At 44.5% G+C, this 128,109-nt stretch overlaps 5 protein-coding genes and 1 long non-coding RNA gene across 20 annotated transcripts; 1 reads left to right on the forward strand and 5 right to left on the reverse strand.

The window, feature by feature from the left end:
• Positions 1-30,692: 30,692 nt before the first annotated feature.
• On the reverse strand, positions 30,693-38,059 carry Snrpe (small nuclear ribonucleoprotein polypeptide E). Of its 2 annotated transcripts, XM_006993222.4 has the most exons (5): positions 37,919-38,059; positions 37,459-37,485; positions 36,377-36,439; positions 33,528-33,606; positions 30,693-30,910 (listed from the first exon to the last, which is right to left on the reverse strand). In XM_006993222.4, exons 1-5 carry the CDS (start codon positions 37,970-37,972, stop codon positions 30,855-30,857), a joined length of 279 nt encoding a protein of 92 aa, XP_006993284.1. In that variant the 5' UTR covers positions 37,973-38,059; the 3' UTR covers positions 30,693-30,854. The 2 variants fall into 2 exon arrangements, with proteins under 2 accessions (XP_006993284.1, XP_076403528.1); XM_076547413.1 differs by lacking the exon at positions 37,459-37,485 and having other exon boundaries at positions 37,937-38,026.
• A 7,938-nt stretch (positions 38,060-45,997) lies between these two features.
• Positions 45,998-90,575, reverse strand: Zc3h11a (zinc finger CCCH-type containing 11A). 12 transcript variants are annotated; one of them, XM_076547422.1, is made up of 18 exons: positions 90,357-90,575; positions 84,439-84,492; positions 83,064-83,123; positions 74,131-74,327; positions 72,152-72,271; positions 65,891-66,014; positions 64,195-64,398; positions 63,971-64,087; positions 63,661-63,741; positions 62,777-62,887; positions 61,644-61,703; positions 59,791-59,889; positions 54,146-54,649; positions 53,329-53,411; positions 50,965-51,292; positions 49,350-49,516; positions 48,325-48,392; positions 45,998-47,965 (listed from the first exon to the last, which is right to left on the reverse strand). In XM_076547422.1, exons 4-18 carry the CDS (start codon positions 74,182-74,184, stop codon positions 47,707-47,709), a joined length of 2,379 nt encoding a protein of 792 aa, XP_076403537.1. In that variant the 5' UTR covers positions 74,185-74,327; positions 83,064-83,123; positions 84,439-84,492; positions 90,357-90,575; the 3' UTR covers positions 45,998-47,706. The 12 variants fall into 12 exon arrangements, with proteins under 12 accessions (XP_076403537.1, XP_076403536.1, XP_076403532.1 ...); XM_076547421.1 differs by having other exon boundaries at positions 90,338-90,575; XM_076547417.1 differs by having other exon boundaries at positions 65,849-66,014; positions 90,338-90,575.
• LOC143267783 (uncharacterized) lies at positions 83,773-84,157 on the reverse strand. The gene has a single exon (XM_076547425.1). It carries the CDS (start codon positions 84,011-84,013, stop codon positions 83,915-83,917), a length of 99 nt encoding a protein of 32 aa, XP_076403540.1. The 5' UTR covers positions 84,014-84,157; the 3' UTR covers positions 83,773-83,914.
• On the reverse strand, positions 84,926-88,837 carry Zbed6 (zinc finger BED-type containing 6). The gene has a single exon (XM_076547414.1). It carries the CDS (start codon positions 88,692-88,694, stop codon positions 85,752-85,754), a length of 2,943 nt encoding a protein of 980 aa, XP_076403529.1. The 5' UTR covers positions 88,695-88,837; the 3' UTR covers positions 84,926-85,751.
• A 4,626-nt stretch (positions 90,576-95,201) lies between the features above and the next one.
• Positions 95,202-114,086, forward strand: LOC121821258 (uncharacterized). Of its 2 annotated transcripts, XR_013043261.1 has the most exons (5): positions 95,202-96,096; positions 103,479-103,631; positions 104,110-105,607; positions 105,810-105,928; positions 111,251-114,086. It is a non-coding gene; the product is annotated as an uncharacterized LOC121821258 (long non-coding RNA). The 2 variants fall into 2 exon arrangements; XR_006061967.2 differs by having other exon boundaries at positions 103,479-105,607.
• Lax1 (lymphocyte transmembrane adaptor 1) lies at positions 106,597-121,684 on the reverse strand. 2 transcript variants are annotated; one of them, XM_042258158.2, is made up of 6 exons: positions 121,415-121,684; positions 120,420-120,651; positions 114,196-114,305; positions 113,722-113,826; positions 112,920-112,990; positions 106,597-109,592 (listed from the first exon to the last, which is right to left on the reverse strand). In XM_042258158.2, the coding sequence occupies exons 2-6, from the start codon at positions 120,503-120,505 to the stop codon at positions 108,735-108,737; spliced, it is 1,230 nt and encodes a 409-aa protein (XP_042114092.1). In that variant the 5' UTR covers positions 120,506-120,651; positions 121,415-121,684; the 3' UTR covers positions 106,597-108,734. The 2 variants fall into 2 exon arrangements, with proteins under 2 accessions (XP_042114092.1, XP_076403541.1); XM_076547426.1 differs by having other exon boundaries at positions 121,409-121,684.
• Positions 121,685-128,109: the final 6,425 nt, after the last annotated feature.

The raw sequence follows: 128,109 nt of genomic DNA on the forward strand, positions 1-128,109 counted from the left end.
TCTCTGTCTCTCTCTCTCTCTCTCTCTTCCCCCCTCTCTCTCCCTCCCTCTCTCTCTCCATCCCTCTGTCTCTCTCCCTCTGTCTCTCTGTCTCTGTCTCTGTCTCTGTCTCTCTCTGCCTACTGCTTGTGGAGAAGATGGGTACCACCCCTGCCTGCCTTGTCTTCTCCCCCCCCCCACCGTGATAGTCATGGACTCACCCTCTAGAACCATGAGCCCCAACTAAGCTCTTTTTTACAAGTCATCTTGGTCATAGTATCTATCTCTTCATAGCAATAGAAAAGTAACTACGACACTTAGGAAGTTGAAAAGAATAAAATAAACCCAAAGGGAATGAATAGGAGGAAGTGTAGTTAGAGTTTTCCTGCCTTGCCCTCAGTCAGGACAAATCTTTGTCACCTGCCAGTCCCACAGCCGCTCAGACCCAACCAAGTAAACACAGAGACTTATATTGGTTACAAACTGTATGGCCATGGCAGGCTTCTTGCTAACTGTTCTTATAGCTTAAATTAATCCATTTCCATAAATCTACACCTTGCCATGTGGCTCGTGGCTTACCGGCATCTTCACATGCTGTTTGTCCTGGTGGTGGCTGGCAGTGACTCCTTCTGCCTTCCTGTTCTTTCTTTTCTCCTCTCTGTTAGTCCCGCCTATACTTCCTGTTTAGCCACTGGCCAATCAGTGTTTTATTTATTGACCAATCAGAGCAACACATTTGCCATACAGAACATCCCACAGCAAGGAAGAAAACCAAGTATGGCGGCTCCTGGTTATAATCCCTGCAGTTGAGTTCAAGGCCAGTCTACAGTAGAGTAAAGCCCAGGTCAAGGCTTGAGGGGTGGGGGGAAACTAGATATGGTGGTGCACACCTTTAATCTCAAGGCCCAAGAGGCAGGGAAAGGAGGCACTCTGTGAGTTCAAGGCCAGCCTGCTTGCCCTTGATCTTGCCATTCTTTCACAGGCATTAGAGCCGACTTCTTCAGAATTCCAGCACATACTGAAGCCAGCTGAGACAGACAGCCAGACAGCCTCGTGGACTGAACATCTACTGCATTCTTGAACCTTTCCACTGTTAGACAGCTATTGTTGGACTAGCTGGACCGTGTGTGTGTGTGTGTGTGTGTGTGTGTGTGTGTGTGCGAGCGTATTCATCCTATAAGTTGTTTCTCTAGAGAACCCTGACCAATACAGAAAGTAAATAAGTACCTGAATGAATTCCAAGAAAAAATAGACAACTGCATTTAAAAAAAGATATTGCAATATATGAAAACAGAATTCAATACAACTAGAAATGCTGATGAAAACCCAAGCTAAAATTGTGCTGGAAATTAAAAAATCCATTAATTCAAATAAAAATGTAAGTGGAGAGCCTCAGCAGTGCAGTGGCTCAGGGGGAGGGCAGAAAACCAGGGCTTCAACACTGAACTGATCCATTCCGTCAAGACAGTCAAGTTTTTAGAAATGAACATGAACAGAAAACGCAAGGTCTTTGAGGTATCATGAGAAGACCAAATCTATGGGTCATGGGCATAGAAGAAGAGCTCCATGCAAATGGCATAGAGAGGATTTCAGTATAAGCATTGTGGAAAATTTCCTGACTCTAGGGAAAGAAAGGCCCATTCAAGTACAAGAGGCACATAGAACTTGAAATAGTCAGGACCCGAAAGGAAACTCTCATAACATGGTATGTTTTAAATACTAGACATATTTGTATTACAATTTGAAATCATATTCCTTACATACAAAAGAAGTATATGAGAGCTGCAAGTGAGAAACACCAAGTCACATAGAAAGGCAGGCCCCACCAGAGCAACAGCTGATTCTCCAACAGAAATTTCGATAGCTCAAAGGGCATGGAAGGATGTCATTCAAGTTCTGAAAGACTACAATTGCCAGTCTAGGGCGCTATACCTAGAGAATATGGTCTGCTTAGTGAGTTCCAGGCCAGTCAGAGCTTCATAGTGAGACCCTGTGTAAAAAACAAAACAAAAACAGAAACAAAAATAGTGGGAAGTATTAACCATGCAAGCATGAGGACCTGCCTTTAATCTCCAACTTCCACATAAAAGATAATCTGGAATGAAGAGGCATTGCTCCAATTCCAGTGTTGTGGAGGAAAAGACACAAGGATCCCATTGGCTTGCTAGCCAGCCAGTCTAAACCAATCAAGAAGCTTTAGATCCAGTAAGGGAGCCTGTCTCAAAAATAAAGTGAAGAGTAACTGAGGAAGACAACCATCAACCTCTGACTTACACACACACACACACACACACACACACACACGCACACACGCACGCACGCACGCACGCACGCACGCACGCACGTGCGCACGCGTGCGCAAAATCCTCAAAACAATGAGAAAATATTTAGGAGGGTGTAGTGATGTATACCTGCAGGCCAGGCATAAGAACAAATTCTAGGCTAGTCTGGACCACTTAGTGAAACTCTATCTCAAAAATAAAATTAAATATGTCTAGGGATATAGCTCAGTGCTGGAGAGCTACCAAGCACACAGAAGGCCCTGAGTTCAATCCTCACTCTACACACTACCCCTAAAAAGTTATTTGCTCCTTAAATATCCATTTCTTGGAAAGTAGACCCACAACCAAATGCTGAAATTTTTCACAGCAATTACCTGCTTTCAACAAATCTATAATCAGTTTGCTTTTTTTTTTTTACAAGTGTATATGCGGATCAGAGGTTGATAATGTTGGGGCTCCCCCACCACCCTCTACCACCAACTCACACACACCCTTGTCATCAACATTGTTGTCTTCTTTTCATCCTCCTCCTTCCTCTCCCTCTCCTTTTCCTTCTTCTTCCTTCCTTCCTTTCTTCCTTCCTTCTTTATTCTCTCCTTTCTCATCCTTCTCTCTTTCTTTGACAGAGTCTCTTACTGAACTTGGAGCTCACTGATAGGATAAGACTAGCAGGCTGGGCTCCCAGGACCCTCCTGTCTCTGCCTGCCCAGCACAAGGATTACAGGCATATACTAATAGGTTTTCTGCCTATGCAGTAAGCTGGATCAAACTAAATTGAAAAAGTGTAACAACAGGTTTTTTTAAGCAAAACAACTCCCAGGTGAGTTCTCCAGCCCCAGAGATCACAGCCGGAGAAGTCATGCCCACAAATGAAAGCAAGGAGATTTTATAGGTTGTAGGCAAGGGGTGATGACATGTCCACCACAAGCTAGGTTAGTATGGCCAAAAGCTGAGTCTTAGGTAGGGATTTGAACTGCTGGTGGCAACAGGGGAGGAAGTTGCAATGGTCCCCAAGAATGTGGAACTGGGCTTTTGGTGCCTTTTCTTTGCTGGAGACTCTCTGAGAGAGTGGGGTTGAGAGAGAGAGAGAGAGAGAGAGAGAGAGAGAGAGAGAGAGAGACAGACAGACAGACAGACAGACAGACAGAAATGGGACTTTTTGGATTATTCAGAAGTGAGCTGGGGGTTCCAGCTGAACATACACCACCATGCCTGGCTATTTTTCACATGAGTTTTGGGGATCTAAACTTGTCTTCATGTTTGTGTGGCAAGTACTTACTGAGCTGGGCTAACTTGCTGAGTTCTACTGATTGCAGCCCTGTGAACTTAGAACTAGAAACTATTGGTAGTTTTATTCATGGTTCACTTAAATTACTCATTTATTTACCTATGTTTATGTGTTTGGGTGTTTTGCCTGTATGAATGTCTGTGTACCACACGCACACTTGGTGCCTGAGAAGGCCAGAAGACAGTGTCCGATCCCCTAGGACTGGAGTTAAAGATGGTTTCAAGTTGCCAGTTGCCATGTGGACTTAGGAGTTGAACCCAGGTCTCTGGCAGAGCAGCCATTGCTCTTAACTGTTAAGCCACCTCTCCAGCCTGGCTTGTTTATTTTTGGGACAGTGTTTCAATCATCCCAGGCTAATGAGCCTGCTCTGCAGTCGAGACTGACTTTGAACTTGGGATTCTCCTGTCTCTGCCTTCCAAGAGCTGAGTTTACAGACACACACCACCATCCTGGTGTATCTGCTGATGGTTTTAAAATACAGAAACCCCTGACAGAAGTGTACTTAATAAGGAACTAAAAAAGTGAGCAAAGATGTTCACCATGTCACAATTTACAGCTGTGAAAAAGGCAGCTTGTCATAAGTTGTCAGCTCAATGAAATTTCAGTTACCTAGCCTAGAGCAGAGCGGGAAAGGGACACTACAGAAGCATTATACTGGTGATCTCTAAAAAGAAATCCTTGTGTGTCATAATAGACTGTTTAAAAATGGGCTCTGGAGCGGGGAGAGAATGCCCCAGAGTTGAAACGAGGTATAAAGACTGGAGCGGAAAATACTTTTTCCTTTCTTTTGCTGTCTTAAGAATTAACAATAAGAAAAGAAAAGGAAGTGCCCTTCTGACCTTGTCTCAGCCTTCGCTGCTGCGAACTCACCCTGAACTCCAGGCAAGACTTTAGAATCAGCCGCACAAAAGTGGGACCAGCTCTTGGGTTTCTCTTAGAAGAATAGGAAGACCATGTATAGGAGGATCAGGATGGGAAGACCATGTATAGGAGGATCGGGATGGGAGGACCATGTATAGGAGGATCAGGATGGGAAGACCATGTGTGGGAGGAATAGGATGGGAAGACCATGTGTGGGAGGATCAGGATCGGAAGACCATGTGTGGGAGGATCAGGAATGGGAAGACCATGTATAGGAGGATCAGGATGGGAAGACCATGTATAGGAGGATCGGGATGGGATGACCATGTATAGGAGGATCAGGATGGGAAGACCATGTGTGGGAGGATCAGCATGGGAAGACCATGTGTGGGAGGATCAGGATGGAGAGACCATGTATAGGAGGATCAGGATGGGGAGACCATGTATAGGAGGATCAGGATGGGAAGACCATGTGTGGGAGGATCAGGATGGGAAGACCATGTGTGGGAGGATCAGAATGGGAAGACCATGTATAGGAGGATCGGGATAGGAAGACCATGTGTGGGAGGATCTCAAGTAGAAGTCAAGAAAAGATCCATTTGGCAAAAAAATAAAATAAAATAAACTCGGACCTCTAGAAAATAGCAACATCTAAGACAAACCTTGTCTGGTTAGTTTTATGTCAACTTGACACAAATTAAAGTCATCTGAGTGAAGAGAATCTCAATTGAGAAAATGCCTTCATATGATGGGGCTATAGGCAAGCCTGTAGAGCATTTTTTTTAATTAGTGACTAATGGCGGAAGGGTCCAGCTCATTGTGGGTGGTGCTGTCCCTGGGCTGGTGGTTCTGGGTTGTATAAGAAAGCGGGGCATGGTGGCACACACCTTTAGTCTCAGCACTCAGGAGGCAGAGGCAGGTGGAGCTCTGTAAGTTTAAGGCCAGCCTGGTCTACAAATTGAGTTCCAGGACAGCCAGGGCAATTACACAGAGAAATCTATCTTCCAAAAAAATTTTTAAAAGATGAAAAAAAGCTATGATGAGCAAGCCAGTAAGCAGCACTCTTCCATGGCCTGCTTCCAGGTAATAGGTTTTCTGTATCGCAGTAATAGGTTTCTCAGCCGATGCAGTAAGCCAGATCAAGCTGAACTGAAAAAGTAAAAGAACAGGTTTATTTGAGCAAAGCAACTCTTAGGTGAGTTCTCCAGTCCCAGAGATTGAGGCAGGAGAAGTGACATGCCCGAACTAAAGCAAGGAGCTTATATAGCCTGTAGGTGAGGGGTGATGTCTACCACGAGCTGGGTTTGTGCCCAAGAATGGTCAAAAGCTGAGCTCTTCGGGTGAGGACTTGGGCAGCTGGCAACTTCAGGGGAGGGGCTGCCTGAGTCACCAAGAACTGGGCTTTTTGGTCCTTTTCTTTCTTGGAGATTGTCTGAGAGGGTGAAGTTTGCAGAGAGAGAGGAATGGGGCTTTCTAGATCAAGCAGGAGTGAACTGGAGGGTCCAGGCCAAAATCCCAACCTTTTGGGGCTTATGGGCACCGTTTCAAATCTGGCTATTTCCTGCTAGCATGGGACAAGATGGTGAGGGGGAGTCAGGAGTCAGTGGCCTCATGCTCAGTGGGAGTTATGGGTGAAGAAGCATTCAGTTAACCAACACCCTGGAGACCTCACAAACTCTTCCCAGCAGGAACAAGTTGCTAAAACTGCTGGAACAGATTTACACCTTGGTGTGATAGCAAAGGCTATGGCGTTGGGTTAAAAGGCAAGAACATTTTGAGGGAAAAAATATAACCCAGAAGACAAAAGAGACAAAAGTGAATGAGCAAGACACAAGAGCAGATAGGCTGGACCATCATGGTCTCTCATTGGGGCAGTCTGGAAAACCGGAGGGTGGAGGGTCCCGGTTGCTGGACAGACCATTCATTCTGGGTAGGTGCCCACTTGAGCCTGAGAGGTGGTGCCAGCACTAATGTCCCAGGAGCTTGGCAGCTGAAGTGGTGGTGCGGATCTCAGTGTAGGGTCCTGTCCACTGAGGCTGTAGAGACTTAGGAGATAACTGCTTGAGAAGTCCCCAGTCCCCAGGGGAGAGTGGGACGGGCTCAGGAGCAGTTGGGTCATTGGCTTGGGGGCAGGGAGATAGCTGTCAGCTTGTGAACAGAGAAGGGATTGTAGAAGGGAAGGGTAGGGTAGATACCCCTCCAGTGGAGGGGTCTGGGCCTGAAGGTGGTGGTTGAGGAGGGATAGCTTTCCATAAAGGAGCTCAAAAGGACTTAAGTCTGGGGGGCTGGAGAGATGGCTCAGAGGTTAAGAGCACTGACTGCTCTTCCAGAGGTCCTGGGTTCAATTCCCAGCAACCACATGGTGGCTCACAACCATCTGTAATGAGATCTGGTGCCCTCTTCTGGCCTGCAGTCACATATGCTGTATACATACATAAATAAATAAATCTTTTAAAAAAAAAAAAAAAGACTTAAGTCTGTAGGAGAGTGTGGGTAGTCCGAAAGCAGGTAAGGGCAATGGAGAGGAGGGAGGGCCAAGACAACCTGGGTTCAATAGAGAACTTAGTGAGTTGCTGTTGGATGAGTCTGTTGGCCGTCTCAACCTTTCCTGAGGATTGTGGGCAATAGGGGATATGAAGTTTCCAGGAGATGTTGAGGACTTCAAACATGAGCTCGATAATCCTGGAAGTAAAAGCTGCGCTGTTGTCCATTTGGATGGTCTGTGGCATTCGAACTGAAGGATGATGTGTTCAAGGAATACCTGAGATGCCACATCAATGGTTTTCCTGGAGGTGGGGAATGCCTCTATCCATACCGGAAATGTGTCAACAAGAGTTAGGAGATAATGGAGCTTTATATGAGGGGGCATGCAGGTAAAGTCAACCTGCCACACCTGGTTGGTATCCTCAGAGCTGGTGCAAGAGCTGGAGTATTTGAAGGGCCCCCTGTAGGTTGGCCTTGGCACACATCTGGCAGGAGGAGTGGACCTGTAAAATATGGCTGGAAGATGGGTGGGGTCAAAGAGGGGCTCTAAGAAATGGAACAAAGCCTTGGGTCTACGTGTAAGGATGTCTGAAATGATAGAGAGTGCCTGGTCCTGGGGGAGGATGGGGTGGTTGTTTAAGTAGCACCATCCATCTTTTGTCTGTGTGGTCCCTTTATTCAGGAGTTTGTCCCTCTCCTCTGGTTGGTAACAGGGCTGATAAGAGGGTGTCAAAAACAAAATATGTCCTGTAGATCCAGCAGAGCTGGAGGACCAGTCCCCGGGCTACTGAGTCAGCCCTGGTATTGCCTTAGGCCACTGGGTCCTTGGAGGACTGATGTCCCTGGCAGTGGATTAGGGCTACCTCTACAGGGAGCTGGAGGGCCTCCAAGAGGTTGGCTATAAGGAGTCTGTTGACAATGGAAGTGTCCTTGGTAGTGAGGAAGCCCCTTTCCTTCCAAAGGACAGAGTGGGTATGGGCTATGGAAAAGGTATATTTAGAGTTGATGTAGATGTTAGTCCATTGACCCTTAGGTATTTGGAGTGCTCTAGCAAGGTGATTAGCTTGGCTTTTTGTGAAGAGGTCTCCACCAGCAGGAGGGTTGCTTCAATAATTTTACTGGAAATGACCACCACATAAGCCATCTGGCAGTTTCCTGATCTGTCTATAAGGGAGCTTCCATCATCGAAGAGGGTGAGTTGGGGGTCTGTGAGGGGTTGGTCTAGGAGAGGTGAGCAAGCACAAGGCCTCCATAGGCTCTGGGCAGTAGTGGGAGGGGGCATCAGAGGAGGGAGAGAAAGGGAGAGGGGTTGTAGGGTCTAGGGCAGGGCTGGAGGCCAAGGTAATTGGGGGTTTTCTAGAAACAGCAAATGAAAGATCTGGATCCATGAGGGCCCAAGAAGGGAAAGAGAATGGCTCAGAAGGTCTGAGAGGTGGTGGATGGAACATATAATGATTGGCTGAAACAGAGTGATCTTGAGGGCCTCCCGGGTGAGTTCAGCTGATGCTGATAGGGCTCTCAAACATGGCTGCCATCCACACATGGTGGGGTCTAGTTTGGACAGAAAAGCAACAGCCAAATTCAAAGGCCCAACTGGTTGGGGTAGAACCCTGGTTGTCATTCCCACCTTTTCATCTGTTATAGAGGTGGTAGGTAGAGTCTGGGAGAGCTAGGGTGGGGCCATTAGGAGGGCATTCTGAAGTAAAGAGAAGTGGCGGCAGATGGTAGCCGGGTGGGCGAGGGGCCTCCTGGGGGTCTCTCTGGCTGCCTGGTACAGAGGTTTGGCCTTGATGGCAAAGTTAGGGATCCAGTGTTGGAAGAATCCCATCATGCCCATCTGGTCTGCTGTGGTTGGGGGCTGTAAGTTCCACAGAGCTTAGACCCTGGGCTGAGTTGAACGCTTAAATACACAACAGTGGGAGAGCATAGCTGAGCCTTAGATGGGGAAACACAGTATCCCAGGGAGCCAATGTAGTTTAGGAGCAAAGAAGTGGCCTGTTGGGACAGAGACAGGGAGGGACTTACAAAACACCAGTGTAAACAGAGTTTCTCTGTCCTGTCCCATTCTGTAGCCCCTTCCAAATAATCACTCAAAGGCTTATATTAATTATAAATGTTCAGCCGGTAGCTCAGGCTTATTACTAACTAGCTCTTACACTTAAATTAACCCATAATTGTTATCTATGCTTTGCCACGTGGTCCATGACTTATTACCTAATTTTTTTGCATGCCTTGCTTACTTGGCAGCTGACTAGCATCTCTTGATTCCGCCCTTCTCCTTCCCATCATTCTCAGTTTGGCTTTCCTGCCTAACTTCCTGCCCAGCTACCAGCCCATCAGCTTTTTATTAACCAGTGAGAGTAATACATATGCATAGTGTAGAAAAGGATTGTTCTACAGCACACCACGTTCCTGCCTTGTTTGAGTTCCTGTCCTGACTTCCTTATATGGAAATGTAAGCCAAATAAATCCCTTCCCTACCAAACTTGGTGTTTCATCATAGCAATAGTAATCCAAACTAAAACAGACATGATGGCCTGTGGGATGTCTTTCTGTATGCTGTGAATATGTGTTGCTCTGATTGGTGGATAAATAAAGCTTCATTGGCCTATGGCAAGGCAGCGTAAAGGCAGCCAGGAAATCCAAGCAGAGATTCAGAGAAAAGAAAGGCAAGGAGGGAGAGACACCAGTTGCTGCCTAAGGAGGAGCAAGACACCAGCAGACCGGTAATGCCACGGCCATGTGGCAGCTTATAGATTAATAGAAATGGGTTAAGTTATAAGAGCTAGCTAGCAAGAAGCCTGCCATAGGCCATACAGTTGATAATCAATAATTAAGCCTCTGAATGATTATTTTATAAGTGGCTGAGGGACTGTGGGGCCAGGTGGGACCAGGCGGGACCAGAGGAACTGGGGACCTCAGGGCCAGGCAGGGCTGGAGAAACCTTCCAGCAGCATGACGGGACACTGTCCAGCCCTCAGGTATACAATATGAATCCCAACAGATGTCCAAAGCAAAGAAAGTGAAGGTGCATCCTGGGACTTCGGCATGACAGCATGACACGAACACACAGGACAGAGGGAGCAGTGGAGAAATGCCTTCCTTAAGCTGTACTCAAAACGTCAATATATGATGGAGGGTGGCCTGTAAGAAGTCAAAGGTATAAACGTAATCCTGGGGAAACAAGGGTATGTTTTAGAAATGGGACAAAAGTAATAAGCTAATAATACAAATAAAATGGAACCATAAGGAAAATCCAGAAGTCAGGGTGGTGGCGGCACATGCTTTCAATCCCGGCACTTGGGAGGCAGAGGCAGGTGGATCTCTGTGAGTTCAAGGTCAGCCTGGTCTACAGAGCAAGTTCCAGGACAGCCAGGACTACACAGAGAAACCCTGTCTCAAAAAACTAATATATATATATATATATATATATATATATATATATATATATATATATATATATGAAAAAGAAGAAGCCATAAGAAGAGAATGTGGTGTAGGTCTGTAATCCCAGCACTCCGGAGCCTCAGGCAGGGGGATTGTGAGCTCAAAGCCTTCCCGGGCTACACATAAGACTGTTTAAAAAAGGAAAGAAAATTTCCAAAAGAATGCATAGAATCAGGGGCTGGAAAGGTGGCTCAGTGGTTAAGAGCACTGGCTGCTCTTCTGGAGGAATCTGGTTCAATTCTCAGCACCCATAGGACAGCTCACATCCATTTGTAACTCCAGTTCCAGGGGACCTGGCACTCTCACACAGAAATACATGCAGGCAAAACACCAATGCACATAAGTAAAAATAAATAAATTAATTTTTTTAAAAAAATTCAAGAATGCATAGGAACAAAGGAAGCAAGGAGACAAACAAAATCAACACATCAGGTGGTACACACCTGTTCATCCAGTCCTGGGGCTAGAGGCTGAGGCAGGAGGATCAGCAGTTAAAGGCCAGTTAAGACCACATAGGAAGTTCAAAGTGAGCCTGGACTGTGTAATGAGATCCTGTTTCAGAAGCAACAACAACACACACATACACACAGAGAGAAAAATAAAACCCATAAAGTGACAATACTCCTTCCCCCAAACTGCTCTCCCCAAATGGAGTAGTGATGGGAGGGAGGGGGAGGAGGGAAGAGAGACTGGCGAATATACAGATGCAGACCAGAGCAGGACAAACTGTGCCTCACATCAAGGGTGGCATCCAGAATACTGTCCTCTTTGCCAACAGTTTGCCAAACCCCAACTTCCACAGAGCCATGTAATGAACCCACACAGAGTTGTGTTATGGCAGAAAAGTCTTGAGTTTGGAGAGCCAATTTCTTTGTTTGTTTGCTGTTGTGTGGGTAGTGAGCATGTCTGCCTATTGCTCTGGTGGAAGACAAAATCTTTATCCACCAAGGCTGTTTTGCAAATAAAAATCCTTGAAAGGATTTTCTGGCACAAAGGGCAGCCAGTTCTTTGCATGCAATACATGCAGAAATGCAAAGGACTTATGAAGAATGGTCTCTACCTGATGATGATAGATTTAAGCTAACTATATTAATAACTATGCTCAAGGTAAACCAAATACCTCAATGAAATGCAGTAATTGTTAGGCTGGACACAAATAACGTATGGTGAAAACACCTTGCTTATTAAGACAGAGAATAAGGGCTGTGGGTGTAGCTCAGTTGGTAGTGGTATGCGTGGTTAGTATACGGAAGCCTCAGTCTTGAATTAACTAGTGTGGTAGTATAGTACACGCCTCTAAGCCCGGGTGGAGGCAAAAGGTGCAGGAGTTTTAGGTCATCCTTGGCTATGTACCAAATTTGAGGCCAGCCTGGGTTACATGAGACTTCGTCTTAAAAACAAAAAAGAGAGAAAATTACCAAGAGTGTATGGGAGCTGAACACTACCAGCCAATTTCATTTACCAATATCTGTATAACTGTTCCCTCAAAGAACACACAATCTCTTTAAGTACATGTAGAATAGTCAGCGTTCTGTTGCTGTGAAGAGACACCATGACCACAGCAACTCTTATAAAAGAAAGCATTTAATTGGGGCTTGCTTACAGTTTCAGAGGTTTAGTTCATTTTCAGTATGCCATCAAGGCCAAACCCTGTACTAGGCAGTCAGAGAGACCCCCCCCCAGGAGGCCCCTCACCCACCCGGCCATAATCACATACTACCTCTCTGGTTCCTCCATCCAAAATCCTCTCTCCACCTCACCTTACTACTTCCTGTCTCCTCTCTGTCTACAATCCTCAAGCCTCTATGGTTAATTTTGGCCAGCTAGTGGCTGGCTCCACCCTCTGACTCCAAGCAAGCTTTATTTGTCAGAACACAATCAAAATATCACACAACACACCAACAAAGGCCACGCCTACCCCAACAAAGAAAAGATATCGAAAGTGGCAAGAGAGAAACATCAAGACACAATACAGAGGCAGGCCCATTGGAATAACCAGATTTGTCAAGTAGAGAAATGTTATTTCAAACTGTGAAAAGCAACTGTTTGCTTTATCCAGCAAAGCTGTCTATAACAATTGAAGGAGAAAAAAACCCAGGAGTCTTATTCAACTGTAAAGAAAAATAAAGTGGAAAATTTTATAAGAAAATAGAATGAGCTAGAAAATATTATATTAAGCCAGATAATCCAGGCCCAGAAAGACAACTTTCTCTCATATATGGATTCTAGCTAAAAATGTTTAGATTTGTGGAGTTTTAACTTTTTTATCTAAGTGTTCATGGGAGGAGGGGAATATGTATGTCATGATGTGTGTGGAGGTCAGAGGACAACATTCAGAAGTCAGTTGTCTCCTTCTACCATGGGTTCCTGGATCAAACTCAGGTCATCAGGCTTTTGTCCACTGAGCCATCTCACCAGCCAGATGTGTGTGTTTAATTTGGAGTGTCTATAGAGGTCAGGAAAGGTCCATGAGAGGGAGGATGGGACGTTAGAACACACGTGACATGTAAATTAGAACACATGTGATAGGTAAGTAGAAGTAAGGAAGACTGAGGGGGCGGAAAGATTAAAGAAGGGGGTGAGATACAGGGGAACCCAAACTAAGGATATATGAAAAAAACTTATAGGAACCCACTACCTTGTAAACTAATAATTTTTAAATACATTTGAACAGTGGTATCCTGTATGTGTGGGTAATGCCACTCTCATAAGTCAAGGGTCGTTATTAAATGAGAATTCCTGTGCTAGGTATAGACTATCTTGCTAGAAGTTATTGGTTATAGAGGCCCAGAGGCCTTCAAACAGTACAGGCTAGAACTAGATAAGACCCTACTGTAGAAGATACCGCACATTAGTAACAAAACAGAGAACTCAAGCTAGAGCTGATGCAGAAACTTCTTCCTACTGGCTAACTTTCATGGTGCCAGAATATAACATACAAGGCACTGGAGAAATAAGTTACCAATGGTCGTACCTAGCGATGAATCCTGGAGGCTACAGTACCAACTTTCAAGGCAAGACGTGCCCACATGTATAATAGTGGCATGACTGTTTTAGAGGTAACCAACTACTTTCCGATTTCTGGATTCAAAGCCTGCTTCACAAGAGGAATTCATTCCTGGTACTGTAAATCTAGCCAAAAACCCATGGCTTGGAAGATCAAAACTCCTGGGGAAATAGAAAATATTGCAGAAAAGGGGGCAGAAAGAATGTAAACTGCCAGGCGGTGGCGGCACACACCTTTAATCCCAGCACTTGGGAGGCAGAGGCAAGTGGATCTCTGTGAGTTCGAGGCCAGCCTTGGCTAAAAAGTGAGTTCCAGGAAAGGCACAAAGCTACACAGAGAAACCCTGTCTCAAAAAAAAAAAAAGTGTAAATTGTAGGTGGAGTTTCTGTGTTGCCCCCTCGCACTTCAGTCACTCCCAAATAACCACACAGAGACTTAATATTAATTATAAATGCTTGGCCAGTAGCTTAGGCATGTCTCCAGCCAGCTTTTACAACTTAAATTAACCCATTTCTATTAATCTATGTGCTTCTCCAAGGCTCCTTACCTCATGTACATACTTCCCATCCTGTTTGCTCGGTGTCCCCTGACATCTCATTTGCGAATTCTCAGACTCCATCCTTCTTCTTCCCAGCATTCTCTCTGCCCCCCAAAATGCTGCCTAGCTATCAGCCAATCAGCTTTTTTTTTTTTTTTTTTTTTTTTTTTTTTGGTTTTTCGAGACAGGGTTTCTCTGTGTAGCTTTGCGCCTTTCCTGGAACTCACTTGGTAGCCCAGGCTGGCCTCGAACTCACAGAGATCCGCCTGGCTCTACCTCCCGAGTGCTGGAATTAAAGGCGTGCGAGCAGCACAGTTTCACAGTGTACAGAAGGATTATTCCACAGCAGTAAATGCCAGAGTACGGGAAGGAGTGAAACACTGTCTTCTGGACGTGACATGGTGTTGCACTCATCAACTACAGCAGCTGTGGTCACCTGCATAAGAGCTGCACAAGGCCAAGCCTGTCAATATTCCAACATGATAGAAGAGGGGATCATGAGACTCCACTCCTATTGGAGGAGTTATGGACAATCAATGGCTGCTAGGAAAGAGAAGTAACTTTTTTCCAAGGGTATATCCATTGATAAGTTGTCCATGACCCAGTAAATAACTCTAGATCCATGCAATTAATTCCAATTAAACACAGTGGGTTACAAGACAACAATAAGAAGCCCACAAAGTAGGGGGGGGGGTTGGGAAGATGGGGTTCCAAGGGAGTGGCAAGTAGACAATAAACCATGCAGTCCTATAGGTCAATTCTAAGAATCCATATGATAGGAATAAGTAAACAGACAAAACCGTGTATCACAAAGCCCCCCGCCCTTGTGTGTGTATGTGTGTGTGTGTTTCTGTCTGTCTTTGTGTGTCTGTGTGTTTGCATGCACTCTAGAATTCAAACCCAGAGCCTTGCAGATGCTAGGCAAGTGATCTACTGTCACTGGTAAGCTATATGATGTTTGTTTTATTTTATTTTCAAGACAGGGTTTTTTTTTTGTTTTTTTTTTTGCTGTGCTGGATCTAGCTCTGTAGACTAGGTTGGCCTTGAACTCACAGAGTTCTGCCTGCCTCTACCTCCCAAGTGCTGGGATTAAGGGCATGTGCCACCACTGCCTGGTGCTATATGGTATTTTTATTAGTATTTTTAGGTAGGGTCTCATGTAGCTCTGGCTGCCCTTGACTTTGCTGTGCAGTTGAGGACAAATTTGAATTTCTAACCTTCCTTCTACCTTCCAAGATCTGGGATTACAGGTATGCACCACCATGCCTGACTTTGTTTGTTTGTTTGTTTGTTTGTTTATGTGTGTTTTTGGTTTCCTTTTTGAGACACGGTCTCATATGTAGCTCTAGCTGTCCTGGAACTCGCTCTACAGACTAGGCTGGCCTTGAACTCACAAAGATCCACCTGCCTCTGCTCTCTGGGTACTGGGATTAAAGGCGTGCGCCACCACACCCAACTGCAGGAATGTAAAGGTAAGAGGACATTTTTCGAGGAGTCAGTTCTTCCCTTCCCCAGGAACCAGACTCAGGCTGTCAATCTTGTATGGTGAGTGCTTTTACCTCCTGAACCAACCTCACCAGCCTCACCAGCCAGCCATTGGTTAACTACTTAATTACAGTATATAGGTTTCATTTTTTAAATTTTATTTATTGAGACAAGGTCTCACTATAAAGCTCTAGATCAGTGGTTCTCAACCTGTGGCTAGCAACCCCTTTGGGGATCAATGACCCTTTCACAGGGGTCTCCTAAGATCATTAGAAAACAAATATTTCCATTACGATTCATAACAGTAGCAAAACTACAGTTATGAAGTAGCAACAAAGATAATGTTATGGTGGGGGGGGGGGGAGTCACCACGACATGAGGAACTGTATTAAAGGGTCACAGCATTAGGAAGGTTGAGAACCACTGATCCAGATGCTCTGTAGACCAGGCTGACCTGGAACTCTGAGAGATCCTCCTGTCTGAGAAAGGATTTACTTCATTTCCTGTGAGAATTTTGCCTACAGGTATGTGTGTGTACCATATGAATGCCTGGTGCCCTCAGAGGTCAAAGGAGGACATTGGATCACCTGAACTGGAGCTAGTGATGTTTGTAAGCTGCCATGTGCTTTCTGCCACACACACACACACACACACACACACACACACACACACACACACACACACACACCTTCTGCCCTCTAACTACTCCAGCCTCTAAGTGGATGGGAGACTCTGGTCCTTAGAGATTCCTCTGCAAATTTTTGCCCTGAATAAAGGTCTGCACTGTCATAAGCTGCTTGTCCCTTGTGTGTCTTTCAAAGTCACACACAGATGTAAGAGTAGAGGAGAATGATATGGGCAGGGTGGTGGGATGCAGCATCTGCAGAAAGTTCAAGTAGCCCCTATCCAGACCAGAATGTATTTTTGACAACTTTTACTTGGGAATAAACATGAGCTAAATTCCCAGAGCTACATGAAAATGGAATTAGAAATGTAAGAACAAGAGGCCGGAGAGATGGTTCAGCAGTTAAGAGCACTGGTTGTTCTTACAGAGGACCTGAGTTTGGTTTCCAGTACCCACATGGTGGGCTGACTGTAACTTCAGTTCCAGGAGATCTGGTGCTCTCTATTGAGCTCCAAGGGCATCAGACACATATGTGGTACACAGACATAGATGAAGGCAAAAGTCTCACACACATAAAATTAAATAAATCTAAGGAAGAAGAGGAGGAGGAGGAGGCCGTAGTGTTGGGAAATCTCACTTGGGTCACATTGTTCCTCTTCCTCAAGTCTGGACAGTACCAGGGGAGAGGTTTGCTTGGGTCTCTGCTTTTTTTTATTCTTTTTATTTTATTTTATTTTATTTTACAATACCATTCAGTTCTACATATCAGCCACGGGTTTGGGTCTCTGTTTTTAAATGGAAAGAGAACTAGTAAAAGCTACAGGCTTCTCAAGTACTCAAAGATAGAAGTCCATTCCACTCTCCTCCCAAGCAAACTGCTGGAGGTGATGGAGAGCTAGATCAACTTGCCTCAGGTCCAAAGAAAAGGCCACAGAGACCACATACATCTTAGTGGTACCTATGTCCTAACAGCTGTGATACTCAATCCAAGCCAGTTTCATCCCCTCGCCTACATATTTAAGTGAGCTTTCTTTAGAAGCACTATAAGAACTTACCTTGATCTCTTAAATAGCTAGTCATGTCAATGACCCCTTGGAGAGAAGGAGAGGTGTAAAGTTAGACCTGCTTGGTCTAGGAACTCCACTCACTCAAAAGGCCCACACAATGATCATACCATGAGAACGAGGGAGACTGCCACCCATGAACATGTCAGGGGTATGTATGAGATAGATATGTTCAGCTCAGCCAAAATACCACCCTACTGCCTGACTCCGACATGAGTCATCTTCAGTGATACATTTCTGTGAATAAAGCCTCTGGATCCACCTGTTCCATGCCATCCACCCAGCAAATCTCTCTAACCTTGGAGCCCGGCCTGCATCACTATCCAACAGCAGATGCCAGGAGTTGGAATTGCGCAGCCAGAGGATACAGGCGGTGGCTGCCCCAACCAGAAGTCCTGGCAGTACCAGCTAGCAGTTCTGCTGACTAGCAAAGTCTACAGTGGCCACGGGGCAGTTGCAGCCCAGACAGGAGTCCCACTCAACACCACTAGAAAGCAGCCCAGCCAACTAGGAACACACAGCAAACTCTGCTCACCCAGATCATTGGGTCCTTCCAGAATCAAATGCTAGACCAAACACTGAAGGTCTACCCTTGCCAAAGACTGTCTCTGTACAGGTCAGCAGGCAGGCGGGGGGGGGGGGGGGGGGGGGGGGGGCAGGTACCACCTTAATGAACAGACCGCAAGTCGAACACTGAAGACCATGTGATGTAATCAATGTGCTAAAAGACCAGTGTGGTGGCACGTGCCTACAATCTCAGTCCTGGGTACAGGTAGGAGGATCAGTTGGAGATCATCCTTAACTACACAGTGAACTCAGATCCTTATGGACAACATAAGGCCCTGTCTCAAAAACAAACTAACCATCTAACAGAAACAAAAATACACAAGACAAGCAAAAAAAAATGTTGAAAAGAAAGAAAAAGCCAACCAGTATCATTTTATCTTTCAGACATAAAAAGTCAAAAACTTTATTATAAAACCATATTGAGAAAAAAATAATGCAGATATAAAACCAATAATGACAGATATAAAGCCATTTTATTCCTAGCAAAAGGATTAAAAGAGAACACTGTATATAACTATAGCTAAAATAAGTTGGGATACATACTACAAAAAGATATAAATTCTAACATCAATTTTCCAAAGGATCAGGCATGGTGACACATACTTGTATGCTAGTATACAGAAGACTGAGGCAGGAAAATCTTGAGTTTGAGGCCAGCCTGTGCTACATAGAGACACTGTCTCTAAATAAATCAATAAAATTAAAAGGGAGGAAAAGGGAATGTCTTAGAGTTTTATTGCTGTGAAAAGATACCGTGACCCCAGCAACTCTTATAAAGAAAAACATTTCATTGGGGCTGGCTTACTGCTCAGAGTTTAGTTCATTATCATCATGGCAGGAAGCATGGCGCACGCAGGCAGACGTGGTGCTGGAGAAGGAGCTGAGAGTTCTACATCTGGATCAGCAGGCAGCAGGAAGAGAGAGAGAGCATGACTAGGCCTGACTTGGGCATCTGAGCCCTCAAATCCCACCCCCAGTGACACACTTCCTCCAACAAGGCCACACCTCCTAATAGTTACACTCCCTGTGGGCCTATGGTGGCCATTTTGATTCAAACCACCACAGGGGATGATTAGGGAAAAAGAAGTCGAGAGTAAGAGTGTGTGAAAGAATAAAATAGAATAAAAAAGAATAAAAGAGGGTAATGGGAATGAATGTACTCAAGGTACATTACATACATGTGTGAAAATATCATGACGGTTGGCTCAGTGGGTAAAATCCCTTGTTCAGCAAACCTGACAACTGAGTTTCATCTCTGGAACCCATAGTGGAAGAAGAGAATGAATTCCTAAAAGTTGTTCTCTGAACTCCACAGGCCCACTATGGCATGTTCACATACACCCGCACACACACTTTAAAAAAATTTTTAGCTGGGCAGTGGCAGTACACACCTTTATTCTGAGCACTTGGGAGACAGAGGCAGGTGGATCTCTGTGAGTTCCAGGCCAGCCTGGTCTACAGAGTGAGTCCCAGGACGCTCTGAGCTGTTACACAGAGAAACCCTGTCTCAAAAACACAAAACAAATTTTAAAAGTTTATCTTTATGTGTATGGTGTGTTGCTTGCATGTACGTATGTATGTGCACCATGTGCATGCCGGGTGCTTATATAGGTCAGAAGAAGAGATCACATGCACTGGAACTGGAGTTACAGATGGTTGTGAGCCATCGTATGGGTGCTAGGAATTGAACCCGGATTCTCTGGAGGAATAGCCAGTGCTCTTAATTGCTGAGCCATCTCTCCAGCCCCAATAACAATTTTTTAAAAGGGAAATGTCATAATGAAACTTATTATTTTGTACAATTAGCATATGCTAAAATGGTATGTGAAAGTATAGAGTTGTAAGCAAAGATAAATTGTTTTGAGACTGAAATAGGGTGTTATAAGATTTATACTCAGTAATTACAAAGCAAAGATCTTTAGAACTTCAAAACAAAAATAGAAAGGAGGGTTGTGGTTTCTGCTGGGTGGCAGAGCACTCGCTTACCATGACAAAATTCTGGGCTCAATCTCCAGTATGTGTGGGAGGGGTAGGGGAGGTTGGTGAGAAAAGCCAGGAAGGATTTTAAGTTCATCCATACAGAAAACCATCAAACCATAAAGGAAGGGAGAAGCCAAGTGTCTAAAAAATAACCAGACAAAAGTGACAGCCGTAAAGTTTATTTTATGAATTTTTATTTTGGTCGTCTGTGAGGGTGTGCACAGACCACGGTGTGCATGTAGAGGTCAGAGGGCATCTTCAGATCTTGGTCCTTCTCTTTCAATGTGCTTGAGGCAGCATCTCTCTTGGTTGCCACTCTGGTCGTCGAGCTTCCAGAGGATTCTCCTGCTCCCATCTCCCATCTTGTCCTAGGAATGCTGAGGTATGGACATCACCACATGCCGCCTTCACAGGTTGTCAGGTTTGTGTTCAACCTGCTGAGCCATCCTGCCTACCACCCTGTCTCAAAGGGATAAAGCAGGACACTGGACATCTTCCTTTGGCCTTCATGCACATGGGCATGTACACACACACACACACACACACACACACACACACACACACACACAACATGACAAACTAAAACAGAAACATAACATAGCAAAATTTATGAGCTACAGAAAAAGCAGTTCTTATACATGCTCAGCACCTTAAACAGATGTCAACTAAAGCAAACATCACTCCAGCCAGGCAGTGGTGGCACATGCCTTTAATCCCAGCACTCGGGAGGCAGAGCCAGGTGGGTCTCTGTGAGTTCAAGGCCAGCCTGGGCTACAGAGCGAGATCCAGGACAGGCACCAAAACTCCACAGAGAAACCCTGTCTCAAAAAAGAAAAAAAAGAAAGAAACATCACTCCTCAAGGAACTAGAAAAAAGAACTAAGACAGATAGAAATTAGAAAAATATAAGTGAAATCACGAGTTGCTGTGTGTGTGTGTGTGTGTGTGTGTGTGTGTGTGTGTGTGTGTGTAAGTGTGCAAGTGTACCAACAGACATGGAAGGCCATGGCACACTTGTGGAGGTCAGAGGACAGCTTCGTGGTGCCTGCTCTCTTTCACTTTACATGGGTTCTGGGACTTGAACTCAGGTCTCCAGGCTGGTGTGGTAAGCACCTTTACCCACTGCACTATCTTCTGGATTCAGGAGGTGTTTTTTGAAAGCTGAACACGATGACACATTCTTGATGCTGAAGTGGGATGACCATGAGTTCGGGGCCAGCGTGTGCCATGTAAAGATATCCTGTCACCAACAAGTTAGATGACCTGTGAGAAATGCATACACTCCTACCAAGACTGACTCGGGAAGACATAGAAAACTCCGAACTGAGGCTGTAGTTCAGTAGCAGAGGTGTCAGCAGTGGGAGAGGGAGAAGAAGAGGGAAAATTGAAACAGACCAATAATCAATAAGGAAACTGAATCAGTAATAGTCCTTTATAGGTCTGGAATACAGTGCAGTGCAGCAGAGTGCTTGCTGAGCATGTATAGGGTAATGAATTGAGTCTATAGTCACACACACACACACACACACACACACACACCTACCAAGGAAAGTTCAAGACTTAATAGCTTCACTGCTGAAGTGACCAAGACAATTCTTCTCACTCTTAAAAAAAAATCTAATTGAAGTGCAGCCCTCTCTTGACAAGACTAGTATCAATGACACCAGATCCAAACAAGGGCCCTGCAAGAGGATGGCAGCCCATTTTCTTCTTTTCAAGACAGTGTCTCACTGTGTGTCCCTCACTTGCTATGGAGACATCAGGCTGGCCTTGAACTCAGAGATCAACTTAGAGTCAAGTGTTTCAGTTAAAATTAAATTCTAAGCACAAATAGACATAAGTTCTCCTGCTGCTTTAGGAAAAGTATTCCCAAGTATTTCTTCAGAAGGACACACATGAGTAGGAGTGTTTATCATGTCCAGGGACATCAGTTAGGAAATGCCTCTACGCCACCCGGTCACCAGAGAAGCTGTTGGACTTGCCCATCTTGGCCCGTAATACCCCAGGCCAAACAAGACCAATCCCTTCCCCTAACCCTGAAACTTCTGACAAGCGAGCTAGGACAAGAGCTGGTACCCACAAACACGTAGTCTTAAGATTTTCACTTTTCCTTCCCCCGACCTGCGATTGCTAGGATATTAGGCTCATACCTCATTTTCTTTCAGAGCCCGACTCGCCAGCTCCTCCCATCCCCCTCTTCAAGAATGTTACAAGAGTTAGTGGGTGGCTAGCAAGACCCTCTCCGACAAACAGCCCTTCCAGAGAAATAATTGCTCACATACCAAGGGCTGCCAACATGAGCTGCTCCCCAGTAGTTCAGTAACCTTAATGAAGCTGGAGCAACGCCCTCCGCAACACAGATTCCAGCTAGAAGAAAGGAGCTACAGACTGCGGAAAAGTCCGAGTTGAAAGGCAAACACCACAGGCTCCCCCGGGCGGGGAGCAGGCAAGGATTTCTAAATACAGAGCTCAATTGTAAGAGCACCTATTCCTCACTAGATCATCGTTGGCTCTGTCAAAAATAGAACCTTCCACGTCTTGATCCATTCAGAATAAGCCACAGCAGGCGCAGCTTTGCTTACACAAGGCAACCAGGTCGGAAAGGCCACACAGGGAAACGGAACAGGCAGCCAGCAGGTTTCTTAGGGATTATGCTGCTGCAGCTTTTATCCCCTTCCCAGCTATTCCGGTGCCAAGAAAACGGCGGGGAGGGCGAGAGCTCTGCTCTCAAAGAGCTCGTCTGTTATCAGCAGTCCCCCAGCTACAACTCCCTCTACTGCCCAGCATTTCCTTGACTAGAGCCGGCTGAAGGAATTTCAAACTCAAGCAGGTTCACAGTGCTAAAGCAGTCGGCTACTGAAAATATTACCAGGAGGGCACAAACTTAGAAAGGAGCACTGGAGCTGAAAAGCAGCTCCCGGGGGCTGGCTTCCACAGCACAGTTTAATGAAGTCTCCGTCTCCACAGCACTGGGACTGTAAAAAACTTTATTATCAAGTATTTACTTAGTGTGCATTGTGCATGCTTGCGGGAGCAGAAGCTGGACACACACGCAGAGGTCAGAGGACAGCTCGCCAGGACCACTCTTCCTCTCCACCAAGTGTCAGGCTTGGCGGCGGTGGTGGCAGCGGCGGCGGATGCCTTTACCCACTGAGCCATCTTGCCAGCCCAGGAACTGAACTTTCTGGTTGACTTTTGCCCTCTTTAATATCACCTTTAGCAGGATTTGAAATGGGCTCTGGGGCTGGGTTGGGAGTGCAGCTCAGTGGTAGCATGCTTTGATCCCCCGCGCCACAGAACAGAAACAAACACAGGGCAGGCCGTGCTCATCTCGCGGTACCCACTTAGAACGTAATACTAAACTTGTTTGGCTGAGCGAGGCGGTACATGTCATAATCCCAGCTCTTAGGAGGCCGAGGCAGGAGGACTGGGGCTAAAGCCTCCTGGGCCACACAAGAGGAACCAACCTGAGGTCCGTATGAAGAATCCCCGCTTGCTCACCTATCGCTTTCAGTGTGTTTGCTCAACTGCCTAGAAAACCTGCGGCTACCACGGTTCCGCCACCCAGAAAACTTCCAAGCGTGAGGGCTAGAAGCTGCCTGTGTGAGCTTGTGAGAGGAGGATCAGAATAAGGAAAACTAGACTGTGTTCTAAAGACAGAGGGGGAGAGCTTTGGAGTCCACGACGGAAGTGAAAGAATAGTTGTGTACAGTGCAGACAGAAAGAGGAGCAATGCCCACGCCAAACCAGGGGATGGCTCAGAGGTATTTCCCGCATACCTGCCCACGCCGTGGACGGAAAGAACCAACTCCCGACAAGTTGTCCTCTGATGGAATGAGCATACCCACACACAACACTTCATCCACGGAACGGCAAAACAAACAAGGACGAAAACATGTCTGCTGGGGTGGGAAAGGCCAACAGGTTAAGCTGCACGGCTCTCTGACTGGGGAGGGGAAGTAGCTGCTATCGCAGTGAGCGAGGAGAGATGTGCCGTCCTCGCTGCAGGACAAGCCCACAGCGCCCAGAGCACAAACAAGTTGCAGAACATGGTAGACCAGCCTAATTTCTCTGGCATATGAGCAGCTATGGACTAAAGGCAACAGCCGGCACCATCTTGTCCTGATCTGAGACCGCCGAGGCCAAGCTTTCAGGACATTTGTGCGCATGCACCATAGCGTCGTGAGGCAGAAGACAACTTACCGGAGTCGGTTCCCTTCTTCCATGGGATTGAACTCAGGGCGTGAGGGTTGGCGGTGAGCACCCTCTCCTGCTGACATCTCCCCAGTCCCTTTTATTACTTTCAACCTTTTTTACTTTTACATTTTTGTTGTTGTTGTTCTTTGGGTTTTTGTCTAATTTTGCTTGTATGTTTTCTTATTGGAAGTACTTTTTTCTTAGCTCCCTTCCCTTGCTCGGCTACATTTTGACTATCTTATTTAAAAACAAACAAAAAAAAATGCAAGTTTTTCTTTTCTTTTTTTTTAGTGCTGAAACCTGGGAAAGTTTTCATTTTCTTATTCCTTTTCTCAGACTGATCTGAATTTTGCTCAGCTTTTCCATTGGGAAACCTAATGCTTTTCTTTTCTTTTTTTTAGATATTTATTTATTATGTTGTTTATTTATTATGTTTATAGTATTCTGCCTGCATGTATCCCTGCATGCCAGAAGAGGGCACCAGATATCATTACAGATGGTTGTGAGCCACCGTGTGGTTGCTGGGATTTGAACTCAGGACCTCTGGAAGAACAGCCAGTGCTCTTAACCTCTGAGCCATCTCTCCAGCCCCGAATTGTTTTTCTTATTCTCATCTCTTGCTCTTTTCCCTCCCCAACACTTCCTTCACTGCATTTCAGAGCATTTACTCACTCTGCTTCAATTCATTCATTCCCCTGCCTGCTTCCCTTAGTTCATTCATTCCCTTCCGTTTCATTTCGTTCATTCCTTTCCCTGCCTGCTTCCCTTAGTTCATTCATTCCCTTCCCTGCCTTCTTCCCTTAGTTCATTCATTCCCTTCCCTGCCTGCTTTTCATTTCATTCATTCCCCTGCCTGCTTCCTTTATTTCATTCATTCCCTTCCCTGCCCACTTCCTTCATTTCATTCTTCCCCATCTCCACACTTCCTTCATTTCATTCACTCCCCATCTCCACACTTCCTTCATTTCATTCTTCCCCATCTCCACACTTTCTTCAACAGTTCTGAACTTCATAGTCCATCCCGCAGTCATTTTATCATTTTGTTTTATGGTCCCTGGTGATGTAATAAGGAGCTTAACTGATCTGATTGTATTTTAGATCTTGTATGATTTGATGCTGCTGTAGTTACACAAGCGTTTTCTTCCCACTGAGTGGTACTGAGGGCTGAGCCTTCGGAAGTAGTCCCCTTAAGATCTGCAATGGAACTGAAGACATTCCCAAACAAAACCACACAACAGTTAGCCAGACCCAGGCTCCTCATCTCAGTGAACTTCTCTAGACGGCTCCAACAGCTGTTCTGAAGCCCCGGAGTTTCACACTCAATTCTATACTTTCACTCTCAGTTACTTTTATGAATTTGACCACCACACACAAAATCCCCAAACCCACAGCAGTTCAGACTAAACTATTATCTGTCTGTCCTCTCACCAATTATCAGTTCTTGTTCTCCTTTTACACGTTAGACTGTAGCCACGTGCACATTTGTATACAGACATACATGTATATAGTATAGGCACATACAAGGGAGACCATGTTTTTTCCTGAGGTTGTGTGACCTTATACATTCTAGGTCTACTGAATACATTTTGTGACATTTTTAGAGCTGAACAGTATTCCATTTTATGTATGTTCCAGTCATCTGTTGATGGGCAATGTTATTTATTAACTGGCACTGTTTACTGTGTGAGAGAAGCCATGAGGCACAACAAAACCCACTAAAAGGGTTTATAAAGGGGAGCTGGAGAGATGTCTCAGTGGTTAAGAGCGCCGACTGCTCTTCCAAAGGTCCTGAGTTCAATTCCCAGCAACCACATGATGGCTCACAGCCATCTGTAATGAGATCTGGTGCCCTCTTCTGGCCTGCATGGATACATGCAGGCAGAATACTGTATACATAATAAATAAATCTTTAAAAAAAGAAGTGTTTATTAAGGGAAGGGAATAGAAAGGGTGTGCACAGGCCCATGGAATTACTGTGTGGGAGGAGAGAAGGAGTAAGTGGAACCAGATTGTATAGGTCCCTCCCATCCCCTCACGCTCACCTAGTTAATGCCACACATGCACCTAGATTACGTGCAAAAGATAATGAAATAGGTAAAATGCCAGGACGAAGATTTCCAGAGTTCAGTGGTAAAAATGACCAATGACTTGAAAAATGAGCAAGGAAATTCACATTCAGGGGTGGGACAAAACACAAAAACAAGCAGGTATGCCGATAATGAAAAACTTCATTGAACCAAATATAAAACAGTAGAAAGCATTGCCAATTAACTCAACTGAACAGAAGAATGTCAGGGTGGAGGATGTGATGGCTAATGCGCTGTCAACCTAATGGAATTTGGAATCAACATAGAAACAAGCCTCCGGCAGGTCTATGACACACTTTAGGTCAGTACTGGACACGCCTGTGAGGGGTTATCTTCACTGGGTTAACTGAGGTAGAAGGTTCTCCCTAAGGTGATCCCATTCCCTGGGCTAGGGTCCTGGAAAAGGAAATCAACTGAGCACCAGCATCCATCATTTTCTTTTCCTGACTGCAGACACAATGCGACGAGCTGCTTCCAGCTTAGTGGGTAAAGACGCTTGCTCCTAACCCTGATGACCAGAGTTGGATACTTGGGATCCATATTATGGGAGGAGAAGATTCCCACAAAGTTGTCCTTTGCCTTCCACATGTATGACATGGCATACACACACATGTACACCAAGACCTTAATGTAAGAGGACCTGAAATCCTCAAATTGCTAGAGGAAAATATAAAAATGTCAAGATAGAAGCTTTCTGAGAAAGAGTCCATGGTACAGGACATGAGTTCCAAGAGCTGGCAAACAGCTGATAATCTATATGATAGGGGAAAAAAATCTTTGCCAAAGTGATGAGTCATACAAGGATGTATAGAATATATGAAGAACTTTTTAAAAAAATGAGTAAGTGAACTGCACAGTTCTCAAAATAGTTCTTGAGGAAGTGAGCATGCTTAGCCACCAGAAATGCAAACAGAGTGATTTGAGGAGCTAGGAAGCCGGCTCAGGGGCAAGAAGCTTGCCACACAAGCATGAGAGCCTGAGTCTGATCCTGAGACTGACTAACGCCATGGAAGCAGTTTGTAATCTCAGTGCTCGAGACTGGACATGGAGACAAGGGACTCCCTAAAGCTCATGGGCCAGCTAGTTTGTCAGGGAGTGTGGACAACAGAAGACCCGATCTCAAAACAGGTGGAAGATGAGGACCAATGAGAGGTTGTCCTACAACTTCCGCAAGTACAGGGCATGCATGCACCAATACTCTCACACACATCATATAATCCACACCAGATTCCATCTCACCCCACTCAAAACAGCTATCAAGGAAAAAAAATACTAACAGCTGGAGAAATGGCTGAGCAGTTAAGAGCACTGTTCCAGAGGACCTGGGTTCACCCCAGCATCCACGTGGCAGCTCACAACTGTCTGTAACTCCAGTTCCAGGGGACCTGACGTCCTCACAGACACACATGCAGGCCAAACACCAATGCACAAGAAATACAATGGTAGCAACCCCCCACCCCACCCATTATGTAGACTATTGCCCATTTGCCAGTTCTTGGGATTCTTTTCAGAAAGCTTCTATCTTGAAGTTTTTATATTTTCCTCTAGCAGTTTGAGGATTTCAGGTCTTACATTAAGGTCTTGGGGTACACGTGCATGTGTGCCATGTCATACACGTGAAGGTGAGGGTGTTGGAAAGAGAAGCCTGCCTTTTATACTGCTGGCTGTATAGGCTATGAACTTGTACAGCCACTACTGACCTCAGCACGGAGGCTTCTCTAAACACTAGACAAAAACGTCATACGGTTCATACGTGCATGTATGTCAGGCGTACATTCCCAAAGCACTGACTCAAAATACCAGAGATATTTGCACTTCCATGAGTATTGTTGCACTTTTCACAAGCTAGCTTAATGTCCCTTAACATGAATGGACTGAGAGCATGGGATATATGTCAAATTTTATTCATCTGTAAAAATAAAATCATGACATTTGCAAGTAAACGGATAAAATGGGAAATTGTTATTTTAAGTGAAATAAGGAGACTCAAAAAAATAAGTAGGAAGGAGGAAACCTGAAGGGAGGCTGACGATGTGGGGAAGGAAGGGAACCAGGCAGACAGGGGTAGCTGACAGAGAGAGGACTGACCAGAACAATATGACGGATGGATGAAAATGCTACAATGAAATGCATCAGTTTGAATGCTAACTAAAAAAGAAAAAAGAAATCCTACTTAGGAAGATTATTCATTTACAGAAAGACCCAGGTACATGGGCTGGGGATTTGGCTCAGTGGCAGAGTACTTGCCTACCATGCATGAGGCCCTAGGTTCCATCCCCCAAATTACAATTATTGACTGTTATTTCTTTAGCCAGGAGGTGGTGGTGGTGCATGCCTTCAATGCCAGCACTCAGAAGACAGAGGCAGGGTCTGTTGGATTTGACCCACCCATGCAGACAGCACTCTAATGGAGAGTTTTATTGGGGGGAAGGGAAAGAAGGCAGCTGAGGACGAGGACAGAAAGAGACAGGAAAGAGGGCAGAAAGGAGATGCGGACATTACCTTGTGGGAATGGAGAAAGTGGCTAGAGCTCTAGCCCTTTTATGAGGATGTAGCACATGCGCAGAGAGACTATGTAGCAGAGCTCATGTTGTCAGGACCCTGAGCAGGCCAAGGTATTGCCTGGATATTGGCCAGGTCCCCAAGGGGCAGGTCTAAATGCTAACATGGTCTACAGAGAGAGTTCCAGGGCAGCCAGGGCTACACAGAGAAACTGTCTTGATGCTACCCTCCCCCTCCAAAGACCTGGGCATGTAGTTCAGTTGGTAGAGTGCTGGCCTAACACACAGAGGGACCAGGGTTCAATCCCCAGCTCCACAACCAGGTATGCTAAGTGCAGGCTGGCAATCCCAGCACTTGGGAGGTGTAGGCAGGATTCAATGTGCCCTCCTCTACATATTGAGTTTGAGGCCAGACTGGACTATAAGACCCTATTCCAAACGAAACAAACTTGGAGCCAGTCACATTGGTGCCCGGCTATAGTCCCAGTACTTGTCAACTGAAGCAGGAAGATCACGAATCTGGGGTCGGCCTAGATTACCTAAAGAGAAAAAGAGCCAGTGGGTGGGTGGGAAAATAGCTCAGTGGCTGGGAGCACAGGCTACTGCTCAATCCTGAGGATGCAAGGATCATAGGGGATCCAACCACCCACACAGGGAGCTCACAAAAGCTGGCAACTCCAGCTCCAAGGGATCTGATGCCCTCTTCTGGTTCCATGGCATCAGCACAGTCTCAGAGACATACACATGATGCATGCACACACAGAAAAAGAGGGAGGTCAACAAGACGGCTTGCTGGGCAAAGGGTGTCAGCAAGCCTCACAACCCGAGCTGGACATCCAAGCCCCATGGCTAACGAGAGAATCTATTCATCCAAGTTGTCCTCTCATCTACATACATGGCTACGGCACTGGTGCCTGCACTCACGCAAACCAAATTAAGCCAGATTACCAGTCTTCAATCCCCGATCCCACATGGAGAATTGCCTCTCAATAACTGTCCTGACCTCAACATTTGAGCAGTGGCATGAGCATGTACATCCTCATCAAATTAAACAGTGTGAAAAAAGAAAACAACAAACCTTGGGGGGGGGGCACAAAAATAGGTTGTTTGGCATGTGTTTGTATGTGTGCCCCAAGACTGCCAACAGCTGTCTTCCTCAATCAGGCCCCAACCTTACACTTTGGGGAAGTAGTTCTCATTGAACACACAGCTTGCAGATGCTGCTCCCAGGTTCCACTTCCACCTCCTAAGCACTGATACTATAGGTAGGCCACCCACCACAGGCAGCCAGCTTTCATTTGGTTCTGGGGTCCTGACTCCAGTCCTCACGCTAAATGCTTACCCAATGAGATATGTGCCCAGACCAAACTAGCTTTATCACTTGGGAAGGATCTTTAAAGGTAAGATAGATAATTAAAGATAAGAACAGGTAGGTTTCTTCCCTATGCTATTACATTATCTAACAATTTACCAGGTGTCTGTGGGTTTTTTCCTAAACTACCAATCTTAAAAAGTTTCTTATCAATTTTTAGTTTATTTTAAATGTACTTTAGCCGTATCTTATTCTCCGCCTCAAACATTCCTCAGTCTGCTCTTGTTAAAGTCTTGTTTTGCAACCTTGACCTTGAGATCCTCCTGCCTCATTCTCCTGCTAGGAGAATGGCAAGGGCCATCAAATTTTCAGACTTCAGTGTCTCACTAAGTGCTAGGCAAACAGAGCTATGAACATGTTCTCAACCTCTTGCACTTAGAAATGCTAGTGCTGCAGCACCGAGCGAGTGGGTCGTGGTTTTTGGAAAGCTGGGATCAGACCAGGGCCTCCTGCACACAAACAAGCACTTCCTGGCAACCCACACTCCAGCCGCAGGCCAGCAGAACCGTGAGTTCACCCCTAGGGAAAAGCCTGTTTATCTGTCACCCTAAGCCTTTCACTCAGCACTAGTGGCTTACCTGTGCAGGCAGAATTCTCACTCTTTGCCTCAAAAATGTACAGATCCGCCAGGCGGTGGTGGTTCACGCCTTTAATCCCAGCACTTGGGAGGCAGAAGCGGGAGGATCTCTGTGAGTTCGAGGCCAGCCTGGCCTACAAAGCGAGATCCAGGACAGGTACCAAAACTACACATAGGAACCCTGTCTCAAAAAACCAAAAAAAAAAAAAAAAAAAAAAAAAAGAAAAAAAAGAAAGAAAAAAAGAGAAAAGAAAAGAAAAAGAAAAAAAGGAACCTTCCAGAAACCTTAAAATACCAACAGCTAGAAGAAGCACTATGTCAAAGGTTTTTGCCACAAGGAATCAAACAAAGCTGTAATAAAAACAACCTCACAGCATTTATTGTCACCTGATAATAACATAAGGGCCACTAAAACAACATGAATAAATCCCGAACTGTGCTCCCAGCAGCGACACCTTTAAAAACACTGCATGTCCTCTTCAACCTCTTCAACTTCTCCAGGGCTTGCCAGTTTCTAGTTGGAAACACTCTGGAGCAGAGTAATATTGTCTCCTTTCAGCATGATCCGACCTGCAACAACCAAAGTTGTTAATAATCAGACACACAGTCACCGTTACCCTCAGAATTTCCTTCAACAGTATTGTGAGAGTTCACTTATAGAAAAGCACGTGAAAATTTTCAAGCGTCCATACTTTGAAAGGTTCTCTACCAGGTCTACTGGTGCACACACCTTTTCAGTAAGAACAGAATTAAAGCCACACAGTTTTAATGAAACCTAGTCCTTACAGCCTGAGTCAACTGAAAAGTCCTGATGCAGCACCTCCCAGTACAAGTTCAAGAGTTTTTAAATGAGGTCTGTCAGATCTGGGAAATGCAGTGTATTTCAATCCCATCTTCAAAACTGTTAGTAAATTAAGAGGTCCACCTTGCTGGGTGAGATAACTCACACCTGCGATCCCAGCACTGTGAGCATCAAGCAGGACTGTAGGGTACCGGCAGCCTGGGCTAGAGTGAGAGCACCTCCAAAGCAAACAAAACTATATGGGAAAGGGATATCTGAGCTCCATCACTGATGAATGAATCAGTGAGCACTGACTACTTCTAACAAAAGACAAAATACCTCAACAAAATATCTCTTGATTGAGATTCTTTCTTGTTTCCTGGCTTTTTTTAATTTCCCTTATGTGTGGAACACTGAGTTAGCTATGGAGCTTATTGCAAAGAGAGAGGACATGACTCATGCACTTATGGAGCACATAGTCAAACAGAGAAGCAGTGATAAAGTAATAAATGTTTCCTTACAAACTCAACATACCACACCCCATCTTTTCCAATCCAAGGAAAACCAAAATAAATTTGGGGTTTGTTTTGGTTTGTTTTTCCAGACAGGGTTTCTATGTGAAACAGTCCTGACTGTCCTGGAATTCACTATGTAGACCAGGCTGGCCTCCAACTCACAGAGATCTGCCTGCCTCTGCCTCCTGAGTGCTGAGATTAAAGGTGTATGCTACCACTGGCTGGCTAAATTTTGGGTTTCTTAGAGAAAGCTCTATTTGATCTGAGTTCTGAAGACACAGGGAACGATATATGTAAATGCACTTGGAGTCAGGTGTGAAAACATGTAGCCCTGTAACACAATCACTAAGGGAAATGAAGCAAGGTGATCTGAGCTAAGGCCAGCCAGCCTGGGTTAAACAGGAGATCCACCTCAAACAGAAAGTGGGGCAAATGTGCAGGTTTAGAACTGAGAGCAGACAAGCAAGGTGACACTGAGAAAATGGGACAGTGTGACACAAGGTGGGAAGACAAGGTCAGGTCAGAAGGTTCTTGCAAAAACACCAAACATTTGTCCTTTCCTCGGAAAAACAGACAATCAAGAATTTCTCTTTTTCTTTTTTGGTTTCTCAACATAGGGTTTCTCTGCGTAGCCTTGGCTACCCTAGAATCAGCTCTGTAGACCAGACTGGCCTCTAACTCAGAGAGATCCGCCTGCCCCTGCCTCCTGAGCTGGGATTAAAGGTGTGCGCGGCTGCCACCACCCAGCTGGCAAAGAAGAATTTCAAGTGAATTTTAAGTGAAAGTTAAAAAGTCAGACACAGTGTTTCAAAAAGATGACTGAACTCTGGAGAGCAACCTAAAGGGGATGAAGGAGTTTCAAAGAAATTGTAAGCCTAATGGAAACTGCTACTCAGTCAGGTGGCTAATACCAAACCCATGCTAAACAGAATGCAGGAAATGAATTTGGCTTGGAAACATTCATATGGAAGCGCTGAATAGATTCAAAGAGGCTTGGACTAGACACATAAATTTGTTAGTCAATGTACAGATCAGTAACTAAAGCCTTAATATTATTAAGTACTTAGGGGAAAAAACTGTCAAAAGAGAGCTGGAACCCAGCCTTAAATATTTAATGACTGAATGGAAAAAGATGAATATACAGAAGTCTAAAAAGAAATAACCAGAGACGAATAAGAAATACTTATGTACTAGGTCACAGAACCAAGGGATCCAAGTGTTTTAAGGGAGGAATCAATTGTGTCAAATCTGTTTAATGCTAAACATAAGGGAACACCAGTAATGACATAAGCTTTAACACCATTAGCTGGGCATGGCACTTGGGAGGTGGAGGCAGAAGACCAGCCTGGGTCACATGAGATCCTATCAATAAACAAAACAAAGGAGTGGGTTAAGGAATTAAGTGGCAGAAGATGACTTCAAAAGCAACCTTGTAGCTGGACAGCAGTGGCGCACACCTTTAATCCCAGCACTTAGGAGACAGAGCCAGGTGGATCTCTGTGAGTTCAAGGCCAGCCTGGTCTACGGAGCAAGATCCAGGACAGCCAGGGCTACACAGAGAAACCCTCTCTCGAAAAACCAAAACAAAAAACAAAAAAACAGGGCTGGAGAGATGGCTCAGGCGTTAAGAGCACTTGTCAGCTCTTCCAGAGGTCCTGAGTTCAATTCCCATCAACCACATGGTGGCTCACAACCATATGTAGTAGGGTCAGATTCCTTCTTCTGTGTGCATGAAGACAGAGCACTCGTATACATGAATAAATAAATCTTAAAAAAAAAAAAAAAAAAAAAAAAAGGGCAACTTTGCAAATTTAAACACAAATTCCGCTTCAGGCCACTCGAGTCTGCTAGCTAAGTAAACAGAAATCTGTAAAGCCAACTGTATTCTTACCCAGTTGTTTCCGTGACTTTGTTTTAGAGTGAATTTCTTCTGCATCATCTAATACGAGGTTCATGTACTCATCAAAGCCCTGGAAAGTCAATTGACAAGTCATTTTCAGGTAAACCACATCCAACCATTCTAAAAGAATAACCAGATCCAGAAATACCAACTCATTTTAGAAGTTTACCCCCCCACATACATACTGACCTTTCAGCTCAAACACCAAAGGACCTACTTACTTACTAACTTATTTTTATTCTTTTAAAGGTTTACCTTCACTTTTTATTCTGTGTATGTCTTCATTTTTGGGTGGATGTATGCACAAAAGTGCAGGTGCCCAAGGAGGGCAAATCACTGGATCCATTCACCAGAAGTACAGGCAATCAAATGTGTGTACTGGGAACTGAACTGGGTCCTCTGGAAGAAGAGTAAATGCTTCTATCTGCTAAGCCATCAAAGAGCCCCTTATTTTTGAGACAGCATCTCATGTGGTCTATGTTTGCCTCAAACTTTCAATGTAGCCAAGGATAGCCTCCAAACTCCCAATCCTCTTCTCTCTCTACTTCAAGAGCTGGGATTACAGGTGTGTGCCACTATGCCTGGTCAAATGTGACATGCACAATTCTTAGGGCATTTTCAAAAAGAAATTTGGGGGGAGGGAGTAGTGGTGCTGAGGGTTAACTCAGAGACACCCACACATGGCAGGGAAGCGGGTTCCCACTGAGGTGCATCTCCAGCCTGCCTCTCTTTAAATACCAAAGAAAGCTGGAATGGGACCCTACACATTCCCTAGATATGCCAGCCAGACACTCTACCTCTCTACAGCCTGCCCAACCCAGTATGTACACGCACGCACACCCTGCTCTTTCCTGGTCCTCACAAGCACTACTTCCACCAACTACTAAGCTCGTTTGCCAACTGGCAAAGCATTACTGATGCACACTATCTATATAAAACCACTAAATATGCTAACAACACTCCCAGAAACATTTCATTTTTCTTCTAAGCAATGGGTAGCTTTGGAGGGCGTACTAGGGAAGACTTCAGTTGGTAAAGTACTTCCAATTACAAGGAAATGAGTTTGGATTCCTAACTCACAAAAAAGCAGGGCACAGTGGCACACACCTACACTTAGTTCTGGGCAAACACACAAGGATTTCTGGGGTTTGCTGGCCAATTAGTCTTGTCAAATCCATGAGCCCCAAGCTCAGTGAGAGATCTTGTGATCAGTGAGAGAGAAAACACCCAAAAAAACAAAAAACAAAAAAAGCCCAGAAGACACCTAATGTCTACTTCTTGCATGCACAGCCATACACACATAAATATGTACATCCATGCACCCCACCACAAAGTTTTCTGGGGCTGAACATGGGTAGTGCATGCCTGTAAATCTCAGGAGGCTGAGGTAGGATCCCAAGTTTAAGGCCTCACCTGGCTACACTATGGGAGTCCATTTTCAGGTTTCCTAGCGGCTTTACTCAGCAGGTCTGCATAGAGAGGATGATTGAACCACGGGCCTGAGTGCAGGTGTCTGAGGTGGTCTGCACTTGGCCGTGCTGGGGGGAGGTCTTTTACCCCGCCCCTTGGCATTTCTATAAATACCCTAGGGCAGACAGTCAGGGCCCTGTTGGAATAGGTTCCAGGCCCTCTCAGGGCATTCCTGTATTTTCTATCTTTATCTCCCCCCCCTAAATCCTTCTATCTAATATTTCCTACTGCTCCTACTCAAGAGCACTCTGGAGAAATGTGGGGGGTGGTGGGTAGCTCCCCCACACTACACAGCAGTACCTTACCTCGAAAATAAAAACAGAGCCAGAGAAATGGCTCATCGATTAAGAGCACTGGCTGCTTTTCCTGAGGACCAAGGCTCAGTTCCTAGCACCCAAATGGCAGCTCACAACTATCTGTAACTCTAGTTCCTGGTGATCTGGCACCCTCATACAGACACATGCAGGTAAACACCAATGCACATAAAAATAAATTAAAAAAAAAATCAATAGCCGGGTGGTGCTGATGCACGCCTTTAATCCCAGCACTCGGGAGGCAGAGGCAAGCGGATCTCTGTGAGTTAGAGGCCAGCCTGGTCTACAGAGTGAGTTCCAGGAACAGTGCAAAGCTACACAGAGAAACCCTGTCTCAAAAACCAAAAAAATAGCTGGGCAGTGGTGGCGCATGCCTTTAATCCCAGCACTCGGGAGGCAGAGCCAGGTGGATCTCTGTGAGTTCGAGGCCAGCCTGGGCTACCAAGTGAGTCCCAGGAAAGGCGCAAATCTACACAGAGAAACCCTGTTTCGAAAAACAAAAAAATAAATAAATAAGCAAAACAAACAAAAAATAATCAAAAGCTAAGGATGTCCATGGCTATTTATCTCAATACTCAGGAGGCTCAGACAAAAGGATTTCCAAGTGTGAGTCTCTCTTAAAGACTTTGCCACACACAAAGAATCCAGAGGCCACAAGATGGCACAGGGGTGAGGAGGAGACGGCACAGGGGTGAAAGCCACTGGCTGCTCTTCCAGAGGACCCAGGTTCAATTCCCAGCACCCACATGGCAGCTCACAACTTCCTGTAACTCCAGTTCCAGGGGATCCACCCCCCTCACACAGACACACATGCAGGCAAACCACCAATGCACACAAAACAAACAAATCTTTTAAAAAAAGAAAAAAGAAGGAAAGAGAAAAGAAAAGAACTATCTAAACCTATCAACAAGAGCAAGGAAGGAGAAGGGGCTAAATAATGTGGGCCCCAAAGAGCTTTCCTTGGGTTGGGTCCTTGACTTCTTGTATATCGCTCTAGCTGGCATCTTTTGAGATATCTTTTTCTAATAAACTGAGAAAAGTAGCCTGGGTACTCACAATAATACAACCCTCTATCCGCATATTCACTTGCTCATACAGCCAGACCTGAATCCGAGACCTCTGAAATAAAAATTAAAATGTTTTTAGAAATATAAACAGACCCACACCATTACTTTGGTTCCACAATAAACGACTTACAAAAAAAGTTCCAATGAATATAAGCCAAAAAATAGAACTAATTAGTCTACATCTAAGAACTAGCAACTTTGGTTAACTTGCTGAGAAACACTTTTATTTAATAAATGCTCAGACAGGGCTGTTCAAACTAATTTTCCTACACTCTCAAGACTTAATTATTGTTCCCAGCATGAATACATTTACAGTTAAAATTGCTCACAGCATGGCACAAAACACGTTTCTATCGCCCAAGCCCTTCTTAACAAAATCCAGATCCAAAATAGAGTGATCGCCTCCCCCTCCCTTCTCAATTTTCCTTGTCACACATGTAACCTCAATTCTGGCAACTGAAAATTACAAAAGGTTAAAACTATTTTTCAATTGTATTGTAACATTCTAAAATGAACATTGTTAAAATCTCTCCAAAGGTTGCCGGGTGGCGATGATGCACGCCTTTAATCCCAGCACTCAGGAGACAGAGCCAGGCGAATCTCTGTGAGTTCGAGGCCAGCCTGGTCTACAGAGACTGATCCAGGACAGGCACCAAAAGTACACGGAGAAACTGTCTCGAAAAACCAAAAAATAATAAAATCTCTCCAAAGAAGAGCATTTGCCATTAACTTCTCTGTATCTAACGTTTCCTTCTTTTTGGTTTCTTTTCTCCATTTTAAGTCCAGATAAGGGAGAAACAATATCCAAATGGCATTGTTAGGTTTACCGACATAGCCTGTGAAATTCGTGATTTTGTTCTTTCAGAGTAACGGTGATCGTGTGCATGCTTGAGCCAGGCACAGACGAACATCATTTTGTTAATTAGCGCTTTTCCCGTAACCTTATTCTCAACTGTGGTCCTCCCCCTCATCCTGAAGCACAGGATCAGAGAAGTCGGTACAAACAGCCAAACAAGCGTTGACTCTCATTTCAGCAGTCGGAAGGAAACAGGTAACAAGTAACTTACGTACATTTTGCAAGTATCTGAAGATGAGGTTCTGCACCACCGCGGATCAAGGAAAAAAAGCAGCGCTTCTGCTCCCGGCCCTCACCTGCCTGCCCGGCGCCCTGCGGCCAGGCCCTGGCTACGCAGGCAAGCACCGGTGCGCAGCACCTGGATCACGCACCCGGGGGGCCTGGAAACTCGGGGGGCACGGCCTTCCTCACCGCCCTCGTCTCTCCACACTTCCTGGGGGCCCGCATCCTCCTCGCCCATGCCGCCGGCCCCGCTCCCACTCGGTAGCTCGCGCCCGGCACGGCCCGCCCGAGCCCGCCGCCCGCCGCCGTTCAACGCCGCGCGCTTTCCGGCCACCTCGGCCGCCCTGGGGCCTCACGGGAAGCGGCCCTCCCCAGGCTCCCCTGCTCCCCGCCCGCGCTCACGGCGTCCACGGACCCCCCCAAAGCCCAGAGTTCACACGCAGCGTAGGATACGATGGGCTGCACCATCACCTTCTGCACCTTCTGGCCCTGGCCGCGGTACGCCATGGTGGAAGTCACAAAGACCACACGGCGAGGAAGACCGCCTCGGGAAGCGACTTCCGGAAGCAAGACCTGGAAACGGAAGTGCACAGGGGCGTAGGCGGCCCCGGGCGGTCCTGGGAAATGCCTCTCTAGCCGCGGAGGCGCTTTTCCTCTATGCCTCTAACCTCCGCGGGCCTCCGAGTCCTCCGCTCTTTGAAGTCGAGGTCGGTCCTACGGCGCCCCCTGGTGGTAGGCTGGAGGCGCACCGGGCGTCGGTCAGGCGCCTGCGCAACAGTCGGCTTGCCTCCGCCTCGGGGCTATTCTGAGAGCTGTTCTGGAATTCAGGCCTGCGAGCAGTATTTTGTCCAAAACCATCTGCACACATCCCTTATTCGCTCTGGATTGTCATGCCCGAAGCAGTGGGGTCGCTGTGGTGTGCACCCATAACAGAGTCAACTCTCATCACCTTTATAGAGAGTTACTGTTGAGGTGGTAACTGAAGATGGCCATCTAGCTTGAAAGTGCTGAGATCGGCTGGCTGGACTCAAATGACCAATGACAAGTCATTAGGCCCTCATTTCCATGAAATGAAAACTAATTAGTTTCGAGACAGGGTTTCTCTGTGTATAGCCTTGGCGTCCTGGACCTCTGTAGATGAGGCTCCAACTCATAAGAGTTCCGCTTGCCTCTACAGGCGCGCGCCATCAACACCTGGGTGAAATGGAGAGCTAAGCCCACTGTCTGCAGGGCTTGCGAAGGTAATAGCGCACAAGGGTTCCTTGAACTATGTGGGATTTGCACGCACCTGTAATCTCGGCCATGGAAGGTGCTAGCAAGAGTATAAGTTTAAGGGCATTTGCTAAATTGTGTGTTCCAGATCAGTCTAGGATACATGAGCCCTTCTTTCAAAACAAACAAAATAATCCACATGGGGTTAAAACTGATAAATTTAAGGTAAATTGGACATGTAAGCCAAAACATGCGTTTTGCCAGGCAATGGTGGCACATGCCTTTAATCCCAGCACTCAAGAGGCAGAGCCAGGTGAATCTCTGTGAGTTCGAGGCCAGCCTGGTCTACAAAGCGAGTTCCAGCAAAGGCACAAAGCTACACAGAGAAACCCTGTCTCAAAAAAAAAAAAAAAAAAAAAAAAAAAAAACCAGAAACCCCCACATGCATTTAATACATACTCCTAGGGCATTTTCTGGTAGGTAGGACCAGAATCCAATCACCAGCACCTGCTCAAAACCTGGACACAGGTGGTATGTGCCTGTAATTCCAGCTCTGGGAAGGCAGAGACAGAGGATACCTGGGTTTGCTGGCCAACTAGTCTAGCTTAATTGGCAAGCCCTGGGTTCAAAGAGAGATCCTGACTCAAAACTATGAAGAGTGATTGAGAAGGGCAATTGATGACATCCTATGGCCTCCACATAAAATTGTTTCAAATAAATCCTAGTCCACTTAGCACCATCGCTTGGCATCACCCAGAGCTGAGGCTGCCCCACCTTACCAGAAAGTAACTAGAGTGGCTTATCAGGGAAAATATCAAAATTCAAAATGCAAAGTATGTTTTTTACTGAATTCATATTACCTTCACATCATCTTTAGGTTGAATTGATGATAAATCAGGAGCCGTCTAGATAAGTGGACAGGTTAAAACTTGTTCTCTATAAAAAGCCCGCCCCTCCCTTTAATCCCACCCAGCACTTGGAAGGCAGAGGCAGGTGAATCTCTGTGAGTTCAAGGCCAGCCTGGTCTACAGAGAGAATTCCAGGAAAGGCACCAAAACTACACAGAGGAACCCTGTCTCAAAAAATATAAATAAATAAATAAATAAATAAATAAATAAATAAATAAATAAATAAATAGAATGTATCACACTCCAAACATGAGAAATGCCATGTACAGAGATGGATTTACTGATTTCAAAGACAGCAAGGAGAGAACACGATTATACCCACTCTATCTGAAATGCAAAGATAACTTTCTTTTCGCTTTTGCATTCTCTGATTTTTAAACTTTGGTGACTTGAATCCAAAAACAATCCTTTGATTATACAACTCATCAGAAATGTATGATTTTTCTTTTTTGTTATTGTTGTTGCTTTTGTTTTTCAAGACAGGGTTTCTCTGTTTAGTCCTTTCTGTCCTGGAACTCGCTCTTGTAGACCAGACTGGCCTCAAACTCAGAGATTCGCCTGCCTCTGTCTGCCGAGTGCTGGGATTAAAGACTTGCACCACCACCGCCTAGTGTATGATTTTTCTTTAAAAAAAAAAAAAAAATGACTTTGCAGGGCCAACAAGATGACTCATCAGGTAAAGGCACTTGCCATGGAAAGTGGTGACCTGAGTTCAGTCCCTGGATTCTGTGTAAGGGTGGAAGGAAGAACCAACTCCTGAAAATTGTCCTCTGACCTCCACACGTGCACCATGCATTAAAAAACACACACTTGCTGGACACTGTGGCACACACCTTTAATCCCAGCACTCGGGAGGCAGAGGCAGGTGGATCTCTGTGAGTTTGAGGCCACTCTGGTCTACAGAGTTCTAGGACAGCCAGGGCTGTATAGAGAAACCCCATCTTTAAAAAATTAAAAACAAAATGAACATTTCCATGCATGTGAACACACATTATAAGTACAAATAGGGTGTACTTGGTGGAGGGCAGTGGACCTTTCTAGGGGTTTTTGATTGGTTCTGTATAGTTTCTATTTGTCCTGTTATCCGTGTTTACTTAGGAACCAGTGTCACTACTGCAAGTCTTCTGAATTTATATTTTATTTGGTGAACTAGAAGTCAGTAGAATTTTCCTTTTTTCATACCCACTTTAGAATCAGATCATCTATTTTTTAAAACACTATTATTACTATTGTTAAGACAGGGTTTCTCTGTGTAGCCCTGGCTGTCCTGGATCTCGCTCTGTAGCCCAGGCTGGCCTCGAACTCACAGAGATCCACCTGCCTCTGCCTCCCGAGTGCTGTGATTAAAGGCATGCACCACCATCACCCGGTAACATACATGTTCTGACTTAAATTTACAAACTTACCTTAAGTTTATCAATTTTAACCCATGTGGGTTGTTTGTTTCACCTTCCGGCCTTGAAACTGTAATTGTTAGAGGTAGGTAACTACCTGGATTTTATTCTAAAACTTTGTCATTCTGTTTGAAAATTTCTCTAATAGCTAGGCACGGTGGTGCCTTTAATCCCAGCACTCAGGAGGCAGAGGCAGGCAGATCTCTGAATACAAGACCAGCCTGGTCTACAAAATGAGTTCCAGGACAACCAGAGCTACACAGAGAAACCCTGCCTCAAAAAACACCACCAAAGGCCGGGCGGTGGTGGCGCACGCCTTTAATCCCAGCACTCGGGAGGCAGAGCCAGGTGGATCTCTGTGAGTTCGAGGCCAGCCTGGGCTACCAAGTGAGCTCCAGGAAAGGCGCAAAGCTACGCAGAGAAACCCTGTCTCGAAAAACCAAAAAAAAAAAAAAAAAAAAAAAAAACACCACCAAAAGAAATTTTTTTTTAGAGATTTATTTATTTATTTACTAGGTATACAGTGTTCTGCCTGCATACCAGAAGAGGGCGCCAGATCTCATTACAGATGGTTGTGAGCCACCGTGTGGTTGCTGGGAATTGAACTCAGGACCTCTGGAAGAACAGCCAGTGCTCTTAACCTCTGAGCCATCTCTCCAGCCCCAAACGAAATTTTAATAAAGTGCCAAATGTCATTTAAAAAAAGATTTATGTGGGGTGGTGGTCTCTAATCCTCAGAATGTCATTTTATATACTGTATTTGCTGATATATGAATGTGTCACAATTCAATGAATATATTCAATAATAGAAAATTGGGCAAAATCTTGGTTTCTTTTACATTGCAATTAATCATAATGTCCTTGTAAATCTTGAGATTTTCATGCCCCTCTGATGTCTGTAAAATATGCTTGAGGCACACTAACTCAAAGAGAAATACTCCTGGTTTAATTTGATTGACATGCTGTCTCATGTGTCTCTCATACTCCAGATTGGCTCAAATTCCTTTGTAGCCAAAGCTGGCCTTGAACTCCTAATCCTCCTGCCTCTGCTTTCTGATTGCTGGGACCTCAGGCATTCACCACATCGCCAGCCACTTCCCACATAAATGTTTAAGACCTCTCTCCATTCAGGTGAAGTCCGCTTCACCTGGAAGCCTCACAACTTGAGCAGCTGGGACTAATTGAAAGCATAACAAGGCTATTATTAGGGAGTTACAGGGCAGCCTAGAAAAGATCAGCAAGCCCTGAAATGGGTCAAGAATGACTCACTCAACAAACATTTATGTTTCTCTGTTATGGACTCAGCTGTTGAAGCTCCACCCCCTAGTACTTCAGCTGTGTTTGAAGATAAGGCGGTTCGTTTCTGTTTCTATTTGTTATTTTGAGATAGGGCTGTTGAAGAGATCATTAAGATTGTATGGAAATCTCCTGTGTGGGACTGAACCTCAGCTTTCTGGTGTCCTTGGAGGAGGAGGGGCTGGAGATGTAGGTCACAGCCGAGTACTCGCCTTGCATACTTGAGGTCCTGGGTCCCATGCCCAGTCAAACAAAAACAAAACAACAAAGACAGCCCAGAGGCCTCCATTTCTCCATGGGAACAGAAGAAAGGCCAGCAGCTAGCTACCCACAGCCAGAAAGAGCTGCACTAGAAATACCACCAACATCTAACTGGCCAGGCCTTTACTCTCAACTGAGATATCTGTTGAGCTATTTAGTTTGTAGTAACATATGGCAGCCTGGGAGAACTAATGGACCGATTAGCCAGAGACTTTAAAGACAAGTAGAGATCTGTCTTAAACATGCCCTCTTCTCCAGGGTCTTCTGCATGCTAGACAAGCATGCCACCTCTGACCTGCACCACGCCCCCCCCCAGCACTACCTGCGAGGGAAGTATTGGTGAACAATTTTGGGGGGAAGGGCATTGAGACAGGGTCTCTACATAGCCCTGGCTGTCCTGAACTATGTAGACCAGGCTGGCCCTGAGGTCACCTGCCTCTGCCTCCCAAGTGCTGGGATTAATGGCATGTGCCACCATGCCCAGCTGGCAAACAACTAAAATAGAGAGTAGATGAAGAGTATATGCCTGGTAGAAAGACATCAACCTTGTTTGAAGAAAAAGGAAGGTTTGGGAAGAAGCAGTCCAATGGTCATGGCCTCTTGGGTAGGAGGCCACTTAAACATTAACGAAGGCAGGGACTGAAGAAATGGCTCCCGGTTAAGAGGACTCATTGTACTTGCAGAGGCCCAGGTTTGGTTCCCAGCACCCACATGGTAGCTCACCACCACTTGTAACTCCAGCTCCAGGGCATCTGGCACCCTCTTCTGCACCAGGCACGCAAATGGTGCACAGACATACATGTAGGCAAAATACACACATTTAAAAAACGGGGGGTGGTGGTGGTGCATACCTTTAATCCTAGTATTCAGGAGGCAGAGGAAGGCAGAACTCTGGCCTACAGTGAATTCCAGGACAGCCAGGGCTATGTGGAGAGACTGTCTCAAAAGAAAAAACAAAACAAAACAGAGGCAGAGGGCAAAAGACAGGATCCCTGCGTGAGGGTTGAGGCATTACCAAGTATATATACGATCATCACTCTTGTGCTGTTTAAGGTGAGGTGTTGGGAAGTGCTTGCTCCACATGTTCAAAGCCCCGGGTTCAAATCCAGTACTACATAAACCAGACATGGTGATGCCCATCTGTAATCCCAACATTTCAGAGGCAGAGGCAGAAGGATTGAAAGTATAAGGCCACATGAGATCCTTTCTCAAATAAAAGTAAAAATAATAAAAACTAAAACTACTCAAGTAGAGCTACTAAAACTCGAGCTCATTCTTCATTTTGTCTGGAGTATTATCCACCTAACATGTCTATGTAAAGCTGGGCACGGTGGTCCATACCTTAGCCCAGCAGGATTCAAGACAGGCAGCCTGGTCTACAAATCAAGTTCCAGGCCAGCCAACTGCCCGTAACTGCAGCCCCAAGTGACTCTGGTGATCTGCTGTCCTCTGCAGATATCCCCACACAAGTGGCATTCACACACACACACTCTCGAACACATCCTCACAAAGCTGCTTAAGCACTTCAAGAGCAGGAATTTGACTTAGACTCATCTATCCTTGATGACCAAAGTGTTTAATTACAGTGTAAGTTCAAACTGCTCTGTGCTCCTTCAAGGTGGGGGGACACATCTAACGTTTCCTCCTGGTGGCTTTTCTAAAGGTGACCCATTTCCTTGGAGCTCTCAGAGCCGACAAGTGACTGCTCCATCAGGTAAGGGTCTCTGTTTCACTGCCCTCCACTGAAACAGTCTTGTTCGATTTAAATGTTTCCCTAATCCGTTTAGTTCCTTATCCTTCACGCAAAACACCTTTCTAAGAGCTCTTTTCCAGCTCCCTTGACTGCAGACCTCTAAGTTCAATGGACTAGTTTTACTGCTGGCTGGGAACAAAGTAAAGATTAAAAAAGAAGAACCCCAGGACGGAGGCAGTAGTTTTAACTCACCGCTTTTTGCTCACTGCCACACTCACTCCCATTTTAGGAATTAAATCTAACCAAACACAGATTAATAATAGGACTATTCAGTAGACTTCTGAAACCTTTAATTAAAAAAAATAAAAATAAAAAAACACCAAAAAACAAAACAACCAAAGACCATAAAATCCTAGATTGCTGCTTGGGAATCAAGGCAGATTTTTTGCTCATTTTACTAGTGTTAAGGGTTGAACTCAGGTCACCAGGCTTGGTGGTCATAAATCACTGGCTCTTTTAATTATTAGAAACTTGTTGTAGGGGCTAGGAGCATGTGACATGGCCCAAGCATAGGAAGTCAGAGGACAACATCTGTCCATCTTTGTTGGACTCTGGTTGCCAGGATTATGAGTCAAGTGCCTTTCTCAGCTGAGCCATCTCTCCAGCAGCACCGCCCCCTGACATCACTTTGCAAATTAAAAACCAGCTGCAGGGTTTGGGGTGTAGCTCAGCACCAGACTCTGGGGTCCATCCCTAGCACCACATGAACCAGGCGTGGGTCATCTTTCATCTAAGCACTTGGGTGGTGGAGGTAAGAGACTCCAGAAAGGCAGGTCAGCCTGAGCTGCAGACGCTGGTCTACACACACAGTTGGGCTTGAGAAGACTGACCCTGGAAGCTAGCAGTGACCTTTCTGTAGATTGTTTCAAAATGGGTCCTCAGGAACTGTTATTATATCTAGTAAGCACGAATGTCCTTCTGTTAAACTGCCAAATTCAAGGGCATCACACTTAAATAACTGCAGAATTATTCAGATGAAGTGAAGCAATAGTTTCAGAACGGATCCCAGGAGTCTGGCCCACATAACTCAAGCTTCGTGTGTGAACTGTAGTTAGCTCTTTGTGTTAGCCTTCTCTCTATGGGAGCTCCTGAGACTGGCAGAGATGAGAATGCACAGAGCCACATAAGAGATGCTATTGTTAAGGTCAGAATTTCACAGATTTTAATCTTGTTGTCTTTTCTTTTTTGGCCTGGAATTCAGAGACCCTCCTGTTTCTGCTTGGGATTAAAGGCATGTGCCACTACATCTGGCCTAATCTTGAAAAAATATAAACTGTAAAGCTATCTCCAAAATTTGGGGCAGAGCCAAGCTGCAACATTTGCTCTATGACCATTAAGATATGTACATGAAGAGTTCATTCAACTGATGGGACCTTTTGGGGCTATGTGGGGGACAGCATTAGGCTGGACCAAGCCTCATGTACACTAGGCCAATGGTCCACTACTAAGTTATAGCCTCAGCCTGGGACTATTAGGCTACTAGGAGGAAAAAACTTATCGTCTTTGGTTACTAAAAATTTACACGTATTTTTGTAACAGTAAGAAGTCAGTATACAGATCGAAAAACCTGCACTCTTCTAATTAAAGCTTTTCTTCCATCTTCATGTTTGAAAATTCTCAATCACTGAATATTAAGATCACTTTTAAACCTGCCCTCCTTTTAAAAAATTAACAGCATCACTTAAGTTATAATGATAAGACCTAAAGATTTCCTATATCAGTTTTATTTAAAACACAAATAAGTATTTCTCTTTCGGTAATGGCAAATGGTTCAAATAATGTTGAACGAAAATCATTGACTAATACAGGGCATTAAATATGAACAGACTTTCTTTTAAAGCAAAAGAATAAAGGTTATATACAAAAGGGACCTACAATCTATAGGTCAATTCAAAAAAGGAAATGTGTTTATAAAATGTGTGGTGAAAGCAGAACATTCCACCCCTGCTTTGGAGAAGGGCTATCTTACAACATTCAGTCAGCTGAAGATGGATTGGTACAAGTGTCTATACATAAATTTCAAGTCATTTTTGCATGTGCAGAATCATCCAGATCTTCCCAGACTGAACGGGCAGTCCTGTGGCTTTCTTCCTTTTCCATATTCCCAACAAGGCTACATGAACTTCAACTCTTGATGAGCCGCTTACAACAGCAGTTCCTTAGGAGCCAAGATGACGACGGGTGATCCAGGATTTCCCTATGAGAAACAAACTGGCCGCCTACAGAAAGTATCACAATGAACAAGTCTTTCTTTCCGCCTTCCAATTCTGTACAGTGTCTCATTTCAAGACTATTACCCTCATCAGACTTGTTCGTTCACAAGTCTAAACCTTGAGGTGATATGAAGACCAACATCAAGAAAAGAAAACTCAATCCAGAAATGAAGAAACTGGAGGTATCCAATACACCCCAGAGCATCTCGCCATCCCTGCGACAGCACAGCCCAGTGTACTGCTACAGTCCGGAGATCAATACTGGCAGCTTGAATGAGGTTGGCTTTTTTTGTTGTTGTTTTTTTTTTTTCCCCTCCTCCCGTGGTTAAAGCACATCAAATAAATACTAGGCAAGAGGAGTTTCCTGGGAGAGTTAGAAATTATAAAATTTACCAATTTTCTGTCTCTGTGATAATTCAATGCCAGTAGGAGAAAGGTATTGAAGAAAAGGGACAATTTTCACACTAAAAAAAGAATTTCCCTAGTCATGTCACCATCTTATAAAGAATCCAGGGAATCCCAGAAGTAGAAAATTCGTTTCAGGGGACCCCTGAGGCACTTTAAAGCCTTTAAAAAATTACAGTAATAATAAATTAGCTATTGCTCTTCAGAGGCTTATGGAGCAGCTAATGCAACAGGACGGGTCCAGAGTTCTGTCCACATCTCAGGTTCTCGAGCCGCTCGGCCCCTTTAAAGCTTAGACGAATCTCCAAATACCTTTAAAAAGACATACAATTTAACATAGACGGAGTGGGTCTTTTGTTTAGTGGTAGCATGACATTTGGTCCACAATGGTTAGCAGCTGTCTTCGTTTTCAACTCTGATAATCTTAAGACAATACATAAATAAATACAGCAAAGGGAAGCTTGCCCACACTGACAAACGCCTCAAGGAGCCACGGAGTTCTCTCGCACCATTTCATTGGGAGCTCAGTCTTGGGTGGAGAGAAGGGCATTACAGAACTTTCTTCTCAGAGATACTAAACAATGGCATCAAATGGACAAACAGTCATCAAGGGATGTAAAGATCTGACCCCAGGGGAACCAGGACACACACGGGTACTTCAGAGGTATACTTTTGATTTGGGCAAAATTTGAGACTAAAGAAATGATCACCTCAGGCAAATGTTAGAATAGATGAAACTAAGTCCAGTTTTGGTGAGGGTTTTTTTTTTTTTTTCTTTAAAGCGTCCTCACCATCAGCTTCAGCTGTCAATCATCTCTGAGAGCTCAAGCAGAAGGTCGTCTTCATCTTTGCCAGGATCCAAGTCAATCTCAGCTTCTAATTTGCCTCCTGAAATTTCCCATATTAGTTTCTCAAAATCATCTTCCACGGAGAGTGGAGGCTTTCCTGTTGAGGCAGAGCTCAGTCGGCGAGGTTTAGATGCCACCTGGGATGAGGAAGGGCCAGATCCTTCTGGGAGCGAGGGTTCTGAAGAGGACTGGGTTGAAGGCAGCGCAAAACTGTAAGGGGAAAGCAGACTGTTAGCCCAGCGGTGCCCTTCCTCCATGGTTCAACACTGTTTAAACAGTTAACCATGGTTGTGCGACCTCGGGGACAGCTAGTGACAAGTTGTTACTGTTTCACTAACTGGGAATCCAGTACCTTTTGAACTTAGCCAGGTATTTAAAGTATCTTCCAACAATAAGGGCAAACATCAACAGCAGTGCTGAAGAGAAGCGACCTCCACTTTCACGCTTTTTGCCCTCAGTGTGGAGTTAGCTTTAGAGGTAGCTAACCTGTAAATGTTCAGTGACTTATTGCATTTTTTGACAAAGAGGAAAATCAATAATGGCCTGGAATTAGGTTAAGAAGATATTACCTGTCCTTAGGTGTTTCTGTCTCAGACATGGCGATGGATGTATCCTCAGAGAGAAGGGGGACCACAGCCTACAAAGGAAGAGGAAGGTGAGAGTTATGCTTCTCTCGCTGGTGTTTGTATGCTGTGTGTGTGTGTGTGTGTGTGTGTGTGTGTGTGTGTGTGTGTGTGTGTGTGCAAGGGCCCATGTGCAAGTATGTAGAGTTAGTTCAGAGAAGGCGGTCAGGAAGAGTCTGCCATTCTTTCTCCTTCACGTCTGTGGGAAGTTAGTCTGTTACTGAACTTCAGGCTCAGGGTTTCAAGTTATGCTGGCTGGCCAGTGATCTTTTGGGATACACCTGTCTCTATGCCTCCAACGTCGGGGTTACAGGCAAGTGTATGGCCACACTGGCTTTTTTATGTAGGTGCTAAGGGATTCAAACTCAGGTGCTCATACTTGTATAGCAAGCACTCTTACCCACTGAACCATGCCCCCAGACTTCAAGGCTTTTACAAGATTTTTTTTTTTTTTTGAGACAGGGCTTGACTATGTAGCTTTGGCTGTACCAGACTTCTGAAGGTAGACCAAGCTGGCCTGAAACTCAGAGCCTCTACCTCCCCACTGCTCAGCCTCGAGTCAGGCCCTTTTTTCACCCCAAGAGCATATTTTCTTCTGTTGCCTTCTTAGAATCCCAGCTAGTTTTTGGGTTTGGCGGCAGCGGGTATGTGGGTATGTGGGTGTGGGGGGGTGTAACCTAGTATCTTGCACTGAGCTGTATCTTCAGCCCAGAGGCTACCGTTCTTTAATCCTAGGAACCCAATGATCTAGAGGCTGAGTATGTAAGTAAGCAAAATACCTTGCCACCCAAAAACCCAGCTTCAAAATACCGCCTGCCACTTCTCAACTCTCCAACCAGACTCTAGTTACTAGAGCCACAGTCTGAGGAAGCCAATGCTCAGGAGATGGCAGAAGTGTGAGACACAAACAAACCAACAGCCAAAGGCAATCCTCCCCCAGTCCAGCACCACTGTCGTGGGTCAGTTCTTACCACAGCCGCTTTCTTGGCGGGGCTTTCCTGCAGGACACCGCCGGCGCTGAGCGGCTTCACTGCTGCAATGACAGCCGGGTGCACCTCCACTGCCTTGCGTTTTGGAGCCAGTTTGGGAGATGAAACAACCTTGACCACAGACGGCTTCACATTAACTTTGGGTTTGGCTACAGGAGACAGAACACAGCTGATTAGCAACTAGATGATCTCTTTCACATCCTGAGATGTAACGAAGAACAGGATACAATTCCTTTAGTAGTAGAAAGACCAAAAGCGTTGCCGGGCACGGTACACCCCAGCACCGGGAGGCAGAGGCAGGAGGACCACTGCTGAGTCGGAGGTCAGAACTGTGAGTTCCAGGGGAGCCAAGGCCACACAGAGACCCGGTCTTAAGAATAACAAAAAAAGCAATACCAAAAGAGCAAACTGCCTGAATGAAAAAGATCTACTACACAGGTCACCATGCCATACTCTTCAATGTCACTATCATATTCCATGGTATTTCTTTCTGCAAAACGAGAGGAAAAGCTGACTGCAGCTGCACACCTGTAATCCCAGCACCCAGAGGGCTGGGGGAGAACCCAGTCTGAGGCCATCTGGGGAGGGACTCAAAACACCACAAGGAAAGTGCACCACAGAAGTTCTGAATGGGGCTTTTATGTTTTCCTTTTTCTGAGACAAGGTCTCAGGTAACCCAGGCTACCCTCCAATCATGTGGGTGAAGATAACTCTGAACTTCTGATCCTCTTGTTTCCACTTCTTGCTTCACCTCTTGAGAAGAACAAGGATTTGGTGATTCTAATAATAAAACTTTGAATGTTTGTGGGACAGTAGAGAAAATAATAATGCTGTCTGGGTCTAGTGTCTTTGCATAAAGCACCAGAGGAAAAGAGTGAGCTCCACGGTAACAGTATGCAGATGCACAGAAACAATTCAGAACATTCACAGTATGTCCTGAAAGAGAACCCTCCTCCAGCAGCCATGGGACTCAAGCTGCCAAAACCCAAACTCAAACCCTCACCCAACAACTGGCTGACTTAAAACCCACGATGAGGACTAAAGAGGAACTCCACCTCGGTCGGCCTCTCTAGTGTAGTACAGCCTCTACTGGACTACCATGGAAACCAATCTAATAAATCCCTCTTCTGCATTCATGCTACTGGCTCTGTTCCTCTAGAGAACCCTAATACAAACTGAGCTGGGATTACAGGTGTGTTTCACCAGACATGGTTTGTCTGTGCTGCTGTAATGGAACCCGGGGCTTTGTGCATCCTAGATAAGTACTAACAACTGAGCTACAGTTATAGCCCCAAAGAAGGCAAAACCAACCAACCAACCCACCCACCCAACCCACCAACCCACCAACCAACCCACCCACCCACCCACCAACCAACCAACCCACCCACCCACCCACCAACCAACCCACCCACCCACCCACCCACCCCTCCAGCAGTTCGTTTTAAGTTGTGAAAAAGAACTGCCTAAGTTTCATCTCTGCAGATGACTGTATTACCACCTGTTGGTGTGACCTCGGTGCACACGAGATTCAACCCCACAGTTGCCAGTGACTGAGATTTGGTCATTGTGCTATGATAAAGGTAGCAAAATCACTCACCTTTACTCCTTTTTTCCAAAGTCTGTGCTGCACATTTCACATTCAGTATGGAGTCCCCGATTCCAGAGGTTTCTACCTCCCCCTTTGGGGATGACTCTGTGGGGAGGCGCTTGGCCAGGTGCCGTGTGATGCCTGATACAGCAGTGAGCACGGGCTTCCCCACCACCCGGGTGAAGTATGAGGCCCCGTCTCCGGGGACAGGCGACAAGGCTGGCTTCTCCTTCTGTGAGGCTCCTGCCTCCTGCTCTTTCTCGGTGTGCTTCTCTCTGACAGTGTCACATCTATTGACTGGAATTTTTGTGGTGTCACTTATGGTCTCATCTGAAGTCTGTGGAAACATTCAATCAAAGAATTAAGCCCTACTTTCTCATTTATAGTGCTGAGTGAATATCTAAGCTAGGCAGACAGTATTACATGATTCAGAATAATAAGGAAGCTGATTATTTGATATTAAACAGAAGATATGCTGTTAAGTGTGAAAGATTGGAAATGAAGATGTGTGAATCAATAAAAAACCTAGATTCTATTGGCTATGTAATTATGACCCCAAGAAAAACAAATGAACTGGGCGGTGGTGGCGCTCGCCTTTAATCCCAGCACTCGGGAGGCAGAGGCAGGCAGATCTCTCTGAGTTCGAGGCCAGCCTGGTCTACAGAGTGAGTTCCAGGAAAGGCGCAAAGCTACACAGAGAAATCCTGTCTCGAAAAAACTAAAAAAAAAAAAAAAAAAAAAAGAAAGAAAGAAAACACAAATGATACTAATTAAGACACTATACATTAAGGTTTATGTCAAGATACTATAACAACTGTGTGAAAATCTCAATGCCCAGAAAGACCTTCTAGTTACAAATTAGAATATTAGAGCCAGTAAAAACAAACGCCTTAAGGAATTACTAAAGCTAGAGCAGGCTGCAAAATGATATATTGTACATCTCTCAACCTGAGTTGAGTATTAAATCTGCTTATATAATAAAAAGCTTAAAGGAGAGGTAGGAGAAAAACTATTATAGCATTTATCCTGTTTTTGAGAAAAACAAACAAACAACTGACTGTGTGGCCCAGAATGGCCTCCACTAACGAGCGTCCTACCTCAGCCTCGCAGCCCCAAAGCCTAGGAGTGCCACAAGCTTGTGTAACCATGCCTAGGTTGTTCATTCTTTCTAAAGAGAAAAACCCTAGCCGAATGTGGTGGCACATACCAATCATCACAGCACTCTGGTAGCTGAGGCAGCAGAATCAGTTCAAGGTCCTTGGCTACAAAGCTAGCTTGAAGCTAGCCTGAGCTATATGAGACACCATCTAGAGAAAGTGGGAGCTAGACAGATGGCTCAGTGGTTAAGAATACCTGCTGCTCTTGCAAAGAACCCAGGTTCATTTCCCAACACAGACATGTCAGTTCACAACCATCCTTAACTCCAGTTCTGGGGATCTGATGCCTTCTTCTGGCCTCTGCAGACACCATGAACACACATGGTGCCACAGTGTGTATACATTCAGATATACATACATACATACACACACACATGTACATGTGTATGTGAACACTCACACACATAAAGTAAATAAACATTGGGGGAAAAGGTCAAGCTTTACACATGTGCAGCAAAATATTAACAGCCAGTTAAAAAACTATGAAAACAAAGAAAACTAACATACAGAGAACTGTAAAAATCTTCCACAGATGCTGGGCAGTGGTGATGCAAACCTATAATCTCAGCAAACAGGAGGAAGAGGCAGGTAGATTTATGTGAGTTGGAGACCGGTCAGGTCTACACAGTGAGTTCCAGGTCAGTCAGGGCCACATAGACCCTATTTTAAAAACTAAAAATCGGGGCTGGAGAGATGGCTCATAGGTTAATGGTACTGGCTGCTCTTCCAGAGGTCCTGAATTCAATTCCCAGCAACCACATGGTGGCTCACAACCACCTGTAATGAGATCTGGTGCCCTCTTCTGGTATGCAGGCACACATGCAGATAGAGAACTATATATATAATAAATAAATCTAAAAAACAAACAAACAAACAAAAACTCATTAAAAAAAAAAAAAAAAGAAACTTCCATAGAAAATGATGACCACAGTACTGGGCACTGTAGCGGAGGTTGTAATCTGCACTATGGAATGAGGCTGGCTGAGGCAGGCAGAGTTCAAGCAACATAGTGAGAAACTGTCTTCAAAACTCCAAAAAAAAAAAAAAAAACAAAAAACCTAAACAACAAAAACACGACCCAAAACAAAACAATTAAAACCATACTCAACTTACCAGTGAAATTTTGACGGAAATTTAATGTACACTACAACTAAAAGTACACATCATTCATTCACCTCCTCTTGATCTGCCAAGAGTCATAATCTGACAAACTTACCTCACTAGCCTCTGTCTTAGTCACACTGCTCTGAGACGCAATTTCACTGCCTTCGAGCTCGAGGTTTTTCTCTTCTTTTGCACCTGTATTCACATTAAAAACACCATTGCTTTAATCAGGATGTGAGGAATGAACTAAAATTAAAACTTTTCTTAATGAATATAATTGTACTGACTGGCTTTTCTGTCAACACAAGCTAATCTATCTGGGAAGAGGGAGCCTCAGCTGAGAAAATGTCTCTATCAGACTAGCCTGTGGGGCATTTCCTTGATTGGTAATTGATGCAGGAGGGTCCAGGCCACCATGGGAAGTGCCAGCCCACCATGGGAAGTGCCACTCCTGGGCAGTTGGTCCTGGTTGTATAAAAAGGCAGACTGAGCAAGCCATGGAAAGCAGATGAGTATGCAGCATCCCTCCATGGCCTATGCTTCAGTTCCTGCCTCCAGGCTCCTGCCTTGACCTCCCTCAATGACGGACTGGTGATCGGAAAATGTAAACCAAGTAACACTCCCTAGCCCAGGCTGCTTTTGGTCAGTGTTTTACACAGCCCAGAAAGGAAACTCAGAGAGGAGTAATGGAACAAGGAAGAACTCACAGCTAAGAGATGGGGGGGGGGGGGGGGGGGGGGCGCTACAGAACCTCAAGAAAACACCACCACACCGTAGCACTACAAACTGCTACTAGCAACAGCTTACTCTACTGAATCCGCTGCCTCAAATTCCCTCAGTTAAGGAAAGTTTGTCAGCAACTACCCAAGCTCCTGGAGGTCCTGCCCTGTGCTTTAGACAGTCCTGCTGCTTGGAGGGGCTCTACAGACCTGCTCTTTTGGTGATGCGGAGCAGCCTCTTGGCCCCAGGAATAGCCTCCGCTTGAGGCCGGGAGCTGGCACTGCTCTCCGAGCTTCGCTGTCCCCTCAGGGCCTTCTCCAGTTTGATCTCCTCTAGCGTCTTGATGTGCACCTCCTGCATGGACCTGGCTCTTCCCGCAGGCTCCTCTGCCTGTCCTTTGCTGACAGCAACAGGTAACAGACTCCCAGTCTTCTTCACATCAGGATCTGCTGTCGACTTGGGGCAACCTGTATCCTTTTTGGGTTTCTGTCTCTCCATTTCCTGCTGCCGATGTTTCTTTTCAGCCAGGACCTCAGAGAAGGTTTTGATCCGCACTGAGGAAGAGCTTTTGGTTCCTGATGGAGACTCATCAGTCCGGGAAGGCTCTTCTGTCTTCAGTTTAGTTTGTAATTCTCCACGTTTCTGACTGGCTCTTTCAAGAAGAATTTCTTCCAATGTCTTCACGTGGATCTCACCAGCTTTGTTAACTCTCTCTGTTCGGGGAAGGAACATATATTTACATTCTTGTTTCTCAATGACTTAGGATCTCTCTAAGAGTAGAAAATACAGGGAGAGGCATCAGTTGCCTCATGCACAGCATCAGGTTCACTCTCAATTGTAGACAACCGCAAGAAAATCTCTAGAGACAAACCTACTGATTAGTATTTCTATCCAGAAATACAACACACAAATGGCTGAGAATCATTTCTCAATGGAGAAACCTGCACCATTATAAACCTTAAGTAAAAGGAGCAATGAGTCCTCCATTCACTCCTATGTATATAAAACTTGCGCTGGACCCATGGCTAGAAACGGTACGAAGCCAAGCATCCCTGTGCCCAGGTGTGGTCTATAGTCTGCCAAACCCGAGTAACTAAATGAGCTGTCGGCAAGTCCGGCAATGGAAACCACTGTCTAGGAACTGGTCAAAGCAAACTTTTCATGAAGTGACATTTAAAACAGGAAAAGAGGGAAAACAAAACTGGTGACAAGACAAAAAATAAACAAAACCCAAAGGCCACAAATCTGACCTGCACCCCCAGACCTCAAAAGATCATTCTACAACTGTTTAAAACAGGGAACAAATGTCACATGAGACAATCATTCTCATTACTGGAGGGCCAAGAAAAGAAATAATGAACTCATGTAGAATTAAAAGAGAGAGCGGGGGAGGATTTGCCCTGGAGGAGGTGGGAATCGGGGGTGGGCTGGGGGTAAGGGGAGGGGTGGGAAGGGGGAGAATAGGGGAACCCGTGGCTGATATGTAGAACTGAATGGTATTGTAAAATAAAATAAATAAAAATAAAAAAAAGAGAGAGAGAGATGATACCATGCATGTACAACATACACAGACTAACCAGTAAGAGATTTTAATTAAAATTCAAAAACAAACTACACCCCAAGCTCCTAAATATAGCCTGTTCTGGAACTCTCTGTATCCCCACCACCACCACCACCACCAGTCTCATTTCTGTCCGTGTCCCTGTCTCTCTGTAACTCATACTGGCCTACAAATCCCTGATATAACATAGTCCAAGTTAACCCCAAGTTTATAGGTGTGAACCACTACTTCTGGGGCTCTTGTTTAAACAGAGTTTATTTAAAGGGTCAATCTTAAGTCAGCTCAGTTTGGATTCTCACCCTCCAGTCCAGTGAGTTTCTCTGGTGATACCATGATAAGAGTCCTGGAACTGCCAGAACCTCCAAACATACTGGATGATGCTTTCTGAGATCAATGATGAACCACAGAGCAAAGTACTCACGACAAATTAAGTAATCAAATAGTGAATTATCTCTTTATGTTTCCAGTGAGTGAGTCTTTTGTGATAGGGTCTTGATATACAAGTGACCTCAAACTCACCCACCATTGTTCTGTCTCGGTTTATGAGTACTGAGATAAAGAGCTACCACAACTTCCTTCTCATTAGATTTTCAAAATGATGGTGGGGCTGTAGAGATGGCTCAGTGGTTAAGGTTCCATTCCCAGCACCCACATGGCTGCTCACAACTATCTGTAACTCAAGTTCTAGGGTATCTGACACCCTATTCTGACCTCTACAGACACCAGGCATACATGTGATGCACCTATACACAAGCAGACAATTCATACATGTAAAATAAATAAATCTGAAAAAAAGAATTGCAATTGTAGTTTTTTCTTCCATTTCACAATGACAAGCTAATCTCAAAATAATCAAAGAAAGTACATGGTTAATGGTGAATTGGAGACTTGTTTCTCATCCCTACCAAAATATCATTGAAATTATAAAGACATTAAAAACAGAATTAATCTACACTAATAATGAGAAAAGAAGAATGCCACGATAGAGTAATCTTTAAGAATTTCTGTGGGGAATCTATTTCAGTAGATATGTTTAAACAGTAGATGTAACTCTAAAAGAACAGTCAATCACTATTCTCCTCATCAGCACAGTAAACTGCCGGGCCTAGGTTAACCAATATGAGAAGGAACAGTGAACAACGGAGAAATCATTAGGGTAGAAATGGAAGGACTAGGGTAGAGGATACACCTCACTGAAGAATGCCTGCCTAGCATGCATAGGACCTGGCTTGATTTCCAGCATCTCAAAAACAAATACAGAAACAGAACTAAGCAAGCAAGCAAACAAGCGAAAATCCCAGATTCAGTGGAAAACTCCAGAGCAGCCTAAGAAAAATTAAGCTGTTAAGGGAGGGAGGGGGAAAGGGAGGGAGACCAGAACAAAAATCTTTTGAAGACAAATGCCAAAATAAACTCATTTGAAAAACTAAGTAATGAAAAAGACAACGTTAGTCTACAACTAGCCATTCAGGATAAGCGAACTATAGCCCACAGGCCAAATCTGGCCATACAGTGTCCTTGGAACACAGCCACTCATTCATTTACATATTCACGTTACATATGGCTGCTTTCACACCACAGTGGCAGAACTGAGTAACTGTGACAGAGATTGTGGACTACAAAGACTAAAATATTTTTGTTTTTAAGGGTAGTAAGGATCAAACTGAGGGCACCACCATGCTAATCAAATACTCTAGCACTTAGCTACTTCAAGCTTCAACTATTTACTACGTGGACTTAGAACAAAAAAAGCCAAGTTAGATTCAAAGGGTCCATTGAATCCCTGGCTTGCCAGCCAAGTGTGTTTACATCCACTACAGTGAAGTAATAGTACATCAATCAGGGAGACAGAAAACCTTAAAACATTCTGGAGATTAAAGCTAAGAATGATAACTCACATCTGTAATCCCACCAGCATCTGGGAGGCTGTGACAGGAAGGTTGCCAAGAATTTGAGGCCAGCCTGGACTACAGACCTGAGATCTTGTCTTAAGGAAAAGTGGTGGTGGTTGTTTTCTTACAGGAAAGTAAGAAGCTCAACATCAGACTCTCTCTTAAGGATGCTAGCATAGAATGATACAGAAATCAGCTATGGTTGGATTGAGAAAGCCCAGAGATACAAAATTTAAAACTCTTTTATAGAAACTATCACATCAAATCCTGAATAGCATTAAGCAAAGCTGGGGGCTAAGAGTGCATGGAAGATCAGCTGCCTGGCATGTGTGAAGCTCTAGATTCGAAACTACAGCACCACAAACAACAACAACAAAAGCAGAGTATGTGAACATATGGATATTCACTTTATATACATGCTTGTTCCCACTATTAAACACAACTATAATTTACAGGAAGAACCTAAGAATATAAAGAAATGATTTTCTTTCTTTTTTTTAGACAGGGTCTCTACATAGCCATGGCTGTCCTGGAACTCACCGTGTAGGCCAGGTTGGCCTCAAATTTACTAAGATCTCCCCACCTGTTTCCCAAGTGCTGGGATTACCAACACACACACACACACACACACACACACACACACACCCCAACACACACACACACACACACACACACACACACACACACACACACACACACACACACACACACAGAAACGAACGTATTTTATGTTGCCCTCAAACAAAGAGTGGCTCATGTTATGTCCACACCTTTGTCATCTGACAGAATGCAACTGGCTATACACTGCTTGGAAAATGACTTCTTCCCACCCTTTTTGGTAATGCTGACTGACCCCAGGGACCATGTACACCCTGTGACTTCATCTACATACCTAGCCTATTAGAACCTAACTGTCTACAACAGTTTAGCATATAATATGGCGTGCCTCTTACTGGATTTCCTCTTTATTTTTTTTGTTTTTGTTTTTCAAGACAGGGTTTCTCTGTGCTGTTTTGGTGCCTGTCCTGGATCTCACTCTGTAGACAAGGCTGGCCTTGAACTCACAGAGATACACCCACCTTTACCCCCTGAATGCTGAGATTAAAGACATGGGCCACTATACCCGGTCCCAACCCTTCTTCTTCTTCTTCAATTGGTTTTATTATTATTGTGTGTGTACGTGAGGACAGACGGATGTGCCTCACTTAGGACATGTATGGAGTCAGAGGACAACTTTCAGGTGTCAGTTCTCTCCTATCCACTGGTGCTGCCTGGATAAACACAGGCCTCACACTGCAGAAGGACTTTGACCAGCTGAGCCATCTCACCAGCTCGATACCTTTCAAATACCCTTGCAAGTCTGTCACTCTATCAGAACAAGCTCAAACTCTCACACAAGGCTTTAAAAGATTCTAACCAAATTCCCTTTTTTTCTCGTTATCCTGCCCTTCATCCCCATTCCATGGTTTAGCCACCTGCAGTTCCTTAGGTGTATGATGCTTCCTCAGCTCTTTTCTTGAATACAAACCCTGGTTGTCTTAGTTTCTACTGCTCTGATCAAACACCATGACCATCAACAACTTGGAGAGGAAAGGGTTTATTTCAGCTTACAACTCTCAGGTCACTCCACTGCTGAAGAAGTAAGTGAGGGCAGGAGCCTAGAGGCAAGAGCTGATGAAGAGGCCAGGGAGAAATGCTATTTACTGGCTTGCTCCCCATGGCCTGCTCAAACCTGCTTTCTCATAATATGTGGTACCACCACCCAGGGCCAGTACCACTCACAATGGGCTGGGCCCTCCCACCTAAGTCATCAACTAAGAAAAAGTACCACCTGCTTGCCCACAGGCCCATTTGGTGGGGATATTTTCTCAACTGAGTTCTTCCCAAATAGCTCTAGATTATGTCAAGTTGACTAAAGCTAGCATGCACACTGGTCCTCCAACTTCACCCACCACTTCCTGCCTTTAGGTTTGAACTTCAACACCATTTCCTCTGTGATGTTTTCCCTAACACAGCATAATGCTGAGCACCTTCCCATGTGCTCTCACAGGAGCATGCATTGTTCTTCCTGTCACAGTATTGATCACAGTATTGTGGCTATTCCTGTATCTTTCAGGAGCCTGTAACCTCCAGTGCTGACAAGTGTATAACACTGTTAAATGTTGACTACTTAGTATCAAGTCAAGTAAGCACTCAAGTGTTTGTGAGGAGTGAGCAGTGCCCAGCCAGCCTGGACTGTCACTGTTACAGACAGACAAACTGGTAGAAAGCGAGCAGGTGCACAGCCAGCCTGACCTGTCACTGTCACAGACAGACAAACCGTGGTAGAAAGCAAGCAGGTACCTAGCCAGCCTGGACTGTCACAGACAGACAGACAAACTGGTAGAAAGCAAGCACTTACCTTTCTTTGGTGCTTTATCAAGGTTAGTTTCTGGAGCTTCCACCTTTTTTCCCAGCCTCTGTGCAAGGCTTCGCTTTAATGGGGGATCACTGTCACCACCTACAAATAGGGAGATTTACTTTAAGATTTTAATCTTCAACAAAGTGAAACAAAAGAAAGCGCTAATAACAGACAAGTTTTCTGCATTTAAGCAGCAATTGTTCAACATCTTTTAACTTAATGTTAAAAGACAAAAATGACCTAGAAAGAAAAAAATTAGGAGACAAAAAAAATGTAAACACATGAACGAATACTTTTCAGATAACTAAAATCCTAAGCCCTGGCTGACGCTAAGGCTCAAAGAGAGAGTGTCTTCACCGCTGGTGCTGGACAGTTTCATGTCAGCTTAACAAGCGAGAGGCACCCGAAAGGAGGGAACTCACTTGAGAAAATGCCTCCATGAGATTTGGCTGTAGAGCAAGGGCGGTGGTGGCGGCGGTGGTGGCGCACACCTTTAATCCCAGCACTTGGGAGGCAGAGGCAGGAGGATCTCTGTGAGTTTGAGGCCAGCCTGGTCAACAGAACGAGATCCAAGAGAGCCAGGCCTACACAGAGAAACCCTGTCTCGAAAAACCAAAAAATCGAACTGTAAGGCATTTTCTTAATTAGGGGAGGGCTCGGCCCACTGTGGGTGATGCCATTCCTGGGCTGGTGGTCCTGGGTGCTGTAAGGAAGCAGGCTGAACGAGCCACGAGGAACAAGGCAGTAAGCAGCGCCCTCCATGGCCTCTGCATCAGCTCCCACCTCTAGGCTCCTGCCTTGCTGCAGTTCCTGTCCTGACTTCTTTGATGATGAACAGTGCTGTGCTGTGTGAGCCAAATGAACCCTTTCCTCCCCAGCTTCCTTTTTGGTCATGGTATTTTGTCACAGCAATTATAACCATAACTAAGAGACCACTAAACTTTGAATTCATAATAAATTCAGTTAGGAAGATAGTAAAGGAATTTATGATGCCTCTTTTCTAAGATTGATTTTTATTGTTATGTGCATGGGTGTTTTGCCTGCATGTATGTCCGTGTTAGTGTGCCAGATCCCCTGGAACTGGAGTTGCAAACAGGTGTGAGCTGCCATGTGGGTGCTGGGAACTGAACTCAGGTCCTCTGGAAGAACAGCCAGTGCTCTTAACCCCTGAGCTATACCTCTCCAGCCCCTTACAATGCTTATTATTCCTGGGGTATGAAGACTTAGACTGATAGATGATCAAATCATGCCTTTACAAAATAGAAAAAAAAAAAAAAGAAGAAGAAGAAGAGAAGGGATGAGGAGGAAGGGGAGGGGGAGAGGGAAGAGGATGAGGATGAGAGGGAAGAGGAGGAAGAGAAGGAGGAGGAGGAGGAGGAGGAGGAGGAGGGAGGAGGAGGAGGAACCAACTGAAAATATCTAATATTCTCTAGCTTATCCAAGTGGAGACAAGGGTCTTGTAGTCTCGGCTGGCCTGGAAATAGCTATGAAGACCAGACTGGCCTTGAACTCACAAAGACCCTCGTGCCTCTGCCTCCGAGTGCCGAGATTAAAAGCACATGTCACCATGTCTGGCTCAAGCCTGTAATTACTAACCTAGGACCTTCTAAAAGGTCAGTCATGGGCTGGAGATGGCTTAGCTCTCAACCAAAAAGATTAGTCATGGTCATAATCTACTAAGTTAGAACACATCAAACTACTGTAGCACACACAGGAAATGTTTATAATGTTGTCAGTCAAGAATACAGGCAGCCCAGTAGGTCAACACTGACTGTGCTTTTATGAAGAGTCTCAACAAGGGAACATGTTAATGCATAAGCATAGAGACAGAAGACACACAAATTCTAACTCACCTACTGAAAATTTTCGTTTTCCCAGTCTCTCAGGAAGACTCAGTCTAACCCAGGGCTCTTCTGAAATGGCAAAAATAAAATGTGTTCACTGTTAGCTGATTCTTTTACATTCATATGAGCCTGCTAAGGAGGTATTTTGAAAATTACATCTCAGTCTTCTGTCACATTTAACAAGAAAGTAATCAAGTCTAATGAACATGCAACAGCATGGCATTATTAACAGTAGCCAAACATAAGGAGAGAGACTCTGATTCTGGCCAAACTATCCTTGTGCACCTTGAAAAGCTATTTAACATTATTACATGAGCAAGAAAGCCTTCTCTGAAATGTCTGTGGTTCAAATAAACATTTAAACGTGCAATTTAATGTGTTCTATTCCTATGCTACATAGTTTTATGTCAATTTGACAAGCTAAAGTCATCTGAGAGGAGGGAACATCAATTAACAAAATGCCTCTATAAGATCAGGCCGCAGGCAAGCCTGTCATGCATTTTATTAATTAGTGATTAATGGGGGAATGCCCACTGGGGGTGGTGCCATCCCTGGGCAGGTGGTCCTGGGTTCTATAAGAAGGCTGAACAAGCCATGAGAACTAGCCAGTAAGCAGCACCCCTCCATGGCCTCTGCATCAGTTCCTGCCTCTAGGATCCTGCCCTGTTTGAGTTCCTGTCCTGACTTCCTTTGATGATGAACAGCAATATGGAAGTGTAAGCCAAATAAACTCTTTCTTTCCCAACTTGCTTTTGGTCATGGTGTTTGATCACAGCAACAGTAACCCAGACAAAGACAATTCCTTATTAGGTTTTAAACAATTCAGTAAAAAGGCTGATATTTTTCCTATCACTCTAAATATATACTAACATTCTTTACTCAAAATGAGCGACCAATAAATTTGCTGAAGAAAAGAGAACATGTTAAATTAGATATACATAAATGTGAGACTGCCTGAGCAAGAAAGTATTCTAACTTTTTAAACAACAGGATCAAATGAACAAATTTTCATCCTTATAGATGATCAAAATACTTCAGGTTCTCCAAAAACTCCAAAGGGCACGAACATATTACCCAAGGGCTTTGTGTTCCCAATTACACCAAGTAGAACCCAGTCCTCTGGGAGACCTGCTATAGCGCACCTTGTTTGCTGGAGAGAGTTACTGTCCTCACCACAGTCCGCACATTCTCCTTTTCAGGGCCTGGATTGGACTGAGGCTGATGTAAAGCACTGGAAACTCCTGAGGAGCTTTCTGAATGAGAAAAGTCAAATAAATAATCTATGGAAAATAAAGCTAGTCCAAGTCAAGCATCTCTGTCCTATGAACGTTAGCTCCAACGCAGACAGCTCTGCTGTCTGAATGCTGTCTCAAGCAGACACTCAACCTCCTGTTTATCAGGAGGTTAACAAGACTCTAGCTGATTAAACTGGGCTGGCTGGTCAGCAAGCCCCAGGGATCCTCCTGTCTCTGTCTCCCCAGAACCGGGATTCCCAGCACACATCCATGTCTGGCTTATTTATATGGCTGCTAGGGCTAGAGGCAGGTCCTCAGGTTTGTGGAGCAGACACTTGACTGGCAGCCGTCTCCACAGTCCCCTGAATCTGTCTCTTAACTGCTGCTCTTTATTTACAGTTATGTATCTCAAGATACAGCCTGGCATGGTGGTGACGCACTCCTTTAATCCCGGAACTCGGGAAGCAGAGGCAGACGGATCTCTGTGCATTTAAGGCTGGCCTGGTCTACAGAGTGAATTCCAGGATGGCCAGAGATACATATCGAGATCCTATCTCATAAAACAATCAATCACTCTCAAGACGTACAGGTTTCTTTATGTTATCATCTGGTTCTAGCTCTGAACAGTGAGGACCGAAACACAGCTCCAGTACGTTTGTGTTTCGCTTTGAACAAGCCATAGAAATGAGAATCTGTCTGTCTTTGCTAGGTTTGGCTGTCGCTGTCAGAAGTATCGATTATTCTCGTCAGGCAACATGCAAGTATTCATGCAAAAACTCGTGATGACTTACCACCTTGCTTCTTGGATTTTTCCTTCATTTTCTTTGATTTAATTTCCTCAAGAGTTTTTATTCCAAAATTCAAACATTCACCTGGGAAACCCAAGAGGGAAACCACATGAGGAACTACAGCCTTTTTCTTTGCATTTTCTCTGCAGGCATTCCAGTACTTGGAGTAAATGACTTAGAAGGAGGGTATGTGTCAGTATGCGGACAGCGTATCCGCCAGGAAAAGCTTAGTGACTACACTGATTCTGAAGGTAGTTACAACAGCCAAAGACGCTTCACGGCTGAGAGACAGGCCAGCCTCTGTGTACCGTACCTTGCTTTAAAGCGACTCCGGGTTTCCGGGCAGAAGCCACTCGGAGTCCATTGTGAACCTCAGAGGTTGGCTGCAGGGCAGGTGTCTTGCTTTCATCGCCCTCCTCAGAAAACTGATCTGGATAGCCACATTTAAGACAAATTTCCAGTTAAGACCAAGACCAAGTAACACATTACATTATTTGCCTGAAAAAAAAAGAGAAGGGGGGTGGGCGCTAACCATACCATCATCGTCTTCATCATCATCGGCAGCGTTGATTACAACGGGTGGATGCGTGGGGCTGGGGACATTTTCCGAACTTTCTACTTTCCTTACACTCCGCAGTTGAGGGGAGGGATTAGACTGGACCGACAATTTGTTCTGCTGAACTGTGAGTTGGCTGGCCTTGACTTCTTCTTCTTGCAACTCAGGCCCAGTGGGTAACACAGCTAAACATTAAAAAAAAAAAAAAAAAAAGACAAATTTATAACCGAGAATTATAATCCCAACTCAACAAAAATCCCTGTCCTTTTGATAAATTTGGTGCATTTTCCTTAAGAAGGTATTTTTTTAACTGAATTTTCCCATTTCCATTCTGTAACTCTCCATGAAGAGAAGAAGAGTGTAACTCTTTATTGTATAGAAACAGATGATAGGACCGAAAGCAGTAAACCCGGAGTTAGTTCCAGATTCTAGACATTTTAAGTTGAGATTCTAGAATTTTTTCCTTGGCATAAAAAGACATAGAGACATCATCTGCCTCTGCTTCCCCAGCTGGGATTAAAGTATGTGTCACCAACTTCTGGATCTTTTTTTTTTTTTGTGATGATGTCTTGCTATGTAACTTAGGCTGGTCCTCACACTCTAGTTCTTCCTGCCTTAGCTTTCTGAGTGCTAAAATCCCAGCCACTGACACTGAGTGGCTCTTTGGTGGCCAAAGGAAATTAGCCCACTAGGAAATTACTTTAAAAGGGGCTTTGGAGGGGCCAGTGAGATGACTCTGCAGGTAAAGATGCCTGCTGCCAAGCCTGGTAACTTGAATCTGACCTGAGGACCCACATGGTGGACAGAGAAAATCTCATCTCTCCAAGCAGTCCTCTGACCTCCACACACATTTCACAGCATGTGTATACACATACACTCAAGACACACACAAAGCATTTATAAATAAAAATTATTTTAAAAGAGATTTTGAAAAGAAATCACAGATTTTTGTGGAGTCAGGATTCATTTTAGGACTGAGAATAGATATAATTCAGCAGTAGAGAGCTTGTCTAGCATGTTCGAAATCCTTAGTTTGGTCCCCAGCCCTGGAACAGCGGGGATTTTTTTTTTAAGATAGCCTACATCAAATTTTTTTTTATTTTAGCTAGGCTATAAAAAGCTGGACTAGTTAGTATGTGAGGTATTACTGTGAATGCCTATAATCCCAACGCTCAGGAGACTAAGGCAGAGAATGACAAGTTCTAAGCCAGTTTAGGTTACAGTGTCTAACTGACTCCACCATAGAGTAGATGGCTGTACCTCTGGCTCTGTGGGCCGTGTGGTCTCTTATCTCAACTCCTTAACTCTGCAGTACTAATACAAAACGGGCCACAGTATGTAAATGGATGGCCAAAGCCATATGCAGTAAAGCTTCATCTCACAGAGCAGGCAGAGGACCCAATCTCCTACCCATGGTCTGGAGAATTAAATTCTTTTGAAAACATCTATAGGTTTGGTAAGAAAATAAGAATGAAACAAGTATTATATTATACAGTAATATAATCTGACATGACCGAAACATTTGGTTCTCTCTGGATACTTATCACCTGACCTCTCTAAGGTTGTATTTCTTCATTATACAGTAGAAATAGTACTGTTCTCACTGGATTGAAAGGGTGAATAGCAGGTGCTCACTGAATAGCAACTGTTCCCTTTTAGAATCAAAACCAATCTCACTTCTGCTTGGAGGTAGGAACAGTCCATCAACGTAACGACCTCTGTTGTGATGGAAAGCACAGTTTAATTTTTGACATCCCACTGGCTGATTTTCCCAATAACAAGGAATTTCACTTCGTTTTTTCTGTAAGAGAAAAACACATTGTTAAAAAAATGTTAAGCTTGTTAAAAAAACAAAATGTTAAAAAATTCAAGTTAAAAAATGAAGTAAGTCCTACATTAATTCTGTGACTGGTTTTCAAAATAAAGTTCAAAACCCCAACACAGGAAGGAGGTCATGTTTAGCAAGAGAGAGGCTATCGAAAGTGATACTTAGGCCCTGTGGAGAGCTGTACTTTCCTCCTGGTCTTCATCCTGAAAACCCTGTATGGGCACACTTGATGTAGAGAAGCAGGATAATACAGTAGTTAAAAATATAGAGTAAGGGTGGTGGCACACGCCTTTAATCCCAACATTGGTAGGCAGAGGCAGGCGGATCTGTGTGAGTTCCAGGCCAGCCTGGTCTACAGAGTGAGTTCCAGGACAGCCAAGGCTACACAGAGAAACCCTGTCTCAAACAAACAAACAAACAAACAAACAAACAAAAACCCCAAGAATATAGAATAAGATATTATAATAATTTTCCTTCCTATTAAGTTATTTAAGGGCCTTATGACCACAGACAACTAAACACCTGGTCAGCCTCACTTTCTTAGCTACAAAATGTGAACTGCATCTGTGTGCATATGTAGGCAGGAGTGTAGAGGCCAGAGCAGGACATCAGCTACCTTCCTCTCCTGCCCTCGACCTTACTACATCAGGAGTAGAGTCTCACACTGAAAATGAAGCTCATTCCAGGTAGGCTGGCCAGCCAGCAAACTCCTAGGATGCTGTCTCTGCTCCCAACACTGGGCTTGTATCTTAAGTATAGCCATGGCCAGCTTTGTATGTGGGCACTGGGCATTCAAACTCAGGTATCCATGATTATACAGCACATGCTAATTTAGCCAGTGAATCATCTCCCTAGGCCCTGAATTAGTGAATACTACACCAATGTTTCCAAAGAAATAGCCAGGTCCCATGATGCTCTGCATCTACAATATTTTCATCAGCCAGCCAATTCATAATCTTGTTTCATATGTTTCTATTTAAAGACTGTTTTGCTGGATATGGTGGCACACACTTTTAATCTCAGCACTTGGGAGGCAAAGGCAAGGGGAACTCTGAGTTTGAGGACAGCCTGGTCTACACAGTAAGTTCAGGACAGCCAGGACTACACAGAGAATCTGTCTCAAAAAACAAGCAAGCAAAGAAAAAAAGAGAGAGAGAGAGAGATTCTATTTAATATATATACTGATTATTAATATGAAACCAACTACCAACAGTACTATAAAACTCTTGCCCGAATAAGGCTCACAAATAGTCATGCTGTCGCATTTTCTAGTAAAGCACATCACAGCTCTCCTCTAACTAAAAACACGAGTTAGGACTTTAGCACTATGTGTTGGCCTATTTGTCAGTTAGGGTGTCTCTTCTCTTCTCCTTTTTGGTGCACATGCTATGCAAGTATACCACCAACGAGCTATATCCCTAGCCCTAAGGCACTAGGGATACTTTTTAAAAGCAAAATAATCAATACAAAACACCAAACTGAAAAAATCATAGTAGCAAGTAGCCTGCAATCAAGGACACCTGATTATATTTATATATATTATGAGAGCTCAATCAGAAAGGCAGTTTGTCACCCTATTTCACCTCAACTGGAGACACACATCAGGGGATTTATGTATTTATCTCTGAACATCTTTGAGTGAGCATAAAATATGCAAGTACTGATTTGGGAATTACCAGTACATTTTATCAAGCACACAAATTAGTCAATATTGACTCCATAAATGACAGACTATAAGGGGTATGCTGGGAAAAAAGTCCTTGTAGCTCACTGCATCTCCACACAACCACAATGCAGGGTCTCCATTACACTTACAAAGATTTTTTTTTTTGTTTTTCGAGACAGGGTTTCTCTGTGTAGCTTTGCGCCTTTCCTGGATCTCACTCTGTAGACCAGGCTGGCCTCGAACTCACAGAGATCCGCCTGCCTCTGCCTCCCGAGTGCTGGGATTAAAGGTGTGCGTCACCACCGCCCAGCCACAAAGATATTTTTTTAAATGCACATACAAGCAAGTACAAGTACAAATCTTTCCCTTCTATTTTATTTCAACTTTTTTTAGATTTATGTATTTTTGTGTGAGGGTTTTGCCTGCATGTACATATATGAATCACATATCTATCTGCCTTGTGCCTTCAAGTTAAGAAGAGGAATCCAGAAGAAGGCATGGGAACCCCTGAACCTGGAGCTAGAATGGTTGTGAGCTGCTGTTATGATGCTAGCGCCTGTACTTGGGTCCTCTGCAAGACAAGTGCTCTTAACTACTGAACAATCTCTCCTTCTATTTTAAGCATGCTGTTCCGCTCCCTCTACATTTTCACTTAATATATCCTGATCCTTCCTTATCAAATAATTAAGTGTCCATTTTAAATTCTTAAATTCTTGTTAACTGCTGCCCACCCCTCCACAGTATGAAGATAGGAAAGCTGAGATGTTTCCAGCATTTTATAAACTGCTGCAATGGTAATTCTGATGTACTTTGTTTAGCACATTGAGTACAATGTGTAAATATTTAGTTCTCTTCAGGCACAAGTAAGCCTACACAAAAAAGAAAATATTAGCATGCCCATACTGCTTGGTTGGCAGCTGAGTGCATGCCTCTTAGAGTACCTCCTAAGTTAAGTGACGGAGTGGGGAAGGAAAGATCCACTGGACCTAGACTATTTGTACCAAGGATGTGGCTCATGTTGAACATTTGAATGTGAGATTTGGGTACTTCAAACAGATGGTGGATGATTGGTTTCTAAGTGGACTTTCCATGGGAGAATGCTGCAGTGAGTTGCTACATTTCACTTGAGGGGAAAGAATACATTCTGGACAACCCCAACAGGAGGAAGCCAGGCTCAAGAAACCCCACAACAATTCCACAGACTCCACAATCCTCTTCTCTTGTGCTGGGAAGTATAGCCTTACTCTTGTGATGGTTCTTAGATGGGATATTCTGGAGACTTGTTCTTAGCTACTTCCTAGGAGTTATGCCAAGGCAGAACCTGAGTTTTCCAAAGTTACAGAGTAGTATTTCTTAATTAATTTAATAAATATCTTGCTATTTGTCTGGTAGACAACCAAGAAAGCAGTTAAGAAATGAGAAACTGGGAACCAGACTGGAGTAGCTTTATGAACCTGGCACATAAATTACATATTCACTCTCTTCTTCCTTCTTTCTCTCTTCATCCACTACTTAACAACTGAACGGAAAGTCAACTTTGAAGGAATCAGGCACTCATTTGAAACAGGAAAAGCAAAGTGGCCCAAACCAAGATTCTAACCCATCAAGGGTTAGGAAGACCCTGTACCAAAGGATGGTCTATGAGTGTTGAGAGGTGGAGTCAAGTAAGGCTTCTGGAGAAGGGATTCCAACGAGTGTGAAGAGAGTGGATTCCCCGAAGCTGTGTGGAATGGGTATCAAAGGCAGACTGTGGTGGCGCACGCCTTTAATCCCAGCACTCGGGAGGCAGAGGCAGGCGGATCTCTGTGAGTTCGAGGCCAGCCTGGGCTACCAAGTGAGCTCCAGGAAAGGCGCAAAGCTACACAGAGAAACCCTGTCTCGAAAAACCAAAAAAAAAAAAAAAAAAAAAAAAAAAAAAAAGGCAGACTGACCAAGATAGGCAGTCCTTATGAGAAAAGCTGGCAGCCAGCAGCAGGTAAGTGGAATGAGGAAGCAGCTCACGTAGGGGAGGGGCCTAGCACAAATTACCAGAGCCCAAGGGCGTGAAGAGTGAGCTGGCCTCAGCAGGAAGACACAGTCCAAGCATGAAGAGGAAGGGTCTTTAAAATGGAGCTGGGGAAGGATTGACACAGGGTACTAAAGTCAAAACAAAGTGAGACAGGTAACGCTATGAAGCAGCAGCTTCTTGTGACGTCAGACCTAGGAGGGACCTGACCAAAGAAGTCCAAGTATTAAGGACTATGGAAACCAAGTTTCTTGCTTTTGAGAAAACAGTAACAAAGGAAACCTAGACTACATCCTGGTGCTGATGAGCTGGAAACACCTAGGTGACTTTCTATCTTTCAATATGTAGACTCAAAGCAATGCAATCACCTACTTCTCTCTCCACTAAGGAGACTAGAAAAGCAATGATATCCTAGGAGCAGACCAAAGCTTAGCATCTATCTACCCTTCTTCACTGGAAAGAACCAATACATCATTTTTAAAAGAGGAGATTCTAGAGCTGGAACAGGAAAACTACAAAGATTACAAAGCCTAGAAAAAAGCAAAGAGTGTTCAAAGAATGATGGATAGTAAGGACTACCCCCCCTACACACAAAATAAACAATAAGTCAGCTTGAAGGTCTCTTATAGGCTAAATTGGAATAGTAACAGATATAACACATTAAGTAAAACAGAAAATCATTAGTTCACACTAACACAAACAGATTCGGGGGAAGATCCAGTTTGATGACAAATGGGCTATCTACAGTACCAAAGCCTCACTTCACAGAGGACTTCAAAACCAGGGATGGTCCAGTGGTTCAGTGGGGAAGGCACCTGCTGCCAAGCCTGATGACAAGCTTTATCTCTGGGGCCCACATGGTAGAAGAGGAGACTTGTACAAGTCCTCCTCCGAACCCACATACACATGTACATGTATACACATATAGGCACACACATTTTTAAAAACTATTAAAAATTTATAATGAAGCAATGTGGTAGGTACTGTGATAAAAGTTAAACACAGTAATGGGAAATTTAAATTGTATGCTACCTTACAGTACACAATAAAAAGAATATTGCGGTTACACAGAGAAACCCTGTCTCGAAAAAAACAAAAACCAAACAAACAAAAAGAGTTAGCCTGGTATGGTGGTGCAGGCCTTTAATCCGAGAATATTCTGAAGGCAGAGACAGATCTCTGAATTCCAGTCCAGCCTGGTCTACAGAGCAAGTGCCAGGAAAGCCAACGCTGCTATACAGAGAAACCCTGTCTACCAAAAAAAAAAAAAAGAATATTGCTTTTGTGATGTCCTCTAAAATATATACAATCTTAGGGGAGCTGAAGAGATGGCCCCATGGTTAAGAGCATTTACTGTTCTTGCAGAGAACCGAGGTTTAGTTCCCAGCACCCACATGGTGGTTCACAACGATCTGTAACTCCAGTTCTAAGGGATTCAACTGGACCCTCTTCTGACTTCTGATGGCACTGACCCATATGATGCAGACACATACAATTAATTACAAAAGAGACATAGACAAGCATAATTTAGTAATGACAATATACAAACAAACCAACTTAAGAGGCATTTTACAGAACAGTAAATGTTCTAAAACCATCATGAAAGACTAAGAAAGGCTGAACACTCACTCCTCAAATGAATGAGACGGAGTATCACACCACCATAAGAAATGTGTGAGTGTGGCCTTGCTCCTTCAATAGAAAATATCATCAGACAGCTGGCAAACTTTGCTGAGGACAAAATTAAGTTACCAGTTCTCCTTTCTAATTTCCATAGCTATGTTACTGTTGTACAGGGGAATGCCTTCTTGTTCGTAGGAAAGATTCAAAGTACTGGGATGTAGAGAATGGCAGTAATTTAACCTTAAATGGCTCAGAAGAAAAAAAATTATACCAAACTTACATTTTTTTCCTGAGTTTGTAACTTTTTAAAAAAGATCTATGTTTTATTTTCTGTGTATGAGTTTTACCTACATGTATGGATGTGTACTACATTTGTGACTAATGCCTGTGGAAGTCAGAAGAGGGCATCAGAGCCCCTGAAACTGGAGTTAAGACGATTATGAGCTACCAAGTGGGTGCTATGAACCAAATTAGGGTCTTCTGCAAGAGCAGCAAGTACTCTTAACCTCTGAGCCATCTCTCCAGCTCCTGTTAACTGTTTTGGAACTTAAAAAACACAGGGTCAGCAAGATGGCTAAGCAGGTTAAGGCATTTGCCACAACTGGAGCAGCCCAGCACAAGCTCCAGGTCACACACTGGAAGGAACTATGACAGACTCCTACAGGCCAGGTACAACAGCATGCATGCACACCCCCCATCCCCACCAGGCTTGGCAGTTAAGTGCTTTTACTGACTGAGTCATCTGCCCTCACTAGCCCTGTCTCCACATTTTGTATTGATCCCGGATACTTAGAGCAACAAAAGTTGGAAACTTACATCAATTTCCATGTGGCGATATCTGCACACCTGTCGAAAACAACGACCTTCTTGCCATAACGTGCAAACAGTTTCATTTCCTAGTGCAGCTTCACAGTGACGGAAAGGGCAGCTGTCACCCTGTTAAAAAAACAAAAAACAAAACAGGAAAGGACTGTGGACCATGTCTATAACAAGAATGCCCAAGAACCTAAACAAATCAGTAAGCAAAGACCAGCAGGGCAGAAAACAAGATGTAACAACAACCACCATCTGAAAGAGCAAATCTGTAATATAATAACCTATTGTTTTTTGCTATCTGTTTGACAGGGTCTCTCGCTGGCCTTGAACTCCCCAAGTACATTAGGCTGATTAGCCAGTGAGGCCCAGGGATTCTCCGGCCTCTATATCCCCAGAGCGAGTGCATGCCATTCTGCCTGGCTTTTTAAAATGTGGATCTGGGCATCGAACGCAGGTTCTCGTGTTTACATGACAAACACTTTACTGACTGGGCGAACTCCCCAGCCTTAACCTATTTCCTGTTGTTGTGTTTTGAGACAGGGTCTCATTATGCAGCCTTGGTAGGCCTAGAACTCACTATGTAGATCAAGCTGGCCTTAAACTCAGAGGTTGACCTGTCTCTGCCTCCTGAGTGGGGGATTAAAGGTGTGTGCCCAGCTCTCCTCAACCTATTTCTTAACCCATTTCTTCTGATCTAAGTGTCACAATTGACAATTGGGCTGAAAAGGACAAGGTGTCAGAACAGATCCTCTGAAAAACATTCTCATCTTCAAAATGGCTTTGGCTTCATATATCCTAACTTCAATAATTTCTAGCTTTTTACCTAGAAATACCCCAGTGAGGCTTCCGGTAACTATCATGCCTACCTATGGCCTGCCCGAGGCGGGGCCAAGATGGGAGCCCTTAAGACCCGAGATCCGGATGTGCTGGCTCTCTTGGTTCCTGGTGATCCTGGATGTTGGATGGATACCACTGGACTGTACTTCACCTCTCCCAGACCTTGTAACCTATCCCTTTACTTGCTGTAAGTAAACCCCCTAAATAAACCTCCCTTTTAACTACGTGGAGCTGCCTTAATGCTTCCACCATTAGAAGCTGGTAGGCTGTAAGTGATGTAAGTATACTTAACATATACAACAATACAGTTACTTTTGTTATCGGAACAAATCACTATTATACATATCAGAGCTTTGCTTTTTTTAAAATCTTGCTTCTCTTTTGCAGTGCCAGGGGCTGGATCCAGCATCCCTCATATTTGCAAGTGTTCTGTGGCCGAGCTACATACCTAGGAGAAAAACTTCATGCCCCCACTGCTGGGCTTTTTAAGATAAGGTGTCACTACACAAGCCCAGGATGAACGTCAACCCTCCTGTTTCTACTACCATGCCTAGCTAGACTTATCTTTTTAAACACAGCATCACAATGATTTTAGAACAGACCACTATAAATAGCAGAAAATGACAGGCAGACCTAAGTAGAGCTACCAAAAACTCAAGCAGAAAAACAGGACATTCTGACAGAGAAAGCAAAACTCTAAAAGAATACCTTCAGAAAGATAGCATTACCTTCTTACTAGCAGAAAATGTGGAAAAGGTCAAATTTAACCCCTAAGAGCTCCCACAAGTATACAATCCAGTCATTCATCTAATGCAAAATACACAAAGTCAAAGCTGCCAAGCCATAGAAGCCAACATCTCCCGAATTCCAAAGGCAGTTAGAATAAATTAATTATAGGCAAAATGATGACTATACAACATGGGCAGTTTTACTTTTTGTGCATGTTATAATTATATACAAATGAAGAAGAGGAGACGAGGGATGTAGTCTTCCTTAACACATAATTTACTAAAAAACTGGCAGCAGATAATAAAACAGCTGAGCAAACCACAACATCAAACAGTTTAAAACATAGGGGAAATCTTAGCTAATTTGATATAAAAAAACAGCAGAAAGAACTGATTTAGAGATGCCAGTCTTACTTTGGTGCATGTAGAATAGAAATAAAAATAGCAGTCTTCTCCCTGATTAGGCATGCCGGGTAAATTCTCAGGCCAGAAGTGGCTTTTTGGAATAAGTCACTGCTTCCTCAAGGTGAAAACCAGCTCCAAGTGCTCTTGAAATGGACTCACTCTTCCAATGACAACTCAACCACAGAAATCTTCTTTAAAACGTAATCCTGGAAAGGGGAGACAGTGAATAAAGTACTTCAGGTAAATTCTTCCAGCCTCTTCCTCCTCCTCCAATTCCTAATGCTACCACACTGTTAAAACTAGATTTTAATTGTGTTAGCAGGCGCTTACCATACAGAGCCTTAAAAACAACTGTGCTAGTTATGAGTACTGTACACTCCCAATGTAAAATTTTTGTTAAGGACAGCCATGTCCTTTACTTTTGTATCTTCTATGGTGCTTGTTTCACTGATTCAGTGTAAAATTTAAGTAAGTACTGCTAAACACATGATCTACATTTTAGACTAATAGGACATAGACTACTTGACACGCAATACTTGCAAAATGTCATTTCCACCTAAATGACAACAATTCAAGGATCTTCGTGAGCATGTTATATCAGAAGTATATAATTACAACTAAGTGGAAAGAGCCTCCTTAACTAGAACAGTTAGTGAAACAATTACCTTTGAGAACATCTAAGGGTTAGTGTAGTCTCTAAGACAGTGAAGGAGCAAAGAAGTCTTCCAGGGCAGGCCCACAGAACAGTGACAACACAATTAACACTCTATCCATCGTCCTTGCCATCCTCTGAAGCCACACAAAATGTGCAAGAATGCTACTACAAAAGCAAAAACATGCTGTAAGAGCACATGAGAATGTGGAAGGGGATCGCCACAAATTCTAGTAATGCCAGGTAAACCCTGGCTTATCGCTCCAAGTCAATTAAGCAAAAGCCAATCTTATCTTCTGTTAGTAAAGTAATTCCTAATTCAAGAACTGTCCATCAAGATGAAAGCTGGCCTTCAAGCCAGCAATCTAAGTTAGGAGCAAGAGTCTTCAACTAACCATGTAATAAAATTTTTAAAATGCATACACCCATTATCAAATGGTTCCACTCTACAATTTACTCTAAGGTAAAAAGTCAATAAACACCCAAGTAACAGCACAAAAGAAAGTTCACCACCATCAGCTTCTGCCTGACGCTTATAGCAACAGAGACGGAAAACATGTACAGAGAGGAACCGCTAAGCAAAACAGGAGACAGGGTTGAAGATTTAGGAACGTCTTAGCCTACCCATGTTGCAAAAAGAAACGTCAATCAGAAGGAGAAAGGAAAAGAAAAGGGTGTGCTCTGCAGAGAGCATGTGGGAAGCTGACAGAGGAAGAAGGCGCTGAGGCCAGCACAGTGCCTACCAGGCCATGGGGTCCACAAAGTAAGATACTGCCTTAAAATAAATGAAACACAAAACCAAAAAAGAAACGCTGGTGAGGATATTCATGAGCAAGGACGAAATCTAAAAGAACACAAACCAAAATGGTGGTGGCCAAGATAGTAGGAAAATTATTTTTACTGTGTTACTTTACTTTGAAAAAAAATCTTTCTTTTTAATTTACGTGCATGGGGTTGTTTTGTCTAGATGTATGTCTGTGCAGCACTTGTGTGCCAACTGCCCATGTTGGCCAAAAAGAGTATCAGATTCCCTGTACCTGGAGATAAGATGGTTATGAGCTGCCATGTGGGTGCTGGGAATTGAACCTGGGTCCTCTAGAAGGGCAGCCAGGGCTCTAAAGATGAACCATCTCTCCAATCCCTACTTATCTAATTTTATGCTCAGAATAACATTACGTTTTCTACTACAGTGCAATATAGAAATAGTACAGACTTAAGCTTGCTTTAATCACAACTGTTTGGTCAAAGCATGGAACAACTAACTACCGGACTTTTTAAAAGCCTTTGTGTGTACACACACATTAATGGATGTGAGTGTGGGTCTACCCTGAGTGTGGAGGTCAGGACAACGCTGGTGTTGGACTACTCCTTCTATCTTGTCTCAGACAGTCTCTTATTCACTGTTGTAAAAGCCAGGCCAGCTGGCCCAAGGCTTCTGGGGATGCTCATCTCCATCTCCCATCTTGCCATCACAGTGGGGTCCTCTCTGATCTTAAACCCAAGAATGCATTCTATATTCTAAAGGCAACTTAAAAAAAAAATTGCCAGCCGGGCAGTGGTGGCGCACGCCTTTAATCCCAGCACTCGGGAGGCAGAGGCAGGTGGATCTCTGTGAGTTCAAGGCCAGCCTGGACTACAGAGTGAAATCCAGGAAAGGTACAAAGCTATACAGAGAAACCCTGTGTGTGTGTGGGGGGGGGGGGGATTGCCTCAGGGGGCTGGAGAGATGGTTCAGAGATTAAGAACCCTGACTGTTCTTCCAGAGGACCTGGGTTCAATTCCCAGCACCCACATGGTGACTGGCAAACCATCTATAATAAGATCTGGTACCCTCCTCTGGTGCTCAGGCATACATGCAGGCAGAACACTGTATACATAGAAAAAATAAATAAACCTTAAAAAAAAAAACTGCCTCAGATAAGATTGGATCTCTAAAAGATAGTTAAAGGGTCTGGAGAGATGGCTCAGTGGTTGAGAGCAGTGACTGCTCTTCCAGAGGTCCTGAGTTCAATTCCCAGCACCCACATGGCAGCTGACAACTGTCTATAACTCCAGTTCCTGGCCTTCTGACACCCTCACACAGACATACATGCAAGTGAAAACCCAATAAGCACAAAATAAAAATAAATTATTAAAAATATATAAAAAAATAAAGGATAGTTAAAAATAAAGGATGGATTAGAACACATTTGGGGGGGGCATGTTAACTGGAGGAGAATGAAAAGGTGAAATGGTAAGCTGGGCGGTGGTGGCACACACCTTTCCCAGCACTCCTGAGGCAAAGGCAGGAGGATCTCTGTGAGTTCAAGGCCAGCCTGGTCTACAACAGCGAGCAGTTAGGGCAGCACAGAGAAACACTATCTTGAAAACCAAAAAAAAAAAAAAAGGGGGGGGGTGAGGGGGTGAGATAGGGTGGGTAGGAGCTGGAGAGACAGCTCAGCAGTTAAGAGCACTGGCTGTTCTTCCAGAGGTTCTGAGTTCAATTCCCAGCAACTACATGGTGGCTCACAACCATTTATAGTGGGATCTGATGCCCCCTTCTGGCATAAAGATGTACATGCAGATAGAGCACTCATAATTTTTTTTTTTAAGATAACTAGAAAATAAATTTTTTTTGTTTTTGTTTTTTCGAGACAGGGTTTCTCTGTGTAGCTTTGAATCTGTCCTGGATCTTGCTCTGTAGCCCAGGCTGGCCTGGAACTCACAGATATCCGCCTGGCTCTGCCTCCCAAGTGCTGGGATTAAAGGCGTGAGCCACCACCCGGCCAGAAAATAATTTAAGGAGGGGGGTGGCTTAGATAGGCCTGGTGGTACACACTGGTAATCCCAGTGACTCAGAAGGCTGAGGCCAGAAGATGTAAGTTCAAAGCCAACCCAAGGCAACTCAATGAAAGATGTGTCAAAACAAAAGTGCAGCATGAATCTTAAAAGGTCTTATTAATAAAAACAAACCCAGAGCCAGGTATTGGGGTGAATCCTGGAAGTTCAGAGAGACAGAACAAGCCACAGCTAATCTCACCTTGCCAATTCCTCAGCTGATCTTATTTCCTCAAACTAAAAGCCTCTGTGTCCTCATCCGAATGGATCTCAGCTGAACTGCTGCTAAAAGCCTAAAAGCTTAACCAGGCTCTTAGTTCCTGGTCCTCACGCCTTATATACCTTACTGCTTTCTGCCATCACTTCCTGGGATTAAAGGTGTGTGTCACCATGCCTGGCTGTTTCCAGTGTGGCTTTAAACTCACAGAGCCTCTGGAATGCTGGGATTAAAGGCGTATGCTACCACTGCCTAAACCTATGTTTACTATAGTGGCTGTTGGGTTCTCTGACCCCCAGATAAGTTTAATGGGATGCACCATATATCAACCACACAAAAGAGTACAACAGGGCTGGACAATGCAGCTCAGTGATCAACTGGTGGCCCAGAATGCCCAAGACCCCAGCTTCATCCTTGGTTCAGGGAGATCTCCACAGCAGATCAAACAGTAAAGCAGTTATGAAAGCATGAACTACATTTTGGAGGAGGATTATTTGCAAAACTCCCTCCAAGTTAGGCAAAGTATAGTGAGATTAAATCTAACTTTAACAGAAAGAAACTTTCATGTATATCTGCAACCCTAAGCTTCCTTAGCTTTTACTTTGTAATCAATAAATCAATAATAATCAAGACAATGGCAAAAAAATCTAGAAACAACAAAAACTTGATAGTAGTATAATCTCATACAAAAACCTAAATCAAGTCATATAAAATAAATTTAAGTTTTAAATGGAAGCAGAAAAAATTACCAAGAGGCTAAGAAAAACAAGATGGCGGTTGAAAAGAAAACAGCCTTTTTCAAGGGGACACAAGATGAGCTGGCCTCCCTCTAAGTACTCCAGTCAATGTTGGAAAGAGGGGACATTTTCAAGACTACAGCACTGACACAAACATACCACCATGAGAGGGAAGAACAGCCCTAGTTTCTTCCCTTCAGAGCCGTTTAACCCAGGAACAGATGGCAGCTAACAGTGGAAATGGAACTTGCTGAAGAGATCACACACAGGACAGGCCCCAGAATCCAAAGCACATGCCCAAGATAGAGCTAAACTCTTCCAGAGGACCTAGGTTCAGTTCCCAGCACCCTGTGGCAGCTCAGAGCAGATCCCCTGTAACTCCAGGGGATCTGATGCCCTCTTCTCGCCTCAACAGGCACCAGACTCGTGGTACTGAGACACACATGCAGGCAAAACATCCGCCATACAAAATCAATTAAAAGTGTCAACATGAGACAGAAGGGCGCTTTACATGAAAATAATTCATTCAATTCCCAGACACTGGAACTGGAAGCAGGAGGAGTGAAACAGGAAGATTTGGAGCAAAGAATGAGTCTTGGAAGTGTCAGACTCAGTGGTAAACTTCTACACGACTACTAACCAAGTGAAGTTCAGACTTCTCAAATACAAGTCCAGATACCAGGCATCAGATCTTAAAGGAGACTATGACCAGAGATTCGGCCTTATTTGTTTTATGAAAAATAAATATCAAAAAGTATACCATCAATGTACTCAACACATTCTTGGGGAAAAAAAAAACACTAATTAAGCAAATGTTCTAATAGGAAAAAAATTGGCGTTGAGTACAAAAGAACAAAACCATGTCACATACATTAATGTTTCAAAAGTTTATGTTGTCTGAAGTGGGGTCTCAATATAGTTTTGCAGGCTGAACAAACCTGTTATCCTCCTGCCTCTGCTTCCCAACTGCTGGGATGATAAGGCATATCCAGCTCAAGAAATGTTAAAAAAAATTATGATACTAATGAAAATATCTTAAGTAAAACACTAGCTAAGTGGCCTATCATGTAGTAGAAAGGATAACACTACGTGATCTGAAGGTTTATTACAGAACACTAAGAGTGGCTGCATATTAGGAAACCTTACATTAATAAAAACTAAAAATAATGAAAACCGAAGGCTTAGGATGACATAACGGCTAAATAACCAAGTCAAAATGCAACGCTCCTTTCTGAAGGGGGGGTGGGGAGAAGCTAAGAGACAGCTCAGTGGAAAAAGCCCTTGCTCACACAAGCATGAGAATCTGAGTTCAGATTCCCAGTAAAGCCAGTCAGCCACATGAACCTGTAATCCTGGGGCTTCTACTTAATTAAGATGGGAGAATCCCAGGGATCTCCTCTGGGTCAGCTAGCCTGGCACAAAGGGTGAGCAAGACCCTACCTGAAACAAGGTGGAAGGCCAAGACCAACATCTAAGGTTCTTCTCTGACCTCTGCACAGGCTCATGTGTGTGCACAGACGCAGGATGTGCACTCGCTCAAGCAAGCACACACACAACAAAGAAACAGGGGTGTGGGGGGGGGATGTAGAGCAAAGGGAACACTCCTCCACTGTTGGTGGGAATGTAAACTTGTACAACCACTGTGGAAATCAGTATGGCGGTTTCTCAGAAAATTAGGAATCGAACTACCTCAAGACCCAGCCATCCCACTCTTGGGCATATACCCAAGGAATGCTGATTCATACCATAAAGATACATGCTCAGCTATGTTCATAGCAGCACTATTTGTAATAGCCAGAACCTGGAAGCAACCTAGATGCCCGTCAACGGAAGAATGGATGAAAAACATGTGGTACATATATACACAATGGAGTACTACTCAGCAGAGAAAAACAATGAAAGCATGAAATTTGCAGGCAAATGGATGGAACTAGAAAAAATCATCCTGAGTGAGGTAACCCAAACCCAGAAAGACAGTTATGGTATGTACTCACTCATTGGTGGATTCTAGATAATAAAATAAAGAACAATCAGATCACAAAAAAAAAAAAAGTCAAGTGTGGGGAAGCTTGGGGGGGAGGATGAGGGGTGGGGAGAGGGGAGAGGCAGGGATCTGTGGTTGGTATGTAAAATGAATAGAAAATTTCTTAATAATAAAAAAAGGGGAAAAGATATAGAGCTAGTAACTGAACCCCCCCCCCCAAAGTCAAGTGTGGTGATATAAAGGTCATCCTCAGCTATGTACTGAGTCCAGGCCAGCGTGGGCTACAAAAGACCCCCTGGGTCAATAAAGACAAAACAAAACCACAAAGAACTCCACTCCAAACAAACTTTATCTACTAGCAAATGACAAGGAACAACTACTACCATAACCTCTGCCCTGCTTTTCAGACAAGGGCTAAAGGTCCATTTATTTCACGGTGATCAAGGATCACAGGTATGCAACTCATGCTGGGTTTATGTTGTTACAAGAACCAACCTGTGATTTTATAGATATTAGGCAGGCATTGTCTAAGTGAGCCCCTTCACATGTGTGTGTGTACATACACACACACAGCACAGTAAATAAAATATTAGCTTACTCAAGACAAAGAAAACAGAGAAACCCTGTGGGGGGGGGCACTACAATTCAGTGTCTGCAAGTTACAAGCTTACAAACTAGCAAATCTAACAATCAACTAGAAAGTACTGAAAATAGCAAGGAATAGAAAGATACCCCCAGAACAGTAAATTTGTCCCATTTAGATAACAATTCAGAGTCAGGCTGTAAAAGATGAAGAAAATGAAGCATGCAAGAGCCATATCAAATACAAAACCAAAAGCTAAGCAGTGACTAGGAACAGAAGACCAGGATAATTCCTAATTGGGACAATAGAGGATTAAGGAAATTACTTCACCGACCAAATAATGAACACCTTGAATACAACTCAAAATACCAAGGAGAAATTCTTCCTGCAATTTGAGACTGTAAAATCAACTCTCAACAGCTGAGAAAAATAAAGGTCATTTAAGGGAGCGGAAGAAGGGCTGGGGAGATGGTTCAGTGGGTAAAGTGTTTGCTGTGCAAGCATTAAGGCCAGAGCTTGGAGCCCCAGAAGCCACATAAAATGCCATGTGGACAAGCAGTCCATTCCTGGAAGTGTTACAAGGAAGCCAGCCCCAGGACACGCTAGCTGCTCAGGGTATCTACAGACCAGTGGATCAATGAGATCTGGGTGGGACTGGAAGACAGATGGATGATCCTCAACATAACCCTGGGGCCTCCACATGTACACATATGCAAAAACATACATACACACATACATACTACACACATGAAAATCGAAAGAAAAAAAGGAATGGAAGAGTTTTGCTCTACTTGATACAGATGATAAGTATAAAAACAGTTAAATGCAGAATACAAACCAGCAATGCAAAAAGGCAATAAATTTAGCATAAAAAAGTTTGAGGGGCTGGACAGATGACTTCGTGGTCAAGAGCACTGGCTGTTCTTCCAGAGGACCTGGGTTCAATTCCCAACACCCACATGGCAGCTCACAACTGTAAATCCAGTTCCTGGGAACCGACACCCATAGCAAAACACCAATGTACATAAAATAAAAAAATAAATAAATTTAAAGAAAAAGTTTGAAATTAACAATAAAGCCAGCCATTTGAGAAAAAGTCTCCTTAAAGTACCATAATGGCAGAAGTGTCAGATCTTTAATTAGAGTACTATATTCAAAAACATTCAGAACTCATAAATGCACTCAGCAAAAAAAACAAGCCACATCTGACCATGTCTCCCCTACTTGCAGAGGGGTTATGTCATGTAACTGTAATCCTTAAACAGCATTTGAATATAGATACATATATAAAATTAACTATGTATTGAGTGAAAATCTTGTTGAGTAAAAACCTTTCCTATAATACTAAAGTTAAAAACCATTAACAACAAAAGTAATATAAAGAGAAAACATTTATGTAGCAATGATCGATCTATCAGCAAAATGGCTAAAGATTTGCTATCTTTACTAAAATCCAGAGCTTCCACCAATAAGGCAGACCTCAGTTGTTCAGGAAATTGTCAGTTCTTCCAAGAGTAATGTAACTATTCTACGAATGAACTGCTCCTAAGTTCATACAGATGTGTGCATCAAACTGTTACTGGATGCAGGCAGGGCTTTTGTTTACGATGGCATAACCTTCAATATCGCCCAGAGAGTTCAACATTACATTATGGCACATCCATACAGTGAAATACATACTACATAGCTACCAGAAAGACAAAATAGAGCCACCTATTTGGTAACAAATTAACAATGCTTTTTCTCCAAGAAAACAGAATTCTAGAATTTAGTCATTGTGGCTCCGGGAAGAAAGAAGAAAGTTAGTTTCCATCCAAAAAATTAAAAGCTTATAAAAAAAATTACAAGAGAAAAAAAAAGCCCGGACAATGGCATTTGAATCTGTTAGTAGTCCAGCATGCCTTAAATTACAGTGTTTATGCCTCTCATGATAAAGAACCGTCCCCACTTACATTAGCTGGTTGCTCTCAACAGGAACATCTCTGTCTTCACTGAGTTCCAAGCTATTACGCCTGTAGGTCGAACCAACACTCAATCCATGAATTAATAATAATGAGGTAGAAAGAATTTTCTTCCTCACATTGCCAAGGAAACCTCTCAGCCACAATTGAAACACAGGACGTGTTTTTAAAACGTCTTTAAAACATCTCCCAACTCTTGGAAGATTAAGTCCATTTGCATAACCTCTGTCAGACTGGAGACAGCTAACATTAGTTATCTCCTCAAAAACAAACAAAAAAGTTCACTTAAAGATGAACTCGAGATTCAAAGAATTAAAAAAAAAATGAAAAAAAAAAAGAATCCATCTTCCATAGCTGAGCAATATAATTAAAAAGTAAAAAGATGAAAAAAATTGAAAAACGAAAAAACAAAAAGCAAAAACAAAAAAACACCACCAAAATTCAATAAGATCCAATTTCTGGTCTTCAAGATTTCTTCACCTATTAAGAAAAAAAAACAGAAACCTTCCCCCATCTTTATTATCTGTATAATAAAAGCATACTGTATGTAGAAATATAAAGTGTTTTATGTATATAATATGCATATACATATATACTTATACACACACACAAATGTATAGAAATAAAACATTTGGATAATTATCCTTTTAAAATATAATATAAAAGCCTCCAGATTTGGGTTCATTATAAAAATAGTGAACTTAATTAACTCTTATATCAAAGTACCATGAAGTTAACGTTACTGAATTTTACCCAGCCACAAAATCAAGATGAAAAGAAATCCATGTGTATGGATACAGTGATATATATGTCAATGCCTATGGTATGTATAACAATCGTCATCAGGGGGTGTTTAACCAAAAAAGGTAGAAGCATATCGTTACAGAGTAACTACAGAGCGGGGCAGCGAGCTGAAGAAGGCAGAGCAGCATTACAGCCATTCCCAACCAGCTCGGTCGAAGAAACACAGAGCCGCTAAAGGAAGCTGTTTTTCCTCCTTTAGATCACACAAACCTCACTGGCATGGCATTCAATGCTGGCCCTGCAAAGGCTTGTTAAACTAGTTCCAATGCTTTACTATTGATGGTTACAGCTAAGGACTTCACTCCAGTTGGTAAAAGGGTAAATTTGGGGGAGATGAAATTTCACTTTACAATGAATGGTACATTTACCATTTAAGAATTAAAAAAAAAAAAAAAAGCTATTTTAATACACAGAAATGAGTTTCAAAACCAGCCCAGTAACAAAGCCATTTTGATTCTTATGTAATAAATACTACATACTTTCTAGGCTAAATCTTGCCAAGCACTATCCAAGACAAAACTAAAATCAAGACTTTAAAAAAAAGTGGACACCTTTTACTCACACTTAATACTAGTCAATTTTCCAGGAATTTTTTGGGCAGGGAATATCCCCAAATCTAAAATGAAAAAAAGGAAAAATTGGGATCTTACATTAGTTATTCAGTCTGAAACGTCTAATAGACTTAATAAAAGTCATTATTTTCTGGCCTCCCACTCAGTCATAGAAACAGACTCTCAGAGTGGAAAGGAACCTGAAAGGGCCACTGAGATCAGTTTACTCATTTCAACAACAATGCCAAACAGTAAAATATAACTGCTTATTTCAGTTAATACAGGGGCCCAAAAGTCATAGTTAGGAATACCATGCTATGGACCATAAAGTATCCTTTAAAAAAAAAATGAACAAACTACAGAAATATTCTCTGGGAAACTCATACTGGGTTTTCCATATTCATGAGGCTTGTATTCTAAACCCCACTCAATGTTTTTGGTTTTACAAATGTTTAATGTTTACTAATAGGTTACCTATATAATCTTGTTTTTGTACTGTATTATAAAAGACTAGCAGTCTTTTTTTTCTAGTTGTTTTTTAATGTTCTTTTATACAGACTTAATCCTAACTATAAAGGGCAATTTTATCATACCCAGTCATCTGACATTACAAACAGACTAGTATGAGGTAATTATGAATTTCCAAATATGAAACAATTTTGTGGGTTTTCATTCTGTCAAGTTGTGTCAGGGGTTTTAAAGAAATTAAAAAATAGGGAAGGGAAAGAATATGTTAGTGCAACCACTAACACATTCTAAACACCTTTGTGCTTACAGAAGTCCTGAATCACAATACTTACACAAATCACTGATTTCAGAGTAATCAAACCTTCCATGTTGGAAGAAATTTTTACTCAAATCAATGACTAGTTCAATCAACCAACCAGAAATACCTAAGCCCTTCAAAGCTGCACTGCCTTTTCTCATTCACTCTTTTTCTCTCTCAACTGATATGACGCTTTGATCGATGTTAGCTACACTGAGTGACTACTGTGAAATCTTCAAAGTTAACCTTCATTTCTTCTTCATCATCATCATATGGCCTCTGCGGAGTTTTCAGCTTTCTTATACCTTTGGATTTCCCCGGGTTTTGCATTTTTGTAAGACAGGATCTTAATTGTTGCCCCGGCTGGTCTCAAATTCATGTGCTAAAGTTATAATCCAGCCTCACCATCTCAAATAGCCAGGACTACAGGCACCCGTGACCACACCCAGCTATTTTTTTTTAAAGAATAAATAGTATGACTACATATAATAACAACAGCAAGAAGATATAGTAATATAGCAAAAGCTGCCCATTTTAAGTAGAAAAAGGAAAAAGAAGTTAAGGTAATATTTCTTTTTCATTGTTCTGAACAGCCTTATTTTCAGGGTCCCAGCTCAGAATCAATGTAGAATAGTCATAGTTAACATTCTCCAAGTTCATTTTCAGAAATATCAGCTGTTCTACATTATCAAAGTCCATGTTCATGATCTGCTTTGGATGAAAGTGGCTATTTGTGGTAAACATGCACTCCGATTGCCAACTACACATGGGGCAACTCAGGTACTGAATGGCAACTTGGGTCAAAGCTGGCCATACGCTCACCTTCCTCTGCCAGTAAACCAAAGGGTCGTCACCTCCTGAGAGCTCTGAGTACTTCTCTCTGAAGTACTCATCCACTACTGCTACAGCAGAGGGGAACAGGAAGCTTTTGCTTCCAACAGCAACACTGGCTGCGGCTGAGCTATCCACAGAACCTGAATGGGAGGTGCCTTCTTTTATAGAAGTAAATGAATCAGTTCCTAATCTAACTAAAGGGCCAGATGCTTCCGAGGTTGCGATTTGGCAGGCCCCGGGCGACGATTCCATATAATTACAAACCTCTTCTGCAAGGATCTGTTTATAAGTCTCTAAATCAGCACCTTGAGGAAAAAAGTCTTCCAAACTGTTCTTAAAACAAGGATCTAACAAAGTAGCCAAGATACAATGCTTGGATTTGAGCATGGCACTTAGTAGGGCATCAGTTTCAAGTTTCAAAGATAAACTGTCTACCAGATTAAGGGCCTGAGTAATACCTCTGACTTGAAAATCTTCTCTGAGTCTCTGCAGGGAAAAGAGGAGATGATGGATTAGGGGCAGCACCTGATTCAATCCCGTGGTCTTTACACTCACTTTCTGGGTGGCTTCCTCAAATGGCTTAAGAATATCACACACATATGTCATTAGAGTCCACTGGAGTGAAGTGAGCACAACTCCACTGGCTCGACCCAGACTGTGGTGAACAGAGTAGCAATGCTCTAGAAGCCATTTTAACATGTAAAAGGTAGAGATCCAGTGGCCACTTTCATCCTGCTTCAGATTCTTCCACGGAAGCTGGTGATCGTTCTGGAACTCTTGTAGTATCTGGCGGGCTTTGACTGAATGGCTAAAATGATGGCAGGTTTTTCTAGCAGCCACTAACATATTTTCAATGCTTTTGTGCTCACAGAAGAAGTCCTGAATCACTATATTTAAACAGTGCAGGAAGCATGGCACATGGGTAAAACCACCTCCTTTGATGGCATGTACCACATTCGAGGAGTTGTCAGAAACAATGAAGCTAGGGATAAGAAAATTAGGAGAAAGCCACAGACCAATCTGGTCATTTAATTCTTGTAAAATGTTAGTTATCAAACAGTCTTTGGCTAGGCCTGTAACACAAAGTACTGCCCACTTTCTAAAATTGGGGCTCCCACCACTACTGGGGGGAGATGCAGTTTCCAAAGAGACCCAGTGTACAGTCACAATGAAATAGTCTGTGGAAGGGTCATGGGTCCATATGTCAACAGTCAGGTGGATCTTTTGGCTTTGAACATTCTCTAAAGTTAGGAAAATCTTTTCTCTAACAGAATCATATAACTGAGGTACAGCTTTGGTGAAAAAATAAGTCTCTGATGGCAATTTATAGTCAGGAGCAACAATTTGTAGAAACCGCTGAAAAGCTGGGGTTGAGAAATAGTTGTAAGGGTGCATATCTTCCACAATCATCTGAATAAGCGCCTGACTTATCCGACTGGAGGCTGAATTCTCACAATGTGGTGGTGTTTCTCTCTCTTGTGCATGCACCGGGTTGGCTTGCTCTGCAACAGGAACAGGACTCTCAGATCTAGGTTCAACCTCTAAAACAGGAGGTTCATCAGCATCCGAGTCACTAAGGTCCTCAGCTGTTAAATCCTGGCTGCCTGATGACTTCTCTCCATGCAAAGTATCATTCAAGAGATCACTGCTCTCGGTCTCAGTCTCATCCAATCCATTTCCAATAGCACCATTGTCTTTGTTGGCAACAGCCCAGTGGATGGGATGTGTGGCCTGAAGGTGCCGTTGAAGTGTGGACGTTCCCAGGTGGGAACCTGGCCTACCCCGGCTCACGCTTCTTTTACATATGTTACACACAGCTCTTGAGACGTGCTGAGGATCAGTATAAAAAAAATTCCAAACTGCAGATGTCTTGGCTCTGGTTCCAGGAATTAAGGCATGCTTGACAATGTTGCTTTTGATGAGAAATCGCCCTCTTTTTGCCCTCAGGGCATCAGACGCTGATTTATCACGTTTCTTACCCATTCTGTTTTCATCTAATGAATCTGTAGGAATATACTCAAAGCTTCCATTGCTCTCAGGAGAAGAAGGAGATAAAGACAAATCCAAGGTAAAGTCCTCCTCCCCATTAGTGACTCCAAACTTGTTGGCCCTGGTCCAGTGAGGAGAATGCCTTGCCTGGAGATGTCGTTGAAGAGTAGATGTACCCAGATGGCTGCCTGGCTTGCCCCGGCTGACACTCTTTTCACACAGGTTACAAATAGCTCTCCAGGTATACTGGGGGTCAACATGAAAGAAGTGCCATACAATGGAGGTCTTGGCTCTGGTACTGGGGAGATAGATTTGCTTGTCTATATTGCTCTCAAAAAGACTTTCTTCATCTTGCTCAGGGGCACTGGACGCTAACAAAGCAGGGGCATCTGCAACAGGTCTTCCAGACCCCAAATCCTTACTAAACTTCTTGGCAAGGATCAGTTTCTTTCGGCGCCTTTTCCCCTTAATTCGCAAACCCTTCTTTCTTTTCTTTTTAGCAGGTAATTTTGTCTCTTTGTTCACTCCTTCTGCCACCATCTTTCCCTCTACCACATCGTCGTCTTCTGCATTTGAATTAATGGAAACACATCCCAGAATCCCAGCATCACTGAAAGTCCTGCATCTTCGGCCAGGAGGAAGCGAGGAAACTGGTACACTCAAAGTACATACACTCATTCTCTTGGTCTCCAAACTCCGTACCAGAATCTTCCGGGGGGTTTACCACTCCGGCAGAAATACAGCGGTCCCTCTCCACTTGTATTACCTTTCCTCCAGTTCCTATGGGCGTCAAATTCCCTTTCACCCAATGACTTTCCAGCGAGGTTATTTTTGGAGGAAAAATAACAGCAGTGGAGGACATTCCCAAACTCTGTCTTGCAGGGCGTCAGGAGTCCTTTTAACTTTCTGAATTCAAACAGTCCAGTGTCCTCATGTTATAGAAAAAAGAACTGAGGCCCATTTTCCCACAGTCATGGAATCTAGAGCAGCTAAAAGTCAGATCTTCCAAATCCAAGGTTCATACTAATGCTGCTGTTATCAAGGACTTCATCTGCTGGAAATGCCTTCAGTTCTTAAAATGTGTACTTTGAATGAATCCACATGACAACATTGACTTTCCCTTAATTTGGGGGTTATTTTCAGGAAATTCCACTTAAATATCATTCAACAGTCATCATTTAGGACTATGATTTGCCAATACAACCCAAAAAAGTCAATTCTGGAAAGCTAAATCAGATTCCACATACTGGTCATTAGCAGTAAACTCTAGTTGTGCCCTTTCTGTTCTGACATTTTGAAAAATGTAGGTGGCTGAAAAAAAAATTTATCTGGAAATAAAATCTTAAAACAAGGTAACAAGCTGTATTTTTCATTTACGGTTTCTATCAAGAGTACATATTCTTAGACTGAAAGCAAAGCGTTACAGCCTGTTAATAGTTCACAAGTTGACATTCTATGAGCAACAAAAGTGAAATGAGCTTGAATAAAACACTTGCACTCCTCTTCCGTGGATCCCCTCCCCTGCCCCCAACACCAACACGTTTACCCTACGAAAGCATGGCTATCACTAGCTCCACAGCCGCCGCCTCAGAGTTCACAACCAAAGCCTGGCAGATGTCAACAAAACGCGCCTTCCCCATAGGGATCCGCACCGATTATGGGCATCTAAGGGGTGTTCTTCAATACGGTCTCACCAATCCTACAAGAACGAAGAGTCCCTGTAGCTCTTGACTCCGATGACGAGGGCTGGGGTGGGAGAGGAATCAGGGTGGGGAATGGGAAGAGGACACCAGAATTCGACTACGTAAGTGGAACATGAGAAAAATCTCCCAAGTAGTGGGACCCTAGAGAGGAATGAGAGTAGGTAAACTCGGGTCCAGGCACTCGTTCAGATTTAGGGAGGGAGGGAGGGAGGGTCGGCTTAACTAAAGAGACGGGTTCTGGAAAGAAAGCAACCTAGCGTCTGTTCTTCCTCCGGGGGTCCGAAACAGCCGCTCCTCAGGGGCGACCCGGGAATCCCGGTTCCGGAACACCGGATATGGGGGGAGGGGAAGAGGTTGGCAAGGGAGCAGGCGCCGTGGGGGGTGGGGCGGAGCGGGTGGGGGCGGGGAGGGTGGGAAAGTGAGCCGGAGTCTGGCTAGGAGCCCGGCCGGCCAGGGCCGCGGGCGGGAGTCCCGGGAGCTGCCGCGCCGATGGGGCCCAGCTCGGACTTCCCGGGCTAGGCCGAAACTCGGGCGAGGGGAGGCCGCTGCCACTCCCCTCGCCCTCTCCTCCCTCCCAGGCCCCAAGTCACCCGGGAATCAAAAAACGGGTCTAGTTACCAGAGAACAGAAACTTTACCGAACCGATGACACTGTCAGGGGTTCCCGCGTGCTGCCACGTCTTTCTCTTTCCTTAGCCGCGGTCGCCCGCCGTCCTCACAGCAGCAGAACAAGCAGAAACCCAAGACTGCCAGCGTCAAAGATGGCGCCCGGCTACAGGCTGGGCTCTAAGGCTGGGCCAGTAAAAGTGCCAGCACGACGCAAGCGCAGGCATTCTGGGAGTTGTAGTTTCCTCTATGAGGCGAGCCTTAAGATGGCTTCTTGGGTCATAGGGTCACGTGCCACGGAGGCGCGGGGACGTGACGTTCTTTCTCCGGACCGGGATGGCTCTCCGAAAGTAACTTTTCACCAAAGTTTCGTTGTCAATTCACAGGAGATAAGCAGGAAACCTGTTTTTAACCAGAGTTTGTATAATGACTAAGTCGTCCAAAGTTGATATAAATTTAATTAAAAATCAGCGCTAAACCCGGCTGGCTGTTGGGGCACACGCCTGGGGAGGCAGAGGCAAGCGAATCTCTATAAGTTCGAGGCCAGCCTGGTCTAGAGCGCGAGTTCCAGGACAGCCAGGGCTCCACACAGAGAGAGACCCTGCCTCAAAAGTCCAAAAGATGGGGGTTGGGTATTTAGCCCAGTGGTAGAGCGCTTGCCTAGCCCTGGGTTTGATCCTCAGCTCTTGGGGGGGGGGGGTGTCCAAAAAAAGAAGAGGAGGATGGGAAGAGGGAGGAGAGAAATAAAAAGAAAGGAAGGAAGGAAAGAAAGGAAGACTCAAAAACTAAATAAATAAATCTGCTCTAGGGCAGCGCGGAGTTCATAATTCGATCATCTAGTAGATTTGTAATCCCATCACCCATTAAAACAAGCCAGGTGTGCCGGGCGTTGGTGGCGCACTCCTTTAATCCCAGCACTCGGGAGGCAGAGCCAGGCGGATCTCTGTGAGTTCGAGGCCAGCCTGGGCTACCAAGTGAGCTCCAGGAAAGGCGCAAAGCTACGCAGAGAAACCCTGTCTCGAAAAAAAAAAAAAAACAAGCCAGGTGTGAAAAACAAACTAGGTGTGGCAGAGGCAGGCAGATGTCTGTGAGTTCAAGTCCATTGTGGTTCACATCGTGAGTTCCAGTATAACTAGGACTATTTCGAGAGACCCTTTCTCACAGATCAAAATAACAACAAAAACATACTGTAGGGTTGAGGATGTATAATATATAGTTTAGAGTCAGGGCTCAACTTTTGGTGCACCGCACTTCCATTAAAGAATCTCCTTTTCAGCCGGGCGGTGGAGGCGCACGCCTTTAATCCTAGCACTCGAGAGGCAGAGGCAGGCGGATCTTTGTGAGTTCAAGGCCAGCCCGATCTACAGAGCGAGTTCCAGGAAAGGAACAAAGCTACATAGAGAAACTCTGTCTCAGGGGAAAAAAAAAAGAAAAAGAAGAAAAGAAACTACTTTTCTCATGCAAAGTTGAAGGACTTGCAGGATAGGAAGTTTTTTGTTGTTGTTTGTTTGTTTGTTTGTTTGTTTGTTTTTCTGGTTTTTGGTTTTTCGAGACAGAGGTTCTCTGTGTTGTTTTGGTGCCTGTGAGTGCTGGGATTAAAGGTGCGCCGCCACAGCCCAGCGCAGACAGGAAGTTTTGCTCAGGGTTTCCTTTATTTGGTTACATTTACCTGTTTGTTTGTTTGTTTGTTTGTGTCTTTTGAGATGGAGCTTGCTCTGTAGACCATGCTGGCCTCCAATTCGTAACAATCCTGCCTCTGCCTCTTCAGTTCTAGGACCACAGACATCTGCTATCATGACTGGCTAGTTGCTTTTCTTTCTTAAAACGAATGTGTGTTCAAAAAATAATTCCTCTTGATAAGAAAGTTCTAAGGTAGCACTGTCTGTAAAGCACTTTCCATGGAAGCCTGGTGGCGTCAGATCCCAGAATCCATAAAGTTGTCCTCTGACCTTTGAAGGTATTCTGTAGCAGGAACACTCAATAATAGTAAAAAAAAAAAAAAAAAAAAAAAAGAAAGAAAGAAAGAAAGAAAGAAAGAGGGAAAGAAAGGAAGAAAGAAAGAAAAGAAAGAAAGAAAGAAAGAAAGAAAGAAAGAAAGAAAGAAAGAAAGAAAGAAAGAAAAGAAAATTGTGAAGGGAGCCAGGGTTCTGAGTTCAATTCCCAGGTTGGGGAGCATCAGGAAGTTTAGGAAGAGCCGGAGAGAGGGAGGAATTTTTTATTAAGGTTGGGGCCAAAAAGGAAAAAAATACAAGCAGTTGCCTCTCTTTCATTATTCACATATCCCGTACTTTCTCTATTGAAAGTGTCTCCAAAAACAAACACCAAAGTACTAAGTAGATTGGGTAGAAGTTAGAAGCTGCACCAACCTCATTTCTGGGAAATAATCTCCTACTAATTTAGCATATATCCTAACTTCTTATACACAGTTTTATATAAGTATCACATTGGTAGAGATATTAGTGACAATGCAATACACCTTTTAAAATTGTACACGGGAGGCTGAAGAGATGGCTCAACAATGAAGAGTAAATATTCCCCTCCTGCAGGTTCCAAGTTCGATTCCCAGCATCTGTGCTGATGGTTCACAACTATCCAACAGTCCAGGGACTCTGACACCTTCTTGTCCTCTTACAGGCAGCATTTGTACTCATGCTTGTACATACTCACCCCACATCTCTACACATAATTTAAAATAAAATAAACAGTATTTTATTTTGCTATTTTGTGTGGGTGGCTGTTTTGTCTGCATGTGTGGCTGGCCATCATGTGCATGTAGTGTCCTCAGAGGTCAGAAAGGGGTATCATCCCCTAGGGCTGGAATTACAGATGGTAGATGGATGTGAGCTGTCCTGCGGGTGCTGGGGACTGAATCTGGGTCCTCTAGAAGAGCAGTCAGTGATTCTGAGTCATTGCTCCAGCCCCCCCCCCCCCCCCCAAAGAAAGCTTTTTCTTTTTCTTTCTTTCTTTCTTTTTTTTTTTTTTACATTTTTGTTGGGGGTGGTGGTGGTGGAAAGGTTGAGAGGTCAGAGGGCAATTTGCAGGAATTGGTTCTTTTTTTTCCCCCTTGTTTTTTTTTATTATTATTATTTTAAGATTTATTTGTTCGTATATTTTATATATACACCAGAATAAGGAATCTGATCATGGTTGTCAGCCACCATGAGGTTGCTGGGAATTGAACTCAGGACCTCTGGAAGAGCAATCAATGCTCTTAACCACTGAGCCATCTCTCCAGCCCCTTGGTTCTCTTTTCGCCTTGTGAGTCTCAGGGATCAAACTCAGAGCCAGGCTTGCCAGCGGGTGCCTTTACCCACTGAGTCAGCTCACTGACTCCTTTTCTTTTTCTTTTTCTTTCTTTCTCTCTTTCTTTCTTTCTTTCTTTCTTTTTTCTTTGTTTGTTTGTTTGTTTGTTTGTTTTTTGAGACAGGGTTTCTCCATGTAGCCCTGGCTGTCCTGGAACTCACTCTGTAGACCAGGCTGGCCTCAAACTCAGAGATCTGCCTGCCTCTGCCTCCTGAGTGCTGAGATTAAAGGAGTGCGCCACCATTAAAGGTGTACAACTACAGAGAGGCAAAACAACAACAACAAAACCAAAAACCCAAAAACAAACAAAAACCTTAAAAAAATAATGAAAGGCTAAAATTGACCCCCAAAAGTTGTTCTCTGTCCTACACACACACACACACACACACACACACACACACACACACACACACAGATACTTTTTTTTGGTTTTTTTGAGACAGTGTTTCTCTGTGTAGTTTTGGTGCCTGTCCTAGATCTCACTCTGTAGACCAGACTGGCCTCGAACTCACAGAGATCCGCCTGGCTCTGCCTCCCAAGTGCTGGGATTAAAGGCATAGGTCTCACCCGGCTGATAAATATATTTTGAAAAAAAGATATGACCTCTGGGCCTGGTATGGTAATATACACCTGTAATTCCAGTATAGTACTCAGGAGGCAGTGGTGCATCCCTTTAATCCCAGCACTGAGGAGGCAAAGGCAGGGAATCTCTGAGTTGAAGCCATCCTTGTCTACAGAACAAATTCTAGGATAGCCAAGGCTACACAGAGAAACTTTATCTGGAAGAACAAATTTATGTAATCAGAAGTTTTCCCTCACCATGGTTTGTTCCCAAATACCCAGCAGCTGCTTTCCAAATTACCACACAGAGACTTATATCAGTTATAAATGCTCAGCTGATAGCTTAGGCTTGTTACTAGCTATCTCTTACACTTAAATTAACCCATAATTCTTATCTATATTTAGCCACATGGCTTGGTACCTTTTCCAATAAGACATTCTTTGCTTCTTTGTGTTTTCCCTCAATTCTCTGACTCTGCCCTTTCTCTTCCCAGAATTCTAGTCTGGCTCTCACACTCAATCTCTTCCAGCCCAGCTGTTGGCCAATAAGCTTTATTATTAACAATGAGCATAATCCGCAGCAACTTGAAGTTGTAATGACAGGTAAGCCAGCACAGGGGCACTCAGGGCCCTCCTGAAAGTTCACTTTGTTTTATTTTTTGTCACGGGTTTGTTTGTTTGTTTGTTTTCTGTTACTGTATTTTGAAACAGAGTCTCACTGGACTTGAACTAGTTCTTCTCCCTCAGCTTCCCAGTGCAGAGCTTATAGACCTGTACAGCCGGCCTTCACTTGTATTTAGATGACTGTGCTAGGTAGGCATTGGAGAATTTGAAAATAGGGCATGTTCCTGTCCATATGAAAGTTTTTCTGAAGATACGATAAATATCAATAACAAATAATATCTATCAGGCAATAAATACACCAAGCATCAAGTTGTGGTTTAGACTGAAGTTACAAACTACATTTTTACACAATCCAGATGTATGTATGTATGAGTATGCTAAGACTGTAACTCAAGCATGCTTTAGTGAAAGGGCCAGCTGTTATATTACCCTTAACTCCAGCCTCTTTGTACCAAGAAGGAATGGAATGCAGGCCAAGTATCAGCATGTCTTCTGAGATTTTTAAAGAGAGCAGGAGAAAAAGAAGGAGTGGGCGGAAGCACTCACCAGAGATTCGGCTTTGTGTGTGTCTGTGGGCTCAGATGTGGGCTTGTGGAGGTTAAAAGCCTGTTTCAGCTGCTGCCCTCAGCTGCCATTGCTCCCACCATCTGTCCTGGAACTCACCAAGCAGACCAGGGTGGCTGGCGGGCGGCAAGCCCCCGGGCCTCAGCCTCCCTAGTGCTGAGATTACAAACCCACACCACGCCTGATGTTTCACGTGGGTTTTAAGAATCAAGCTGAGGTCCTCATGATCCTGTGGTCAGCCATTATTCACGAAGCTATCTCCTCAGCAGCCCAGAATTCAGATTTCTAGTGAAAAAAGCCAAACTTCTAAATTTGGAAGCTCCTTCAAAAACCTCACTTTATGGACTGATTTGCAATCTCTACCTTCCAATTTCTGTCAAGGAATTAAAGCAAAGTTTAAGCAGTGAAGGAAACCATCAACAATAGAAAGCTGATACAATTGTAATTCAACCCAGGGGGCCAAATTCCAGCCCTAGCAATCAGCAGAATTACCAGTTGTGGCAAGGTGGTTCTGGCTTTAGAGACGAAGATAATAAGAAACGGGTTGTGGAATCTCCCACAGGGGCTAAGGGAAGCTGATAAGGCCAAGTGTCCCTGCAAGGAGGCCTAGAGATGCCCTTGTGTGAAGCTGTAAAGGGGAAGCCTGGATTACATTGGAGACCCCAAGGTGTTGGAGATGCCAGAGTTCTGGGTTAACTGCCAAGGAAAGCTGCAGACCAGGTATGGAAGCAGCCCAACAGGGGGGAAAAAAGTGTGCTTTAATTAACAGCGCTGAACGGGTTGGACATCTGAAGAGCACTTCGACATCAGACATAGAGATGCAGAATTTGGAGTTTGCCTGGCTGGGTTTTGGTCCTGGGTTGGTCCATTACTTCCTCCCTATGCGCCTTTCCCCACTTTTGGAATGGTAACGTATATGGTGCATTGTATGCTGCAAGTATGTGATCTGCTTTTATTTATTTATTTATTTATTTATTTATTTATTTATTTATTTATTTATTTTTGAGACAGGGTTTCTCTGTGTAGCTTTGTGCCTTTTCCTGGAACTCACTTGGTAGTCCAGGCTGGCCTCGAACTCACAGAGATCCGCCTGGCTCTGCCTCCCTAGTGCTGGGATTGAAGGTGTGCCCACCACCACCCGGCCTTGAACTCTTAATCTTGCTGCCTCATCCTTCAAATGCAGGGATTACAGGTGTATGCCACCACGTGTGACTTGAATCTACATTTCTGACATCATTCCCATTGCTGCTGCCGAGTGCAAACCTAGACACCATTGCTTACCATCCACTTCGCCTTTGTCTCCGGTTGTCCTGCCTCTCCATCTTCTTCTTTCTTTAACTGCCTTCCAATCACAGAAACTCTCCCGCTCCCTCTTCCTCCTCTCGTCTCAAGTAATTCAGGGTAGCTTTGAACTCACTGTGTAGCCAAGAATGACCTTTGCATTCCTGATCTTTCTGCCTCCATCTCTCAAGTCAAAGATTACAGGTATGGGCCAGAATGTCTCTTTAAAAATACAAATATGAACAGCTTTCAATATATACACACTCACTGGTTCATAGAAAAATTTCTTTCTTTCTTTTTTTGTGACAGTTTTCTCTGTGTAGCTCTGGTTGTCCTGAACCTCACTCTGTAGACCAGGCTTGCCTTCGACTCACTTGGACCACCACCCAGCCAGCTAATTTTCTTTATTTATTTATTATTTATTTATTTATTTATATATATATTTATATATATATATATATATTTTTTTTTTTGTTTGTTTGTTTGTTTTTCGAGACAGCGTTTCTCTGCGTAGCTTTGCACCTTTCCTGGAGCTCACTTGGTAGCCCAGGCTGGCCTCGAACTCACAGAGATCTGTCTGGCTCTGCCTCCCGAGTGCTGGGATTAAAGGCGTGCGCCACCACTGCCCGCTTCTTTAAAAAATATTAACAGTTGATCAGGGGCATGGTGTTGCATGCCTTTAATCCCAGCACTTGGAAGGCGGAGGCAGGCAGATCTATGTGAGTTTGAGGCCAGCCTTATCTACAGAGCAAGTTCCGGGACAGCCAGTCTACACAGAGGAACCCTGTCTCAAAAAATAAATAAATAAAAATATCAACAGTCAACTGTAGTGGCACATACCATAATATTGTAATACTAGTATTATGAGGTATAGGCCAGAGGATCACCACAAATATAAAGCCAGCTTGGTTTACATAGTAAGAACCATACTAGCCAAGGAGACAGAGTGAGACCCTTTCTCAAAAACCAAAAAATATCTACTGTAATAAATCCACATGAGACTAAGATAGACTATCATGCTAATTAAGCCAGTTAAGACTAGGAATTCTTATTGCAGGTGGTGGCACACACCTTTAATCCCAGCACTAGGGAGGCAGAGCCAGGTGGATCTCTGTGATTTCCAGGCTATCCTACTCTACAGAGCGGGACCCAGGACAGGTACCAAAACTACAAAGAGAAACCCTGTCATGAAAAAACAAAACAAAACAAACAAACAAACAAAAACTATAAGAATTCTTAAGTTTTGGCCAGCAACCGAGATCAGGCTAATGCCTCAAAGTTTCTTGGTTCTGAAGCTCAGGGATACATTTTTAAAGGCAAAATCCAGAGAAATCACAATTACATCAACATTAGATGAAGGCCAGAATAACCTTGAAATACTTGTTTTGAAAGAACATAGTAGTTATTTCAGACATAACGTCATGGGACGATTAAATTTTGACTTGTACCTTCTTTAGTTAGTTTAAGTTTGTATAAACATTAATTATTTTGGTTAATGCATCTGGGCCATGGTCAGAATCATGGGAATGCCAAATGTGTTGCCAAGGCGGACATGACTCTTGGGGTGGGGACATAGAAGGCTGGGAAGTGTCTAAACAGACACAAAATGGAGTCAGGACAGGATAGCATTGTCTCAGTCACTTTATATTAGCACTGCTTAACTGAGGAGAAACGGGGGTCATGTCTGAGGTAGGAGGATATTTACATTTGGTTTGGGTTCCAATTTTATTTTACTATACATTACTTTCATTATAGAAAAACTAGTTTTTAAAATCTCTGTATACTTTGACTTAGCAATTCTACATTGAGCTGTTTATTTGATAGCAGTAGTCACACATGGGCAAGGATAATATGCAAGAACATGGTGTACCTAAGTGCCTATAAATATTCCCAGGGCTAAATATTAAATATTACAGCCAGGCTGGAGAGATGGCTCAGCAGTTAAGAGCACCGACTGCTCTTCTAGAAGATTCACTGGGTTCATGGTGGCTCACAGCCATCTGTAACTCCAGTTCCAGAGGATCCAATGCCCTTTTCTGAACTCCACAGGCACCATACATACATGCAGGCAAAACAACCATAAATACAAAAAAAAATTTTTTTAATTAAAAAAAACATTGCAGCCATAAAATGAAGCTTCATGCTGTCGTTAAGCATATTCATGTTGAGCTGGGTGGTGGTGGTGGTGGTGGTGGTGGTGGTGGTGGTGGTGGTGGTGGTGCACGCCTTTAATCCCAGCACTCAGGAGGCAGAGGCAGGCAGATCTCTGTGAGTTTGAGGCCAGCCTGGTCTACGGAGCAAGATCCAAGACAGGCACCAAAACCACACGGAGAAACTCTGTCTCGGAAAAAAAAAAACAAACAAACAAAAAACCCAAGAATATTTATGTTATGTTGCCAGGCAGAAGTAGCGAAAGCCTTTAGTTCCCAAAACCGAGAGGCAGAGGCAGGCAGATCTCTGAATTTGAGGTCAACCTGGTCTACAGAGCAAGTTCCAGGGCAGCCAGGGCTCCACAGAGAAACCCCTATCTTGAAACAAAGAAGCACCCCCCTTTCCCCACCCCCTGCAAAAAAGAATATTCACGTTAAAAGCTGGGCATGACGATGTACACCTTCAATGCTTGGGAGGCAGAGGTAGGCCGATGTTGTGAGTTCTAGTCTACAGTGAGTTCCAAGACAGTCAGAGCTATGTAGAGAGACCCTGTCTCAAAAAAATATAAAAAAAATAAATAAATGAAAGAAAAGAAGTCAACGTTGCTACATGCTAACACACAGAGGCACGTGATATCTGAAGTTCTAGACCAAAAGCCCAGCTCTGAGGATCCCAACAAATCAGGTCCAGTGACTTGCCCCAAAGCCAAATGCAAAAAGTAATGGACAAGGGGAATGTGAGTCAGCATCACTATACTGGGAAGACAAGGAGAGCAGCATCCTCAGCTCTGTCTTCTGGGTACTGACATGAGCTCCCAGACTGTAAGAGGAGAGGACAGAAAGCCGGGCCAGAGGTACATCAGCTCTCTCCTCAGTCTTTTTCAGACTATGATCTGCTTGATCACTCTCTCAGGACTGCTCAGCAGGCCCTTGTCCTCTGTAAGAGGGCTGTCATGGCTCCGGGGGTGGATTCCACCCTTATCACCAGGTGTTTCTCCATCAGACCTGCTGTTTGTTCCGGGACTCCATGTGACTGCAGAACAGAATGACTTAGAACAATGAACACAGGAGCCAAAGGGAGGCAGAGAAGCCAAAGGCGGCTCTCCCCCTCCCCACCCACTCTTTATCATGATATACTGGAATTTATTGTAGCTATAAACCCAGATCAACATTCAGAACTTGGACAAAGCAACCCATCTTATCAACAGGCTACCGAATGATAACCGCCATTCCCAATACAAACTCTAAATAACTTGGGATGGAAATTTGCTGAACTGGGTAAGGAATATCCATACAAAACCCTCTAGCCAGAACAGCTGTTCTAAAGCAGTGGTAATTCTCCTAGGGTTTTACACTTTCACTGTCCCATTTCTAGTCATTTAAGCACCACCACCATCACACACACACACACACACACACACACACACACACACACACACAAAAGAAAAAGAAATGATGGAGTTGAAACTAGAAAAAAATAGTAATTGTATAGAAGTTCACTGAGACATATAGTTTGGGACTGCACAAATATTTGAGTGGCTGTCTTTTCTTTCTTTCTTTCTTTTTTTTTTCTAAGACAAGGTTTCTCAGTGTATCTTTGGCTGTTATCCTGGAACTTACTCTGTAGACCAAGCTAGTTTCGACCTCACAGAGATCCGCCTGCCTCTGCCTCCTGAGTGCTGGGATTAAAGGCATGCGCCATCGTCGCCCATTGGTAGTGGCTATCTTAATCCAGTGGTGTGATGGTTTTACTTGTAAGTTCATTGGAACAAAGTAATTCTTAGTTTTGGGCGTTTCCTTGGCTGTCAAGAACAAGGCAATTATACCCTCTTTCAGCTTCTTAATTCAATGCCATACTGGAAGGTCTTGCTGGAAGGAAAAGGGAAAAGAAAATAAGGAGGACTATGGTTTAGAAGGTGGGCTCAATATTTGCTAATAATGTTGTTTATAACATTATTATGTCCTGAGGAATCTACAAAACATCTTCAGGCATGTATTTCTTTTTCTTTTTCCTTTTTTTTAAACATAAAAACAGGTTATAATTCAAAAGTCCAGGGTTATTTTAAACAGTAAAATATTTTCTCTGTAGAAAATAGTAAAAATGATAACATTTCCCAATAAGCCCTTTTAAGCCAAATGATAGCTGAATTATACACATAAATATTGATTAGATTCTGGGATACAGAAGAAACCTGTCTTCATCTGTTCAGAGAGCTGTGTTTTACTTAAGTTGTGTAAGTGAGACTCCTATTCATCTTCCCCTTCACTGTTTGATTTACGGCAGACATTTTTCTATAGGCTAATCCATAATCTAAAGAGATTTTAGCCTCCCCTCCTGAAAGTATGGCCAGCATTTTTTTCATCAGCTTGACACAGTACAAATTCTTACCCTAATAGTGAAATGTTTCACTAAAGCTTGCCCAGTGATTGGGCAAAACCAAAACTTACTATAAGCCACAGTCATCCTAGGTTCCCCTCAGGCATATATTTTTTAGTTTACACTGAAATGATGTGGTGATATTTTGTTTGTGAGCTAACAGATAAGCTTGCCTGAAGATCAGAGTTTGGAGCTAAACCACTAGTTAGCCATAGAGGCCAGGCAGTGGTGGCACACACCTTTAATCCCAGCACTCGGGAGGCAGAGGCAGACAGATTTCCGTGAGTTCCAGGCCACCCTGGGCTACACAAGATGGATCCAATCTAAAAGAGACACAGAGCTGGGCAGTGGTGGCACACACTTTTGGTCCCAGCCCTTGGAATCTCAGGAAGTGATATGGCTGGGTGGAGAGAGGAATATAAGGTGGGAGGAGACAGAAGCTCTTTCTTTTTCAGCCTGAGGAGTTAGTGAGGTAAGAGGAGGCAGCTATGGCTTGCTCTTTTGTCTCTCTGATCTTTCAGCATTTACCCCTATATCTGACTCCGGGTTTTTATTATTAAGACCTGCCCTGGCCAGCGGGGTCTCCAACGGGGACCTGAAGGGAGGGCTGGTGAATGAGAGGGACAAGAGACACAAAGAATGAGAGCAAGACAGGATGTCTAATCAAGCTCCAAAATTGTATTTCCTCTTCAGGCATATATAGGCAGGAGCAAACGGGGGTGCAAGCAGGGAGGGGACTTTAATCATGGGTTGTTCAGCCAGCAGGGAATGTTGCTATGGGGATTATCTATCTATTCTTCCCTAACTGCCTAACTGCAGCACGGTCACCTGATTTCTGAGAAGAGGTTCTGGTGCTATGGAGACTTAAGCAAGGCCTATATCTAGAAAAAGAGGAGAGAAGCCCAAATATGGCGGCATGTGTGTCAAGGGTCACTTAGGCTCTCGTCGAAGACCAATTAGGATTCCTGCTACAAAATGATGTATCTGGGATCTTTTCAAAAAGGAGAAAGACAGGGCAGCTCAGTGGCAGATCTCAAACTTAGCATTTGCAAGGTCCTGTTAAGTATCAAACCCAGAGCCCTCTGCATGCTGGACATACACTCTCCAAACTGAGCTGTGCTCCAGGATGCATGGACCATGAGCTGGGTATGGTGGCTCATTGCCAACAAAGCCAGCACTTGGGAGGCAGAGACGGGATGATCAGGAGTTCAAGGATGTCTTCAGCTACATAATGAGTCTGAGGCCAGTCTGGGCTATATGAGACTCTTTCTAAAACAACACAAAATGAAATGAAAAACAACGGGCTGGAGAGATGGCTCAGCAGTTAAGAGAACTGGCTGTTCTTCCAGAGGTCCTGAGTTCAATTCCCAGCAACCACAGGGTGGCTTTCAACCATCCATAATGAGAACTGATGCCCTCCTCTGGCCTGCAGGCATATATGCAAGCAGAACACTGTGCATAATAAATAAATAAACCTTGAAAAAAAACGAAAAAGACTGTAGCCTGGGTCCATTCCAAACATGAGTCAAGATGACAAATCCTTCACATCCTGTCCCCAGAAATGCTGCTGGTGGAGCTGCCCTTCAGTATGAGGAGCTAACATGAAGCCAAGTGATGCTTCTGACCACTGACTTTCCCCAGTGGTTGCATTAAACCTTCTTTTTTTGTTTTGTTTTGTTTTGTTTTTCCAGACAGGGTTTCTCTGCGTAGCTTTGTGCCTTTCCTGGAGCTCACTTGGTAGCCCAGGCTGGCCTCGAACTCACAGAGATCCGCCTGGCTCTGCCTCCTGAGTGCTGGGATTAAAGGCGTCTGCCACCACCGCCCGGCTGCATTAAACCTTCTTAATGTGGATTCTGAGATGTTGAAGGTGGTTTGACCACTTGCTAAAGGTGTTTCCCACATCTTACACTAAGGGGTTCTCTCCGTATGAATTCTTTGATGATGAGTCCGGGATTAGCTGAGGAAGAAGGCCTTTACACATCCTCTGCTCTCACAGGGCTTCTCACTGGTGTTGGACGAGGTTTGAATTCCAAGGTTTTGCCACACTCCACACATTCATAGAGCTCCCCCTATAAATCTGCAGTTGAAAGCATTCCCACACTCCATACTTCCTCCCTCCATAGGCCCCTTCCTCAGGGTGGATGCTGAAGTGATGAATGAGGACTTTCCTATCTCTAAAGGCTTTCCCACTTGTGGGACTTTCCCCCGTGTGGGCACTTCTGTATAAGACAAAAGTGAAACGATGCATGGAGACATTTTCACATTTACCGAACTCATATTGTGTTTCTCCCCAGTGTGAATCCATTGGTGCTCCTTGAGACGAGACCTGTGGCTCAAGGCTTCCCTAAACTCAAGACAATCGAAGGACATCTCTCAAGTAGACGATGCAGAATTGAGTGAGGCCTGCACTCTTACAAAACGTCTCCAGCATTCCCTACATTAGAAAGGTTTCATACTTGCTTATCCAAGCTCACTGTGGCTCTCTTCGTAATAGTCAGACGTTGGAAATATCATAGATGTTTGTAAACCAATGAGTGGATAATGAAGGTGTGGTACATTTACTCAATGGAATATTATTCAGCTGTTAAGAAAAATAAAATCATATGGTCAGGCATGGTGGCGTATGCCATTTTTGTTTTGTTTTGTTTTGTGTTTTCCGAGACAGGGTTTCTCTGTGTAGCTTTGGAGCCTGTCCTGGAACTCACTCTGTAGCCCAGGCTGGCCTTTAACTCGCAGAGATCTGCCTGCCTCTGCCTCCCCAGTGCTGGGATTAAAAGTGTGTGCCACCACTGCCCGGATTAAGAATTATTCGTTTCTGACAAGATGCCAGGTGTTGTTGAACCTCTATTTACGGGACTAAGAGGAAGCTGCAACCTTTTCTGGGCTTAACGTCTTTTTTATTTTGTTTTCCTTTGTTTGAGACAGAGCCTCACTATTTACCCCTGGCTGTCCTGGAACTCACTATGTAGACCAGGTTGGCTTCAAGTTCACCATTGCCTCTCCAGTGCTGGGATTAAAGGTACACCCTATCTCACCCAGATTAGCTCTAGTTACTGCCTGTTGTTACTTCAATCCCCTGAGTTTCACTCTGAACTTCCTGGTCTCTATCAGCCCTTTGAAGATTTTGCTTCTGGCCTAGACCCCAGGCATGAGCAGTCAAGCACCTGCTGGTGCTGCTAATAATGGAAACAGTAGCCACTGCTCAGCAGAGTGGGAAAGCTGTGGAATGCTTTAAAAATATTTATTGGCCGTTTGTGCTTCTTTTATTGAGAACTGTCTGTTCAGTTCATTTGTTTGTTTATTGACTGGTAAGTATTGTTATTCTGGATATTAACTTCTTGTCTGAAAATATAGCTGGCCAAGATTTTCTCCCATTCCATCAACCTGTCTGCTCACTTTGCTGATGTTTTCCTTCTTTTTTTTTTCAGAGCTGAGGACAGAACCCAGGGCCTTGCGCTTCCTAGGCAAGTGCTCTACCACTGAGCTAAATCCCCAACCCCAAGGATTTCTTTTCTTAACTTGGTCTAGAGTCGATCACTTTTTTTTTTTTTTTTTTTTTTTGCTTATGTTGAACCAACCTTGCATTGTTAGGGTGAAACCAATTTAGTTGTGATCTATGATTGTAGTCATTAATTTTTTCAACTTGACAGGTTCTAGAATCAGACAGAGTTGAGTAAACCCACCCTTAATACGGCAGCATGTTTCAGCACGTTTCTATGGAATGCTATCCCAAAGTGAGTGAAAAATAGAAAGCAAACTGAGTATCGCTATTCACCTTTTTGCTTCCTTACTATAGCAAACAGTAGCTCCCTGTGATGAAAGACAGAGGAGGCGGGAAACACACTGTGTGTATCTGCTCTCTCTCCCTGAGTTCTCCATTGTTCAACTGGACTGTAGTCATAAAACACAAGTTCAAAAGTAAGACTTTCTTTCAAAGTCAAGAATTTCAAGATGACAGGCCAGGTGTGGTGGCTCAGGCACCTGGGAGGTAGAGGCAGGAGGAACAAAAATTCAAGGTCATCCTTGACTACACAGTGGGTTTGAGGCTGCTCTGGGCATATTAGATCCCGTTTGTTTAAAATAATAATAATAATAATAATAATAATTTCAAGGCGATGACAGTGGGTCATTAAACTGAGGTCCTGTGTGTAGGTGTGTGGTTAGGGGCTGGCCCTACAAAGGAAATTCCTTTCTTGGGAAAGGTCTCAGGTTCTTTTGGTTGGAGGGCATCTGAGTTGGGAAGAAGAGTCATGTCATATTGTACTCTGCTGAAAAGATCCTAATCCCTCAGGGTTGAAACAGAGATCTACCTACCCAGTCTGAAGCTGGGAATGGTGAAGAGAGTGCTTGGCAAGAGGAAAGAGAGGTGGGCTTATTTCCACTTTCCCTATCTCTAGCGGAGCAAGCCACTGGTTTATTGCAGGTTAGTACATGCCCTTAGCCCACAGAAAAGACAGAAATGATGATAACGCCCTCACGGCATGTGGGTATCAGGGAGGGCAGATGCCGGAGAGACTGGGAGTTTGTCTCGTCTTCTGCTGGTCAGAACATGTCTTCTGCTCACCACTATGGCATGGTGTCTTCTGGAGGGAAGGAGCGATTTAACAAGTCTCTGTATTTTATAGGTTGTATTCTGAACCAGGAGATAATAACTACAAGGTCAGGAGATGATGTGATGGCTCATCTTGGTTACCAACTTTACTTCATCTGGAATCAACTGAAACCGGAGCTGCTGTTCACCCCTGTAAGGAATTTTCTTGATCAGACTATTGAAAGTAGGAAGCCCCCCACTAAATCTGAGCTACACTTGCTGGCGGCAGTCTGGATAAAAGGACATGGAAGAAAGAGCCTGATGGTGGTGGCACACACCTTTAATCCCAGCACTTAAGAGGCCTTTCACACTCACAGAGATCTGCCTGCCTCTGCCTCCCCGGTGCTGGAATTAAAGGCGTGTTCCACCATAACTGGCTAAATATACTTTTATTTTGAAATAACTTTAGGTTTACAAAAGAGTTGAAAGAATAGTTTTGGGCATTCTCATGCACTTTTTATCTCACTTCCTCTAGTGTTGATATCTCGCATGATCACCTTGTAGTCATAAAACTGAAGACACCAGCACTAACACAATGTTGCAAACTAAATATGGGTGTTGGAATCTCATCTGTTTCTCTATTGCAGGATCCAATCTGAAGCATTGTGTTGTTATATTTAGTCCCTGTCTCCTGAATCTCCTCTAATCTGTGACAGCGTCTCAATCTTTTCTGGCTAGGCATCTGTGCAAAGATATCCAATCTGGATTTTTTTTTCTCTTTTAAAGATTTATTTTATTATTTCTAATTATGTGTCACTGTGTAGGTCTGTGTGTAGGTATGTGCCTGAGCATGAAGGCCAGGCCAGAAGCTTTTGATCTCCTGGAACTGAAGTTACAAGTAACTGTGAGCACTTGACATGGGTTCTGGGGGTCAAACTCGGGTCCTCTGCAAGGGAGAAGTGTATGGTACCATCTTACCAATGAGTCACCTCTCTAGCCCAGTCTGGGTTTCTGATAAGGCTGGAGTTATGGATTTTTTTAATGGTGTTCTTGGTCCTATCAACAGCATATGACATCACTGTGACTTGGTGCTGGTGGTTTGACTGTAACCATTTGATGAAGGTGGTGTCTGCCAAGTTTCTCCATTATAAACTTAGCATTTTCCCCTTTTCATATTCCGACCACTAGAAATGAATCATTAGGTGCAGCCTGTATCAAAGGGGAAAAGGCTTAAGCTTCAGGAGAATTATGGAAAAGTTCGTGGACAAGCACAAAAACCACCACAATAATGAAGAAATATTTCGGGAGGAGTCTCTGAAGTTTGTTAGGATCTTGCCTCTTGGTGTCACACTCGAATCTTAGCATCATCTGTGGGTTTGCTGGCAGCGTTGTTCTAGGGTGCTGAGTGGCGATTTGTCTGTTTGCCTTATCCTTTCTGCACACAGTATTTGGAATTCATCTGTAGCTCAGATGCATCCTTTCCTTACAGCGAGTTTACTTATTCACTTTTGGTACGGACTTATGGGAATTTATTCTGTGGATTATTATCCTGTGAACTACTAACCAATACTTGCTAGTTTTTCATTGCCCAAATTATTCCAGGTTTTAGAATTGGGAAGTCTTTGCAGCTGGCTCTTTCTCCCTGCCTCTCTCTTCCTTACTCCGTTTCTACCTTCTAGTCTTCCTCCTTTTACAAGATGCACAAGCAGCATTAGCCACTTCTCCAGCGTGTTCTTGTTCCTTCTCCTGGAGAGTAGTGCTTAGGGAACCGGATCTGAGCGCCCAGGGTGCTCAGTAGCATTGCCTACGACATCCCAGTGAACACACACACACACACACACACACACACACACACACACACACACACACTCATTCATAGAGCTAATGGGAGGAATAAATAGTTCTCAAAAGCTGGAGAGATAGCTCAGCAGTTGGGAGCACTTCCAGAGGACCCAGGTTCAATTCCCAGCACCCACATGGCAACTCACAGCTGTCTGTAACTCCAGTTCCAGAGGATACAACATCCTCATACAGGCATACATGCAGGCAAAACACCAATGTGCGTAAAATAAAAATTTTTTTAAATTAATAATAAAAAGAAAGATCAGGCTTTAGGCAAGCCTGTAGGGAATTAAAAAAAGATGAAGTACAGATGGCCAATAAATACATAGAAAAGTGTTTACCATCACCAGCTATCAGAGAAATACAAATTAAAACCACACTGAGATTGTATCTGACCACAGTCAGTACCACACTGATTAAGAAAACAAATATCACATGTTTTTTTCTTATAGGTGGGTCCTAGATTTTATAGAGATAGATAATATTATATATGTACAGACGATAGGCAGGTGGAAGTGAGATTGTCCAGGGGAATACGGTGGTCTCATGGGAAGGAGAAGGAATGAGAAAAGGTACAGTCTTGAGGGATGGGCAGACATCTCCGAGTACATTATATGCTCATGGGGAGATAGCCCTGTATAACTCAGGTCCATACAATAAAAACATTTTACAGAGAACCTGCCCCTCCTTATCTACAACAAATGAACTTATTTGTACAACACCAGGATCCACTGGGAAGTAGTTTCCATTCCTAAGGGTGAAATGGATAGTTCATATGACACATGCAATCCCACCCGCAGCAACAGGGCTCTCGTAGTTCTACACCCTCACCAGCTCCTCTTAGATTGGAAATGGCTTGCCCTACCCCAGCTTGTTCCCCCCTTTGGCCTGCCCGAGTCACAGAACAATCCACACACTGGTGTTTGCGAAGGTCATTGTTCTCGACTGTGTCGCGTTTCCACTCCAAGTGCTGTATGCTTTCCCCTTTTCTAACATCCTGGTAAGACGGCGGCACTAAACCCGATTCAGCTGGCCGGAGAGCTAGCAGCGATCTTGACTGAGGAGAACTCTTCTCTGGGCTTCCTCCTAAACGTTTGCCTTTGCGCAGCCTGCTAGTGCCCTGCTCCTCTCAGCCTCCTTAGCCTAACCAAGTGAATCCAGCAGGATGCTAGGGCACTTAGGCTTCTTCGCTAGAGATTTCAGTGACTAGAGACCCCACAGGATAGGCCACCTCATAAAGCTTTTCAGCCAGGTAGCTTGGTGTTCCCTCGTCAGAAGGATGCCAAGCATCGGGCCCCTCTTCACAGTCCCTGCCTTCTAACTCGGCAGGTAGCACGTTCTCATAGTCATTAGAGTCTTCACTTGACTGGTCCTCTGTGTGCGCCACCTCACCGTCCTCACTCTGTGTAGACGGCTGAAATGCCATATAATACACAGAAGACAGGGCCCTCCAGACAGGCTCCCTGCGGTCTGCATTAGAAGATGTCCCTTCTTCCCGCGTCTGCCGCTGGCTTCCGTTGACATCGGATGATGGGACATTTTCATAATCTCCGCAGCACTGAAAAACCAGCCCGGGCTGATTCTCTTGGATGTCCTCAAGATCCAACCCTGTCATATTCACATAGTCATTTGAAGCCTGAGATGAGTCGTCTCCGTCCTTTAGTAGATCACTGCTCTCACTTCCCAGAGCCCACAGACCAGTGTGGGCAGTGGCAGCCACCTCACAGCCTGCATGCCCTCCTTCAGCCAACTCCAGCTTCTGGGTGTGAAGACCGAGGTGATTTTCAGGAGCGCTTTTGGTAGACGTTCGCGTCTCACCAGCCTCTTCTGCTGTGTGGATATTGACGTAATCGTTGGACTCCCTGGAAGAGATGCTGGAGTTATTTCCGGAGGTCCTGACACTGACGGGATGTGCCAAGGGGGCCAGGTGCCCACACATCTGGGGCACTGTGCCATTGTCATAGATGCCGACCGTGTACTCCACAGCGTTTACGGGAGCTATGTGTATCTGAAGGGAGCCATCTGCTTGGGAGGCCTGTGAAGAAGGAGAGAAAGTGACAGGGTGGGGACAGGAATGGGGACACAGCCCCTCCTCCTCCCTGCACTGCCTAGCAGCACAATCCCTTCCCTCCGTCCTCTTAGAGCTAAGCCCCAGGTCAGGGACGCACGCCGCAAGGCGGTGGGTGCCAGGTATGTTGAGGGTCCCAGAGAAGTAGGCTCAGTATAAGGAAAGCGATGCTGGGCCTGTACCTCAGCGGTATAGAGTACTTGTGACGCACACTCGAAGACCTCAGTCCAGTCCTTAATACTGCAAAAACGTTCAGGAAAACAGTGGCAGCCGGGCGGTGGTGGCGCACACCTTTAATCCCAGCACCCAGGAGGCAGAGCCAGGAGGATCTCTGTGAGTTCGAGGCCAGCCTGGTCTACAGAGTGAGTTCCAGGAAAGGTGCAAAGCTACACAGAGAAACCCTGTCTCCAAAAACCAAAACCAAAACCAAAAACCAAAAAAAAAAAAAAAAGAAAGAAAGAAAGGAAGGAAGGAAGGAAGGAAGGAAGGAAGGAAGGAAGGAAGGAAGGAAGAAAGAAAGAAAGAAAGAAAGAAAGAAAGAAAGAAAGAAAGAAAGAAAGAAAAAGAAAAACAGTGGCTGAAGTGAGAGTTAAATCCAAAAGACTGGCTGTGTTGGAGGGGGAGGAACCAGTGGGAGGCAAGTGGCACTCGTCGGAGAAAGCGCACTTCACCAACGCACACTGGCAATGCCTGGGCTGAGGATGGAGACTTAGATTCAGCCTGAGGGCGCAAGTCCAGGGTTGCCACTTTGTGCTGAGGAGTCTGAAAGCCTTCCCTTGGTACCTTCATCTCCTGGGCTCTAAACTGAGGATTGCCACATTGTCTACGTTAGAAGGGTTTTGTGCCGGGCGTTGGTGGCGCACGCCTTTAATCCCAGCACTCGGGAGGCAGAGCCAGGCGGATCTCGGTGAGTTCGAGGCCAGCCTGGGCTACCAAGTGAGCTCCAGGAAAGGCGCAAAGCTGCACAGAGAAACCCTGTCTCGAAAAAACAAAAAAAAAAAACAAAAAAAAAAACAAAAAAAAAAAAAAGAAGGGTTTTGTAAGTAGTCAAAGAATTACCAGGTATGATGTGTTCAGAACAGTGTTAGCATAAAACAACAACAACAAAAACCACTAAAAATGAAGGATACCGGTTTCTAGGACTCCAGAAATTTCGTGAAAAGTTATGTGGACCTTTAATGTGAAATCCCCCCTCCTCTTTTTTTTTTTGAGACAAGGTCTTCCTCTGTTGCTCACTCAGGCTGGCCTTCAGCTTATGGACAATCCTATGTTAGCCTTCTGAGAGATTTTGCAGGCATAAACCTCCATGCCCAGATACTAGTTTTACTTTATTTTACTTTTTGTTGTTGTTTTTTCTTTTTTTTTTCCCACAGGGTTTCTCTGTGTAGCTTTGCGCCTTTTCTGGAACTCACTCTGTAGCCTAGGCTGGCCTCGAACTCACAGAGATCCGCCTGCCTCTGCCTCTCAAGTGCTGGGATTAAAGGCGTGCACCACCACTGCCCAGCTCAAAATGTGTTTCAAGCACCACAGAAGCTAAGCCAAAGAGATGCACAAGTTAAAGACAGATCCCCTCAGGGACCACTCAAGTCTGGCAATAGAGTTTCATTTCCTCTGTCCTTTTTCAGATACTCCAGGAAGTCATAGGCCAATGAAAAGGAGGGAGAATAAGCAAAGGCCTTACTGTGACTTGGCTTCCTGGGAACCTAATTTTCTGAGCAACAAGAGCTTCTCCATCTATAACATCCCCGCTGAGCCAAGAACTATCACTAACTCAGCAACTGACTTCTAGCAAACATATTGACCATGAAAGCCACCACTCTGATGGACCAACCTGCCTTTGGACTTCTTGAGAGCCAACCTCAGAGCCAGATCACGGAGCACACAAAATACTCTTGGTGGTAACCCTCACACTGCTCTTGTAAGCTCAGTGGTTAGTGTCTGCTGTAGGTATTTTGAGTATCCCAAAGTTTCCGTGTTGGAGGCATAGTTCCTATGCAACAATGTTGTGAGTGGGGCCTTAAAGAGGTGACTAAGGGGTGGGTGGACCAGTGAGATGACTCAGTCAGTAAAGGTGCCCGCCATCAATTCAATCCTAAATTCACCTAAACTCAATCCCTGGGATCCAGTGACGGAAGAAAATAGCTGACTACCTCAAGTTGTCTGCTGACCTCCACGTGCACACGGTGGCACGTGCACACCCTCACACATGCACACATAAAATAAATGGGTAAGAAACATCGTAATTTTTTTTGAAATAATAATTTTTTAAAAAGATAAATAACATTATTATTACAGAAGTAGACTAGCTTTAGAGGAATGGATTCTATCCCACGCTGCATGATGCCTTGTGCCAAGTTATGACAGCATGAATGCCTCGTCAGATGCATCCCCTTGACCTTGACTTTCCAGCCTCTAGGATAGCGAGTGAAATACATTTCCACTCATTATCTACTGCCCTGAATGGACCAGCACACTCTCACTGATCAAATGCATTCTATGTCGGCTTCGGAGCTGAATGATTTATGGAAATCTGTGCTGTTCAAGAAAACTGAAATGCTTTGGCATAGGCCCTGGAAGTAATTCCCAGCGGAGAGTTTTACAAGCTGGGAAGATTACTCAGCGGTTAAGAGCACTGGCTGCTCTTGCAGAGTTCCCAGGTTCAGTTCTCAGCATTCACAACCGTCTATAACTCTAGTTCCAGGGCATCCAGTCTCTCCTGACCTTCCTGGGCAACAGGACACATATAGTGCTCATGCATACATTCGGGCAAAACAATACAATAAAATAAAGTGTAAACTTTTTTTTTAAAGATAGGCTTAAAGTATGGTTTGAGCACTAACCACATTGTTGAAATAGCTATGGTTTCTTGGAGTGACCACTCTGAATGGAGCAACATTTATTTGGATAAACAAATGTCATGCCTTTATTAAAATAACCACTTTCAGTTCTAACATCACATACTTGAATGCATGTGCCTTTCTTAGAATCCTAAGTGCTGACCCTTCCCTCCCGCCCTCCTTTGGCATGATATTCCTATGTAGTCTAGGCAGGCCCCAAACTCACAGTGGTCTTCAGTCTAGCCTGGTCAACCTCTCCTTGGCTTCCCGAGAGCTACATTTACAGGAATGTGTCACCACACCAGCCGTGAGTTAAACAGTTATTTCTTTTGTCAGTAGGAGGTCCTTCAGGACGTGGGCCGAATGACACTCATATAAAAGCAGATCTGAGACCACTCCCCACCCCCTCGGCCCTCTGTCATTCTCTTGGGACTTTATCTTTTCACTTGGCTCTCACCTCCTGCTCCGGACTGTCAGAATCTCTGGAGAGGAGGCTCTCAGTACTGAAACCACTGGACTGATGTCTCCCTGCAACAACAAAATGGATCCTGAAGACGGTGGGCTTCAGCGTGCTTTAGTCCCACTATCACTGCGGGCTGAGGAATGGGGGTTTGCGTGGTGCCTACAAAAATCTGGAATGTCTGGTGTTCTGTGGTTAAGGGGGTCAGAGTTACAGGATGACGCTCTGAGACCTGAATGCATTTTCAGGCATGCCTGTGGAGAGCATGCTTACGATGCTGGCATCAATGCTTCCCTTGCTTACAATGCTGGCATTGTGGTCTCCTTCACGTTGTCACCACCCATGACATGACTGGCTTTCCTCTGTGGCCTAAAACCAGGAGAAAGCAGACCCCAAGCCTGACTGACCCCTGCTCTCTCTTCAGAGTCCCCACTGAAGGTGCAGACAACTCAGTGTTGTCCTGCAGCCTGGACACTTGGAGAAGGTTGCTTCTGAGTGGTGAGAGGTGCATCTTGGGGGTGTTAGTTCAGAATGTCAGGACTCCATAGATTTGGACAGTGGTTCACAACCTTCCTAATGCTGCGACCCTTTAATACAGTTCCTCATGCTGTGGGGACCCCCCAAACATAACATTATTTTCACTGCTACTTTATAACTGTGATTTAGCCACTGTTATGAATCATAATATAAATATCTGATATGTGGGATATCTGATATGCTACCCCTGTGAAAGGGTTGGACAACTCCCAAAGGGGTCGTGACCCACAGGTTGTGAACTGGTGGATTAGGAGAAACTTACCCAGCTCTACCTGCTGCTGGGGCAAGAAGTCATAAATATTTTTGGCTCGCTGTCTGGGTGGAGGCAGAGTCAGCGATGGAGCTACTTGGAAGTAAGGAACTCGCCCTGAAAGGCAATGGGAGAATAGGTCAGAACTCAGAACACGGGGGCTCTCGGGATGAGTAGTCTCCTCCACACTCCCCACCCTCACCAGGTGTCATAGAAGTTATATTTCTAACTCATCCAAAGGACAAGAAATTCAGTGCACAGAGGCAGGAAGAGGGCACACGGGCACCAAAGCAATGTCTTCTCAATGTCACTCAGATCTACACTACAGCCACCACTTAGGGCCAGAGTTGGAAAGGATACAGGATACGGGGGTGTGGGGGTGGGGTGGGGGTGGCAGCTTCTCATTAGAAAACGCCCCAGGGTTCCAATGCCAGGCTGGAAGACTGATCCTACAGCATCTTAACTGGAGACCAACTTGGGACTCACGCTTCTTCCGTTTGTTCCAGTTCCTCAGGATGCAGGCGGCCATGATGACCAGGAAGATGGCCAGGAGTGCCACAAAGCCAGGGAAGATGTTGCTGCTCTGGCCTTTCTCTCTAGGAGGAAAACCGGGTGGTCATGCCCCAGCTGGCCATAAGATCTGGGCTTGGGAAATGCTGGAGAAGACATGTCTTTCAGGAGATAGAGCCCCAGTGATACCAGGTAGGCAAAGAGTTAGATGTGAAGACGTGGAGGCAAACCACAATTGGATCCCAGCTAATTCCCCCGATGGCCCCTTTGTGGTTAAACATCCTTGAAGCCGAAGTCAAGTTGTTCCTGCTCTATCAGAAACCAAGACACCCAGGTGTTTTTCTATATACGTGCACTCAAAAGACCGATGTTATTGTATCGCTTTGCATTATGGTTTTGACATCTCCACCCTTTGGAGGGATCATGAGAAAAAAATACTCTAAAAGGGAGGTGTGGCCCACCCTGATGTGGGAAGAGAAGAGGGTCACCTTATTCTGTGACAAAGCCATCGACCTCATACATGTTCATAAAGCTCCTTCTAAATAGACAGCGCAGTACTCATTGAGCTGTTCCTTGCCTTGGGACACTCACCCCATTCTCTCTGGAGTGCTTGCTTTGCTTGCCTTTGCTAAATAAACTGTGGTTTAAATTGTGTGTCTCTTGCTTGTATTCTTTCCTTCAAGAAGAGCCTCCTTCTTGAAGGATTTAAACTGGAAGCCAGATAAAGGATGTTGAGGTGGAGGGGATGAAATGGAGCAAGAGTAGTCATGTGGGACCTGGAGAGATGGCTCAGTGGTTTGTTGCTCTTCCAGGGGCTTGGGGTTCAGTTCCCAGCACCCACTGGTGTCTCACAACTCTCTGTAACTCCAGTTCCAGGGGATTCAGTACCTCTGACCTCTGAGTGTACAGACCCATATGTGCGCGCGCGCGCGCGCACACACACACACACACACACACAACTGTATATAACTAAATATAATAAAAAGAAACGAAACAAAGTCAGCTCTGAATGTCAACTTCATGGAGAAGAGCTTTGTACATGGGAAAGGGAGCCATCCCTTTGAACTCCTACCAGGTGCTAGGGGCTTGCATATGAAACTTATTATTCACTCTTCACAGAGCTCCTGTCCTGCCTTTATCTGTGCCTAGGGATCCTGAGGCCAGAAAGGAAAAGCAACATGGCCAGGATCTCATAGGTCAGAAGCTGCGGAGACAAAATAAGAGTCTGGGTTGGTTGAAGCTCAGAGATCATTCCTCTTCTACGCTTACACTATCTGCAAACTTCCAAAGCTAAGCACATCTGGGCCAGCTTCCCCCCCACCCCACCCCCTTCCTGCTCCTGGGTTTCCTGGCTTGCTGGGAGAGGATTACTCAACTCAAAATCAGGGAGTGGCTCTCTGACCGAGTCCAGCTTACATGAACTTGAGTAACCCCAAAACGTGGAGCTGGTCTCTAAGCAACCCTAGACTGTTGGGTGAAATTTAACCAACACTAGCTTTGAGCAGTTTTGCAGGTCTCTAGCAGGGCGCAGTCAAGGCTCTGCTTGGGTGTTGAAATGCATCCAGAGGATTGCAACATCAGGCAGCCACACCCACTCTGGCAGGAAGTAGGCAGTGGAAGTCCAACAGGAACTGACCCTCAAATATTAAAACCAGGTCATACCGGAAAGATTTTTGTCTCTTTGAGTTCTGGGCTTACTGACCCAATTTTCTATTGACCATTTCTCTTAGGTTGTCCAATAGACATCTCAAACCCAAACTGGGCTCCTGTCCTGCCTCCATATTCTAGTTTTTCCTCTAGACTTCCCACCATAAAGCAGTACAGTCTGAACTCTTGGCACCACTTCTGACTGACTGTTTTTCTTTCTTTCTTCCTTTCTTCCTTTCTTCCTTCCTTCCTTCCTTCCTTCCTTCCTTCCTTTCTTTCTTTCTTTCTTTCTTTCTTTCTTTCTTTCTTTCTTTTCTCTCTCTCTCTCTCTCTCTCTCTCTCTCTCTCTCTCTCTCTCTCCCTCTCTCTCTCTCTTTCCTTTTCTCGACACAGGGTTTCTCTGTGTAGCTTTGCACCTTTCCTGGATCTCGCTCTGTAGACCAGGCTGGCCTCGAACTCACAAAGATCCGCCTGGCTCTGCCTCCCAAGTGCTGGGATTAACGGCATGGGCCACCGCCGTCCGGCCTGCCTGTTTTTCATGCCCTACTTTCAGTTAATCAGCTTTGCCCTGGCCATGGGCATCTGCTTCAAGCCCAGCCACCTCTTGTTCTTCCATTGCCGCCACTGTGGCGTAAGCCAACATGAGTTCCATGTGGACTTCTGCAGTGGTCACCTGCTGCAAGCCTCAAAAATGTACAAAGTAGGATTTCAGCTGATTATGACAAAGCTAATACCTGGAAGAAGCCAAGAGCCTTCCAGAGGTCAAGCTGAGGCCCAAGGAGCCTTGGTGATACTTGGCTTTTGATTATCAGCCGTTTCCTGCTATGAGTTTCTTGTGTGCTGTTGTAGCTTTTCCATCATTGATTGGGCACCATTTCCCCTCTACTAAAGGAACATTTGGATAACCTTCTGTGCTGACAGCTGTGCTCAGCCAGAAGCCCAGTTCAAGCCTCCCTGTAATTATCATCATTGGCAGCATCCAGCCAGGTCCATCCCTGGAGGGATGAAAGTACCTCATCAGAGATACCTCTGCACTCTCTAAGAACAGACTTAAGTGTCCAGACTACATGTCTTAGAAGGCCTGGCAGATGTGCCAGTTAAGCTTAACTTCCTCCTTTCCCAAATCTTACCTCTAGTTCCAGATCTCCCTTTAACTATCACCAGAGGCATCTAGCTGTACACAGATTGCCTAGCAACTGAGCACACTTTCCCCCACCCTGCAGAAAAAAACGGCAGATAGCTTGGACAGATAGGAGCCACAGAAAAAAAGAAGGCAATTTTATTTTCTCCCATTGGCCCATTGACCTAACAACTTAAAGACTCTTAACATTTTTCTACCAATCACATTTAAGACTATAGTGGATCACATATGATCCCTCTTCTTAGATATTACCCGAATTTTGCCTTTAGTTAATTCATTTCACCATTGGTCACTTCCCTTTGGGGTTGCAAATGATAATTAACAGTTATTGCCCCTCTATGTGATTCTTATCACCCCTCCATTTGACCCTGGAAGCCTGGCTTTGCACTGCCTAGGGATGACTGCTTGTTAGTGTATCTATACCAGGACTCCCAGGGCACTGGAGGAGGGAGAAGAAGATTTGGAAGAGTAAATGACTGGACTAAGAGCTCTGTGTGCTGAGATTCTATTTCCCGAAAATAGTCCTCGCCGTTCTTAGTTCTCTCTCCTGAGGCCCTGAGATGTATAATATTAAGGCTGGTCCGTTTAATATTATACAAGAGTCGCCTCCCTGGTGCCTCTTCTGGCTTTCACTCTTGACTTAAATAAATACCATGATCACTGTAAAGAGTAAGTCATACCATGTCTCTCCTCCACTGAGAATCTTCCATGGCTTTCCATCATACTGGCAATGAATCTCTTACTCAGTGAGGATTTTTTTGACATAACGTGATCTGGCTTCTCCTGATGAACTTTTGGGTTCACTTCCAAGCCCCTTACCTCTGATGCCGACCACCATGGCTTCTTGCTGTTCCTGCCCATACAAAGTCTAGTTCTATCTCAGATCTCCTTCTCCTTCTCTAGGTACTCAGAATGGCCAAGTTCCTCATTTCATTTAAGTCTCGTCTACAGTGTTGTCATCTCCTTGGAGCGATCTTCCCTGGTCATAATACCCATTATTCACAGTTTCCTTAGTGCTAGTCCTTCCTTCAAGCTCTTATGGCTGACTGAGAGTACACAGTACATTTATTGGGTTGTTTGCAATCAAACACTGCCACGGACTGTGAGCTTCAGGAAGTCCTGGACTTGTCTACATTGTTCACTCAGCATCTCAAACAGCACCTCTGATGTATAGAAGCTTAATGAATATTTGTTCAATGAATCGTGAATGAAATAATAAATGAATGAACACAGAAATAGTTTTGAGGATAATACAGTCATTGTGGAAAACGACTTATGGCAGTTATCCCAAAAGTTAAAAATAGAGTCACCATATGCTCTGCTAGTTCCACGCTAGGTCTATATTCAAAGCAAATGAAAGCTGTGTGCCTGTCCCCCCCTTGTTTATTAGAGTTGTTTGTGCTGCCATGCTCACTGCAGCAAAATTCATAATAGCCAAATATGGAATTAACCTGAGTGTCTACCAACAGATGAGTGGATAGAGAGAGTGTGGAATACACAGATAATGGGTACCACTCTTTTTTTTTTTTTTTTTTTTTTTTTGGTTTTTCGAGACAGGGTTTCTCTGTAGCTTTGGAGCCTGTCCTGGCCTAGCTCTGTAGACCAGTCTGGCCTCAAACTCACAGAGATCCACCTGCCTCTGTCTCCCGAGTGCTGGGATTAAAGGCGTGCGCCACCACTGCCTGGTACCACTCAGTTTTAAAAGGGAAGAAGATCTTGTCATCTGTGACGAGGTGGACAGACCTGGAGCACACAGTGTGAAGTGAACAAAGCTAGGAACAGATAGCTACTGCATGATCTCACTTATAAGCAGAATCTAAAAAGATGGAATCACAGAAGCAGAGAGTAGCAGAATGGTGGTCACCAGGGGACCCCAGAGAGGGTCCCAGAGATGTTGGTCAAAGATTAGGTGGAGAGAAGAAATTCAACATGGCGTTGCTGAAAATGATGTATTCTTGAACATTGCTTAAAGTGTTACTTGAAGTATCTGCTCATAAAAAAGTATGTCAACTAATACACGTGTTTGCTTAGTGCATCTTAGTCATCTACAATGTGTACATATTTCGAAGCAACATGCTAAACATAATATAAACATATAGATTTTATTTTCTAATTACAAAGTGAAAAAGAAAAAAAAACCAACAAAACAACAACAAAAAAAAAACTTAAGAAAGAAAGTTTTAGGAGTCAGTGAGCATCGAGGCGGCAGTGGTACAAGCCTTTAATCCCAGTACTCGGGAGGCAGAGGCAGGCGGATCTCTGTGAGTTCGAGGCCAGCCTGGTCTACAGAGCGAGATCCAGGACAGGCACCAAAACTACACAGAGAAACCTTGTCTCAAAAAACAACAAAAAGCAAAAAGAAAGAAAGAAAGAGAAAAAGAAAAAAAGGAGTCAGTGGGTAAAGGCACCCACTGGCAAGCCTGACTCTCTGAGTTTGATCTCTGAGACCCACATGGCAAAAGAGAACCAAGGGGCTGGAGAGATGGCTCAGTGGTTAAGAGCACTGATTGCTCTTCCAGAGGTTCTGAGTTCAATTCCCAGCAACCTCATGGTGGCTGACAACCACCTGTAATGGGATCAGATTCCTTATTCTGGTGTATATATAAAATATACGAACAAATAAATCTTAAAATAATAATTAAAAAAACCAAGGGGGGGAAAAAAGAACCAATTCCTACAAATTGCCCTCTGACCTCTCAACCTTTCTACCACCACCACCCCCAACAAAAATGTAAAAAAAAAAAAAAAAAAAGGAAATAGTTTTGGGAGGGTGTTTAGGCTTCAACAGCGAATATGAACTTATTCCTTTTCAGCACCCATGGTTTACCTGCAAGGGACATGGATTTACTCTGGGAATAAGATTGAAATTTCCTAAAACTACAGCAATCCAAACAACACACTTTCATTGGGTTTCACTTTGATCAGGGCACTGAAATTCACGCCCACTGATATTTCTAAAGTCTTAACACCCAATAGACTTGTTTATCTGAGATTGAGACCTTCAGAGGCGAATTTACATCCATGATTAGTTCTGTAAGATTTTATGTCCTAAAACTTTATGACTTCTATCACTACATTTCTCACCCATGACAAGGTTTTAGGATCTAAAAACTCATTGCCAGATAATTAGGGCTTTTGTATCTATCATAGTGGGACAAGAGATTAGAAAGATTGAGGTCAGGGCTTCTGAGAGGAAGGAAATCCAATCAGAAAATCAACTCTCAGTCCTCCCCCCCCAATCTCCATTTCCCCCCCTCCCCCCCTGAGCATCTTTGAGCAAATGACTGTCAGCTCCAAGTTTTCCAGTGCTAGTGGACCGAGACCTGGGTTGTAGGTGTGACAGCATTACCAGGTTAGACCATTCCTGCATGGGATCAGAAGACAGTGGCATTCACTTCCCCAAAGTACTCACCCTTCCAGGCTGCCCAGAGTCCCCTGCAAAGTGCTGGTCCCCCAATTCCTTCTTGTGACATCTGGTGAGGCTGGGGTGGTATACATTCCTGGAACCTCTGAGGGACTCTTCGGCTTCTAAGGCTTCTCGCTGTCAGAATTGACTAGCCAGTATGGCTGCCCTTTTCCTGGCTTTCTAAGATGCTGATTCGTAGGAAAAAAGTCAAATTGGTATGTATTTTGCATACAACCACCTTTAAAAAAAAATAAGTAGATAATATAAGAATGACATAAAATTCTCCAAATCTCTTTGTTTCCCTAAATGTATCACTTTTTGCTCTTGAAATTTCTTATTTATTTAGACAGGGTTGCATGTATCTCAGACTAGTCTGGGACTTTCTGTATACCCGTTCATGTAGGATTTCATGTATCTCAGGGTATCTTAGAACTCTTTATGTAGCCAGGACATATAGCTAAAGATGACCTTGAACTTCTGATCCTTCTGCCTCTGCTTCCTTCCTGGTGGGAGGTACGGGTGGGTCTGTGCCACCACACTTTGTAGGTGGTACTGAGGTGGGACTCTGGGGCCGTGCTCACCTTGGGCAAGCACTCTGTCAGCGTAGCTTCCCAGGCATTCTCCCTAGATGGTATTCGCCAAAGTTCTCGATTCGAAAAAAGGTTTGGTTTGTTTTTCTTTCTGAAGATTTAATCTTCTGCTCTAGAACTTTCTCCCAGCTGACTCCCTTTTTTGGGCTGGTGCGAGGGCTCCTCAGGTCGAGCTGGTGCTTGCTGCCAGCCTGCTGACCCAAGGTTGCCCCATCACCACCTTCCTGGTGGAAGGAGAGAACCGGTTCCCGCAAGCTGTCCTCTGATCTGTCTCTGTCTCTGTCTCTGTCTGTCTCTGTCTCTCTCTCTCTCTCTCTCACACACACACACACACACACTATAAATAAGTGTACTATTACTACTACTACTACTAACAACAACAACAATAAAACCCAATCCCCCCACCTTCACCTGAAATTCCAGGCTGAGTTGGTACAAGGTTCAGAAGCATCAGGTCTGGTTTACTGCAGGTGGCCGCAGTGCCCACTGAAGAAAGCGGGCTGTCTCTCACCCAGGTATTGATGTCCCCGACGTGAAGTGGCTGGGGTGGCTCTCTGGTTCCTGCCTGTTGGTGGAAACCTGAAAGGTACAGGGGGAAAAAAAACTGCCCAGAGGCCCAGAGGACCTGTGAGAAACTCTTTTTCCTCCAACCCCCAGAGCAGAGTGAAAAGAGCGAACCCACTCTGGCAGAATGGAAAGAGCCGCTGACAGGAAGCACCTCCGCCAGTGTGCTAATGAGGCACGGGGCACAGGAAATGCTCGGCTCTCCACTGGCTCATGAACCCCATTTTCAACCCTGCTGCTCTTCCCCACAGGCACTCTGGCATCTGGGGTACATGTGGTTAAAGGGGGTCCGGGAGTGAGAGACTTGATCATTCACCCTGGTGTTCTAAGTGTTATAAGCCTCCGGGGTCCAAAGATGGAGGTTTAGAGTAATTTGTGTGTTATTTTTACTTACTTATTCTTATTTATTTAGTGTGTCTGCACACATGCCATGACCCATGGGTGAGGTCAGAGGACACTTGGAGGAGTCTGTTCTCTCCTACTATGTGGGTCTCAGGAATCAAACTCAGGCCATCAGAGTTAGCAGCCAGTGCCTTTATCCAGTGAACCATCTTGTTGACCCTTCTTCTTTGGTTTTTTTTTTTTTTTTGGTTTTTCGAGACAGGGTTTCTCTGTGTAGCTTTGTGCCTTTCCTGGGACTCACTTGGTAGCCCAGGCTGGCCTCGAACTCACAGAGATCCACCTGGCTCTGCCTCCCGAGTGCTGGGATTAAAGGTGTGCGCCACCACCGCCCGGCCTTCTTTGTTTTTGAGGCAAATCTCACTTCATAGCCTAAGTTGGCTGAATTCATGGTACCCTCATATCTTGATGACCCTGGTGGTGGGGTTACAAGTGTGGGCCAGACTCAGGGCTCAGAATGGTTCTTTTCTTTTCCTTTCTTTCTTCTTTTTTTGTGTTTTTTGTTTGGTTGTTTGGTTTTGGTTTTTTGAGACAGAGTTTCTCTGTGTAGCCCTGGTTGTCCTGGAACTCATTCAGTAGACCAGGCTGGCCCTGAACTCAGACTCACTTGTCTCTGTCTCCCAAGTGCTGAGATTAAAGGTGTGTGCCACCACCACCCAACTGTCTTTTCTTTTTTTCCCTTTCCCTTCCCCTTTCCTTCCCTCCTTCCTTCCCTCCCTCCCTCCCTTTCCTCACTTCCCTTTCCTTCCCTTCTCTTCCATTCCCTTCCCCTCCCTCCCTCCCGCTCTCTCTTTCTTTCTTTCTTTCTTTCTTCCTTTTTGAGACATGGTTTCTCTCCCTGGCTGTTCTGTTCACTTATGTAGACCAGGCTGGTCTTGAATTCACAGAGATCCTCCAACCTCTGCCCCCAACCCCCAGTGCTGGGATTAAAAAAGAGCGTCACCATGCCTGGCTTTAGAATGGTTCTCAGCATTCTAAACAGAGTCTAAACAGCACTAGAAGTAGTTGTTTAGAGAGCAGTGCAGATCTGGCACCTGCTTGTGGTTCAGTGGGTGGACAGGCTTTATAAATAGATCCTCTGCAGGTGATAGTGCCCGAAGCAGTCTGCGTTTCACACTTTGAGAGCCTCTGTTCCGGTGTCAGGGTGGGAATAGAACTGAGCTGGGTTGCAGGGCCTCTGGAGGCTGTTTCTTTCTCAGGACTCAGCACTTCTGGGGAGGGGCCGTCTGCTCTTGGCTTGGCTCTTCTGTACTCCAGTACACCAAGCCTGACCTCCAATTTGAGGTGCCCGTGGGTTCCTCCCCAGCACTGACCTGAAGGGCCCGAGCTTAGGAGAATGTTCCAAGTCTGGTTCTCATTCCCCTTCTTTTGGGCTCCACCTATGTCCAGAAGAGTGTACAGAGCACACAGACAGCCTCCTAACTATGCTTTCCAGACCAGGTGGAGCTCCAGGAAAATGAAAGGGGGGACCATCAGTACCTTTGTTACCTGGCCTCTCCTTTTTTTTTTTTTGGTTTTTTGAGACAGGGTTTCTCTGCGTAGCTTTGCGCCTTTCCTGGAGCTCACTTCGTAGCCCAGGCTGGCCTCGAACTCACAGAGATCCGCCTGCCTCTGCCTCCCGAGTGCTGGGATTAAAGGAGTGTGCCACCACCGCCCAGCTCCCTGACGTCTTTCCAATGGACATTGGAGCCCTTGGCTTCCAGAGCCCAGACAAGCCCTGCTTGTTCTGGCTCTCCCAGGGTCCCAGGGGCTGCAGACTGGTCCTGTAAACTGCAGGACACCCTACCGTGCCAGGCTCTCACCACCTTCCCTCTGGGGAGCCTGCTTCTCTGGAAACAGATGGCTTGATGGCTCTTGGCTCCAGGGCTGGAACCTAAGACTCCGCATAACATTTCTTTTAGGTTTGAATAAAAACTAGGATTCCTCGGCTGGGCGGTGGCGGCGGCGGCGGCGGCGGCGGCGGCGGCGGTGGTGGCGCATGCCTTTAATCCCAGCAGGCAGAGCCAGGAGGATCTCTGTGAGTTTGAGGCCAGCCTGGGCTACAGAGTGAGTTCCAGGAAAGGCGCAAAACTACACAGAGAAACCCTGTCTCAAAAAACCAAAAAAACAAAACAAAACTAAGATTCCTCACTAGATCCCTTGCACTAGAGGACTGGCCAGGCTGCCCTTGCGAGCCATTGAGACTATGGAGAAGGCTGTGTGAGCTGCAACGTGAATGGGGCCTCAAGGGAAGCCAGGTGGAACTGACCTCAGAACCCTGACCGATGATAGATAAAATAGTATTTCCCTCTGTGTGTAATCACCTCCTTCTCTGTCTCTCTCTCTCTGTCTCTGTCTCTGTCTCTGTCTCTCTCGTTTTTCAAGACAGAGTTTCTCCGTGTAGTTTTGGTGCCTGTCCTGGATCTCACTCTGTAGACCAGGCTGGCCTCGAACTCACGGAGATCCACCTGCCTCTGCCTCCCGAGTGCTGGGTTTAAAGGCGTGCTTCTACTCAGCCATGTAATCATCTTTTTTGTTTGCCCAGCTTGCTGCGGCCAGACCAGCAGTCCCTCCCGGTGTCCCAGGCTGCTACCATGCCTGAGGGAAACAGCCTCAGAGGGATTCTCTGCTCTGGCTGCTGGCTCCGGCCCCTCTACTATCCTGTTCTCCTTTCCTTCCACAAGTCAAATCTGGCTAATAAATTAATATAAGAAGGTGGGGAATACTTTCTCAGAATAGGGGGAGAAAACCACTTATTTCTGAGAAGCAAGGTGGTGCATGTTTTAAACCGGATTCTTTTAGTGTTTTTTGAAACCTCTCAAAATCATTTTAGGAGTCGAGTGTGACATATGACTATAAACTGTTAGGACTGTTTTTGTTCATGCTAATTTTTTTTAGGTAGGGTCTTGTTAAGTAACCCAAGTTGGCCTTGAACTCTCAACCTTCTTGTCTTAGGGTCCTGAGTGCTGGGATTATATGCATGTGCTGCCATGAGAGGTTTAGACTGGCTTGAAATACTCAATTTATCTACATATTGGTGGGCAAAGACCTTTTTTTTTGTTTGTTTGTTTGTTTTGTTTTTGAGACAGGGTTTCTCTGTGTAACAGTCCTGGCTGTTCTGGAATTTCGTAGACCAGGCTGGCCTCGTACTCCCAGAGATCCACCTACCCCTGCCTCCCAAGTGCTGGAATTAGAGGCGTGGGCCACCACCGTCCGACTTGAGCCAAGACTCTGGATGGAGATGGAGGGCTGCAGGCTATGGCGTGAAGGCCTCTACTGCCGGAACTTTTTCAGAAGTCCTCTCTGGGAAGACACAGATTCTAGTTGAAAATCACCTGGGGTCAGTTTCTAGCCAGCTTCTCTTTTTGTGGAATGTCCTTAGATGTCAACTGGCAAGAGTAAAAGTTCTTACACAACATTGTTGTAAAAATTAATTGGACCACTAATGAAAACTGTCTGTCTGGCTCCGTCCTTCACACACACACACACACACACACACACACACACACACACACACACGAGCTCGTTAACGGGAGCTTGCTCTGCTGTTACAGTGGCATTAAATCTTGTTCTCTTGTATTTAAGGAGCCACCTCCATCGGCCTCCACCCTCAGTGTTACTTTACTTCTTGAACACAGGGCATATTCCTGTCGTCATTCTTGTGAGGCTGAGGCAGGAGGATTGAGAGTTTGAGGCCAAACTGGGCTCTGTTGCAAACAAAACATCCACAACTCCCCCACCCCATACTTTTGAGGCATCGCTCATGGGGGGGTGGGGTGGGGTGGGGTGGGGGACAACGACACCCACTCTTTTTAGGTCCTCCCTTGGCATGGTGGCGGCTCCAGATGGCTACTTCCTTCTGGGTGCATGTGTCACGCACAGACCCTATTCAATCTCACTTTATACAACGGGTGCCCAAGTATCTTCATTTTATCAGCATTTTCTTTGATTCTGTAAAATTCCAGTACAGTCCGCTCTGAAGCTCTGTGCTGGTCCTTTCTGGGTGGTAGGCCTTGAGAAAACTGTTTCTTTCTTCTCTGAACATTCTCTGCTCAGATTGCTACAACCATCAATGTTATTTTTAGAAAAAAAATTGATAATAATGATTTTTTTCTTTTTCTTTTTTAATAAAAGGAAAATGTGGCCCAAGAGTTACCACCTCTGTGAGCTTTCCCTCTAGAGACCTGGGCATCTTTCTGTGTCTCCACGGCTCTGTGTGTGACATGGTCTCGTGCGTGTTGTGGGGACTCCTGCCTTTGATGTGGGGCTGTCTCCCTGAGTGGTCTCTGAGGCCCTGGGGACAGGCGAGTGGACCTGCTGCTCTCCGAGCACAGAGTCGCCTCGCAGAGCTCACTGGGCCTCTCTCAGGTTTTCTCCAGTGTTTCTTGCCACCCAGTTTGTGCCCCACAGTGATGGGTGAGACACTTCTCAGTGCTTTTCATTCGTCCGGCCGGCCGGGCACTCTTCTTTCTACCAAGGGACAAGGGCAGTGCGGCCCTCACAGGAAGGAAGCCCGGGCTCTTGTGGCTGGCCTTTGCCCCACAAAGGTGTTAAGAGTAGCTCTTATATTTCTGGAAAAAAAAATGTCCCAATTGCCTTGTATGAAAGAGTGAAAAACAACCCAGACCAGACTTCCTTTTTCGGAAGTTTTGGGGCTGGGACGGTCTTAGATGTCAAGACATCTCTCTGTGGAGGCATCCCTTCCCCCTTGGTTGCTTGATCCCTCAGGCCTTTCCAGTACAGACAGGTCTCAAAGAGAACAAAGGCAGCAAATACCTTCCTTTTGAGCTAAAGATGTGAGGAACCAGCACAGCCCCCTCCCTTCTCGGTTCCCCACCTCCTCTCCACCCAGAACCTTTGAGCAGCTTGAGGAACTTTCAGAAGTGAGGACTGAGGCCAGGCTGGGGGCGGTCCCTTCACACTCACAAAGACTTGGACCCTGAGGGGGAGGCGGCTGGTATTGCCAACAGATAAGAAAGTTCCAAGGACAGACCAGGGCTCTGTCTTCTTGATTCTTCTGGAATTTTCTATCTAGCAGCCTCTACCCTACCAGCCTGAGAGCCACAGGACAATGGTGATGAGGTGTGTCTGGAGGAGGGATGCACTGCTAAGAACAACCCAATTTTCCTTGGCCCCCCAGTCGCAAGTGGCCGGTGACCCTCCTGTAAGTGGACAAGTAGACAACTGCTGACCTCTGGGCCCTGGCAGGAAAGGGTGGCACCCGGCACAGGAAACTACCGTGGTAGTCCCAGGAGGCATCAGATGGCTGCAGCAGGTCTCAGGGGAGGTGAGCGGGCACAACACCTGTTTGTGGCCCAGATGGTAACTGTGACAGTGAGAGCTAGAGGATGGAAGGTGTCGGTCAAGGCTGTCTTCTTTTTTCATGACAGGGTTCCTTTGTGGAGCCCTGGCTATCCTGGAACTCACTCTGTAGCCCAGGCTGGCCTCGAACTCACAGATATCCACCTGCCTCTGCCTCCAGAGTGCTGGGATTAAAGGTGTGTGCCACCACCGCCGTCTGGATAGACTCTTTTCTTTGTGCTTCTTAGAGATGAGTAGAAAACTCCCAGCAATAACTGAAGGAACCAGTATTGGGTCAAGACCCCCAAGACCAAGTTCTCAGTACAAAGGAGATTTATTTGCTGCAGGGGGACAGAGGGCGGGGAATAAGAGACAAAGACAGGAGACAGAGGATGAGGGAGACAGAGAAGGGAACAAGGGGGAGGGGCAGGGATGTTTGGGGGGGCAGGATGGGATGACAACTCTAACGAAGGACTGCCTCTGGATAGAGAGGAGACAGATGTGGTCCACAGGCACATGGTGGTTTATTAAAGTAAAAGGGGGAACCCCATGTTAGGATGAGGTGCTTAATTTTTTTCTTATAATTTATTTAACTTTATTTTATGTGCATTGGTGTGAGAGTGTTAAGTCCCCTGGAACTGGAGTTACAGACAGTTGTGAGCGGCCATGCGGGTGCTGGGAATTGAACCCCGGGTCCTCTGGAAGAGCAGCCAGTGCTCTTAACCTCTGAGCCATTGAAGCACTCCCGAGGTGCTTCATTTTAATTGGGCATGTTAATTAGGTGAGCCAAAGGGGACTTTTGATCGCTGGACTTCAACAGTTCGACAGCTGGACCTCAGTAGTCAGCCTCAGGAAGAGGAATT

Source organism: Peromyscus maniculatus, chromosome 11 (assembly GCF_049852395.1).
Source record: "Peromyscus maniculatus bairdii isolate BWxNUB_F1_BW_parent chromosome 11, HU_Pman_BW_mat_3.1, whole genome shotgun sequence".
Taxonomy (NCBI): Eukaryota; Metazoa; Chordata; class Mammalia; order Rodentia; family Cricetidae; genus Peromyscus; species Peromyscus maniculatus.

Bases quoted from the DNA above. Each gene is read 5' to 3' on its own strand.
- Snrpe (XM_006993222.4), bottom strand. From the start codon at position 37,972: ATGGCGTACCGCGGCCAGGGCCAGAAGGTGCAGAAGGTGATGGTGCAG. The intron at 37,486-37,918 runs GTATCCTACGCT...GCGGTGGTGCAG, and splicing joins AGGTGATGGTGCAGCCCATC to AACCTCATCTTCAGATACTT. The intron at 33,607-36,376 runs GTGAGTACCCAG...TTGACTTTCCAG, and splicing joins GGATAGAGGGTTGTATTATT to GGCTTTGATGAGTACATGAA.
- Zc3h11a (XM_076547417.1), bottom strand. From the start codon at position 74,184: ATGCCTAATCAGGGAGAAGACTGCTATTTTTATTTCTATTCTACATGC. The intron at 61,704-62,776 runs GTGCGCTATAGC...TTGCCATTTCAG, and splicing joins AACTCTCTCCAGCAAACAAG to AAGAGCCCTGGGTTAGACTG. The intron at 54,650-59,790 runs GTAAGTGCTTGC...TTCCCCGAACAG, and splicing joins TGATAAAGCACCAAAGAAAG to AGAGAGTTAACAAAGCTGGT.
- LOC143267783 (XM_076547425.1), bottom strand. From the start codon at position 84,013: ATGGCTGTAATGCTGCTCTGCCTTCTTCAGCTCGCTGCCCCGCTCTGT.
- Zbed6 (XM_076547414.1), bottom strand. From the start codon at position 88,694: ATGAGTGTATGTACTTTGAGTGTACCAGTTTCCTCGCTTCCTCCTGGC.
- Lax1 (XM_042258158.2), bottom strand. From the start codon at position 120,505: ATGTATACCACCCCAGCCTCACCAGATGTCACAAGAAGGAATTGGGGG. The intron at 114,306-120,419 runs GTGAGTACTTTG...TTTTCCTCCTAG, and splicing joins ACTCTGGGCAGCCTGGAAGG to AGAGAAAGGCCAGAGCAGCA. The intron at 112,991-113,721 runs GTAAGTTTCTCC...TTGTTGTTGCAG, and splicing joins CCAGCAGCAGGTAGAGCTGG to GGAGACATCAGTCCAGTGGT.